Source organism: Ixodes scapularis, unplaced genomic scaffold (assembly GCF_016920785.2).
Source record: "Ixodes scapularis isolate PalLabHiFi unplaced genomic scaffold, ASM1692078v2 PGA_scaffold6__148_contigs__length_123643588, whole genome shotgun sequence".
NCBI classification, from domain to species: Eukaryota; Metazoa; Arthropoda; class Arachnida; order Ixodida; family Ixodidae; genus Ixodes; species Ixodes scapularis.
Window position 1 is genome coordinate 93,764,999 of NW_024609881.1, and position 144,179 is coordinate 93,909,177.

Genomic DNA, 144,179 nt, shown 5'->3' on the forward strand with positions numbered 1-144,179 from the left:
TGAGCTTCGGGCCGCAAAGAAACGCCAGTCTTCTGCGCTAATTCCGCAGTTACTGGGCCTCACTTGCAACGTGTATTTCTGCTCCCTGCGCCTCGTGGCAGGGTTGTTGCAGTGGGGGGCTCGTGAAAAGTTTAGGGGGTTTCGGACCCTCCAATCTCCTTGCCTATGACACATGTTTCGCCCTCTTTGCAAATATCAGCTGATCTTCCAACATCTTATCTTGTTTGTGCAGGAATGTTTGTTGATAAGGACACCTACCACAAAAATTTGTAAGTAATTTGTAATTTGAGCAGATGTTTCTCGGAAAAAGTAATCAAAGCAAACTACTAATTACCAAATAAGAATGTGATTGGGAGTTACTAAACTACCCAAGACAGTAGATAAACTACAGCAGCTTGAAAAGAGTAGTTTAACTCCGTACAAGTCTCTTCACATTCTAGTCAGATATGTACAGCGTGGGCGAAATGGATTGAACGTAATTTAAACTGACCGGATAAATCGGGTTACTAACTTATCGCCGCTGGGATTTAATTGAGAGGTGCTCGAAGCTGGTGTATTCGTTATTTGAGAGTAAGATATCATAAATCCTCTGGAGCCAAAAAAAGGAAAACTGGTTTTGTATATGGAAAAATTATCCCTAAGCCTTTTATCTCAAAATTAACAGAAAATCGTGTTGGGCTATTCTGGCGTGTCCTACGATTGACAAATTTATGAAATGAAAATAAAATAGGATTGCTTTGCTTATTCTTCACTTCATTTGGCCCAATGAAGTCCCACAGTAACACATATTTTCTTTTTTGTGTACATGTAAAGTATAGGGAAAACATCGTTTTTGATTTTTCTTGATTTACTTTGGAGAGCCAATTTTCCCACAATTTTAACGAAAGCTTCCACCAACTTCGGGTGCCTCTGTAGCAAATCCCAGCGTGATACGTTAAGAAAACGATTTATGTGATTAGTCTAAAAGGTGTTCAATTCATTTCGTTCCCAATGTATGTGCACACATACCCACGCACAAGCGAGAGTATGGGGACACACAAACAGTGAGGGCATCCATATGCACATTCGCGCTAAAGTGCACCCATATCTATTTACACACCGCTCACGGCCAACACACATAAAACTGTGCGTAGTTTTCAAAGTGTGCAGCTACTAAAGGGACAAACGCACACATCCGCGACATAAATATTGCAGCCTACAGAAGTTTCTGTAGGCTGCAATATTTGAGCTGGCGGGACCGATCAGAGAGCGTGAAAAGCTTACCATAGTGGTGTTCGTCATATTTCTGTACATGTTATATCATCCCTCAACCAGTAATGAACAAGAAAGGCCCAGTGACGCGCTTTTGACGCTGATTGATTGGTCGTATTAGGTTGTAGCGTCGACTGTGTTTGGACTTCAGCTGAGACGAAGTCTAAACTGTCGTAGGTAAACAATACGCGATAATTCGCCGCAATCCCCCTCAACTTTAAACAAATAAACGCGCACGCCGAGGCCAGCACAGCTCTTAGATCACCCGAGGAGAATTTCCTCTCCATATCAAACTGGGTCAATAAAGCAGTCGAGCAAACAAATAAACAGACAGGAGGGAAAAGCAGAGACCCTGTCATCGAGTCCTTTGGCATTCAATTATCCTGCAACTGCGAAGGATCCCCGCACTGTCCCCCCCCTTTTTTTTTTATTGAAACCTAACTAACCAATCTAACTCTTTCGCATAAGTGAGATACGCCCAATCTAATAACCGGTGCCGACGTGCGAACTCCCATATTAATTCCGATAGCTCCCGGTCGTTTGGTTGTGCGTTTAAGCATTCCAGGAGCTCCGCTGGGAGTACCGATACCCGGCGGTCTTCGTCGTTTTCCTAAAATTACAATGTCGAGGGGTAGAGTTGAAGCCGTGGGCTTCATCAACTGTCGGAAAGTCAGGGCACGAGGGATTTTCATCAGTACGTAACGGAAAGGGGGGGGGGGGGGGGGGTAAAGCTTCAACGCTCCTACGAAAGATTGTTTGCTCGCTGCCATATATAGCTTCGCTCTTCTGAAGGGTCGTTCGCCACGAGACGCGAAGTTTATTTTGTCATCCTCAAGTTTGTGTTTTAAAAGAAAAGTTCGTCAATGCCGCTCGCTGCAAACTTATTACGTTTTCACGGTGCCCGGACGAAATTGTCTTCTGGCCGTATGTTATGCGAAACTAAAAAAAAAAGGAAGGAAGATCAGGAGCTTGAGTACGTCTTGGATTTAGCAGATTGCGAACGTGCACGTCAGATGAATCTATCTTCCCAAGAGTGATATGTCAAATCTCGTTTTTTCTTTTGTTGATTAAATGAGAAGCGGGAAACTACTGTATCTTTACATGCAGTGGCTATTCGCGACTCCAATTCACTATAGGTGGCGCCACTCGTTTTCCAAAATGGCGGGTTTAGTGAGGGTCGGAGATGCGTGCCGCTGCTGAGCCTGTCTGTGTGCTGGTTTTACTGAGAGACACAAATTATTTTTGGTAATACGAGGAGGCTAAGCCGTTATGAGCGCAGGTCACCTCTTAATCCTGAAAACAAAAACGGCGTTTAGCGTACTATTTACGCCAGGAAGAACGTTTTAATTCTGAAGCGAAACCAGAACTAACCTCTATTTCGGATTTAGTTTCTCGGTATCGGTCTCAGATTCTTTCATAACTCAACAAGTGTCTCATACCTTGATTATTTAGTTAAAGAAGTTGTTCGCAGAAAATTTATTTTGTGACATACGTGTTTGATCAAGGCGCTTCAAAATATTTGAGAGGTTTTAGTGTTTCTTTAAAGACAGGGTATTTCATTCACCTTAGAGGTAACATAGAATATCGGTATTTTTTGAAAAAAAAATCAGTGCTGATATCTTTACGTTCTCGCTGCCTTTTCTCGCTCAGATAACTGTCATGTAAAACAATGAACTGCTGGCCTTTCAATCGGTTTTTCGGTATTTAGATGATTAATTGCTTTAACATTTTAGCCAGCACAAGAGTAACATAATCAATCAAATTTTTACAATATGTCCACAAAACGTATGAATTAAGAAACACTGTTCTCACTAGAAAAATTCAAAGACGGAACCCGAGTCAGACAGGTGAAGTGTGCGTATTTTTTTAAAGCAATGCGTGACGTATAGGAGTTTATATTGCATCCAATGTTTGACTGTTTTTCTATCCTGATAACGACGTCCGAGTTTTTCATATGCTAAAAAGAAAACAAAATAATACCTTTTTGGAAAAACTATTATATTTAAGTGACGTATTATTGAGACCGTGGCGCTAATTGGGAAAAAAACGTTGCCGCGATTCGTATTAATAATAACATTAAGATTAAAATTAAGATATTTTATTACGCAATTTTCATGCTTTAAAATAATTAGTTGCTTATGATCTAACTTCAAACGCGCGAACAAGTATGGTAATCAAAAGTGTGCAAATGATCACAACTGGTGCCAATTCCAGCATTTTGAATTATCGAGTTATAAAATAATTATAGTCTAAAATCAATAAAAACATTCTAGCTACTGTAAGAAATTAATGCAAAAAAAGATTAATTGAGGGTGCTTTTAAAAGTCGCGACTTTTGATAATCGGCGAAACGTCTGAAGTCGCCGCCCATATCCTTCCAAACCGAATGCACCACTTTTCTCTCTCCCCCCCCCCCCCCCCCCCCCCCACCCCTCCAAAAAAAAAAAAACACCTTTTATATTATTGTATTTGCTTGAGTATTAGCCGCACTGTTTAGGAAGAAAACCTGAGGGTTCGCTTTTCCTCGGAGCACGCAGATTACCAATCCCCGCGATCGATAGCATAATTTCAACGGTTTACAGGACAGAGATAACGTCTTAGCGCGAAGATACCATTTGTAAAGATTGCACTCATATGGAGAATCGTGTTCGCGATCTATTTATTCCCCGTGTTATTTATGGGCAACGCGATGATTGACTGTATATGTGTTCTGCGGGAAAGTAGGCGCAAGAGCCTTGTTTATAAATAGTGCGGCTATTTATTTTATAACATTTATTTACTTTCAATTTTAGTGCGGCTATTTATTTTATAACATTTATTTAATTTAATTTTTAAGCACCGTCCTTTTGCCAGTTTCATCCTTTCCAGTTCGAAGGAACGCCGACCTGCTTTTACGTCTGCTCACTGCAGCATGTTTCGTTGGCGTTGGAAGCGGTGAAACAGGAGTGAGCCTTAGTATTGAGTACACGAGCGAACACAAGAGCTGTGTGTTTGCGTTAGCTTTACGTGTTCCACACTGCGCGTGTGCATAGCCCAAAATTACGGTCTTTAATTGGCGCATGGCGAGGACGCGCATGCGCAAGGTGGAGCACGCCACTTTAACGCAAACACACATCGCTTGCGTTTGCTTCTATGCGCAGTACTAAAACTCTCTAATAAGGTACATTCCCATATCAGCTGCAGCACTACATTGGGACAGTGAAGAGTGTTGTTTGAATTCGGAAGTGACATTTCGCGAGCCATGATCGGGAGCAGTTCCGCCGTGCCCACTGAGCAGGAGAATCGGGGACCCTCACTAGAGCGCTTCGCGTTTCCGCCGCGAGAGGGCGAGCAACGAGCTGGAGACGGAAATAGGCAATGAGAGTTTAAAAAACTCCGGGCGTGTCCACTGCCGGACATCTGATTAATTTTACGATAATGTAATTAATGCAAAGGTGCGTGTGCGCCCTTTGTTGTCGTGCCTGCTCCGCGTTCGTAGCACGCAAAGCAGCGTTCTCCGTGTAGTCCGCTCTGCTTCCGCCGAACGCACACAAACGGACATAATTCAAGCTTCGACGAGGGCGCCCCTAGCGGCAAACGTGTCGGTTTCATCGGGAAGCTTCTCCAGTCGCTTTGTAGGTTTTGCGTTGTTCTCAGCAGTAGGGGGTTAGCGCTGTAGATTCTGGGATTGCTATTTCACCCCAAAAAAGACACGGGAATTTCCGTCTGGCCGACTGCGACTGTACGTACAAGAACGCGCACGGCACGAAGTTTTACGGCTCCCCTTCGAAGCCTTTACGAGGGGGAGCGCCGCGCGACCTGGGTGCGACTTGTGCGTCGGTGGAGGTAAGGGCCATTCCTCACCTTGCCATTCGCGTTTTGCTTTAAGCAGCTGACGAATAATAGAATTATATTTTTCTAGCGACAATGGAAAAACATGGGCACCTGGAGTGAGCTTTAAAATATGCAGCAAACACTTCACCGGGTAAAAGAAGCGGAACGAGGTCGCCCACCCAATGTAAACCTTACCCTTGGATCTCTTTATCAGCGTATGTAGGAAGAGAGTAGCGCTGGAAGTCGCAGAACGGCGCGAAACCAATCGCGCGGTCTTTTCCAGCTGATTCAGAAAGAATAAACGTACATCATTAGCGCAGTTCACTCAACGCCGACTAAGAAAACTCTATGTTGTACTTACGCGAAGCTCGACGTTTTTTGGGGGCGCGCTCAATTTCGTCGGCGGAGTACAGCGCGCCGTGACATCCACTTGTCTGTAGAAACAGACCTCCTTGACGTCATATACGTGGCGAAATTCGTAAAGGAGTTTTTCTTTCAGCCAATTGTCACTACGAAAGAAGCTTTCCGGATTCGTAACCGCCTTAAACCGCGTCTTATAGTCACGACGGGGACACTGTCTACTATGCAGATTGTCGACATTGATTCCCGATGATTCTGCGCCGACTACCGCCCGGCGGCGCCGAACAATAGGCGACCGCCGCGACACGGCCGGCTTGCCCTTTTCTTATATTGGGCTGGTTGTTTTCCGGCGGTCCAATTCTTTGGAACGGATCTGCGAGAACAGGGAGCGCCTCCAAAATCGAGCCAGAGGATCGGCACGCTATCGGAATGCTCGACAATCTTTCCGAGCGAGCCGAGCGCCGACATGGAACCGTATAGAGCTAACTTCCAAACCGCGCCATTGGAATGGCGCAAGCTGTCGCCCGATGCGTAGAATTTAGCCAGTACCATTCATCCATCCAGTACCCCAGCCGCATGTGCTCATGCCCGCGCGAAAAATGGCAGCTTTCGATTCAGACGGATATTCTCTCGCTGCGGTGCCCTGTCAAGCGCCGAGCACCTCCCTCACTCACTTCATGGCACCAGACTTGTACGTAACTTAAAAACTCTACTCCAAGTTACTGTATCTTAAATACTTTTGTGCGTAACTTGGTATCTTGCAAATACTTTCGAACGTCTGTATTTAGTACTCTAACTTAAATACTTTTTTCAAATAACTTGTACTAATTTTAAAATTACCTTTAAGTTACTTTCTTCTATTTTTGACTTTTCTTTAGAGGCGGGAAGCTTGGAATATATTGAACGCCAGTCATTTTGGCTAGGCGCCCTGCCATGGCAGATACATTTCGTGCCAGGGAATACAGTGAACTTCATGCTTCTGCTGACAGAGGTGACACGGAGAAGCAGCTGTCGCAGCCTCAAGCCGCGCGGACTTGTGTCGTGTCTTCTAACTGGGCAAAACGTCAAAGCACATTTTCTTACAATTTGTTTGTGGCCAAGCCCAAGAGAAACAGACATTTCGAAGCAGAAGGGCATGCGGGTGAAAGCATAAGATGTGTACAAGGCTACCATCCAGAGGGAGGGTACTGGTGTCGGAGAAAGGGTGGGCTCTAGAATAGTATGGTAAGAGTCGCCAGTAAACCGGAGTTTATTTTTCTATGTTGTGGAGTGAAAGCATATAAAAGAAAGCCTTCCAGCTTCAGAAATGCCTTTGCATCCGCACGCAGTCACACAAACCGCTCGTTCGTTTCACTAGGCTCTCTTCGCACACAAGACTCATAAGACGCGACTACAAGGCTCCAATCCGGCGGCCCATCGCTCGCGGCGTACGCAACATAAGCAAGTTTTAGTAGACCATGTTTCCCCTTCCGCTAACCCTCTGTTACGAAGAAACCGCCACTGCGCCTGCGTGCCAATGGCCTTGGCTGTAGAGTTTCGGGTAGCGGAGGGGTTTAGCGGAAGGGGTCGACTAAAAGTCGCTAATAGCGAGTTTTAGTAGACCGGGTTTTAGTAGACCAGGTGGCGCCCGCTCTCCCCTGGCCTAGACTCCCCGACCCCCGACTGCACGGCACCACCAGTGCACTGACGGGGAAGGCGGAAATGAACACGTGACACAAAGGGAGCGTCGGAGGCGAGCCTATGTGTAGAAACTCCCTTTGCTGGCGAACGGGCCCCGCGCTGCCCACGCCTATGTCCTCGCCATAACAACAGTATAAAAAAAAAACATTTTTATTTTTGTTTCATTCGTAGCTACTAGGGACCTCCCAGAAGCCTGAGTGGCAGCCAAAGTCTAGCTAAGAGGTTTCTAGGCGATTCCACAATAGCTGGGAGGAAGAATTTTTTCTGACTTAGGTTTTACTTGACAATGAATTGCAGAGAAAATTGTAACTTGAAAATATCTTGCAAGTAACGAGTTACTTTTTTGGAGTATTTTGTACTTTACTCAATTACTTTACGAATTTGAGTATTTAGTATTCTACTCAGTTGTTATTTCTTGTGGTACTCAGTAACTTAAATACTTTTAGTGAGTATCTTGTACAAACCTGCATGGCACAGAGGGATCGGTGCGGCAGAGCAGTGTATGCAGAGTGTTTGGTCAATGGGAGGCGCGGGCAGAGCCAGGGCGTGCATCAGGCACAGAAAGTGGGCTTGGCATGCTCTCTTGGCCAACCAGAAGCCGAAAGGAATCCCCCACTGGTGGTAACGTAAATCTGTTTTGATCAAAGGCATATGTTCGTATATGGTTTTAATAAGCGTGTAAGAGTGAAGTGTAATTCCCCTTCGTGGTTGAAAATAGGGTGCAAGTGATGTTTTGATCATGATCATGCAGAAAGATGTAAGAAACCATTGTGCCGCTCAAATCTGTTTTGCTCGGACAGAGCGTGGCCGCTCGGACCGCAGATTCCCGGCCCTCGGCGCTTGGAGGACGGATTATGGCGATCGTTCCACTACGTAGTCGCACTCTTCCACCATGATTTTGGATGACCATGATTGGAACATCACGTGCACCATATTTTCAGTCAGCGAGAGTCACCCCGATGCACTTATCAAGTTGGGTTCACGCGACCACCACCGGGGTATAATTTCCGGCTTCTGGTTGTCCACATTCGAATTTCTGAAGATGCCCTGAAACACGCCCAGTCCGTTTTTGGCCAATGGCTCCTCCTCATTTGTCTCCTATGCGGAGGGCAAGTTCGTCTGCTTTTTGCGCAGGGGTAGCGGTGACGTCAGAACGCCGAGCCCTGATTGGCTGATCGCGACCCCCTATCTGAGCGTCGTCATGCTCCTCTGCAACGTCGTCTGCTCGCGACGTCGTCTGCGTCTGTCTCACCTTTCCTGCGGCTTTCGGAAGTGCAGAGGACGGATTCACGAGACGATCTTACGCCAAAAATGTGCGTAAGACATAACTTAAGAACAAATTCGTATTCATGAAACGAAATTTTCGTAAGCTTTGCGCAGGTTACGACGAAATCCTACGACAGCTCCGAAGCTGTCTTACGCACTTCTTACGATTAAATCAGCATGGCCGACAGCGTCGCGGTCGCGACGACCCACGAACGTTTTTTTTTCTACGTGCGCTTCTCACGCGTCCCGACTTCAAGCAGCAAGAATAAAGTAAAAGGTACTTGAAACAGACCACGACGAACAAGAACGCTGGATCCACGAACAACCGGGAAAAGCTCCATCGGCCACGATTCCACCGAACGCGACCAAGCGAGCACGGCAGTTAGGCCTAGCAGGCACTCCGCGACTCGGCGACCGTCTGCCCACGATCGGCTGGTGTGCTGAATGGAATATGCCCGCGCGACCCTTGTGAACCCTTCCCGTCTTATACTTTGATCTTTGACCTCAATTTAATATAGAGAGGTCAATTTCTTCCTCTTGTTATTTCCTCGTTTCCCGAGGCAACGGTGACTCTCGCCGGTGAAAAAGCGGTGAATCTCCGACAGACGCAGGAAAGGTAAAGCAGCCATCGCTTTGACTAGCTAGCAGACGTAAAGCAGACGACGTTAACTGCGCCAACCCGCCGACGCCGTTAAAGAATGAGGGGTCTCGCCGCACACGAAAGGAGGGAAAAAGTATTTGGGGGGGGGGGGGGGGGGGGGGAAACTTGCGGACACTAACACGCACTCTTGGTTCTCACCAAACAAACCTCGGCGCCTCGGGACACCTCGCCAGTGAGTCCTTTGACTTCCCTCCTTGATGCACGTCTGCTAGTTTTTAGACAGAAACAACGTACCGCTCGAGTTATTTCGTCTGCCCTCTCTGAAAGGCGAAGTCGCACGAAAGGTAAGACAGACGCAGACGACGTTGCGAGCAGACGACGTTGCAAAGGAGCAGACGACACTCAGATAGGGGGTCGCGATCAGCCAATCAGGGCTCGGCGTTCTGACGTCACCGCTACTTTCTTTCTCGTGCGCAGAAGACGAAAATGAGCCCACTTGCGAGGCGTATACTTCCCTACGAATGGCCAAACTCTCTACATATATGGCTCTGCGGTGCGGTACCCAAACGCGGTGTCGTCTAATGCTAAGCCTCGCGGTCGTATCCGCTTCTTTCTCTTTCATCCCAACAGTGGGTGGAGTCACGTGACCGGTCCCCTGGCACGCGCCGCACTTGGAAGTCAAAGCGCCTCACACGGCTATTCGCCTCGAGATTCGATTGGCACGGCTCACGTGGTGAAAAGCAGAACAAAGCAAAAAGAATGATGGGCTGGAGGCCGAAGCTATTGGATGCGTCAGCGCAGCGCTCACGCACTGGACTCAGCTGCTAAGAGCTCATGCTCTGTACCCTTTTCCGTGCATGCTGTGTGACATTAGTGTAGGTACTTTGTCTCTACTCTAATTGTGGATAAAGTGAATCACTACGTACTTCATAAAGAACCATGCCTAAACAAGAGCAAGCTCCTTCTAAATTTAATCTGGGACTCGAAGCGAGACCTTCTTCACCATTGGGCTGAGACCGCGGCCAATACCACAAGCACGAGAGCAAGAGGTCTCTGCCGTGAATCGATCTTCTGTAGAACGAGCTCTCACACTATAAATGCACGTTCCAGGGGCAGGAGCCCAGTCACGCTCGCGCCTGTAGCTTTGGCTGCAGTCTGAGCTGAAAGGTAAACAGAGTATAAACGTTCGCAAGCGTGGCGTCCAGACTGGTGCCCCACTGCGTTCAAGCACGTGCAGCAGGCGCGTGAAGGCGACTTAGGCAGGCATGCAATTTCAGGTGCTTCTTCACGCGAGCAGGAACATGGCGGCGGCCAGATGCCCTGTTTGCAATTGTTTATATAAACAATTGAAAGCATGGCGCCCTGACGGGTGCGCCATGCCTGCAAGCGCGGGCAACTTGAGCGTGAACATATCTTAGGAAAGCTTGCAATGGCACCGAGCTTGTCCGCCCATCCAGAGACATGGCGGTGGCCAGTCGCTTCGCTTGCAATCGTCTATACGAGTCTCAGGAAGGTGTAATCCCGAAAACCTTATACAGCGCTCTGAAGGAATAAGTCGCACATACTTGAGCGCCCAAGACTTCGACCAGTGAATGGGCATCGGTCCTTCAGAGCGCCAGGAGAGGCTGCAAATCGACCAGCCGAATACACCACGAGGAAAGGCAGTCTACAGACACTAGCTGAGGCAATAGACCGATTTCACCAGGTAGTTTGAGTACGCCACCGCTGCCGACATGCATCGTGGGAGCTGTAGTCTTTCTGCACGTGCGACAACCCTGCTAGAGGTCTGCGCGAGCAGACCACGAGGCAGCATGAGCTGTCGCATGAACTGGCGGCTACCTCCTACGAACTTCAGTTATGACGGCGTCACGCATGCGTGGAACGCTTGGTGAGATCGGTTCATTGTTTCTTCTTTGTACGATGGTCACATGGGTCATACAAAGCACTCTCTTTGGACATGATCGAAGCATATACACATGTATAAAGCAGCGAATGCCGCGTCTACATGGCCTTCCTTTTTTGCAGCGGCGCAGTAATGCTGGCCCTATAAATGATTCGAATTAAAAATGCTCAGTGTCTCGTCACTCAAGAATCTAATAACGGCATTTCGATTCTAGTAAGCTGGAAATTTATGTTATATACAGATCTCTTCCAGTTCTCCATTCAGGAAAAATAAATAAAGTGAGTATAATTATTGGAATGCCCGGTTCGTTATTTATCTAATATAAAACCTGCTTCGCGGTTACTCCATTTATAGTTTTCAGTCGTTTACCGCATTTATTTATCGCAAGTTCATGGAGCTTACTCGCAAAGAAAACAATAAAGCTCGTTAATCATGTTGAATTAAAATTTCCGCCCATAGAATTTCTGGGCTTTCAATATACAGCAAAAAAAAAAAAGAATATTAGCGAGGACATGGTTTTCGCGAAATTGCGCTACTCCAAGAATATTGCCATAAAATAAAACCCGCGAATTCCTTTCCCTGTGGTAACCAATGCATAGCGAAAACCACCCTCATTCGCGAAATTTCGTGCCCGCGAAACATTCCTCGACTGCTCACTTCGCCGAATTCGCGAAACATTGAGCCCGCTAAATCAAATATGTTTGCAGTATTAATATCAAGCCCAAGGCAAAGAAAAAATAAAGCATGTTGTGCTGCATTTTCAAAGCAAAATAACAAAAATGTAGTATTTTTCACAAATTATGCTAATAAACTAAATTGATTGTTGGATCACGGTCGGGCAGTGCAGGGGGAAGGGTGCCATCGCGTATCCGGAGACATAGGTACGACGTGATTAATTCTCATAGCCGTCGTGGTTGGCGTCGTAGATGCCACTGACGACCACCACAAGCGCTCGGTCATCTGCGAAGTAAGTGGGTAAGCGCAGTGCAAGTTTCTGAAACCGTCCAAAATTACGCGTAGCTGCTGGATACCGCCGAAGTGGGATTTCGCATAACGCAAGGAATGTTTGGAAACAAGTGTTTGAAGCAGACGACACGAAGATTCTCTCTTCGTCACGCCATACTTGGCGGGACGCTAGGGCTGCCCTCGTCGCACTCTTCGCGCAGCACGGCCCGACGGGAAGTCCCGACTTTCCTCTCCTCGCGCCAAGATGGTAGAGAAAAAAATTTTTCCTTCTTCGCGCGCGTGGCGACGACAAACCGCGAGGTCGAAGTCTCGGCAAAGTGTCGCCCGTTAAGTTAAAAAACAAAGAGCGGAGTGGGCATGGGTTTGTGCAACTCAAACACGTCTCCGGTCGTGCAATCGATGTGAGCACGGACGCCGGACGGATGAACAAGGCTAGACCCCAAGGAGCTTCACCCCCAAAAGCTTTGCTTACAATCAAATACACTAAGTTACTGTGCATTTCCCAGGCGCAGTTTCTCACTTACAAAAAACTCGGCACCCAACATCCCGACAAAAGCAACAGTGTAGTAACTTAATAATCAAGAGCTGAAAGAATCCCAGCAGTAGTACTAGATGGAGCGATAATGATGGAGACTGAGCTAATGACGCTCTTGCGTTCGGCGGTACAGTTTGCAAGCTTTTCACGTCCACCGCGCAGGCACGAGCCATACAAAACGGCAAACGCGACAAAGCAACGAAAACTACTAAATAAATCGACCATACTGTGGATAAGTACTTTCATCTGTAGGCGCCGTTTGATTCGCAGTCTGCGAGCTTGGGTTACTAAAGAAAAAAAAAAAAAAGAACGTAGTTGTTTTTTTCTTCCGGAAATGAGTCAGACGAGAAAGCAAGTTATCTTTCTTCTTGAAGATTTTGCGGTGGAGGGTTCCTACGACATTGAGTTTTCAGCCATGCCGTGGATGTGTTTGTTCGTGCGTGCTTGCGCAGCTACGGAAGAGTTTTTTTTTTACTTAATCATAATTTTATTCTGGTAGTACGTTACACAAAAAAGAAACAAAAAAACTGAGTCATCCGCGTCTGAAGTAAAAAAAAAAAGCAAAAGAAAAACCCTTTTTTTAAAGAAATAAATGCAAAAACTTCGCATCGCAAAGTTGCGTGTTTAACCCGCTTTGTCTGAAAAAGAAAACGGCAGTCTAAAGGCGATAAAAAAAACTGTAGCGTTCATGTGGAAAAATGAATGCTTTTTTTAACCAAACCAAACTAGTATAACGTCAAATACCTTCTTCCTTCTTACTAACACTGAGAAGCAAAATGTATATAAAATGACCAACTGACATAAGAGATAAAAGGTTGGAAATTGTTGAATATTTTTATTTCCTAACATTTTAATTGTTTGGTCCTCATATCTAAAATATATTCAAATTTAAACGCGTCCTAGTCATATCTTCATTGATAAGGCTAAATACAGCGATATATTATTAGAATTACATTAGTTCAGGGATGGCTGTCCAAGAGTATACATGGTAACAACTTTTGATATTAATTTTTGAGGTGTAACACCGCATTCACACTGGCGGTTGAACCGCGTTCACAAAGCGGTTGGATACGGGGTTGTTTAAAGGGGCGATGCAACAATTTTTGTACCTCGCGCAAATACCGCTTAGGACGGATTCCTTGTGTTAATGACCTATGAAACACGCGTTCGTTTCTTTCCCCACGCAATAGAAGTCCCAGAAAAGAATTAAACAAAAACCAGCAGCGTTCATTCCCTCAACTCGAAGCCAGAACTAGCGGCCACGTGATCTGGAGCCGATTATATGCCGCCAATATTGATCATAGCCACGCGCTGGGGTTGGCAAAGCACAGGACACGCGCTGAGTTCCAGACATTGTTATGGCTCGGCTATTGTCGTCGTTGCAGCGATTGGGCACGGGCCACTACCCGAATGCTTCTCGAGCTAGTAATTATCACGAGCCCAAATCGAGTGCCCGGCCAATGTTCGGGTTCAATCTATGAACCGCATTCAAATATCGTCATTGGGGTGTACTGCGATCCCCACGTTACGTCATCAAATTTTGCAAAGGAGAGATTGTATGAAAATGATCGCTTTTGTCCTTGAAATTACACTGCAACAAAGGGGTTTCTTGGCCATTGGCGTTGCGTGCGAGTATCCTTAAGTCCCACTAGTGTCAATAAGCTCGTGTAAAGTGAAAAACATTCCAATTGAATATCGTTGCACCGCTCCTTTAATGATACAGTGCAACTTCTCGCGCGTTTGATGATTAAAACGAGCGGATCCGCTTCGCGGTTGCTTGAGATCGTTCATGTTTTAACAATAGAACATATGCGAAATTGTTGGAACGTTTGGCAACACTCTGTGGGTTGTCATCTTTGTTGCGTCGAAATTAATCTGCTGTTTATCGATTTCGAAGCGGTGTTGGTAACAATCAAGGCCTACTGCTCACCGTCATCGAACCCCACCCACACCTGCGAGCGAAGGCTTTGTATTGTTTTACGTACTCCTTGTACGCGTACGTACTCGCCGCCCCGCCGGTCGCTGGTTTCTCGTCGCAAACAACACGGCAGACGCACACTTCAGCTAGAAATTCGGGTTTGGGTGCCGGTAAAGGAACGGGCGCGGGCGCCTCTTTTTCGAAAGTGCTTTTTCTGAGCGAGTGCTTGTGCGAGCGAAGGATTCTGCGCAACTATACGCCATCGCGCCTTGGCCTTCGCCAGCGGCAAAGTCAACTAATGAGACGGTGCATGTTCTTCAGCACCCCACTAGACGGCGCTGTGAATTTTGCATATTGTCTATTTAGTAAAGCGAAACATTGGAATTCATCAGCCCAAATAGTTGAAGTTTTCTCACAAAGGTATGTAATCGAGTGAAGGCGGCAGGTTTCCGACGTCTGTCTCTGGAATATCAAATAATATAAATCTAAAACAATGATAGGCCATTTTTATTTATTTTCTATTTATGTTTTACTAAGCTTACTTCTGGTGAAACACAGTTACTCCTTTCTAAGTTCATGGTGTTTCGGCAGTTTTGTTTTATACAATATGGTCAGTGAACGCGAAAAGCAAGTTTACCCTGGTTTTACGTGTATTGCCATTGCTATGAAAACCTTAGAGCTGCAGTACCTTTCAGATTGATCAATGTAATTGCTAAATTAACAAAGAAACTTTGCGTTGATAAAAATAACAATAATAAAGCAGGGGCTGGTCATTCATCATACAAAAGACAGTCTGTCTACAGATTCGAACACTAGTCAACGCGAGATCCTTGGTTCGAATGCCACATGGCAATGCGTTCAAGGAGGGAACTTGGCACGCGGCATTCGAACCACGGTTACTCTTGTTTGCAGACTGTTCTTTTTTTATGATGTATGAGCATCGTGACCCGGGCTAAAAGGAATCATGAAACGAGGTCGGCTTGGAGTGTTCATGACTTTGCAGAGACGCACTGGTCCTTGTCTGGCCTAAGTAGACCCGCAAGGACCGCCACTGATTCAGAAGCTTCTTTGTCGGGGTGAAATTGCGAGGATAAAAGGGGACTATTTCTTTCAGTCTTGCCTTTGCAAAGCTTGATGTCGTAATTTTGAGATCGAAACCAACTGCCTGACGACAGTCGAACGCGTCTCGTGGATTGTACACGAGAACTGCCTGAACACTCGACTTCGGCTCGTAACAATCAAGGCCTCGGTAGACACTTAGGTAGCGGCTCGTGCCCAACCACTGCGGTGATGAGAGGAGCCAAACTCTTGCTACGCCTGGACCTCAGCACGCGTCTTCTACTTTGCCGACCCCAGCGCGGGGCTAGGTTTAACGTTGGCGGTAATAAATAGACACCAGGTCACGTGGCCGTTTTTACTGGCTCCGAGTTGCGAGGATGAACGATGCTCATATTTCTCGAATTTATTTGCCGACTGCCAATGTTTAGAAAAAAAAACTCACGCAAGTTTATTCGGTTATTAACGCTAGGGATTTGTTTTGAATAGTATTTAGCGAAAGTTAAAAAAAAATCGTTTCATGGGTTCTTTTACTTTTAGCAAAGACAAATGACAAGTAAGTATACAAGATTATATCCGTGAAATGTCTCTGCAGGGAAAAAAAGAAACTCTTTCAGTGCTGCTTATTTCAAAAGCTCCAGTACTTCACGCAAACCTGCAGGTTCACTTCGCCTGTCAGAAGTATACACTGCGCTACCTGTGTCTGCGAAAAAAAAAAAATACACTTTCGGTTAAACCTAGATTGCTGTTTTCTGAAAACACGTTGCTGTGACAGTGAAGGAGTGTTGCGGAAATTCAAACGAAAATAGTTCGAATGGGATGGTGGAATCGGATGGTGGGAACGCCGGAAAAAACGAGGAGAAATAACAGGGAGTGTGCAACATTGTTAAAACCCGAAAAATAAACGGCCCACAAAAATCGTTCAAGTACGTTGCCTGTGCTGTGTATACACTAGTGTCCAAAATCCTAGCTCCTAGCGGTAAAAGTGGGAAACAATCTCAAACGCAGGTTCTTGTGCAGAAAGGGGCTGCGCATAGAACAAGATTTGCTTCTTACAGCACTCTTGGCACAGGTTTGTTCTTGGAGCCTCGTGACTATAAATTTCTGGTGTTATTGCACTATCATATGTACGGAGGTTTCTAACAAAAACAGTCTTGCGAAAACCGCAGCCCTCCTACTGTGCCACTGCGTCAGCCTGAAGAAACATGGCGGCGCCCATTGAACATAGGAGACACTGGTCTGTGTGTAAGCTTTTCTGTGTTACGTCATATTAGTGAACCTCAATCTACCTTGATGGCTGCGCCTTGCGAGAGTGGCTGTCGATTTAACGTATTGTCAAAAGTTCCTTCGCTTTTAGGAAGAGAGACCTAAGTCAGGAGAACTAAGTCGTTAGATTTTTGCTGAAATAAACATAGGAGTGCCTAAAATGTAAGCACAATTATACGCGCAATGATGCCAACACTTTTTTCAATTTAAATTATGTTGTCTACGACTAGGGAAGGACCACATCGTCGTAAAAATAAATCTGACAGTTTCAAAACGAACAAAATTTCTCGAAAAAAAATTTAAGCAAACTTTCTTTGTTGCAAACGCTCTCTTTTTGACTACATTAGTAACATATGCGTTTTAAAAGTCGACGACACATGTTAAAAAAAGATAGATCTAATTGGGTTGGAAGTACGGATATTTTGTTCATCGTGAACGACTTACATAGATGTTCTGTTTATTTGCACGCTGCCTTTAACTTCTGCTCTTTTTATCTGTAACCGAAGTGAACAAAAATTAAAAAAAAAAATATATATTGAAGTGAAAGTTGGCAGTTGCTTGCAGTAATGCACTTCTTTAACAGTATTTTTCTTAATAGGATTTCACTCATTACATGCACTTTAAAACTCTTTGTTTTGTTCGTATTATTGCGTGTGCAGAATCCTTATTATTTCGTTTTTATTTTGTTTCATTTTGTTTGCTATCTCTATTTTATAGGTCTGAAAAGCTTCTTTATCTCTGGGCTTGAAGTCAAACACAGGACAATAATTAAACAAAAATAAATTACTGGTATCGCTCCCCAGGCATGAAATACGATCAGAAACAAAAATATCACGCCTAAGTGAAGCCGCGTACTCTGCTGAAACCCGATATTAAAGATGCGACCAGCTGCTCTTAAGCCGGCAGCTAGCGGGTCAGCTGTTAGTCGAGCAACAGTGGGCTACGACGTAACGTCGGTTCTATGGTTATTCTGCAAACAACCACCCGAGAGCCGCAAAACAAACCCACCTGCAGACCCACCTGCAAACAGTCATACAGCCTGCGAAACTCACACCGCTCAATCGTATGATGCAACTAATCCTCTAATGTATACCACCAATTTTCATTTCTACGAGCCAGAAACAAAAACAAAGAAATAATTAAAAAAAATACCGTTAAGCCTTTTCACCCTGATGAAGAAGGAAGACCAGCGAAGCTGTACTGTGGTGGGAATGAAGTAATGGCCGGCCGCAACCGGCAAGCCAGAGTGGAAAGGCTGGAAAAGGTGCCATCTATGGGCGACGGCGGCAAGCAGACAACCGGCAAGCCGATTGTCCGGTTGCCGCCGGACAATCGCACATGTTTGTCGACCGATATTAGGCGCACCAGATGCATTTACACACAAAACATTAAACACATAGGACGAAGTACAGAGCACGACATCTTTCATTTGAAAGATGCCGCGTTTGGCGCTGCGTTCTATGGGTGTGTTACTTCGTGTGCAAATGAAACTTACCAACAAGCTCATTTTTTAAATAAAATATGCCCTGCTACGAGTTTCGCAAATTCATACTTCTACGTTCGACTACGAAAAATTTTGCACTTGTATTGACTTAGTCACAGTACTACGCTAAACACACAAGGAACACACCACGCGAACCTTCGAAACATACCACGTAGTCGACTGATACGTTTTGAAGTTTAAAAGTCACCAACGAGCGACAAGAAAGTAATTCCCGGTTTGTTACGGTATTTTGAAAATAAACTGCGGTGACAGCTTCGACTCCGCATATTGCTGCACACGGCTACACTGCCGTTCTTTTAAATTTAGCGGGCACGTCCCGCTTAATGTAGCGGATGTTGTGCATGTGACGTTGTGACCTCACGTGATGCCATGACACCATGTTACGCTGGGACGCCAAGTGGCACCCCAACGTCGTTATACTAAGATTCCCGCTCTATTTGGCGGAAGAATTGTCCGATATATTTAGCGGGAACAAATTTCCCGTTACGTTTAGTGGAGAGATAGTTTCGCTAAATTTCAGGGACAGTGTTCACGTTACACAGTGACGTCACGCGATGCCATGACATCAGGTTACACTGGAATATCGAGTGGAACCACGACGTCAAGAGACACCAAAATTCCCGCTACATTTAGCGGAGTATTGAGGGAGTTTTCGTAGATGGTTTTCGAAGTCCCGCAACGCTCTCCGCGACCGGCTACGATCCCCGGAACTTTATAGTTAAGGCCATCGGCGCGCAGGCGCAGTGGCTGCTTCTTAGTTGCGGAGAATTTAGCGGATGAGGAGCCACGGTCTACGAAGACTCCCTATTAACCGCTAAATTTAGCAGAAAAGAACTTCCCGCTAGGTTACATTATCCGCTAAATATATCGGATAGTGTAACTAGTTACACTGTGACTTCACGTTAAGCCATATCATCACATGACCCCGCGACCTCAAGTGGCATCATGACGTTAAGTGACCCTAAATTTTCGGCTAAATTTAGCGGGTTGCGACGTACACGTTGCACGGACGGGATCTGCCGCCAAGCCCCACCGATAGCGGTTATTGTCATAAAACATGGCTGCGTACTTAACCGGCGAAGTTCAGAAATATTCTGAGATGCCTGCTCAGACAAGACTCTCTAGAAGACGAAAACATCATGAGTAACTCATGAAACAAAGATACCATATTCTTTATGCAATTGAAGGAGACACTGAGAAATACATTGAAAGAAAAACGTAATAATAGGAGACATTGCAGACTTAAGCCTATCTCGGCTGCCTCTAAACTGAGACTCCGGCGACGGCGAAGCATCTAGTTTTTTTTTTTAACGAAACACTAAACATCATACGGCAATTACGACAACAGACGATTTCGAAAATTCTAGCTCGAAAACGGGTCTCCATTACGTCTCTACTCTTCTACACGACGTCGTATGTATAAATTGTTCTCGACAGCGCTATCTATTATAATATGGATGACAGGTTTTCGCGCCCAATTTAATTTTGCTTCTTTAAAAGCAGCGTTTTTCTTGCACGTTTTCTGAGCGAAGCAAAGGATAAATTGAGATTTATTGAAAACAGCTCGCAGCCCTCAAAAAACATAAACCAACGTGAGCTTCGAAAAAATGAAAAGATTTATGTTTTTTATATCCAACGAAAACTAAATGAACAAATGACTATAAAAGCAACGCGACCAAAGAACAAAAACTAACTCTGTTTGTTTGTGCGTTATTTTTATTTCTTTATTTATTACAAAAAACTGCAACCCCACTGGGGCTATTGCGTGAATGGGAGAACGAATTGTACAGAACATGGAATAAAATAAAACGACATACAAGAAAAACGAAACAGTAGAAAATAAGTCATGTAAAGGTAATAAACAAACATAACCGGGCATCAAAGTCCACATTTTAGAGGCAAAAATAAAAAAAATAAATAAAAAAAAATATTAAAAAAATGTTAGCAGGTGAAAAGGTGACATATTAAGGTTGTGGTAGTTTCTTAAAGAAGAAACGTATGCAGCGTTCAAATACATATTTAATGACGTCAAACCCGGAAAGTTAATAAAACTGTGCAGAGTTTCAATGCATTCGGTGTTAATTTTATATCTGTAACCAGCCAGGACGCCCCAATTAGTTGAAAATTATAAGAACAGCTCGTTTTCCGGTTTCCTATGTTTATATGAGTTAAGAGGCCTTTCCGATTTAGCATTGATTGTGTCCGTTTGTTTTAAAACTCACGGTTTCGGCAAATATCAAGCACCAAAAATATATGTTCGAATTTGCAATTCAACGTATCTAATCACATAAATATTTCGCTTACTGCAAAAAAATATCCTTGTAACTAATGTTTCGTTTTGTTTTATTTACACTAGCACATTCATTTAACACTAAATAGAGGCTTGCAAGCAGCCGCGCTTCGAGGGCTCGTGTGGCCACCATGGATGAAAAACGCTTTGTTTTGGCGCCAGTCTGGAAAGCTTGGGTACGCCTCAGCAATGCTTGACTATCAGACAAGCTACTCGCACCAGCAGCAAGATGGCGGCACCCAGAGGCCGGTCTTGCAAACGTCTTATCCGACAGAGAGACGACAAATGCAACAGGCAGTTGTGTTCAAAACGCTGTGCTAGCAACTATCATAATTTCTTGACAACCACCAACACAGTATCAACTCGGGTATACGCGGCACTTTGGGCCACAATCTGGTTCTCGTCTTAGAATTTAGGGCCCTAAAAAGGCCCGAGGACACCAAGGAAGCTACAGACTTGACCTTCTTTGGACAGACTCTCGGTATCTTGGCCCTAACTCACCAAACAAGCGCCAACGTTAGGCGTCACTGCCGGTCATCTCGATGTCACCTGGCGGCCGCCGAACCAGTGCTCTTCACTCTGGCACTTTGGCGATTATGTGGCGAGCCAGACTGAACACCTAGAAGCGCCAAAGGCAGTAAGTACTATGACACTAACTAAAGCCTAGGAGCAAAAGCGCCCATATGAATCGCGTACTGTAATATTCCCCGAAACATAACCCACTCCTTAATGTTTGCCACGATTTGCTATTTTTTTTCAAAAACACCGAAAAATATCATACTTTTAGTAATTGCAGTTCCCTGGTTAATGCCGACTTCAGTAGAAATACGTAGCGTTACTTAGCGACGACGGGACATAAGCGAACATTGCTGAGAGAGAAGGAAAGGCGTTTTTGGTTCGTCGCCCCTCCCTGCAATTGCAACTTTCGTAGGTCACACATCCTAAAACTAGCATTTTTTCAACTTTTTTTTTTATCGCGTGTCAGAAGTTCGTTTGATTGTTATTTGTCTCTGGTTTACCTTTGATTTTAAGTGGCTCGATACACGTTTTTCTGGTGTGCTACATGGGAGAGGATATGTTTTCGATGATGCGACACGAATGAAGACCGTGGGTTGCCAAAAATGTTTTTTGTTTGTTTTGTTATGTGCCCAGACTAAATTCGCTGCAGGTTACACTAGTGCAAGCTAGGCGCGTAAGAAACAGTGAACAAAAGCGACAAAACCCATCTATTCGCAGCTCCATCCAAGTCTTCAAAAATGCACTTAATACACAAATAGGCGTGCAGTTTCACTCACATACGAGTGAAACTTAAGTGAGCTTAAGTTTCTCTTATTTTCTCACTTCAGCTCACTTAAGTGAGAATATAAGAACAGAAAATACAAAGTCACTTTGACCGAACACCGTTGGAAACTTTGTCCATATGCCTTTGGTGTCCGTAAAAGGATGCAAATGTCTTCGGAGTTTACTTTTTTTTTCATCAGTTATGAAAATATATTTAGCATGCTTCATACTGACACATAAAGTTTATTGAATATCCTATATATACAATCAGACATTGATTATCTTCACTAAAACTCAACGTATTAGATATTGATGGAATTAAAAGGATGTAATAATAGTGGTCTAAAAAAAACATGATCAAATTATAAAAAAAAACAAAAAAACTAACTGGGCTGTACTCACAAGATGTGTCTTGCGGCGACGTAATTCTTTACTCATACTAAAAATCATATACGAAAATAAGCAATTTATAGTCATTGCCTTTACAAAAACTTCCTCAGAATTATATAAAAAAAAGAATAATTGTGCAAAACTTAAAGGAAGAAAAAGAAAACACTATAATCCCAATATAACCAAGCAGCTTCATGCTCAAATAAATCAATATCAGCATTATAAACAGCCTACCTTAGAACTTCGTATAAAAAAAAGTAATAAAGCATCTGTGCTTAAAAAAAAAACACAGAAACGCACACATACACATTAAAATACACATGAAACTTGTACATTCCTGCGTTTATTGTTTTTCGTTTTCTGCGGCAAAATACTAGGCTTCACATCCCGTGCGATCGCAGCCAACGGTATGCACGGTTCGATGGAGAAAATCAGGCCGCTCCAAAAGTGCTTCGTCATGGCCTCGTCGTCTTTGCGTGTTTGCTCTCCCCGGTTAAGCCAATCACGTGAACATCCAACAATCGTACACATTTCGTTCTTGCCCCATCAGTTGAGCCCGTGGGCCAGGGTTACCTGGGGCCCTAAACTCGTCAAACACAAAGTTGGAGCCGAAAGTTCGCGGATTGCGGCGATTGGACGTCGGCGACAAAAACGCGAAGTCGTCGTCGTGATTCTTCAATCGGTGCGCTCCGTCAACTTCAGCCCCAACTTCGTGTTTCACGAGTTTAGGGCCCCAGGTCGGGCTATTAATAGCCGAAGTGGGCTACTTTGTAATGCATTTGGCGTCGAACTTTGGCTCTTGGCTATGTTGGCTATATTTGGGCTATTACAAATCCTAACGCGGCACTTTTTTTTTGTTTTGCTTGGTTTAGAGCAGATGTACAAAAGACCTTTCAGCATGGACACAAGGCTGCAGCTGACCCTTTCTGGATTCCCGCTTTCAGAAATTTTCTGCGTGAAGATGCGTGGGCGTGACGCTAGAACCTATTGGTTCAAGTGAGCTACCGTGACCTACATTCAGCTCCGAAGACATCGATTTTGTATTAATTGTGGCTTATTTTGTGCTCCCAAGTTCTTTCTGCTTTCAACTGGCGTCCCTCATTCCCTCGGGTCCCCCACCATCCTCGTACAAGCCGCAATTCATACGAGGAAAAAATTAAACTAAAGGCTACTCAAGACATCCTGCAGAATTTGATGTGGCTCGATAACGCCTGCTGTACCTGATATAACAAAGGAGACTTTTCCGCGAAACTTGGAAGTTTCTTAAAGCACTGTGATCCATAACAAAAGACAACATATTTGGATCAATTAATATTTCGAAGAAGGCCAAGATCGATGCGCAGGAGCAGTCCTGTTTCCGTTGCTATCCGAGCTTGCCATCGTGCCCTCGACATTGCCCACGTGGAATACCGTCTCGGGGTGAGTATTCGGTCCCGTGTCCCTTACAAAGTGAGGCCTAAGGAACAACATGTGCCTTAATTCCAACTCTTCAAAACGTCCTCTATGTAAAGTTTGCTTTCCTTGGGAAGAACGAGTGCTGTAAGGACGTCGACCCTCCTGAAGAAGGTTTTGCCCGTTTCAACACGGAAATCATGTATGAGCCAAATAAGCCGGGCACGAGCAACTGCTTCATGACTATGTGACTGTAAAAACGAGTGTGAAAATGTTTCTACTTTTTTTTAAAATAAAATGTTCAATACATTGCAAGATGTTGTACATCTTGCAAGCCCTTCCTAAACCCTAAATATGCAAGCAGTGCCTTTGAATTGAGCTCGCGCATTCGAACGCACAATTTTGGGGGTTCTGCAGAATGTGGCGACTTTTAGGCTACATAAATCTCTTGCATTTGGCTACTTTTGGGCTAAACGGCCTGGCTCTTGGCGGTTTAAGCTAGAAACTACCTGGCAATCTGGCAGCAGACCCACAAAAACAACAATCGCGTTAAAAATGTTTTTTTTTTGTTTTTTTTTCATTGCACGATTGGTTTCAGGGAATCGTCGTGTTAGCAAATGTCGGACTTAATGTGAAACAGAGTTTAATCTGAAGTACCCTGAAACAACATATTCACGCTTGCTTTGAATTTTTGGTTATCCAGATGCCCGCGTCCTCACCGACCCAAGTCCAACTTAAATCCTTCAACAGAGGTTTCCGAAGTTTGAGCTTCTTTAAGCGGTACACGTTGCGGATCGAGTTGCCCTGTTGTACAACGCCGGGATTCCTTTAGTACTATTGACTCACTTGACTGATTCTGTTAGAAGGATTGCCATGTGTGCCAACTCGCCGATCGTTTTTCTTTTTTTGTTTTTTTTTGAGGAATTCTTTTGAGAAACTCCGGTCCCCTTCTCTAATCCGAAACCTGGTTCAAATGAGGCAAGTTGGCGAAACGTTTCTTGTTTTTTGTTGTTGTTCTTTTCTGCGATCGGCTTAGTCAAAATCAACGAGGCACTAGCACTTAGATTAACACCAAAGTTCGTAATCCCACCACAGCACTTACCTCTTCTTAGTGTTTGAGTTTCGAGGGTCAACCGTCTTACGTTACCCAATCGCAAATTAGGAAACTAAAAGCTCAAAGAAAAACAACGAGGGTAGATCGATTTGGTCTACTGTGTTGGCTTCGTGCTTTGAGGTACATTTTGTTTTATTAAGCTCGACATTCCTACAGAGACTTAATTAGGGACCGATACGGTTTTTCTCCGAGGCGTTAGTTAGTCGCAGACTACTTGAAATGAAATGAAATGAAATCTTTATTTCCAGAAATTTACACTGGTGGGCCTCCAGACAAAAAGCTTGACGGAAACTTGACGGAAACTTGATGGAAACTTGACGGGGCCTGGGGCCCTAAAGCAAGACAAGCATAGCAATCTGCCTGAAAAGTGTTATACATGAAAAAGATTCATTATACAAAATATAGTTTCTCTTACCAGCTAGGCATGTACTTGAGTAACAATAAGCAGAGTAAACAAGTGAGAGCGCAGGAACGTTCGGCAGCAAGCATGCTATGCAAAAGCGAGAAAAAGAAAAATGTCATACAGAGACATCCGCGTTAGATAAAACACACATATAGAATTCAGCTCTAGTCAGAGAGTATATATCGACGTTTTCTAGATGGTACCTGTTGAGCAGAGAAGGTAACATATTGCGTAGCGATTGTAAAGCATGATTCGTGCGGAAATGAGGGACATACCATTCTCAGAGCAGCGCATACTGATCGAGATTTCCTTTCTATTGAAGTCCGAGGTGCGCCAAAGAAATTCAATGAATTTGTTCGTTTCTAGAAGAAAAAAAGCATACAAATAACGATACATGTGCATATAATTGTAATGGCAATAATCTTGAATTTTTCGAATAGCGGTTTAGTGTGATATAGGTAGTGTACACCGCGATGATGTGTAGTATCTTTTCTTTTCTTTAAGTAACAGTATTCTGTTTAAATTCGAAGTTGTTGTTGTGCCTCACACCAGATGACAATAATTTATATGAGACTTTGGTGTTTCTATTGGTTTTCTGTGGTTCGCCACATGAATGAATAAGCTCGAGACTTGAGCCACAGATGTCACATATGAACCGAGAAACGAGCAGCGAAGCCTACATCTTTCAAATGTTCGGCGATTTAGGCCCAAAGATGCCAGATGATAACCAAACTGGCAGTAGTGAAGCCTAACCTTGGCGCTATAGTTTGGCGAATTATGGCCCTGGATCTCCGGTCCCTGGCCAAAGAAGGTGAACTTTGACTTCTTTTGCCTTGGCTTCTTCTGACTTTTGAAGGCTCTAAATTTCACTGCGAAACCAAATTTTGGCCAACAGATCTGTGTTACCTGGGATGCTTCCCTTCTATGAATTGTCCTTTGTTGTTATAGCTGTGAATGTGAACCGGTTTGTTGTTTTTTTCACACGCGTATAGATACCGTTTGACCGAGATTGGATATCTATACATCTTAGAAAAGCCGCAAATACCAGACAGGGATTTCCACGTTACTTCACATTTTAACATATTTTTTTCAGCCATGTTTCATATGTCACGATCGTCCGTCACGTTTCACCATCACGCTTGTCCGTTACACGTAGGTTAAAGTTACAGTATGAAGCAGACAGACCCCATCGCGGCATTTTTGGTCCAGAAATGATCGAATACTTCCGACGGGGAGTTAACGCGCGTGAGCGAGTTAACTGCCCGTCAGGCACTTTATACCGACAGAGTCATGCAGAGCAGGCTCGTGGGGATAGCTAACAGTTCGTCCATAAAATAACTATACGTAATATCACGTCATGGGTTGCCTTATCTGTCCAATCTACAGTAAACTCGACACCACAGTCATAACGCGAAGCGAGCTCTTCTCAATGTAAGCTCAGAGCCGACTAGCCTCAACTGAGATGCGTAGCCGTGGCTCCGATGCTGTCGACTAAAGCCCCCGTCCCGTTGCTCATACATCCTACAAAAGACACTGTGCTTGCTGCAGACATAACAGAATTACTTGCTTACACGCCTGGAGCAAGTGCGACGCATGCATGCTTTCTTCACAACCACGCTTCATAATGTCGGCTGACAAGTTTAAACCATGAAACAATTTTTAACGCTGCACCCCCCCCTCCCCAATTCCATAAAAATGTTGTCTTTCCATCCGTTCGTGCATTTTCCGTCAAATTTAGCGGGGAACGTAGCGTAACATGGGACGTCACGCGATCTCACTTGACCTACTCACCTTGGAGAAATGGACGGCACGTGATCAATACGTCAACTCAGTTTTCCCGCTATATTTAGCGGGAAAATTCACCTCTTGTGGCGAAAGCATCAATTTAGTTACCCCGCCAAATTTTAGCGGAAAAGTAACGTCACGTGATCTATACACCAATTCAGTTACCCGATGAATTTAAGAGGAAAATTGTCGTCTTGCGGCCAAAGACACCTCTCCAGTTTCCAAGCAAAATTTTGCGGGGGCATTTGACGTCACGTGACCTATACAGCCAGTCAGTTTCTCGGCTAAATTTAGCGGGAAAATATTTCCCGCTAAATTAATATATTTTAGCGGGAAATGGGCGTGACACACCCATTCCGTCAGTGATAGGGCTTTTTTTTTCCGAATTACCCGTGCATTAAATGGAATGCCGGCAATGTAGGTACACGCGCTGCTTGTGCTGGCGTCTGCATCTCTAAATGTTCGAAAGCAAAGATCTATAACAAAAGGCACTTCGCAAGCGCGTTCCAGAAGCGATTTATTTTTTTGTTATTTACTTCGACCCCGTTGTATAGGGAAGCTGAGCGGGTTCAGCGCGCGTATCTACGTTCCCAGCATTCCTTTTGATGCTTGGGCAATTTAGCTGAGAGTCTATTTCCCCACCAATTCCCCATAATGCATGTCGTGCGTTATAGGTCTTTAAAGGTAATAGTCGCTGCCAATTTTTGCATTCAACACGTTACGAAACCGAGATAAATAAAAAATCTCTTTAGGCTGTTTTTATTTGGAATTGAACACGCTTGTTAGGGTGGGTCTTTCGATTTTCATTTACAAATATATCTAATTGCCTCATTTCTGAAAAGAACAAAACCGCTTTTCAAAGTTTTTTTTTTATATATTATGTTTCACAAAAAAATATTGAGTGGAGCAGGGTGAAAATCTGTTTTTTACTCCGTGATTTTTCTACCCAGTTCTGTACGCTGGTATGAATACGGAAATCATACAAAACTCACAGTAATTGTTTGTGCTCTTGTATGTTATTTCGACTATTTTTTGGTTTAAAGGAAAATACATTTTTATTTTTTTATTGAGTTCAAAAATGCCAAACATCGTCTCTGTGACAATCCGGTGACATCTTCAGAGCCCTGTAACTCATGATTTAATATATTTGTCGCTTACCAAATACTATGCGGGTGTAGTCCTAAACATGGGCTATCGACGGGCATAAGTTTAGTTTATTTTATTTTCATCTACGTTTTTATATAAATTTTGAAATATCGTCGAAAATGAGACTAACCAATATTTAAAACCCATTTTATATATATAAAAAAATATTTCGTTCATTTTTTTCGATTGCTGCCGATCATATGAAATTTTAATTGGCTTGATTCGATTTCCCCCTTTTTTATTGTATCTTCTCTAGAAGTGATCAAAATCGTTCCCACTTTCTCGGAATGGCCAAACGCAGTTTCCGCAGGTCGGCTTCACTGCAAAGACTATACTGCTTATCTTTGCGTTAAAATGCAGCGGATAAATTTATTTTGATTGAAAACATTCGCGCTGGGCTACATATCGTATCTTCTTAATTTTGTAATGTTGGCAACTGATATTCCTTAGTCCGATCGTTAGCGGTGCAGCGGATGTTCCATTATCCGGTGCGTAAAGCCTGGGCACGAAGGGCGGAGAAAACGGAACGAGCTCTTCATGTAGCCAGGCCGGGGTCATATATCTTTTGGTGCAATACGCAGCTTGTAAGGCACCTACAGGACGCCCGGCCCTTCGCGCTATAGGCCCATCTCCGTTACACCCAGGAAGCATCCGGCACGGGCCGCCAATCCATGATGTGTCTTGTCACGTGCGATCAAATAATCATGTAAACTGCCTGTTTTTTATTGTCAGTGTGTACATCTCGTATATAAAAAAAATATGTAATATAACATGCCCCTCTTTAAGAAGGAAAAACAGTTTAGAGAAAAAAGTGGGGAAAAGGGATTGAGTTGACATGAAGCGAAGACAACTTCTTGCAGAACACAAACACCAATTGGCGATAAATAGTCACTTTTATGCATTAACGCTAATATTTTTAGGACGAACTTGTAAAATAATATGCCGTTGTGCTTTAAATAGTCCAGTTCACGAGCAACGCAATATTGGAACTTTTTGACAACGGCATTGGCTTGCCTCTGCGGAGAAGATCGAGCGCGGGGGCAAGCTGAACTTTGTATCGCAGCGGTTGAATGCCGTGGATGTTCAACAGCAAGGTAAGTCGAGACGGACAGGACGAAAGCTGGAGCCAAAGCGAGTGGTGAACCTGAGACGGTGGCCCTTCTGTTGGAACAAGTGTGTGGAGTCAAAAATAAAAAGTGTTTGGTTTTGTTCAATACTGATCGATATCTCTGAATGCCAAGAAGCAACGATAGCCATATGCACAGAAGGCAGCAAAAGCAGTCACGTAATGTCTCTATAGACTCTTAGTTTCTCCAAGTTGTCGCACCGAGTTTAGTGTAAATATTGTACAGCCTCCGGGAATATGAGAAAGCGATATCACGGTTTTATTTTAGGTGGCTACGGTAGATTTGCTTTGGCTAGGCACACATTGCTTTGGTTTGGGAATAAATAAAGGTTTGTTCTATTTTCTCCTTCAAAATGAAGCGCGTCCGGACAAGGCGGATTTAGTACCGCTGCATAAACAGCATCGGCGAATGTGTCTTTCATATTGCCGGAGACTGTACATCTTGTGCTGATGTCACCTTAGGTTCCTGGCCTGGCTCGCGAACTGTGCACCACACATGTGAGGAGCGTAGTCCCGTGCGAGCACCTACTGAGGCCCATTCTTCTTTTCTTGTGATTCCTGAATATATCGATTTCTTTCTCCGGTAAGTCTAAAAGCACAACGCTTCTTGTCACTGTTTTAACATTTATTTTCAACAAAGTCCTTTGACGTCCGTATCTAGGAGCCGTCCTGCGAACAAAAATTGTGTACTGTGGCGAGGTGCTTCAAGCCTTACAACCTGCGTATAACACAAACAGATATATGACCCCGGTCTGGCTTCAAGAAAAGTTCGTTCCATTTTCTCCGCCTTCTGTGCTCTGGCTTTAGAAATTAGATAATGGAACATGCACTGCACCGCCAAAGCGCCGTTCACACATGTGCAGCCGAGTAAGACCGAGAGAGACCAGACCTGTTTTTAAGCGTTTTGCGACGTCTTACGACCGGATGCGCTGCAGCGGAGCTCGTCCTAAGACGTCGCAAGAGGCGCAAAAACCGGTCTACTCTCTCCTGGTCTTATTCGGTTGCATATGTCGGAACGGGCCTTAACGATCGGACTAAGGAATGTCAGTTGCCATCATTACAAAATTAAGAAAATACAATATAGAGCCAAGCACGAGTGCTTTCAATCAAAATGAATTTGCCCGCTGCATTTTAACACAAAAATAACCAGTGTAGTCATTGCAGTGAAGCCTACTTGCGCAAAATGTGTTTGGCCGTTCCGAAAAAGTGGGAGCGATTTCAATCACTTCTAGAAAAGATACAAAAAAAAAAAAATAAACAAAGGGGGAAATAACATCAAGCCACCTGATAGTTCATATGATCGGCAGCAATATTAACAAACTTGAACTAAATAAAAAAATGGCCTTTTTCGATGAAGTGGGTTCAAAATATCCGTTAATATCATTTTCTACGATATTTCAATTTTTACATAAAAAGCTCGTGAAAACAAAATAAACTAAACTTATTTCCGTCGATAGCCCATGTACAGGGCTACACCCGCATAGTATTTCGTAAGCGACAAATATAATAACTAATGAGTTACAAGGCTCTGAAGATGTCACCGGATTGTCAAAAAGACGATGTTTGGGATTTTTTACCTCAATAAACAAAAATACAAACGCATTTTCCTTTGAACTAAAAAATAACATACAAGAGCACGAAAATTACTGTGAGTTTTGTATGCTTTCCGCATTCATACCAGTGTACAGAGCTGGGTAGAAAAATCGCGGAGTAAAGAACACAATTTCCAACCACATGTTCACCGCTGGGGGAGCGGTGAACATGGAGTTCGCCGTCCACCGAGGAACGGCCAAACCACCAAGAAAATGCCCCAAAGTCTACCGTTTACACTATCTGTGCTCCACGGTGTTAGTTGGCGTGATCAGGCTAGTAGAAAGTTTTCCTACGTCACCTAAGACTTTTATAACTGAGTTACAAAAGATATTCGGGAATGAATGATCGTCTGCAATGCGCACGCTGAACAGCAGATAGAAATTGACCGGAACTGTGCACAATCCTCCATTACATTTTTATAGGTTGTGATCGTACTGCTTTACATATCATCACGTAGCGTCATCTCTAACTTAGAGGTTGTGAACCCGTCAAAGCAGGAATCTATTCGACGTGTACCCCGCACTGCCGGGGTTAAGAATGACCCGGTTTCTGTTCGATTTGAACCACCATTCGCGCACCTCTACATCAATGGCATATTTTAGACTCGGTCGTTCACTATATGACACCAGACACACTGGTATTAGATTATGATGCTTACTTACAACTGATTTTTTCTAACATTCTAGAATATATCTTGATAAAAATGTAGTATTGACGGCATCAGGCATCGAACTTTTATGTCTAAAAAGGCCAAGCGCACGCTTTGAAGCCCTGCACATACCAAAACAACATTTCTTTCCTTGTCAGACCTCAAATTCCTAAAGATTTCTGCGACAGTATCATCTCTAAATATTCGCAGTTCAAAGTCAAGTGAATATTGACTCTAAAGCATTTTTGTAATAAATAACGCTGCACTGCAAGCGCGCACGCACAAAGCGCGACCCATTTGAAACCCATAGGTCTTCATCGAATTCTTTCAGTTCTTTTCTCACCACAGAATGGCTGACAGTTAACAATAAAAAAGAGAACCAATGTTTTTATTTCCAGAAAAAAAAATCTAGGAGGTACATTTTCGTGGCAGTCAATACACTCTTTGCGCAGAATTGGAACAAGTTCCAATACTGCTAATCACAATATGCTAGATTTAACCTTTTTTTACTTTGCGACTCCCGAATAAAAACTTCCGAAAAACGTTTTAAAGCTTTTAGATATTATGAATGAATAGAGCCATCTACCTGTATTTGTTGATGCGGGACTATTCATTAACAAAACCACACTGTGGACGGATCGGCGCTTTTGTTGTGTTTGAGCCAATCCGAGTGACTTCGACTCATCTGTGATGTTCTGTCGAGCAGATTGTATACATCGCGCATGTTCTGAGTTTATATTTATCAGCGTAATAGGTTTTGGGGCACGAGATAAGCAGATCCCAGTTTACATTTTGACTTTAAAGTTGCCTTTCATTTGGTCCGCAAAAATGTTCAGTATTTGTTTACGAACTTGTGGCTACTCGTTTGTGCGGTCACGACGTTTACAAACTCCGCGGCTAAATAAGTGTCTTTTCTTTAATGTTGAATCCGCCATTTGACAATGGTAACTTCATAAAAACCTAAGACGCAAACGCCGAAATGCAAATGCGTTCACAATCCCCACATTCCGCTGTATGCGGCGGCACGTAAACTTTAGCCCATCCACCGGAAGAATCGACAAGTTTATGCTCATAAAAAATGTATTATTCGGACAATACCTAATTTTTCGAAGAAAGGTGCCGTATGGCTGTCATATCTTTCGTTGGTTAGAAGTCGAATTTCCTTCTGTAATACATGAAGACAATGAATATTTCTAACAGTTGTGTTACCCCATACCAAGAAAAGTAATTGAAAGTAGCATAAAACAAAAAGAGCTAGAGAGTACTCGTAGGATAGAGTGCGGAAATGTTTTATACTTATAAATTAGGCCTAACACCTCTGATAATTTTTTAGCTATCATATACGCTGTTTCGTCCCACCGCATGTATTCATTGAAAATTACACCAAGCGTCTTGAAATTCTGTACAATTGCGTTTGTAAAGGAGTGGAACGACTTTTAAGCCATTCCCATTTTATATTTACTCATACAACACTCAATTTTAAGAGACACAACACATTAAAATGAGTATTGCGTTTTCCCTCTCCCTTCGTAATATTGAGAATCTCCAAAGACCTTGTGTAGTTTTTGCCCGCATTTTGATGACTTTTTTTTTCAGAGTAAAATACAAAAGTCAGTGCTTTTGTACAATCATTTTCTGGGGACCAATTAATCCTGCGGTATTTCTCAATGACTATGGCGCGCTTTTAAAAAATACCTTAACATAAAAAAGCCGCATTTTTTGAGAAGAGAAATTAAATATTGCCCAGCTTTTTTTTCTTTGCTATTTTAAAGACGCATTTTGTATATCTGGTCCTCCTTTTTAGCACGTAAATGGTCGTATGAACTTTTTTACCGGCGAAAAGAGGATTTACGATGCGGCTTAGCGTGGTATTTAGCGTAAGCTGCTAACCAACACTTTTGTTTTTCTTTCCTTTTTATGTATTTAAACCGCACTGTTTTGGTCATTACGTGGTAGCATTTGGAAAAAGATCTTTTCCACCTCGATTGCTGAAACAAATATTGTGCGTTCTTCAATATTGAATAGTATGTACGTGCTGAGGCTTTTTGTATCAATATTGTTTCCTCTAGATCCTATCCCAGTTACAATAGGCGGTATGAATAACCTCTACCTTTCCTTTTCAATTCCCGAGCAAAAAAATTTATGGTCAGTAAAAGCTCGGCATTCTTTCTTGTGTCACAAATTAGGATGCTACTTAACGTGTGTTTCTAAGAGCTAAATTTGCAAAACGTATCCCTCCAAATACGTACTGTGTTTTTAAACACAATACGTATTTGTATGCGTAAACCACGGTATGCAAAAATAAACTACGCATTGCTGAACGCTCATTTTCAACCCAAATGTAGCACTAGCGGTCCTTAGCAGATGCCGACGTTTTAGAACTAACCGTTATCTCATGGAAACGTTATTAGTAGGATGTAGATTAACATTCTACATCCTAAGAAATAGTTCAATCGATGGTGTTTACCCAGGAAGCGCAGCTGTTTGGAGCCAAAATTGGTTTATGTCTCAAAATTTAGGGCCTTCAGAGGCCCGAAAGCGACAGGGTAGGGTCAAACTTTGGCCAGTGTCCGGGTATCTAGGTCCCAATTCGCCAAACAAGTTCCGAAGTTAGGCTTCACTTCTTGTCGTTCGGTTTTCATGTGGCAATTCTAAGTCCAAAATTGCCAAACCTGTGCCTAATAGGGCTTCACTGCTGGTTCCGTTTAATCCGTGTCATTTTCGGCTTTTTGTCTTGCACTTTGCCAAAGTACGCTGGCGCTGGGCTGGGACATTGAAGGACAGCCTTATTGGATATAATTTAGGCCTCTCGTGCCCAGTTTGGCGATACCTTGGGCTTGTTACCTGGGTATAGCATATGCGTGTGCGTATGTGAACGGCCCTTCGACATTCAAAGCAACCGTTTTTATTAGCCGACGAAACAGTATAAAATGTCTGCCAAACGGAGCAACAACCGCAGCACCCCTTCTGAAGCTACATGTTTTCCGATCGCATGTTGGTGTGATTCAAGCATGAAATATGTCATCTAACGAGTAGTATATTGTACATGCTTGCAAGCAGTATTTGTCGCTTGTTCGGGGAGTGATCGTGACTAACGCGCTTAGAGCATACTTTAGTTTTAGAATGAAGCCCTTGTCAAAGTGGACATTTTAAGACATAAAATGACCACTTCTCAAGATCAACCTGTGCAATAATATTAATACGACTCTCGATTGCCATATTTAGTGAGTTTTGCTAAATGCTTTTTGTTTTGTTATATTTGTTTCAATTTGTACTTCAGCACGCTGAGCCACCAATCATTATCAGTTCCTTTCTGCGCGAAAGCAAATAATAGTCCGCGATACACCAGGGCAATCACGAAAAATAAACAATATTTCAAGAAGATAAAAAAAAAATCCCCTAACGGCATAACCAAATTCACAACACTTCGAGGACATATAAAAAATGATGTATACCGTCATCAAACACTGTCACCGAGGAACCATACGATTCCATCGAGCCCATAAAGGCGCGTTCACACTCTTACAACCGAGTACGACCGAGAAAGACTTCTTGGGACCGGATGCACTGAGCGGAGCTGGTCCTAAGAGATCGCAAGAGGCTTAAAAACCGGTTTGGTCTCTCTCGGTCGCACTCGGTTGCAAGAGTGTGAACGGGCCTTAACCGACAAGGGTTTTCAAGGAAGGCGATCGGGCTCTTGAAAAGACTCAAGGACATCCAAATACATGACAAAGAAAACAAGAACAACATCAACGAGAGAACAGAGCCTGTCATAAATGGTATGCAACTAGCCGCAGGACGTTCAGAAATGTCATTTTAATTTCATCGACTTTACAATCTCTTCATGCAAGTCGTCCAAGGACGTTGCACAGATCAGAACGAAGGATGAAATAACGACCCTATCCGGGCGCAAAAACGACACTCTAAAACCGAAACGGAACCCAAATATGGCCATCCTTTGGGCCGTTCCGTCGAGACTCAGTCAATACCAACTAGAAGACAAGACTGCGCTTTTCCGTCCCAAAACGTCCTCACCACTAGCGGGCCTTGCAGCGTCTCAGAAAGCGAACGGCGTAAAGCGGCAGACGCGACGACTCCAAACGTGAGCGTCTCAAGCTTTGCGGCGTGCGCTTGTACCGATTCAGTACGCGAGGCTGGGGTGCTCGAGTTTTTTCTTTTCTGCGATGGAGGAAGAAGGTAGAAGGGAAAGCGAGTTAAGAGGACTATATTACTTCAGTTTTATGATGGGGAGGGAACGATAAAACAGGGTTCCTGAGTTCTGGGTAATATTCCACAGTACCAAAATAGGCGGCTTGAAGCCGAATACATCAGTTAATTTACTATACATATATATTTCTTATGCCATAACGGTGATATTCGTATGTTTTATGAACCAAGTATACCGATGCAAACGAGCTCAAAAGCAGATACACAAACATGTACGCATGCTCAGCCTCAAACGCGTGCAGAGAGATGAGCGATGGTATGGGAACAGTCACTTGGTCACACATTCCTGTGCACCGAACATAGGCGCAATAAATGTTTTTATCATTATAAAAATATCGTGAATACAATTCAGCCTTACACGCGCACAAAGATGCAAATAACACAAGCGCATACGAATGGCTACAAATACCTTCGCAGCAAAATACGTGCCCACGCAAAGCCTACTTTTTAGCATATTTTGGTCTTCTATTCACTTTATATAATTTAATTACCCTTAAATGTCCTCATTCGAGGACATGACATAAAGGGGGGGGGGGGGGGGGAGGCAGTTACTCACAATGGAGTCACAGTAAGGAAACACTGAGCTTATGAAAAGAAACAAAACTACACGCAACAGGTTAAAAACAAGTAAATATAATCACAATCGATCCATAACGCGCACTCTTACACAATTAATTAGTGCAAACATAGAGCATACATATTAAAAAAAAAAAACACATAGGCAAATAACTACTCTCCGACATGCAAGACTAATCAAGCGCGGAATGCGTCCGGGCACATGATTGAGGCTAAGTTTTCCGGTAGAGTGTTCTATTCAGAAATCGCGAGTGGGAGAAATTAGTTATTAAATACGTTAGTAGATCCAAAGATCCGTTGCACCCAGAATTCGTTAGTCTATGAGAGGAGGGGGGGGGGGGGAGGAGGTTGCGAGAGATTCGCGCTAATGTCATAATGATATTGGTATATATTATGAAAAAGCCAGAGTCGTGAACATTTAAAACCGTGGCTAATGAAGTTAGGCCCAAATGGGACGTCATAGCCGTCAAGTTTTCGACGCCAGAGCTTGACGGCCTTTTATGTGTGTTCGATCGAACAGTCGTTCGCTCCAATGTCGAGTTATTCGACCTATTTATGCCTTGTAAGACTTTTATATCTATCTGGGAGAGACCACTATTATGCTAAGTTTCTCAGAGCATGAAAATGTCCTCATGTACTCCAGTTAAAGGAGGTTAGGTCTGTACAAATGGTTTCACGCGCACGCATGTACGTCAAACATTGTGTATTTTTCTCAGTGTCGTTAAAGTTACTGACTAGACTCGCCAAACTACTTTGGACCTACACCAAGCGGTGCTTCTCAAAAAAGTTCTCAATTTGAAAAAAAAAAAGAAAACGATAACGCGCTTACATGTTGAGGTCAAAAATCCTTTTGTCCTCAGACGAGATCAAACGTCTCTCAACAGCCAAACGGGTTCATAAAGCACACAGGCAAATAAATATCTAAGTGCGAATAAACTAAAATTACCTTTCAGCGTGGCTTTGAGGACAGTCATCGATTGCTCCAGACCACCAAACCACTCTCTTTCCTTCTCCTCCAAACCTAGCCTAGCTTGGGAGACAGGAAAGGGGGGAGAGGGGGTGGGCGCACGTCATATTTAAGAGCTGGCGTCGACGAGCGAGCTCCCATATTATTTCCAAGATTCCCTAGCCATTTAGTTGCGTTATTAGCGTGCCTGGAGGTCCGCTGGAAGTCTCGACAATCCGTGGTCACCTTTTCCCCTAAAGGTGCAACGTCGGGTGCTATAATGGAATCTGGGCTTTATGAGCTGCCGCCAAGTACGGTTGTGGCGGAATTTCATTAAGGCCGCAACACGACCCGAACGGGGAAGTTGCAATTCGCCGAAGAGAGCTCTTGTTGTCTGTCTGGCTTAGTTATTCTGAATGGCCTCTCCAGCAAGGTGTGGCGTAGTGCTTAATCCACTGGTGAGTGTTTGGACAGATCATGCGGTCGGTGCTTGCTTTGTGTCTGCTTCCGCGAATCCACTTGATTTTCGCATAAAACCTTTGTGTAAAATTTCCACGATCTAAAAGGTGAATCAATCAATGCTTGATTTCTGTCCGCTTTGGCGAATCTACTAGATTCTCGCAATTAACCGGACAGAATTTTCCCGTTCTTCCACGGTACACAAAATCCGCGACTAAGATGTATTTTTTTTTTTAAACAAAAGTCACGAGACATTTTTCTTTTCTAAAGCGAATCTATTCGCTCAGTGGTGCTATACATAAAATAATTTGATTTTATGGAAGCTTAAACAGGAGGACGTTGGTATGCCTTTCCATGGTGCGGCTTGTATTATTTTTATGACGGGACGATTCATGTTACCGCAGTTTGACCAGTATCATGGCGTCTTCAAGCTACATATGACACAGTAATGTATAAACCAAAAACGCTGGTACAATCACCTTCTTATTGAAAATTAGAGGTGTACGGTTGTGTACAGGTAAAGGAGCAGGAGGATGCGTTCTTCCAGGCTTGTGCATCTTGCTCCATCTATCTTCCTTCGTCGTTGTGTTCCTCTTTCTGGTGTAATATTCGCTAACGGAAACACAAAAATGTACAGAACAAAAAGAACACAAGTTACTGCTGCCATCACCGGCGAGAACTTTGTCATGTTCCCGGCGAACCGTTTTAACGAGCCCGAAGAGGAGTTATTTTTATTTGGTTGCTAAATATGCCTTCAGTCCAGGAAACTGTCAAAACAAAACAACGAGGGGAGGAAATAAATAAAGAGAGAGATAAAACAAAAAAACGAAGTACGAAGTTGTTGATGGAAGTCCGAGAAGAGCGCTGGTCATGCGTGGGGCACAAAGTGCTCTTCCTCAGGAACATAGGTCATTTTTGGTTCCTTTTTTGGGCTGGGCGACTATTGTCTGCATCATTAGGTAAGTTTGTGCTGTTGCCTTGACGACTTCTGCTTTGCTTTATGGGTTCCCTGTAACGTTTGTTGTTTTTATCCTGTCATATTTCTCTCTGAATTGCTAAATATTTTATGGAAGTACGATTTATTTTTCTATGAAGGACTTCATATTTCCTAAAGTTTTCAGCTAGTGGTTCTATTGCATGATGTTTACTTCCTATTATTGCTGCCGTCTTGTCATCTCAATGTTTCGTGCCATTTTCGTCTCGCGGCATTTGCTCCTCTGCTTTGATGTTGGCCAATGCCCAGGAAGAAACTGCATTGCACATTGACCGTTGTGTTTTCTTTCGGGAAGCTATGGTTAGTGAGGCGTTATTTTTGTATAATGGGGCTACTTCCCATCAGACGTCAAGTCTTAGCAAGACTGGAGCAAATTTAGGTTACACGGCGATTCAGATGCCTTCTTCTCTTTTTTTCGACGTTATTGTACCTTTGAACAGGCACAGGGTATTACAAAGAGAAAAAAAAAAACGAAAGACACCATGGATTTGTACTATTTACTGCAAAAAGCGAATTGGATTAGGCACGACTGAAGTCATTTTGACACCGAAGAGCGCGTGCGTTTGCGTTTTTGCAAAAATCATAGTTTAACGAGCGAACCAGTTTGTCAATATGCTCACTTTTATTTTTCGTGACGGTTTAAACTTGACTAAGTTATGCAAGACGAATGGGAACCCGCGTATGGGTCTGTTGTATCGTTTTACACGGAGGCTTTATTGTTATCGTGGGCTGTATGTTGCATATAATGATTGATTGACTTACAGTTCCACATTTTTGAAAACAATATCGATGTGGATGCATGCGAAAAAGAAGGCTGGTGTACGTAGTGTGGTTCTTCACGGCGATCCCTCTACTAATAATCGCCGCCCGATCGGTATGCACTCCGCTCGTCACCCAAGGAGTGACATAACACAACGAGAAGACAGGGAATGGGTTTACTGCACCTCCCGTTTACCCGTAGTCGAGAACCGACAGTCCGGGCACGCCGACCCTTGTTATCGCCCGTCGATCAGAGCTCACAGTCGGAGTCCGTGTCCAGACCTGCGGATCGCCTTTCCCACGCCAGCGCTGCGTAGGCTGGCTGTCCCGGGCTATCAATGCCCGAGTCTTGCTGCGGAACCACCCCGGGATCGTAATAGCCCAGGTCATAGGCCAGGGCTCGCCGTTTCCAGCGGTCTTGCTTCAGACCTCGCTGGTGGACCGCTCCGGGGTTCGCCATGGGCCAGGCCAGGCAGCCCGGCCCCGTCGTTCCTGTTCAGCTTCAGCCTCGCTCCGCTCGCCTTGTCTCGCGCCAGCTCGTGTCTTCTCCGCCGACCGCCTGTCACGTGCCCTCTGCCTCGTCTTTCACCCTCGGCTCCCACAACGTATGCAGGTTATTATTGAAGGATTTTCCCCGTCACCCTGTAAACGTTTATCCCGGAGGAAACCATGGAGTATGTAACTCACTGTGTTCATCAAGTTTAATTTTTTAGGGCTATAACGCTAGGCCTTAAATAACTGAAGCACCTACCTGACCCTGTAGACGGGGTTCCCCAAATTCACGACTACCAAAAGTGTCCCCAGGCAATACCACCTAGAAAACAAAGACTGCGCCTCCCCCTTCCCCTTTCCTTTCCACCTTCCCCCAGATGTTATCAGAAGTAGATCCAGGCATAGCCTGACAAAGTTTGGCAGATCGCCACGGGAAGCGGCCACCGAAATCGAGAAGCTGGAACGGCAGACAACAGACAAGAAGAGAGCCACGTGACTGGCACCCTGCTGCGGCGAGACGCCGAAACGCAGCGTCTCGCTGCTGCCGCAAGACGCTGCGGCGAGACGTGAGGACCCGAAAGTGTGTTTCGGGTCCTCGTCGCTGCAAAAGCTGTACGCTGATGCTCAGGTTCCCGAGAAATGGCTCTTGGATGCTCTGTTCTACCAGATCCTCGCGCTCCACATCTGCGACCGAGCACTCCATGGCTCCGTCGTCGAACTGCCAGGCTTTGTGAGTATAGAGGAGGCTATGATACAGGAAGTGCCACATAACTCAAGTCAGCGTCCCCACACGCGCATCTCGCAGCGTCTCGCAATCAGCGCGACGCTAGCACATGGCGACTCCAAGACGGACAGTTAAGACGATTTGCGGTGTCTCTCGTCAAACTTCAACAGGCTGGCAGCTTGGGGCGGGTCGATAATCTAAGGGCGATGACGTCGTGCACAGGTCCTTTCTTGTACATGGTATTGCGTCAAGCGTGCAGCGCGAAGGCGAAAATCAGGGGCTGAGCTCCTGGCAGAGACAGTTCAATCCGTATTGTAACTCTAATCTAAGTGTCGTCGAACGTCAGCTTCCAAAGACAAATCGAAGGAGCACTTTCCGCTATCAGTCAGCTAACATATTGGTTATCCTTGGGTGTAGTGAGGTTTTAAAAAATATGTCAAGATTGATGGATGTGCCATAATTCTATAGCAATTATTGAATCATTCCTCTCGAGGCCCAGGCTCCCTTGAGAGTAGCGATGTACAACAGGCTATAGTCCCAATAGAATTTTAGGTGTGCTGCAGGAACCTTTTGGGTTAGGCTGATCACCGGAAGCACCAAGCACGCTTTTAAACCAGACCTGAATGTTAGCAGTATGAAAAAGTTACAATTGTCTGACCTGAACACAAACACACAAAAAAATTGTTTCGTCGGAAATTTTCACCGGCCATAAAATAATAAACTATAGAACTGTCGATAACAATATCACCAACTTTCTTAACCTTTTCGGCTAATATGCCGTATTGTCGACAGTTAAAAATTAACTATAACTTCCTTGTAACGCAGTGTTTTGTTGAAAATGAAGACAATCGGACTTAAAAAAAACCCTGATATTTTGTTTGCATTGCCAACCTGGCTTATAATCCCAACTAATGATAACTCATAACGCAACATGTGTATATTTAAAGGAACTACGAGATATCTGTCTGAGTATATTCAAGCGGTGAAATGCGTCGTCTAGAAAGATTCCGACAATGAATCCAGAACCAGACACAGAACAGCAATTGAGTTCACCAATGAGTCAATTTGGATTGCTTTAGTCATCGTACGGCAGCTAGTTGGAGTTGCCCCTGCACTCTTCTGAGGATCATGGCTAATTAAAATCTACAATATTTGGGATCAAAACAAGCGTTGCTCACACGATGCGTCATGATTGATTTGACGGACAGTACATGGTATTAAATAGACGCAACTGCTTGGTAAACAAATTTGTTTTTCTTCAGTGACAAACCTAAATCCAAGTCTGGCAACCTGAACATTTTTCCGTAAAACTTCTAGTTGAAAAAATGCTTTTGCTAGTGAAGGTTTATGAGTCTCAAACGTAAAAAATAGTCTCGGACACAGTGTAGTTAACTTGGCTAAAAGTTGTGCTTGTTGCTTCAGAATGTACGACAACTTAAGAGTGGGGGCGTCACTGTTACCCAGAATTACCGTAATCATCCCATACGTCAACTAGAGGAGAATGGCCTTTTGGCAAGACAAAAACAATCCCATAAAAATCAGTGTTCAAGCAACAACGTTCTCAGCAAAAAAAGTAGTATCTAGAGTTGCCTTTTTAGCCATTCGATAATCTACTCATTTGAAGGCGGACAGAAAACAACTTATGATGTTTCAATTGCGAGGCCGGTTGTAGCGCCACTTTGAATGAAGAAGTCTTTGATAAAGCTGTTACGTTCTCCTAAAAGCAGACATACCATAATAAATTACTTAAAAACGATGACATGTGTGCCGGCAGTAATAAAAGCAACGGCGCTGTTTCTTGTGACAAGGGTAAAGGTGCCCCCGACTGCTACTCGCAAAGTTGTTGAAGAATATCACTACGGTTCAATTCATTACACCGGTGCTAGTTGTCACAATTCAAGGTATTCGCCAGGGATTCAATAGAGTAATCAGTTCGTACTTGGCTTTTGACGTGAGTTGTTTCCCGTCGAACACAAAATGGGAGGCGATCCATGGCGAGTTTGCCAGAAGTGCGTTTTGTCCGCTCAAGCTAAACCTTGAGTTATGGAGAAAAAAAAAAAAAAAGAGTTTACTCATAAAGAAAGCCGAATTCGTCTGAATTTCCGAGCGCCTTACTAAATTGAAGCTTGCTCAATCACGCTGCTTCTAGCGGATGAACGGCGGTGTCCAAAATTCGCGATGCTTCTGTACAATGGCAAGAGAGCTGACAAACGAACATTTTTATATTCTGAAAGAAAGCCTTTAGATATAAGTCTACACGGCCGCTTTTTTATTGTGTTTGTTTTAAAATAATTCCATCTGAGGAATTCCTTATGCAGCGCTGTAGAAACATATCGTTCCAAAATCTATGTTCTCGTAAAGGAGCACATGCTTCGGATTGATGACGTTTACCTACCGTCTCGAAATACCACTTACGTCTGCAAATCCGCCTCGAAACGAATCGTTCCCATGGGCAAGCTTCCGTGACCAAAGGGGTTCGTTTTAACGCCGTTGCTTCGTGTAAGTAGTAAGAACGACAGTCTGGCGCTTTATAGTAGAAAAAACACAGAGACAAGGAGGTAAAAAGAACAAGAGCAAGAACAAGAGAAAAACCCAGAGACAAGGAGCTAGAATGAGAAGAAAGAACAAGAACAAGGACAAGACAAGAACACGATCTGGCGGTGTGATTTGAATCTCCTTGACGCGCATGCGTCATTGTCTTTTCAAACTGTCACCAATATATAGGCAAGTTTATAGGTAAGTAAAGCAAGGTGTCGCAATAATCGCATCGTTAGACTCGTGTTCTATTTCATATCTTCACTGTGTTTCTTTGGGTTCCGTATGCTGAAGCCACAATTGTGTGATTTTGCGTTTCTGCGCGATAATCGCTTTAGCACAAAAGAAGTGGTTACGACAGGCACGTCCGACGTTTTACGCGAACTGCAACCGGCTAATTAACGGAATCTTAGATAGTCGCGGTTTGGAACGCCGCAACAACAGCGATACTTGGCCCGGGCTCATTCTTTTCGCCGGATCTGTTAAAGCAAAACACCGAATGCTCAGAGCCGGTGCCATTACCTCATTAGCTAGTTTTGACTCCGACGAAAAGTGTGATTACTTCTGGGACAGGCTAGTCGTGTTTCGAAATCTTTCAGTTTAAGGCAAAGGCTTCGTACCTTGGTATCCAAACATCATTCGCATCTAGCATTACTTGAGTAATGCTTGAGTAAAATTTGTAACAGAACTTCTGAAACATGGGCTATTGCAGGATAACCAATGCAGTAGCTGTTATAAGCACTTACATTAAACATTTTTTCCCTGGTTTAACTTTGAATGTAAAGAGACACGCGGTAAGAAACATCAAAACCAATCAAGTCCAATCAAGTGGCAGTCGCGTAACACGTACACCCTCCCGATTTATTATTATTATTATTATTTTTTTTTTAACAATAGAAAGTTTTAGAATAGGAGGCCCCAAAGCTTGGGGGCCCGAAAGAAATGGGGGTTCACCACTGCGCATGCGCGAAACCCAAACTTCGTTCTTGGTTTTGGGTTGGCGCTCGCCCCAAACGCAAAATTCGAAAAATAGCGTGGGGCCCCTATTTGCTTGGGGCCGGGTTGTGTCGGCAAACATGGCGGCGCCCTTTCCGCTCGCTTCGGAGCAAATTCGTCATGATCGCTGCAGTATTAGCGATTTTCATGGCCAGTGAATGGCGCAACCGGCTTTCACTTCGCTTTATCTCGCTCAAGTCACAAAGAATGAGCGGTGGGTTCTCCCCATTGTAAAGATCGTCCCTGATTCTGGCTGTTCCTAAGCCTAAAGAGACGCGATAACCGTTGACATGGAAACGTACCGCTACTGCGTGGCTCCAAATGGATTTCGTTCGTGGCAAAATACCCGCAGCTTAAAGGCAAGTATTTCAAGGCTTCAAAGTCGCTCCCTCTCAGATCTAAACAGAGCAGCTGCTCGCAGGGTATGACAGCTCGCGTTCGTCCCAGGTTCGGCATAGTTGAAGGCCTCAATCTTCGGCGAAAAACAGTCAAAGCGCACACGAACGCTCAAACATTCCGAGAACGAGCGCCAAATTAGAGCGCTACGGATTGGATTGTTTTGGCTGAATACAGGCAACAACATTTATACTGATTTTAGCTTGTCTCTTGTTTTAGCCGGCTTGATTTTGGTTTATCTCAACTATTATTTTTAAACAAAAAGTACTTGCTAAGCGCGTATGTTTTTCGTTTTTTTTTCTTTTTTATTATTACGCTCGTGAGCCGTATTGGTGCTGCAAGCGGGAAACGTAAGCGCGCCACGCTGCATTGCGAAACCCCTATTCTATAAACCGTTGACGTCAACCCTGTTGCGTTTGTGTCCCACAATTTCTTAGGGGAAGCCAAACGTCGAGCACCCCTATTCTAAAACTCTCTAATATCGCGGGAATGTCGACCTGCCGCTAGAACAACGCCTTATCTCTTTGTAAAAGAGGAAGTCAGCGAGGCGAGGCGTGTACCTGTTGTCACACGTGCGTTGTCGTCTCGCTGACTTGCTCTTTCACGCCGCGATAAGGCGCTGATATTGCAGCCGGTCGGCGTTCGCGCGATATTGTTAAACAAATCTGGAAGCTGTACCTTTGGATATACGACGCTGCGCGAGTCAACGAACACAGGACACGTGACATTGCGAATGTGCATTACGTTTCTAAGGACGGAGTCACACTGCTTATACATAATGAAAAATACAGTCTGCATACAGATTTGAACGCGGGTCAGCGCGAGATCTGTGCTTCCAATGCCGCATGGCAGTGAATACAAGGAGAATCTTGGCACGCTGCATTCGAACCACGGATATTGTGGTGACTCGTGTTTGCGAGACTGTCTTTTGTATGCGGTGTTTGAGCAGTGTGACTCCAGCATAAGTTCGCACCTCGGCGTCCTTCCAAATGTAGCCCATATTCCCGCTTTATCTCGCCAAGCGTGTGTGACTTCGCGAAATGTATCGCGCAATTCGCGCGCGGTCGTCACTCTGCCCCAACCGCAACAAACTATATCCTAAGCGCGAATATCTTGAATTATATGCCCGATATTTTTTTTTGTTCGTGCTATTCGCAGTTTGAGACTGCAGTCCCAGGTTCATGTCCAGTTTCAAGTCTCGGCGTTTTGAGCTTTCCCCAACAAAGTTGGACTAATGAACAACGCTTTAGGGTCCATCTGATCGATCCAATTTAAGCGTTTGGATTAAAGCTGCAACGCTATAATTCTTCAGACATAGTCCTCGATGTTGCCGTCGCTGACAGCTTCAAAATCTCGAGGCGTGAACTGTTACGTTTACGCTGCTCTCTATTTGTTTACCGGCTTCCTATCGGGCAACACTCTATTCTCGTTGGTTCCGGAGCCATAACAACATTTTCGCCACTCACCACGTCCCGCTTTCCTCGAGCTGTAGCCGCGGTTACACGGTTGCGACCGTAGCACATCCAATCGAGAAATGACTCTCGCGATTGGGTAAAAAAGAAGGAAAAAAAAAATAACAGAAAGACTGGGCGCGTGTGATCGGGAATTCCTTCTTCATTCGGTGCGAAACGTCGCATCCATGCAAACACAACCCGTGGCTGACTCCATACGAGTTATACTTCGGTTCACGTTACAATCCGACCGCAGCCCGAGCTGTACTCCGATGGCAGCTTATCAAGCAGAGACAAAAATGTGCTTCGTTAAGTGGCGTCGTTTTGAGCGTTGCTATCACTGGCTAAACAAATCACGCAGAGTGACTGTGGCGTGATTCCGCCTGGCGTTTTTTTTTTAATTTTTTTTCTGCGCGTGACTGGTACAGTTGACGATAACAAACGCGCAAAGACGGCGAGAGCCGTGACGAAGCACTTTTGGCGCAGCCCGATTGGCTACATCGGTCAGTATGGCGTTGGATACGGTCGAACTTAATGTGAAACGTAGTATAGACCTTTGCGAAAATCGCTTTCTGCGTTCTGCCATCTTTGTCTGCTGGCCTGCAGAACGCCTTCTGAGCATGCGCCGTTGCCCTGCTGTGCTGAATATCAGACGGTGCGCATCGTCAAGAAGCGTTTTTCACCTGGGGTGGCAAGCGATGCAAAGATCTGTGGTCGCGGGAACCTGAAACGCAGAGCGTGCCGAGTCTCTAGCATCATGTTATCATCACTCAACTGCCAACGAGAATACAGCCTTGGTCGATAAGAAAAGCAAGGCACGAATCAAATCAATGAGGCAAGAAGCGGCGGCAAAATGAACCACATCCTTTAGTTTCTTAAGGGGTGTCAGTGACCCCACAGTGTTGTCGTTTTGAGGTTTCTCTGCGCGTAGGCAACCATTACTCACCCTCATTTCGCTTGATGAACGTCTGTCTACCTTTCGAGTCACTGCCGCGCCCGTGTCACCTTTTTGGGTGCAGTTCGTGGTCACCAGTTTCGGTGTCTCGGCAGCTCGGTGAAGGACATGCAGGGAAGCGAGTCACGCCCTATTTAATTTGACACGTTGGACAGCGCTCGTCACGATCCTACGTGCGCCACCAGCTTTCAGAATTATCTAGCTCTGTTGAGAGCAAATCACACCCCTCCGCCTTGACCCTATTTTTTACGCGACTGCAGTTTAAATGGTGCGTGTCTGAAACTTCATACAGTTTCAAATTTTGTATGCCGCGTCTGTCTCGTTGTCCGCATGAACTGAGTGGGTTTGCAGCAACCTAGTCCGACCGGTTTATCTTTCGGAACAGCCGCTTGAGGATTACGCGCTATTCATTACCCCTAACGGGAAAGACACTTCAAGAGAGCAAAGCCGGGTAGAGGGCAAACGTCCTCTGTTTATAAAGGTGTTCAAAGTTTCCCCTACGACTCGCGTTGGTTACAGATAAATGCCCAGTGTGGCTTCACTTGCAAACCTCTCCCAAAGCCTGGTCTATACGGCTTTGCGACACATTGTAATTTTAGAAGAACGGCGACGGCCGCCAGTTATCGGGGCATTCAGCGGCGCTCCCAGAATCCCTAAGCACACAATGAAATGGCCGAGAACTTTCGGAAAAAGCTTGAAGTCTCGCTCGTCGGCACCAGTTATTAAAAAGGGAGCTTTCTCTCGTACAGGACAATGTTAAATAGGAAAGTGGAAGGGGGGGGGTTTGGAGTTCCTGGTCGTCCAATGGCTACTAGTAGACTTTATGACAGGCCCCAGGCTCGTCTGCCCTTTTGTTGTCTTCATTTAGTTTGCTGTTTTATCGACAAGTTTAGAAATGGAGGGGGAAGTTTCGTCGAAAATCAAAGGGTTTTTTGGCCTCGGCATGCACGCGCCTTTGCATTTTTAAGTCGGGAGATATTGCGGGGAGTCATAGGTCGGCATGTGCAAAAAGCAGTTCAGGAAATGGGTCAGTTTGTTTAGAGTGAGCGGAGTGAAAACTCCTCGTCACCACAGTGTGTGTGAATGTGTCAGCAGCTTCACAGACGCGTGGGTGTGCACGTGTGCATGTGGGCGCTTATGAGGATGTGGATGCTCACTTGTGGGAATGTGCATATGCATGTGTTAACTGTTTGCGAGTATGAGAATCTCTGCATGGGGGTCCTTTGTGGATGTGTGCGCACTTAAAGCCCTAGAGGGTGTCTTACCTTAAACATATATGCATAGCTGTGCACGTCTTTATGTCCGGAACGAGATTGGATATGTGCGCGATCGTAGGTTCATGTGTGTGTGAAGTTTGACTGCATGTGTGGGAGGCCGTACGGATGCTTGTGCATGAGTTAGACGTGCGAGAGCGTATGTGCTTTCTAGCGCACTACTAAAACATCTATGTTTTGGTTGGGTTTAATTCTGAGTATGTGTGCACGTACTTGCATATTTCTTGGTCTGTGTCCATCTTTTTCGTATCACTCGTGCGTGTGTGTACGTGTGCATCCATGAAAGCAGGCACTTTTATACACCTATATTTGTTTGTTCTTATGTGTGCCTTTGTCAATTTGTCTGTTGATATGTGTGAATCGCTGTACATTTTTGTGGATGGTGTGGAGTGCAAAGTTTCGTCAAAGATCAGGTTTAAGAAAAGCAAGTCCGTGTATGACGCCAAAAAGTTCAGCGGAAGTATAAAAGAGTGTCATACGGTTTACTACTCCCCCATGCAGCCGTACACATTTTTGAGCCATTTCATAAGCAGTCCTGAGCTTGGACAACTAAAGTGACATCAATTTTTGTTTGTGATTGGCTTATAAGCTGTGAATGAACGCAGTAAATTAAAACCTGCAGATTGGTCACGCCAGCGAATCTCGTAGTACGTAGGTTACGCTGTTGGTCTGGAGTCGCTTGTACCTCGCTGTTATTGTCGACATAAGCTACACATCGGTCGACATCAAACAGTTTGATTTATTTTAAACTAGGATATGGAGGCGAAAAACAATTTTAGGCTTAGCAAATATAATTTGAAAGCTAGGTCATATCTCAAAGGCTAGAGGTAAGATGTATAAAACACTAATGAACTCTACCTTGGGTTAAAGATTAAAGACGAGGGTTACTTGGGGTACGTGTCGTCACACACTCACGGGGGAAGGGCGAACTCCAGAAATTATTCTCAGTTAAAACAGATTTGACGGAAATTTACATCGCGTGTAGCGCAGTTAATGGCGTATTGTTTCGCCAATGTGACAAGGGCAAAACTGCTTAAAACATTAGCGGGGTGGTGGAATAAATGATCAAAGTACGGATACAAGGTTAAAAAGCACGAAATTGGGAACTAACGGGATAAAAAAAAGTTACGTTAACCTCCACAATTTCGACTCTTGAAACGAAGAGAACTTGTCATGAAAATTAATGAGAAAATATATCAGGGTTTTTGCCCATTGCTCATTACTGGAACGACAGCAGGATCCCTCTGCGGAAACACTTTTACCCTTTCATTGACTGGCAATGATAAACGGCATTAGGCATCATTCAAGAAAATAACAGTTGACGGGCCGCAACGAGAATAATATAGGCCTATGCTTTGGGGAATTTCGGAGTTGTTGATCTTCGCACCGAGTAATAATTGCCGCAGGGAAAACATTGTTTCCAGCAGAAATACCAAACCCCGAACGGTTCGAAGTGTTCCACCGAATGTGGCGATTCCGCGAGGACGTGAATGCCGGAGGCTGTATTCAGTTTATACCATAAAATTGACAGCCTTGCCGAAGCAACATGCCAGTTGGGCCAATAAACCATCGGTTCACTATTCACATGACCTTGCCTTTCTCGCTTAAAGACATAGAAAGTTTTAATACGCGGTACAAATCAAAAATTTATTTGGTGCACCTGGTACATACATTGTTTACACACCAGTGGAACCATAGAGATCAACAGAGGACAGCTGATCTTCATACGAAGTGGCTCGGCACCAATGCCGGTGCGCTCTGTGATCAAACACGCCATGCTTTGATGTTGGGTCGGACGAAATGAACTTCACGTTCTACTTCCGGAAACACCTCGGGGAGGGCAAATTAATTGAACCTCTGACCTGTAAAAAATGGAGCTGAGCGCGTTGAGGAAGGAGCTCAGCGTTAGGCTTATGGTGCGAGTGCGGTTGAAGATTCCGTCGCCGCAACGAGATGTTGCGCGGTTGTAAAATTTTGCTGATAAAAAAAATAAAAAAAAATACGAGGGAGAAGTGGATGCTTGCATTTCGACTGGCTTCACACCAGGTTGAAGAAGTCAAAAGTACCGAGTAATGGAATGCGCACTTGAAAGTTAGCAATATTAATTCCGCGGCATATTAACTTTTTTTTTCCTCAATGATGAGCATCGAAAAACTTTGCCATATATATTTTTTTGCGTAAGAAATACTGCGTGCTACCCGCTAAATACCCCAGACTAGCAGCGGTACCAGTCGGCTTATATTTCTAATTTACAGGGTGAATCAGGTTTGTCGTATCTCAAAGCCAGGCCAACCTCATGTTGTGTAAATAAGCTCAGCTAACTTGATTTCCTAAATAGAACTAAAAGACCGTGTTTTGTTAAACATCTTGGTACGCGAACGAAAAAGACAAGGGACACACAAAAACAGATCAAACACATGTTCGCATACCAAGATGATTTTCTGCTTACTCTTGAAAGAACTCCCATTTGATAATGTCGTCCCACAGTGCAACAAGTAACAAACGTTGATAATAGAAATGTGAAAGACACCTTTTTTTTGCAGGAAAAAATGTTTACACTCGCACCTCGCCCACACACGTAGAAGTAGAAATGAGCACCGTGTTCTCGAGCGGCATTCGGGCGCTAAAGAACATTCGTATAAATAAACGAATAAACGGAAGCATTGAAGCATTTTACAGAGATGTTTTCAGGTGGATCATTTATCATACTCAAATTTTATGTGTATAGGTCTTAAGAAAGATAGGGAAACAAATGAAAAGAAAAAAGAAAAAACAAGAGAAGAAAACCTGCTACAGATTGAAAAACGGCGGAAAAATGGGCTGGTCGTCATTGCTTCTCTTGAAATTAAATGAATAAATATTCGCTCTAAGAACTCCTGAGCAGAGTCCCGTGCTTTTTTTGATCCAATTGGCATCCTACATGTTGAAACCGCGGTCATATTAATTCCTCCTAGCCAATCCTACGTGTAACACATGTAAGAAAAGGACAGGCTACAGGTTGGAGTACTCACGCCATGCTCTTTTTCCCCAGGGTGGACTCAAATTGTTGCACAACTGTACGAACAAACTGTTCCGGTATAGTCTTGTCTGCCGGTGCCACTCAGCTTGTAAAATCTTGCATAACCTTCTGCCGTGGCCTACTGCTGGGGCAAAGCCTCCAAACAGGATCTTGACTTCCGGAGGTAGAAGATGGACATGGAGGCAATAACTGAACGTCCGCGCTTGGAAGATGCTAATGGCAATGAGGGTCACAAGGACGCCGGGGTCCAAATGAAGATGCAGAACGGGGCCCGATGTACTAGAAATGAAATTGGTCAGAACTTCAGCTTGGGCGAGTCGGTTATTCATGTTATCCATTATTTTTTCTTCCTTCTATTTCTTTCTTCCTTCTATATTTTGTTTTTATTCATTTTTCTGTTTTTTTCCTTTCTCTTTTTCATATGATCATCGGTTTTTTGTTTCACTGCCATTTGCATCGGAGTGAAGGAAGATGAAGATGATGTATAATACACTTGAGTTGTCAGTCAGCGCTGCGTGAGTGTTCTTCCTGTGTATGAGTGAAATTTCTTATAAGTGTGTCTGATCTTGTGCGCTGTGAAGCAGTATCATGAATAACCAACTCGCCCAAGCTGGACCAATTTCATTTCTAGTACATCGGGCCCCGTTCTCCATCTTCATTTGGACCCCGGCGTCCTTGTGACCCTCATTGCCATTAGCATCTGCCAAGCGCGGACGTTCAGTTATTGCCTCCGTGTCCATTTTCTACCTCCGGAAGTCAAGATCCTGTTTGGAGGCTTTGCCCCATCAGTAGGCCACGGCAGAAGGTTATGCAAGATTATACAAGCTGAGTGGCACCGGCAGACAAGACTATACCAGAACAGTTTGTTCGTACAGTTGTGCAACAATTTGAGTCCACCCTGGGGAAAAAGAGCATGGCGTGAGTACTCCAACCTCACTGACCGCACAACCGAGTATTTGTGGCGACTCACTTTGAAGCATCTCAGATCCCTTACTCCCCGAAAGACACGACACCAAAGCCAACCTCTGCATGTCATCGGCGATATCTCTCTTCCACCAAGCGTGGAGAAGGTGCTCAGCCTCGGCCCTAAGTTCGCGGTTGAACCCCGCAAGTCGGCACCTGAGCTCCTCTCCTTGGTCAGGCAGGTTTCACAGCGAGCCTCCATTACTGAAAATGATCGATGTATTTCAGAAGGAGTGGACATTCTCAAGCGCCACGCAACTCCGATCAGCCCACTATCCATTAAGAGGGCTGAAACCTACTTAAAAGAGCGTAGCTTATCTCTTCTACCGGCAGACAAAGAAGGAGGTTTTGTGCTCATGCACAAGGCCTTGTTTGGCAATAAGGCCTTAACAGCCATTGAGTCCGTCTTCCAATGCCACCAAGATATCACCTTAAGTAAGATCAAAAGCCAAGCCAAGAAGTTATGTAGCTCTCTTGACCTCAGGCAACTTTGTTCATCTATCGACAGAAGCAAATAATCCAGCCTTGAGATTTTCTTCAGTGCAAAAACACACAAGACTGACTGCCCCCTCAGGGTCATTGTGTCTGAACGAGGCACTTGGCAAAAGTCCATCGCAGTGTTCCTCCAAGACAAACTAAACCTTCTTGACATCAATGATCCCTACCTGATTAGGAGCTCAGATGAGGTCAGGCAATTCCTACATGATGTCACAGATAGAAGCCTCAACGCTTTTTTCATCGATGTCAAAGATCTTTATTATGCCCTTCCTCAAGACCGTCTTCTTAGGTGCACAGAAGAAAGTGTTGACTCCTACGGTGTCATAGCCTTTCAAAACGCGTCAGGTGTCTCAGTCAAGGGTTTCCTTGATTTAATAATCGCCTACCTGAATTCTACTTTTGCCACCTGGGAAGGTTTAACTTACCTGCAGAAAACGGGAGTATGTATTGGCTCCTGCATAGCTCCCGTACTCAGTGACCTTTTTCTGGCATTTCATAACAGATTATTGCAGCATAACCTTGACCAGTCCAAAGTAGTGCGAGTGTTTCGGTACGTGGATGATTACCTGATTTTACTTGACAGTAACAATAGAACCTTCCCCGACTTAGTGGCCAGTGTTCTGTCCACCTTCCAGGCCAGCCTTCACCCGTTAAGACTCACCCATGAACTTCCAGTTGAGCGATCTATAAGATTCTTGGACCTTCGACTTTTTTTTTAAAGCAGTCACACCTGCTGGTCCTACGAACCTCGAGCAAAGAAGCCACTTCTAAACCATAGTTCCGCCCACTCTAAGCTTGTAAAAAGAGGCATTGTAAGACTCTGCCTAAAAAACTCTCTGGAAAAATCTTGCAAGCACACAGTCCTCATGAGTTTCAACACGCAAATTTCCCGGTTGGTTTCAGCGTGCTACCCCCCGTCTTTATTAACCTCCGTTGCCGAAGTCCTACTCAGGGAGGTGAAGAAGGAAGGAGCTATCACACGTAGAGCTAGAGACCGCACCACAAGGCCTGTCATAGTTCCCAACATTCATAACCTATCCCACAAGCTCAAGAAAATGGCCAATAGAATCAACGTAGACGTTGTTTTCTCCGCGCCGAATCGACTTTCTAACTTGTGCAAGAAGGTCAATGGGACATCAGGTCGACCAGTTGGATGCATCAAAAACCATCAGACAAAGTTTGTGTCCTGCAATGAGGGAGTAATCTATTCCTTCCCCCTCACTTGTGGCAAGTGTTACATCGGACAGACGGGTCGCTGTCTTAATGACCGACTTCGTGAGCATCACAATAACGCCAAAAATGCCAACTCGGGTCATTTAGGCATCAACTGCAGAGAGTGTGGATGTTCTCCCCTCCTGGGCAAATGCACCATACTGGGACGGAGCAGGAACAAACTGACGCGAGAAATAGTAGAAGCCGCTAACATTGTAAGGCTAGATAGAATTTGTGTTAGTACTCCTTCGCTAGCCTTAACGGAAAAAGAGTTGAACTATATAGCACAAGCACAGTAGCAACGTCCGCTGTACAGAGAATCCATTATTTTTTCTTCCTTCTATTTTTTTCTTCCTTCCATATTTTGTTTTTGTTCATTTTTATGTTTTTTTTCCTTTCTCTTTTTCATATGATCATCGGTTTTTTGTTTCACTGCCATTTGCATCGGAGTGAAGGAAGATGAAGATGATGCATAATACACTTGAGTTGTCAGTCAGCGCTGCGTGAGTGTTCTTCCTGTGTATGCGTGAAATTTCTTTTAAGTGTGTCTGATCTTGTGCGCTGTGAAGCAGTATTATGAGTTTACAAGGGTACGTTGGGTTTACAACTTAATATATTTGTTCCTTTTGCTTTTAGCAATTTTCCAAAGTGGATTTTCTAAAACGCATTGCAGAGTGCGATCGCCTCGTTTGATTACCGCTGTCCTTTTTTGGGGTATGTGTAATATTATAGTTTGTCGGTGACGGTCTTTGAGGACGGTTTACGGCTCGTCTTAAAATTCGACTTGCATCCTCGGTTTTCTGCAGGGCAGACAATCCCTTCAACGTCCTCCCCCTAAACTGAGAGGTTGGCCGTGTTGGCGCCGGATACGAAAAGGGAGAGAATACGGGAAAGGAGAAGGCGGACAAATGTAGGAAGCGCGAAGTGTAGATACATAACTTTACGCGCGGAGCTTTACCAATATCCTAGAGGCATCGTGTATTTTTATCGAGTCCTCGAAGATTCGTGGATTTTTGCTGGTGTCCTCCAACGGCTGCGCAACAACCAGTTTGCCGCATTAGACTGGATCGATCCTTTCGAACAAGTAGCAAAGAAAAGGCAAGCGGTTTGTGGCTTGACATGTTGGATGGTGTCGAAATACACATTTGACCATTTGCAGGCACTCTAAAATAAATCTTTGTGGGCTAGTCGACAACCTTAGCTTTATAATTGCGCATTTCGAGACCGAGTGAACCGTATTGTAGTTGTTTTGTTTTGCATTCCTTCGCACAAACAAGAAAATTAAAAAAAGCGAGAGCTCGCTTTAAGTGCATATGGTCTCTTTCCGTTCAATCAATCAATTAATCAATACTTTATTTCGCATCAAGGTTTCATTTAGGCTGCAAGGGCAAAAACATGCCGAAGACACTTAAGACTTCTTACGTGTAGGAATGCAAAAGCATTCATACACGCAGCGCAATCCCACAAGCAGTTAAAAAAAAGTGCAGCTTTACTTTTGCTTGTGTTTATTGCTAACGAGTTAGCTTTGCTTCAGTCGTAGAGCTTCTTTAGTGAAACATTTGTTTTATTAATAATCTCTTCTATTTTCGGTTTGTGAAAAACATAAAGTAGTATCGTGATATGAATGATAAAGGAGGGGATTTTGCTTATGTCAACAATATCATTGATAAATTAATTAAATTACAAACTGCCTAAAATGCTACCTTGTGGTATTCCAGCTCTAATGGGCTGAACAGAAGAACTGTATCTATATATTACGACATATAGATGACAAAATTTAAGATACAATTTCAGAATTAATGGTACGCCACAAATTCCGTAATACTCGAGTTTTTTTTTTCATTAGTGTAGTGTGCTTAATACGATCGAACGCCTTCGAAAAGTCGATGAAGACGACTACAATTATTTATTTTTCTTTATATGGCTTGAAATCAATCCCTTCTGTTTTAGCAAGGCGGGCACTGTTGATCGGCTTTTACGAAACCCATACTGTGAGTCTGTGATTAATGCGAAATTTGTAAAAATAATTTGTTACTTTAATGTGAACATTTTTTCACGGCATTTCGAAAACGGCGGTTGTTTTGATATATGTCTATAATCCGATAATGTGCTTTGGTTTACCCCTTAAAAAAAATAATGACTTTTGCGGTCTGAATTTGTTTAGTAAATTGCCCCTGGACAATGAAACGTTCATTATCTGTGGTAATACACTGTTACAGAAATTCTAAATCATGCTTAATTGGTTTGACCTGAAAATTGTCAATGTCACAGAAGTTGCTATTTTTAGTAGCAACTTCTGTGGTAAAATAATAGAAAATAGCATGACAATAGAAAATAGCATATTTTGACACGTTAAAAAAAAAGAAAAACGCGATTTTTGTTTTTAAGTTTTACATATTATCACAAATGACAGATGATGAGGCGACGAATGAACAGAAACTAGACGTTTAATTTGGCGTACTTGTGCCGAAAAGAAAAATACAAAGGGGTTGCGTCGTAGGCGTCGAAGATCGGCGGAGTAGCACGCTCAAACTCAAGAACGAGACTGACTTGCGCGGCGCGACACAGCATTTTTTAAGCTTTTCCTGGGAGCCTAGAAAAATTACCGGAGGACACTTAAGACAGCTTAGATGCAGGAATGCGAAAGCATTCCTACACACAGCGCACACATACAGGCGGCGCGACATGGCTGAAAGCAGAGCGTAGAACACGTGATAGAGTAGTGCAGAGGGTGAGGGAAAGCGAATTCAACGCTCACCCTCCCCTCCTGCCACTCCTGACACGTGACTCGGAAGAAGAAAGAGAGCGGCGGTCGCGCGCGCAAAACCCCCTCCCTTTTACCGCCAGGAAGAGGGCTTCTCTGTGGTAAGGCGTTCAAAGGAACGCCTCACCACAGCCAATGGAAATTTAGCCGCCGTTCTTCGCTGCTACAGACAGAATTTAGCTGCCGTTTTTCGCTGCTACACACGAAATTTAGGCGCCGTTTTGCGCGGTCACGGACAACGCCGGAACACTTCATGGAACAGTGAATGCTTTCGCATTAATATTCTGCGGCGATTATTCTAGAACTTTGCATTTTGAACATCAATAAGTTATAAAAAAAAAAAAAAAGCTACGGATCTGAAGGTCCGTAGCTTTTGCCTTAAGTCCATCGTAGGGTGAGACTTCGTCTCACCCTACGATGGACTCAAGGCAAGAGCTACGACCCTTCAGATCTAATCACGAGCCACTTAGAAATTGTATTATATTTCGCTTCGATGCACGCATCGGTGCCCGCGTCTCGGATCACTGATGGGCATGGGTTGACAGTGGTTCGAGTCGAATTGCACTGAGTGACTCAACAATGTTGCATTGCAAAGAAAGCCATGACATACAGGCTCTTTGTAGTGTCGAAGTTTTAGAAATGATGCAGCACTTTTGGGTTCGGAGCATTATTCGTCTACCCTTAATCAATATTAAGCATGTCATAGTTTAGCGTGAAACGTAATCGGACCTAGCGGCTCGTGGCTTTGGCCTTTAGTACATGGTACAATAAGATGAAGAGACGGTTCTTCAACCTTCTCGAATCTTCTAGTTTCATAAAAAAAAACAGTAATAAAACGACACGCAGTGCCGGAAATCGAACCCGTACCACCTGCGTTTGAGCCAAACGCTGCCGCCACACTCGGCTACGTAAGCGCGCGTCAATATGCCATTGATAAATGTATATGTACTGTATTAACAAGGCTGGTCAGGTAGCTATCAAAAGCTTCAGCGAGGACTTTTTCTTGTAATGTTTTACAATCATTTTTAATTACGCGTATAGCTGGGTTAGAGGGATTCCGGTTAAATATTGGGTTCGACAGCTAGCACACCACATCTGTCCTATTCATGCAAGGCTGAATAAATAAATCATAAAGCTATGTGTGCGTTGCTTTACTCAAAGTGGTATTAAATGCATCTCCATATTTTTATTTTTCTAAGAATAGAAATGTCTTTTGGAGTCTTTGTTTTGAGGAACGTATTATTTACAGTAGTTTAATTTTTTAATCATTTTCCAACACGTCATTTTTACACTGGGCTTACGTTTTTTTTTTCTAAAGTGTTTAATTTGTTTATACACTTGTCTTAAATATTTTTTTTTAAATATTCAAAAATTCTTTGTGTGCTTCAGTGGTATCTAGCAGAAAATAAAAAAGGTCCTAATTAGTGCAAGATATAATTTACCGAAAGTTTTTTAGTGTAGAAAGATTTATACTTCGGGTCATGACAGTGCGTTCCTTAGGTTTGTTTACAAACTCATTGACCTGGGGCGCTGTTTTGTCTATAAACATAATAATCGGTATGTGTTCACTTATGGCATAACCCAGAACTCCAGCACCAATGCGACTTTCCTCGAGATTTGGCACAAACACATCCATTAGTGTTGAAGATGAGGGCGGGAGACGAGTGGGAGGGTCAGTGACAGTACAAAAGTTGTTAGACATAAGTAAAGTAAGAAATTGATTTTTGAGACGCGATTCCTCAAATAGGCTGATGTTCACGTCTCGACCAAGAAAAACCTCACATTTTTCACTTGCAAAACAATGTATATATATATATTAACGCTTTTACTTGGTGAACGATGCAAAACACAAACATTTTCCGTTTACTTGTAACATAAAGTATTTCACAGTCCGGTATCACAAAAGAGTACTCAGAAGGAATCCCATAATATGAAAGGTTTTCCTGCAACGAAACACTATCACCACGTCCATAACCACGATTTAAATAAAAGTAACTCTATCCAGGATGTACAAAAAATAAATATCGTCAGCTTTATACCCTGTTGTTGTTAACATTATAATATTAAATAAAGTTCGAACTTAATCAAAAGGCATGAAAAGATCATCTCCCTTTCTCGTGGCAGACTGCAGATTTAAATGAAAGAAAGTGTAAGTATGTCCGCCTTGTTTAATAATAAAAAAAGAAGGTTTAATTGATTAGGCGTTAACGAATTAAAGTTTTCTGCTATAACGTTACAGTGCATTCGCAAAAACTAATTGTCAACAATATTAAACAAATTGTACTCAGACTATCCTCTTGTAAAACCGGGATGACAGGTGTACCAACCGTTTCTCTTACGTGTGTATTTCCGTTACCAACCCACATATATCGCCAAATGTGCTAACGTCTCTTGGATAACGTCATCCCAAGAAGTTTGTTCAAATAGGGACACAAATGCTCGTTTAAATAAACTGAAACCTCGGTCAAAAAGCCAAGGTCACGGCAAGAATTATTTTTTTCTTAGCTATTCTCATTCTTTTCACTTGTTACGTTTGTGGAAGCGCACGATAATGTTGCTCTCTTTCGTATTTCTAGTCGGCACGCTGTGGCATGTCGGCATCCGCCTTGGTTATCGGCTCGTCGACTGCGCTACCGAGTGTAGTTATCAGCTGGTCGACATCTTCTGCTTCGCCCCTCAGCATTCCCTTCACCTCGAGGTTGCGATTACGCGAATATTGCTCGCAGCTGACTGGCCTGTTTTCAAGTTCTTTCAGCCTCCTGGTCAGCGGGCAATATTTTTCGTTCAGTTCAGCATCTTCTCTCTTCAGACTGGAGTTCTACTTTCTGATTGAAGCCCATGGCTGTTTCATAGACTCAAGCTCATTGTAAATGAAGTTCATCCCCTCTTTTATTTAAGCTAGCTCCTTTAATGAAGCTCATCTCCCCTTTTATTTCACGTAATTGGGTTCGGATTCCCCTTTCAGATGACTCCCTGAATACCTTGAATTCCTGTGTGAGGTCATCTTTGAAATCATTGAACAGTTTGTCTACTTCTTTAGCCATATTAATAAACAATAAAAAAACAGAACGCGGTAGGCTTGGCAGCAACGACCGCAAAAGTAACAACACTTTACGAGTTGTCAAGTAAGGTTCAAAATAACCTGCAAGGTTTCGTAGATTGATAACGTGTGGTGGTTGCTTCCGCCGCCGCTGCCCAATGATGGGCTGGGTGATGTGCGTCTTCGTTTGTAGACGAGCTGCACACGGCACTTAGTGTAGTCGGCCAATCACAGATGGGCAGGGATGGACGAGACGATCGAAGTCCCCAGCAGCAATCGCGGTCGGTTGGTCAAGCCAGGCTCCTTGTACGTTGATAAGCTGTCACGCTTTCCGCTGCCTCAACCTGCAAGGTTTCGTAGATTCAGAAAGTGTTGTTGTTGGCGCCACCGCTGCCAAAATGAATGAAAATGAAGGCGAACAAACCACGAACACTGCTAGCAGGCTGAAGTCCATGAACCGAATATGTGTGGGAACAAGCGACGAACTTCGACGGGTGGAACTTTCGCCTTACGCGCGGCGCAGCAACCGCTGCTCTGAATCACGCGCCGAGAGAACGCCTCCTGGCGATATTCGTCTCCTTTTTTTTGTAAGCTATTTGCACCGCGCAATTTATTTTCTAGTAACCATAATTTACGTTCTCCTATTAACTCCACGGAATCGAAACAACATCGCTGTACCAGTTGTACTATGAAGAACAACTCTTGTCGGGATACATTTTTTTTTCGCGAAAGACAAAGCGCGTTGTTTGTCACGCCGAAATTCGAATCATGATTTGACGTTTACAGGTACATCCTGCCGTTTTGAACGTTGAATTATTTTTTTTAATGCAAGATTTCGTAGAGTTCACATTGTAACAATTCAACATAAAGAGACAAAACAGATAAAAAGATTAAAGCGATTTGCCATACTTTTTTTTTAAAGATTACTGTTTATCCGTAAAATTATGGTGTGAACTACCGCGCAAGACAAAGCAAACAAATAACTTTTTTGAAACACAAAACCTTAAAAACAAAAGCTCGAGGTACACCCAAGCATTTCTTATGAGTTGTGAACGCGAAAGCATGCAAGCCGCTCGTCTGCTCCCTTTGTCGTCTGCACGTCCGCTCCCTTTGTCGTCTGCTCGTCCGCTTCTTTTGTCGTCTGCTCGTCCGCTCCCTTTGTCGTCTGCTGCGTTCTAGCGCGCGCGCCCTTCGGGATCTCGGAGGCCATGGCATAGAGTAACGCAGTAAACGAAAAGAGTGGCCACTCGAGCCGATTCGCGGACCAGGAGCTAGGGACTACGACGACCGTTCAGTGGCACTGCAGTCCCACACTTAATTTAGACATTTATTATATTTTCACCCTTGATAAATAACTCTACTCTATAACATAACATTTTAAATTCATAACAGCTCCAAATACTTTTAAAAACAATTTTAACAGCTGCGGCTTTGGGGCCGTCGACTCGGCTGACGGTGGCTTTCCGGTCACGTCACGCGAAAGGTCGGTTGGGCTGTGCCTGAATGACTCCTGCGGGCTCCTCGTCATTCCTCCGTTGTTAGAAAGGTGAGTCGTTTTTTATACCCCATTCACACGACCGTAAAGGCACCTTTTGCTAAGCGACCTTTATTCTCCGCGGCCAGTCAATTAGAGATCTTCCGCTCGTGGCGCGCGCTCGCGACCCAAGAGCACGGGCTGATTCGCCAATATCAAAGGGACCTATGTTAAAGGTACCTTTATGTTGACCGCGTGAATGGGGTACAACTGACACCGTATTTTGCTTGCTTTTGACGTCATGTGCATCGCTGTCAATGCTGGTGGCGCGACCGCGTGGCTTTCGCACCAGCAGCTTTGACAGCGTTGTACCTGGCGCTAGGTATGAAACAGGGTACAGGCACGGCCACTCGATTAGGACTCCCCTTGGGAGCGGCCTGCCGTATGCCTCACTCCGCCGGTGAGAGCGATAGTTCTACTTTACCCCGCAGGCGCCAGCCGTGGCGCTCGTTATCGGTGAGAGATAGAGTTCCTTTCGGGGAAGCATATCGAGGAACTCTAAACTTCGTTTCACGTTAGTATGTACTTGTTAGAAGCGCGTGCTAAAAGCGCGAGATAGTTGCTTCGAAGGAAGCCTTCGCGGCTCCATGAGCGCTCGTGCAGCGAGTGCTCCAGTCAAGGCAGTAAAGGCTAGCCGCTCGCGCTAGCACAGCGTTCGCGGTTAGTCCATGCTAAGGTAAGACGAAATATAGTGAGAGAGGAGCAGTACGCCTGGCCCGGCCCGGTGGGGCTATTTAGATTTTTTTTTCGGGAAGCCGCAAGTCTCAATTGAAACGAGTGCCAGATTGCATGAATGATGTGACAAATTTGTGTAGAATAAAAGCACATGATTCTTTCTGCGAAAAGCTCACTCAGCTGCAGGCTGCGCGCTAAAGCTGCATTCTGCTGGCAGTATGAGCGAATTGTAGTTTTCTTGTTCCCGTAACTGTTGCCCCGTTTCCATTACCACTGTAATATAGGAGTTATAGTTGGATATAGCTAGGCCGTATGATTTCTGGTTTCAACCGACGCTCGAGCATGCACGAGCTGTGTCATTTGTTCAACTGTGAAGGACAATATAAAATCGGATTCCGCGTGCATAACTTCAGCAATATAAACTTCATTGTTCACAAAAAAACAGACCAAGGGAGTCATATAGTTCACAAGCGGAGTACGTTTTGGGAAAGAGGCTTCCGCGAAAGCCTCAATATATTCTCTAGTGGGCTGTTTAGGTCACCATCCCAGTTTGCCAAAAAAGGTCTGAGGAGTTTTCTGAGAAAGAGCTCGCAGAGCTCTTCGCTGTGGTAGGGATCTCGGCGGTTAACACACAACATCAGCGGCCAGTCCATAAGGTGTGGAAGCACAGCGCTCGAGAGGACCTAGCAAATCCTTCCACAACCACAAATCTCTGCCGACTGTAGAGCCCTCTCGACAAAGGTGCAGACGAGCTTGCACAACCAGACAGCTTCAGGTCGTGGATAGCTGAGTCCTCCTTGGTCAAGGCTAAACATGAAAGGATATGCTCCGTCATGTGATGCATTTCCCTTAAGTTGCGCTTGCATTCAGGACACGTCACCTGCAAAGTTTAGCGGGTCCTACACATTCGCCTTCCTTGCTTTCACTGAGAAATTCTTATTGCTTTGCTAGGTTGAATATTTCAACTAATTGCTTTGAAATTACGACAATTTCTACAAATAAAAATGGTCACATTTTGCTCGCAAACGAAGGCCAAGTAGCCAGCCATGTAAGTCAGCGGTGCGAACTCAAGTTCGGTAGAGACTTCATTGTACTTCATCAACTGCAGGATTTCCTGTTTCGCGAGTAGAGTTGGCACATTTAATCGCCGTCTGGCACTCAGAACTAGAACGCGCATTTACATTTCCGGCAGCTTCCAAAATGCCAACAGAAACCACACACGCGAGCGCAGAGTGACACTACGATATTTTTGCCGAGCACAGCGGTGCATAGGTGGGGGAAAGCGAGTTTTGCTGCCTTCTGCAACCGCGGCAGCGCCTCGGTATCGGCGAAGCCAATGACAGACAGATATTTTATCTGGGTAGCGGAGCAAGAGCGCGTTGGGCGCCTTCTCTGTACTCCATTTCACCTCATGTTGTACCGCAGCGAAGGCTGGAAGCGCGAGCTCATAGCGTTGACAGCTGCCCTTGCTGCACGAGAGCTTGTGCGGCCGAGATCTGCCCCAGAGCAAGGAGCTCGCGCTTACAGCCTTTCCTGCGGTACAACATAAGGTGAAACAGAGTACTTTCAGCTCACAAGACCGCTCACCGATGTGCAGCGCCCCCACGGAAAATGGGAGAGGTTCTCCTCTCACGCGCGCTCTTTTGTTTTCGGAAAGACATCGGCAGGCCGCACCGACAGGGGGGATCGAGTGGCCGTGGTACAGGTAGCTTTCATGCGTGCTTTGCTTAGGACGAGGCCATCCTAAGCAAAGCGCGCTCTCGAGGAAAATAAAAAGAAATGGGGTGTGACAATACCGTGAAGGCTTTTCTTGATCGCCACTCTTTATTGTCGCTTCAACAATTTCGGTTTCCAAACTGCTATCAAATGAAGGCACTAAATTCGCGTAATCTCAAATTGAGTTGTGCTATTTTCATTTCCCAGCTGATGCCGCCAGGATGTTTGGCTACTGCATGTTACGTAGCCTGGTGGGGAAACAATGGAAGAACGCGCAAGAAGCCAGGAACAAAGTTGTTCTGAGTTCCACGAGACGACATGAACGTAAAACCTGTATTAGTCCGTCGGTTGGCTTTCAGTTTTTGTTATTTTGGTCATTATTGTTACTTAAATCAGCAGGAGCAAGGTGTGTTTAATTGTGCAGTGCAGGCTGTGCTCGGGTTATTCAATGACGATGTCACAGTCTAAGTAGGTCTATACTAGTGGCAATCTCGTTTAGGCATTTACTTGTCTGTTTTTTCTCATTGTGGTCATCGTGCATCTCAGAATTCTTGTGCTGAACTTTTTATTTGCATACAAATTGCATTGGATTAACGAGCTTTGATTCTGCATGACGAGTTTTTTTTGTGTTTGTTGCTGACGCTGCATATGTTATATGTGTGTGCGCACCTTCCATGGAACTTGCTTGAAAATACAAAACAAGCTTCCAACCTAATTGCAGTTGTGATTCCAGTTGTTTGATAAGATTTTCACGCATGCCATAATATGCTTGTCGTTTTTTTATTTGTAGGATGTACTCTTTGTGAATCCTTGATACACGCTGCATGTGTTTTGTAGTTTTTGTAATTATATACGAGGCACAAATTGCGCATCATATTGTCTGTTGCGAAAACAAACTCTGTTGATTACTCCCTCGTGTTCTTCTGGACAGCACAAACCTACATCGGTTTCCTGGCTTTTAAAGTCAGTGTTAACTGTATATAGTATTGTCCATTAGTTGTCCGCATTAGGATTCACACATACGTGTGAAGTAATTATAGCTGAAATTTGGCAGGCAGGAGTAAAAGTAAAAACATAACTCGCGGCAAACCAGATGGCGCAGGCTACCGCCCAACACACTACGCCAAACTAGATATCTATCCATCCGGTAAGTTTTTTTTTTAATGTGTCTCCATTCATTCAGTTGGGGGCTACGACGGCCGCTGGGTGCGCTCCCTGCCAGCTAAATGGGCCGCTGGGGCCTATGGAAGTGTCCGCTCTTCACCTTGTGTACATTACTCTATGGCCATGGCGCAGCGGCCAATGAGAGCCCCGTTGGCGCGCGCCAGCCAGTGGAACCGAAGGCGCCGAAAACCAGGAGCCGTTTTCGCGCTTCAAACTGGTGACGTCAGCTCGCTCCATGAAACAGTTAATGCTTTCGCGTTAAAAAGAAGCAAAGTGCTACCGGCCGCACAAGGTCACATATTAACATTATACGCCAAGGAGTGCCGGGCAACGCTAAAGCTGCAACCAATGTCTCCTTTTATTTGTTAGTTATTAAAAAAAAAGTGGAAGCTGCTTACAACTCCCTGTAACGCCGAATTAGAGCGCAGCTCTTGAGGAGGAGGAGGGAAGGGCACTGGGGGGGGTTAAACTAACCAGGGGGGGGTCCCGTGACCCCCAATGCCGATGATGTCATCACTGACGTCACTGATGACGTCATCAGTGACGATAACGATGCGGGTACCGATGACGTCATTAGTGACGTCACTGATGACTTCACCAGTGATGATGACGATGACGATGCGAATGTCGGTGACGTCATCAGTGACGTCGCTGATGACGTCATCAGTGATGATTACGATGACGATGCGGATGTCGGTAACGTCATCAGTGATGATGACGATGACGATGCGGATGCCGGTGACGTCATCAGTGATGATGACGATGACGATGCGGATGCCGGTGACGACATCAGTGACGATGACGATGTGGATGCCGGTGACGACATCAGTGACGTCACTGATGACGTCATCAGTGATGATGACGATGACGATGTGGATGTCGGTAACGTCATCAGTGATGATGACGATGACGATGCGGATGCCGGTGACGTCATCAGTGATGATGACGATGTGGATGCCGGTGACGTCATCAGTGATGATGACGATGACGATGTGGATGCCGGTGACGTCATCAGTGATGATGACGATGACGATGTGGATGCCGGTGACGTCATCAGTGACGATGACGTCATTGGGGTCACGCGACATCGGCGGGGGTCACGTGACCTCAGGGGAGTCACGTAACTTCGGGGGGTCACGTGCCCCCCACGAGGTCACATGACCCCGGCGGGGGGCTCGCGCGGTGCATTATGGGACATTTCCCATGATGCACCGCGCGGTGACGCCGACGCCGACGCCGAAGGCGACGTCGACGCCGACGGCAACGGCGACGCTGACGGCGACGCCGACGCCGCTCAAGCCGGAAACGGGCCCCTAAAAGCTGCGCTCTAAAACAAAAAAACAACATTATTTTACTTTAAGTGCGAGCAAAGCCAAAGCCCACATCCGACAAAGCCAAACGAGCTACGCCAAAAAAAAAAAAAGTACATCGTCACGGCTGTCGTTGTCTTTGTGCGTTGGCTATCGTCGGCTGAACGAACCCCTCGCAGTAAATGCGCCGGGATCCTGCCCTTTTCTTTTTCTCTGCCTGACTGACTTAGCAGGTAATGGGCCTCTTGCGCTGAAGCTTTGAAGAAACTGTGGCGCCCTCGTTTTGGGTAGTACAACCTCACCTGATTTGGGACTCCCACTATGGTGGCGCCTAAGGTGCGTTCATGTGCGCTTTGCTTAGGGTGGAGACATCTGGCCATTTTGTCTCACGCTTTTATTTTTATTTTTTGTTCAGAAGCGCGTGAAAGAGCGTGTCCCTGCACGCGTTTGTGGCGCTGACTGTGCTATGGCGACATTTTGTTTTCGTCAATTTCTTTGTATTTTACCCGTGAGCGCGTGCTGTCGGCATCGGGTACTACAAAGGGTGGCATCACCCTAAACAGAAGGACATTGAGGCACCCTAGTGGCGCCTTCGCCGTGATTTTTTCCATTCTCTGTAGAGCAAAAGAACGGAAGAACACCTTTGGACGTCCAAAATCGGCTACGTTCAACGCCGCAAGACAATCGAAAGTTCCAGATTCATGCCACCACTGCTAGGTTACGCGTGTCGCATCTCTGAGTGGTGACGTTCCAACATCTGGCGTCCCGACTTTTCTGTTTTTATTCTCCTTTATGTTTCTTTGGGACGCGTGATATGGCGTTTCTTGGTTCACCGCCTTATGTTCCTAGCTTTGGCCTGTGCTTCGACGGCCGTTAGCATTTTTTTTTATTTTCCTTATCATCGTGTTTAGTGTCCAGAGCAGGCACGCCTCTATATATGTGGCAGTTTGAGTCGCTCAAGCTAGCCGCCTCGGTGGCCCCGAGGCGAGACTGCCAGCCTCCGGATCCCCAGGTGGCGGGTTCGAATCCCGGCCGAGGTGCCCGCAATCTGACGGAGGCTTAATGCGGAGGAGGCGCCGTGTAACCGAGCTTTCGGTTGCACGTCAAAAGATCCGCAGGTGGTCCGAATTAATCCTCAGTCCTCCGCTGGGGCGTGCCAGATGCCCGTCGTAGGTTTGGCACGTAAAACCCCCAAATTTTACTTTGAGTCGCCCAAGTTTTTACTACCCAAAAAAAGTCCTCACAAATAATTTTGCGCAGCGCCTCCTGGGCAACGCAGGATACCTATAGCCAACTCGCCAACTCCTCAACGCCTCAACCCCCCCCCCCCCCCCCCCTGAAAAGAAAAAGAAAGAGCGCCGGAACAATGCATTTTAATGCTGTTTGATTGATCTCATCAGATTGTGTACTGTAAGCTGCTTATAGTCTCAAAGCGAAACAAAGTACAGGCTTCGTGCTAGAGGCTTGTTTATACTACACCGTCTTAAATGGCCTTGAAAACAAGATTTCTTTCTTAATAGTCTGGTTGGGACACGCGTGTCAAAAAATTAAATTTACGATTTTTTTAGTGCAATATTGATGGCGCGAGGCGCGATTTAGTCGGCAGTCACCTCCTTTCCACTTGTTTTCTATCTCGGCATTTCGGGCCCGTGGAGGAGAGGTGGATCGTTTTAGCCTTCGCGTTGAGGTGGAAAGAGGAATGACCGAATAACTATCTCGTTGACTGAATGACCATTCCGTGACGTCATGGACTTGGTTCTCAGAATTTCAAATAAATATCTCGCTGTCGATATTGCTCTAAAATGTTTTTTTTCGTGTAAAATTTATTTTTTGACACGTGTGTCCCAATTAGACTGTTTGAAAAAACATTTCTTTTTCAATGGCCCTTTAAGGTCGCAGAAAAAAGAAGCATTCAGCCGGTGCGCCCTAATACTCGACTTAAAAAAAAAGGAAAAAAAAAAAAAACTACACCGGGTAACAAAAAAAGAAAAAAAAAAGAAAACCAACGGATAACAGTTTTTTGAGTGAGGAAGCGAAAACTAAGAAAAAGCTGAGAAATGTGCTGCGAGAAAAAGTAAGAAAAGTAAATATATTCGCGACTGCAAACATGACGTCCACATCCACCTCTGTCCTTTTCTTAACAAACTTAAGCCCCTAAGCCAGTAAGACTGACTTAAGGGCTTAAGAAATCGTGCGCTCGTCATGCCGGCGGCTCAAGCCGAAACTTTGTCGCTCTCGCGGACTGGAAGTGGGGAATATTTTCTTAGCTGTATATTTACGAGGAAGTTAAGTGCTCCGACAAAGTTTTATGCCTTTACATTCAATAATAGTATGGTGCCTCCAGTGCATCTTCGCATATTTGGACTTTCTTCGTTAGTGCCGATGTCTCAGGGACGTTTTCTTTCTTTTTTTTTAAGCTTTACGTGAGAAACATTAAAAAACTTCGATAGCATTTTTTTGAGTAAGAATGGAGGTGATTTTAATTTTATAATATATCCCCTTGAGTGTTGCGTGCAATTATTTTCAGTTCATCAATGATCCAGCCTGCTTTTGTTCGGATAACAAACAATTCTGGTGATAACTAAAAAAGGAAATTATATCGCCGCACACGCAAGATTTTTGCAAACACACATTTCGAATTTTATTGGGACATACGTTCCAATGACCCGAAACCCGTAATATAACTACATTTGATGGTATTTTTTACCACTACGGTTCGATTGTAGATATTATTTATCTAATTATTTATCTGAATAACACATGAAACCTGACGTATTAGTATACAGGATATGCTAAATATCTGTTTTAAAAAAGAAAAAAGTTCTAAAAAATCTCTTTTCTTCTTAAAACAAGATGTGGTCGTCTTGACAGACGCATAAAATGCACTTCAGAAGAATATTGTTTTTATTATGAAGAAACTAAATTGCGTAGTTGGTCATATTCAAATATCTTGCAGTGTATTTTTCTTGGCGCTTCGGCCGTGTATTTTGAAATGAACACAAAATGTTTACCCTTTTTTCCGAATGAATTGTCGCCTCTGCAATATAATAAGCCGATGTATTTTTCGTAATTTCTTGTTTTTTGTTATTAGGAAAAAAGTTTGGATATTCATATATGAGAGATGATTTGTTATTCCATTGTGTCAGCAAGGGGTTTGTCATAAAATCCCGCTTATCCTTTCCTTTTCCTAAAAGAAAAAACAAACACCATTTTTCGACGAGTGAAATAAAAAGAAGGACGAACCTTTATAATCGATAATACACGGCTCGTCTAGACGATTTCAGGAACACAATGTCGCATTCAAGAGGGGAGTCATATTGGGTGCCCATATTCAAGATGAAATGTCAGCAATTGTGTCTGGTTGAAATCTCGACGGAATGTTTACACATTCCATGCAGCCGTAAAAAAGAGGCTGTCTGTGTCTGGAACACCGGCGTCTCGTCTTTATACTGCAACAGGGATAGGCTTAGGTACAGAGTAAGCGCTGGGATTCCGTTTTTCGGCACGTTTCAGTTGATTGCCTGTTTGAATTTCAATATCTGCGCTCTTTATTTGATCTTGTTTGAGTTGCCTAGGATCTTTTAGATTCCAAAAAAAGTCCTTTGTTTGCGAAGATAACGTTTTATATTATATGTAGTATATTGTGTTTTCTGTTGCATGCCTTACTGTCTTTTAAGAGTGTCTCCGTAGTACCGCTTTGGTACAATGTACTGCGTAATATTGTTTTTGACAGTAATGCGTATAGTGCATGAAGGTAAAGCTGTTCAACGTTTTAGTGTATTCGGTGTATGTTTGGGTTCAATATACATTTTAAGAAAATATAATAATATTGATGAGGAATGTGTTAGGCTATGTATTAAGAAAATTAGACCCACATTGTCTGCAATTCGTAAGGCGATACCCGCTGCAATTGTTAAGGGTTGTCATGAATCATTTACGCCTATTCTGTGCACAATTTTAATAAATTTCTTGACGTCAGGAATATTCCCTGGGGACTGGAAAGTGGCAGTGGTTGTTTCTGTCCCTAAATCTGGAAATATTGGTGACGTTCTTAATTACAAACCGATTTCTCTTATCTTCTTTTTCCAAACTCTTTGAAATGGTAATCCATCAATTTCTCTCCTTCAAGTTTCGTAGTATAATGATTTCCAATCAGCATGGCTTCATGTCCGGCAGATTGACATCTACCAATCTCGTATTTTTTACGTCTGCTGCATCTGAAGTCGTTCGTAATGAAGGTCAGCTTGACGTTTCTCATTTCTACCTGAGTAAGGTCTTCGACGTAGTCAACCACAACATCCTCTTATACAAGCTTTCCTCGTACGGAGTATGTGGTTCGGTATACAATTTGTTAAAAATCAATTTGTTCAATAGGCAAGCCTACGTCCGCGTCAACGATACTATCTTGACCTTGTACAAGGCAAGCTCTGGAGTGCCTCAGGGATCTGTCTTGGGCCCCCTCCTTTTCAATATTTTTGTAAATGATGCCTCTCAGGTTATAACAAACTCTTCCTTTCTGCAGTACGCTGATGATATGAAAATTTACAAAAAATATCAACCTTAAAGGATTTCGTCGCGCTTTAGAATGGCACATTCTGACACACTTCGGTTATTGGTGTTTAGAAGACAACCTCCGTTTAAATCACTCTAAAACAAAAGTAATGACATATTCATGCAAGACCACGCTATATATTTTTCATATTGTTATCATGGCGAACTTTTGCCACGTGTAAGTGAACCGAAGGACTTTGGGGTTGTTTTTTACTCAACCCTGAGATTTGACACTCACGTTACCAGAGTGGTTCAATCGGCCTTGCGCACGTTAGGTGCCGCGTCTCGCATAATGAAGGAATTCAAAAGCCCGTCCGCTTTTTTTGACGCTGTACTGATCCTTAGTTCGATCCCAGCTGGAGTACGCCTTTGTTGTTTTGAACGGCATCTCCAAAACTAACAGTTTATCTGTCGAGCGAGTCCAAAACAATTTTATTTCCATCTTTAAATATCGTTACCTTGAGAAAGGTGATCATTGTTTAAACGTAGAGTGTAACACGCAACTCGTTAACTCCTTGAGCCTGCAGCAGCGTAGGGTGAAGGCAGATCTGCTGTTTTTGTTTAAGACCCTGCACGGCTCGATTAACTCTCCCAGCCTTCTGTCCGAAGTGAGCCTTAGAGTTCCATATCTTGTCCTTGTGTATTTTCGGCGCCCTGAAAGTTAGTGAGCCTTAGAGTTCCATATGCAACAAAACGGCTTCAATTATCTTTTTATATAGCACGACATTTTAGCTACTTGAACCCGATCCAAAGATCGGCTGAGTGTTATAACAGCTATTCTTATACAATTGATATTTTTACCTCATAAGGGAACAAGTTTGGAAACGCTGTTCGAAACTTCCTCATGCAAGAAAACGGCAGATCAATAGAAGGGTTGATGTTTGTCAGTACGATATCCAAGTTTTGCTTTTTACCCTCACACCTGGTGATGTCTCTTTTTTTTGTGATTTTGACTTCCCGTGTTGATTTAAGTGTTTTTCGTATTTGTTAATACTTTTATTATCATACTGGTAAAGTACGTTCTCGTGCACTCGTTTGTATGTGCGCTTGTATGTGTGTGCTTTTCTCGTTTTTTTTAAGTGTACCAGCATTAAGACCGATTGGTTTTTCGTGGGTGCTATAATAAGCACAAACTGATTGAATACTAAAATTATAGTAATATACATTATTAATTATATATATATAGCGAAAAAAATGCTCCAAGATTTGAATGGAACAACATAACTATGCGTGAGTGTGTGCGCGCGTTGTTTTACATATTCGTTTTTTGCATCAATGTAGTTATTGAACGTATGTGTATTTTTTGAAGTCATATTTCATTGAATTAGAGTGTAGATACTGAATTGTGAGCTTGATACTGTTTGTGTGTGGGGATATTGTGATTATAACCAGTAGAGTGCTGTCCCACAAGCCTTTACTGGCTTTGACAGACCCGTACCTCGATTTGAAGAATTATCTGCGCAAATAAATATATTATTATACAATTATTAATATTGTTATTTTTGGTGCCACAGGCAATCGTCATTCTGCAATCTATTTGGCTATAACTTTGAATGCACCTGTCAGCCGTATACCGGCTGCTAGTCTCACTTATCTAGTTAAACTGTATAACTTTGCTGCTGGTGACTATAGGGAATTATATAACCACTTTTCTACATTCGACTGGTGCCCTATTCTGCTATCATCTGACGTCAATTATCAGGTTCTACAATTCACCATGGCGGTGCAGGAGGGAATGGATCATTACATTCCTCTAAAGAAGCAGACAAATTCAATATTTCCCTCCGGGTTTGTTCCGTATTTAAAAAGTTGCTGAAGAAATGAAGCTTCTCTCACCGCAAAAAAAAAAAAGAGACTGGTAGTCTCATGGAGGAGGCTTAGTTCATTCATTATAGACGCCTGTGCAAACAACATCAGAGGATTGATCATAAGAAATATGTAAAGTCAGTGGAGTCTGACTTGAGGAGAAATCCAAGAATACTCTACCGTCATGTTCGTTCTCGAGGCAGACAATTTACAGATCCTGATATTAGGCTGAACGAGGAGAATGTAACCACATCTAGTGTATGCGATATATTCGCGCGTTATTTAAGTTCTGTATATAAACACAATCGAAGTGGGTACCAGCAGCCGCCATCCTCTGGTGTGAACGGATCCATTTCCTCCCTGCCTGTGGATGAGGGAAGGGTTCAGGAATGCATAAGAAAACTGAAGCCTACCATGTCCTCAAATCGCTACGGTATTTCAGCAACACTTCTAAAAGCATTTCACGAAATTTTCACACCCATCCACTATGATATTTTGAACAACTCCCTAAGAGCGGGAGTGTTTCCTGACATGTGGAGGAAGTCAGTCGTTGTCTCAGTCTACAAGTCTGGTAGGTGTACCACTGCGTCAAACTACGGACCAGTTTCTCTGCTGTGTACATTTTCAAAGCTTTTCGAAATGGTAGTTCACAAAACATTGTCCTTTCGTTTAAAAATGTGTTAAGTTCCATTCAACACGGATTTGTATCAGGACGCTCGACAGCAAAAAATTTTATTTAATTTATGTCCATTGCGTCCAAAGCTGTGTGCCACAGAGATCAGCTTGACGTAGTCTACTTTGATTTGCGTATTTGATATTTTGAAGAGCTCCCTAGGAGTAGGATTGTTTCCTGACATGTGGAGGAAGTCAGTCGTTGTCCCAGTCTACAAGTCTGGTAGTTGTACCACTGCGTCAAACTACAGGCCTCTCTGCTGTGTACATTTTCGAAGCTTTTCCAAATAGTACTCCACAAAATATTGTCCTTTCGTTTAAAAAATGTGTTAAGTTCGAACCAACACGGATTTGTATCAGGACGCTCGACAACAAAAAAATTGATATAATTTATGTCCATTGCATTCAAAGCTGTGTGCTACGGAGGCCAGCTTGACGTAGTCTACTTTGATCTGAGTAAGGCCGTTGATGTTGTTCACCATGGCATTCTTTTATCAAAACCTTGTGGTTTTGGTGTCTGTGGAGGGTTACAGAACTGGTTTCAAAATCATTTGCCTAATTTACGTACACGGCCACGTCTGGGGTACCTCAGGGATCAGTTCTGAGTCCGCTTCTTCTTGAATTTTTGTGAACGATGTGTGGAAGCCGATCGTAAACTCTTCTTTTTTGCAATATGCTGATGATATTAAGATATTTAGTGGGATTAGAACTATCTCAGATTGCAAGTTTCTACACGAGTATATAAACCCATTTAGCAAATGTTGTTCACTGAACGGTCTTCCACTAAACAACTTGAAAACCAAGGTCATGTTTGATAGTCGCAAAACGCAAACAACGTGTTTCACCTACAGTGTTCGCTCAGACGTATTGTGCCATGATAGTGAAGTGCAGGACTTGGGAGTGCTTTTTGATTCCTCCTTGACATTTGATAGCCGTGTGGCTTGTATAAGTATCTGCGCCTTGCGAGCGCTGGGTGTTGCCTGTCGAACGACTGGGGTATTTAGAAACCCCTCAACGTTTGTAACCCTCTACCACTCTTTGACAAGGTCTCAACTCGAACACGCATCTGCTGTATAAAATGGTAGTTGTAAAACTACCCTCCTAAAGCTGGAGCGAGTGGAAACCAAATTGTTATGTATCTATCGGTATCGATATCGGTGTGATAAAACATCTCTACCACAGAGCCTAACAGTGTTTTGGACGTCCTAATGAACAACTTATATCACCATCGCGAAAAGCCAGATCTGGTTTTCCTTTTCAAAATCGTTCACGACATTGCCGACCGTTCAGAACTGCTCTCACAGATATCTTTACAAGTTCCTCGGACAGCGACCCGTTTGACAACGTCTTTTTAGTCTCCTCGGACGTTGAATATCCTGGACCCATGTTTCGTATGTGTAGGACACATAAAGGCATTGCAAGTCATCTTGATATATTTTGAGTGACTGAATTTGTCAGACCTCTCAGAGTTTTGTGTGAGTCTCGCTGAACATGTAGTGATTGTGATCTTATCATATATAATTTTAATTAGCTATATTCTTTTTTGTGGTAGTCTTCTACCCTGCGTTTGTACCCTGTGTTCCGTTTTTGGCTTGTTATGTAGGTCGAATCTTTCTGTCAGCATGCGTGATATGTACCATGTATTTTACTCAATGCTTTAAGTTTTTTTATTATGTTATTTTTTTTAAAACTTTCATTGTAGTGTGTAAGTTTCGGTGTGCCAGTACTAAGACCGCATGGTCGTTCCTGGACACATAATAAAAATTATTCTTGATTCTTGATTATCTGAGACATTTTCCTCTGGGGTGTAGTAGGCAAACAAGACCAAGCGCAAGGATTGATGGCATAACTGAACGCAGCACCTTGTCATTTGAAGGTGAGTCTCTAATGGTGCAAGGTGTCCCGAAACGAGATATACACTTCCTATTTTTCTCCTCAAAAATAAGCCGGCCATCACCAAACAGTCTCTACCGATGTTTAGCGCAAGCGGCCCTAACTAAAGGACGAAGTGTCGGAACTGACCGTTATTTTATTTAAACGTTCGAAGCGATCTTTGAAACATTTTTATTGAGAAATTTGTGGTCGGCAAATTACAGGAATGCAAGGAGATGGATGGTGTCAGCTACCGTAGGAAACTTCAAACAAGTCATTAAAAGTTTTATATGAGATAAAGGTAAGTTCTAAAACTTTCTAATCTGGTTCGGACAACAAGCATTACGTTATGAGGGGGAGAACGCGTTTAGCATTGCGTCGTTTATTTTTGCGGTAAAGAAAAAAAAATCACTAAATTTATTCGGGTTTACGTTATTCTCTACTTGTACAGTAGAGGATGATGTGAAGAAAAGCCCAGACGAGTGCGTTGTTCCGTACAGCTCCAGTTCTATCTAACGGAAGAAAGCTGATTTATTATCGAGGCCATTGTGTGAAGGAACGGCATTTCAGCGGCTGATCGATTTTTGTCGTTACTCCCTGCTCGGTCGCCAAGCAATTTCAGAGTCAACACAGCAATAGAGCTCGGCGAAATAATAATGATAATAAAAAAATCCTATTGTTCTTCATCCCACCAAATTGTTATCATACTCTCGAAAAACATGACAGCTTAATCTGCCGTCCCGGTGGACTCAAACGCACTTGATATTGACTCTTGTTGGTGAACGCCTCTCTATTTGACAAAATCGTCGTAACTCGGCGACAGCTGGTCAAGCGGGGAGTGACGACAAAAATTCAACAGCCGGTGAAGCCTCGATAATGGTTGAGCTTTTTTGTAATAAATAGCTTGAGAAGTCGTGTATGCCACGCGTTCGAACGGGATTTTTCATACCGACCGCGACTGTCCATTGGGGATGTTATCGTGGAATAATATAGCAAATGTAAATAGTGTCTACTGAAGCCCTATCGCGGCCCAGCTGATAGGATTAACAACACCCGCCGGCTGGCGTAGTTGTGCCTAATTGTTTATACAGTCGTTTTATTTGTACCATGAAGAAATAGTTTTACTTTGATTTACATATTTATAAAACTGTCATTAGCTTCGAACGTTATTTATATATATATATTACAACGACTGCGATTAGGGTTTTGGCAAGACGCACGACCTGGCAGCCGCGCTGTAATAATAGCCAAGGTGGCGGCAAGGCGGATGCCACGTGCTGTTGCGGTCATCGTGTAGATTTCTCGAAGTTTCTTCGTGGCGAAGGCGAGACGGTTAAAGCGCAACCAGGTAGCGTCTCTTGATCGTCGGCTGCTTCGCCGAAGAGCTTTTTTCTGTTTCCCATGCATTTAAGTGAGCGGACGCTACAAACGAGAGAGTTTTAGTAGATCCATTGCCTCCTATATAGTCACAAAGCCTGGCAGATCACCGCGAGAAGCGGCCGCTAAAATGGAAAAGGTGGAGCGGCAGACAACAGAGGAGAGGAGAGCCACGTGACTGGCGCCCCCTGCGGCGAGACGCCTTAACACACTTCTCCCGAGCGAACAAGTGTGTTTCGGGTTCTCGCCGCTGCAAACGTTGTGCGCTGGCGTCCATGTTCCCCAAGAGATGGCTCTTCGATGCTCTGTTCTACCAGATCCTCGCGCTCGAAATCTGCGACAAGGCACTTTATAACGCCGTCGTCAAACTGCCAGGCTTTGTTAGTATAGAGGAGGCAATGGTAGATCGTACCCTGCAGAAAGCGCGTGCTCAGTTAATGTTTCAAAGTGACGGCATGAGCTTCCGCTGGCAAAGCGCAGTTCTTCAATACGGTCTTCTAAACGTCTCTGTTGTCTCGAATGACGCGTTCCCCTTTACGAGCGTACGTGCTAGTGTAGGTTCGTTTGAACGTCTGAAGCGTCGAGCTCGCTCTGGTTGCTCCACTTTTGCTCGCCCTTAAGAGAAAATGGAGCACACATTTCTACAATCGCGTGCAGAACAGTTTATTTTTGTAATGGTTGTCTTCATGGTCACATTTGTGACCATGAAGACCATATTGTGCATGATCTGCACTGGAATTTATACTTTAGGTGTGCATTTAATCGATCGATTTCTACCTAAATTGACTAAGATTATAGTAAATCACGGCAGGATAGGTGGCGCAAGTTACCACATGATACGAATGGAATCAATAATATGAGTTATCGACCCATTCAGATAGCAGCAATCTCTGTATCTAGCCATGTAGTGAACGGAAGCGCCTAAGCAGAAAGCCGAGAGCAACTTCACAACAGCCGCTAGGTGCGCTGACAGTCAAGTGAGCCGCTGGGCTCATGGAAGTGGTCACTTTTATGCTTACTGTATTACCCCATAATGTCCCTTTCTTTGGAACCTCTCGCTGACGCTTAATCGTAGACAATATGCTATGTCTGCGACTGGTGTTTGTCTCTTGTCTGTTTTGTGTATCCCTGCAATTATATATACGCATGCCCAAATTCAAAGTCGAAATTAGGAATATGAATGAGCAAACGTTGTTAACGAGCTATTTTTAGATTATAGAATCTGCAAGGCCAAATGTTTTGAGGGTCAAAGTGTAGAACAAATAAAAACGACAGAATTAGGTAAGTACGTCTATTTTTATGTTCTATTCATACCACATCCACAAGTTTTTTTGCAAGAAAACATTTGTTGAGAAGTAATTACAGAACGGGAAGAGATATCCTAAAGACGTTTCGTTCATGTTATATTTTGGAAGTTTTTTTTTTAAGTTGTACGTTTTTAAACATTTTTTCCGACTCGGAACCCTTATAATAACCAACAGCCATGCATGTGTATTTTTCCTGTATTTTTATTGGCAAAAATAAATAAAGAAATAAGCCTACTGTAATCCAGTCTGTTAATAATGATATACATTATGATCATAACCCTAACCCAAGTAGCACACTGTTTATAGCCAAAAGTTACTTTTTGTCTGGGAATGTAGTTCCTTGAAAAGCCCTAAAAAGCCAAGGTAGCTCAAACTCGCTCTTATTTGTTCAGAGTCTGCCCTGATCCACCAAAACAAGTTCCCGAGTTGGGTTTCACTGCTGCCAGTTTGGCTGTCATCCGGTGTCTTTAAGCATAAATCGCAAAAGAAGTGACAGATAACGGTTTTACTATTGGTTCTTCGTTTCATATACGGGGCATCTTTGGCTGAAGTCTGGCAGCACTTTGGAAACTATGTGGTGTGCCAGCGAAAAAAAGTGAAAGCCGTTTACAACTCCCTGTAACACCGAATTAGAGCGCAGCTCCTGAGGAGGAGGAGGGAAGGCTACTCTTGGGGGGGTCAAGTGACCTGGGGAGTTCACGTGACCTTGGCGGGTCACGTGACGATGCCGATGATGCCATCAGTGACATCACTGATGACGTCATCAGTGACGATGACGATGCGGATTCCGATGACGTCATCCGTGATGATGACGATGACGATGCGGATGCCGGTGACGTCATTAGTGACGTCACTGATGACGTCATCAGTGATGATGGCGATGACGATGCGGATGCCGAGGACGTCATCAGTGATGATGACGATGACGATGAGGATACAGGTGACGTCATCAGTGACGTCACTGGTGACGTCATCAGTGATGATGATGATGACGATGCGGATGCCGGTGGCGTCATCAGTGACGATGACGTCATCGGGGAGGTCACGTGACCTCGGCGGGGGGTCACGTGACTTCGGGGAGGGGGCTCACGTGACCTTGAAGGAGGGGTCACGTGACCTGGGGGAGGGGTCACGTGACCTTGGGGGGTCACGTGACCTTGGGGTGACCTTGGTTACGCCGACGCCGACGCCGCTCAAGCCGGGAACGGGCCCCTAACAGCTGCGCTCTAAAAGTATTCAAATCGCAAAAGAAAAGTACTCTAGCACTAAATAAAGCCCTAGAAAAAAGGTGTTAGGCCCAAGTTAGCCCCCTAGGGTTGCCAATCCTGTGCCGAGTTGGGCGTTTCATTGATGTACAGGGTGATACAAGGAGACGCCAGGCTCTTTAAATCGACCGGAAAATTCGGTTTCTTAACCTATCGCGCTACGACTTTGTGCAACGTTGCCCACAGATGGTGCATTTTTTTTTGTAAAATTTGCAAAGAGCGTACTTACCTGAGCAAAAAGTAAAGAAAGAAAAAGGCTTAGCTTCTATGGAAACGCAGCGAAGCCACCGGTCTGTAAACAACACGGCGACGTTTCGCACGGGAGACAAGAGATGGTGCAAGCGGTCGCGACGCCAACTGCGGAACGCAGTTCCGCAGTTGGCGTCGCGACCGCTTGTTACCGTGCCTGTTTTTGTTTCTGCGACTGTCGCCGCCTGCGGAACGCGCGCCGCTTTTGAGTCGAAAAGATCGTCTGCTAAAGACGCTGGCTCTCGGTGCCGTATGCTCGTTCGTTGGCGGCGTTCGTTGCGCAATCTCTTGTCTCGCGTGCGAAACGGCGCCGTGTTTGAAGACCGGTGGCGTCGCTGCGTTTCCATAGGAGCTAAGCCTTTTTCTTTCTTTACTTTTTCTTCAGGTAAGTTCGCTCTGCGCAAATTTAACAAAAAAAAAAAAAAATGCACCATCTGTGGGCAACGCTGCACAAAGTCGTAGCGCGATAGGTTAAGAAACCGAATTTTCCAGTCGATTTAAAGAGCCTGGCGTCTCCTTGTATCACCCTGTACTTACCATGAGGTACGGATTATTGCCTTCTTTTGTATTCCTATATTCAGGTCATATATATCAGTTTTATACGATAGAAATACACATAGATAGGATTTAATTAAATAATGTAAAGAAATGGTCTAGAAATGTGTGGTTGATATGTTTTCTATTTTGTTATAAGTTATATGTTTCGAACTACGGTTTCCGCCTCACAAACGTAAATGTACATTTTGTTTATTTTATTTTTATAAAAAAATATTGCCGACCGTAAATAGTTCTTTTTTTATACATTATGATCCTAACCAAGGCATAAAAGCAAAACACAAGAAGGAAAACAAGATTCTAGTTTGTACCGTATTCTACAATATCCACGTCTTGTAAATGGTTCGGAGGACTCTAAAATCTCCCGAAACGCAGCCAAAAAGTTTTGACTTCGCGAAGCGGGAGATTTTTCATCTGCGACACGCCACGAGTCATCTAGAGCGTAATATTCCGCGAGGCTGGAGACTGTGATAATATAATAGACATCAGCACATTCACATTAAAAAGTATTTCTTCATCTAAACATGGGCTCCAACGCGATTTAATGTTTATTGCTTTAAATTTGTTCCGTGTCTTCGCCTTATCAAATTTTCAAACAAATCAATGTATAGGACACGAATATTAAAATTGGAGGTCTATAGTTTTTTTAAAATCTAAATAGGAACTAACAACGCTTCAAGATTTTTTGCTACTTTTTGAAGCAAGCCTAGATATCTAAAAACACAAAACCTGTAATAAAGCAAATTGAGGCGTTTTTAAATTCATGTGCTATCTGCCGTTTACAAAGAGGAGGCACAAACAAAAGGGGGATACATAATGGAAGTAGTCCGTTTCTAACTGGATGACGGCTGGCGACACCTAAGCAGGATGCTTTTAATTTTAAAATCATAAAATCAACTTTGAAACGGAAGAAAGGGTAAGCGTATCAATATTTAATCTCTGACACAACGATATCGGTTCTTGAATTTCGAGCTTTTTCTAGTAATCTCTCCGGGGTAGGTCACCTGAAACAAGGATATTCTGAAAGGTCTGCTTTATAACGAGGGGTCCGCAGACCCCTGGCCGGCGGGCCGGATGCGGCCCGTGGAAGCGTTCCCCTCGGCCCCCTGATGGCCGTGGTCTTTCCAGTGAAACACGGCCCGAGGCCCATTGCTACGAATGCATAACATAAGCGGCAGCTTAAAAATTGCGCCGCGACGCGTACCAAAAGTGCCAACGAAGATATCTGAAAACAATAAGAAAAAAAAAAAAAAAAACGGCATTAAAAGGCGGCTTCTTTCGCCATATTTTTTTATTGCACATCGTCATCACCAGCATTACAACTCGTAGGCCCCTGCTTCAGGTCTGTGTAACACATGACAAAATTCCTTTCTGATCTCATGTATATCGTGCTTACAGTGTCTCGTGTCATAACTCTCGAATGTGGTCGTCATCAGACCTACCATTCTCACGAGTCGTCTGCCCTGTGTGAATATGCCAAAGTTTCTACGCGCTTTGATTATTTCGTACTTTTATTATTAGCTACATATTGCATTTAAAACATAACTATACATATAGATCCACTTTACTTTTTTATTATTGCTTGAGTCTAATTTTTTTAATGTTTACTTAGGCGTAAGTGTATTGAGAATTTCCTCATTTATATTGCACTATTATAATTTTAAGCACTCGAGACTGCGATAGGTCCCCAATCAGGCCACTTAGCCAAAACGTTTGGAGACCCCTTATTTATATCAAAAATTTTCAACTGGCTTCTCTTTGAGCTATTACAGCGATATTTTCAATCTGGTTTCTCTGAGCTTTGAATCAACAAAAACGTTTTATGCAGAATATGATTCGGGGTATTTTCTTACGTTTGATTACTCACAACCTCAAAGAACCCTTACAAAAATTTTATATCTGGCCAGATCTGAAGATTTCAGATATGGCCATATCAAAAATTGGCCACATATAACCTGATATGGTATATCTGCCAGATATAGCCTCATAATGTCAGATATAGCCTGATACCCCCGGCCAGCTATGGAAATTCCAGATCTGGCCAGGCATATCAAAAGGACACAAGCCTGAAATCACCACTTTATATTTTTTTATTGTCTACGATTCTCCCAAGTGCCCCGGCTCGCACTCGAGGAGTTATGGAAACGGTGATCCTTTAGCTCCCTAGTGATCGGTAGTTTTGAGCAATTCCATGGTTACACAGTTTCGAGTATCATTCGTAGTCACCCTGAACAAGCGTCCTATAGGGCTCAAGTACCTGTCATATCAATTTTAAATTTTCTCGTCAATGGCAGCGTTTATGATACTGTGCATTCTGTCCAACCTGGCTGAGCAGCCGAAATCTCTTACCATATTATCGTTCTCGTGATTGTTGTTTCAGCAGGAATTACTTAAAAGCCGAGAAATTACAACAAACAAAACCGGGATTTAGCTCGGATTCAGCGGAGATGTTTAAGACATTTTTAGCGTTTCTAACTTTATATCAGCGTCTTTGAAGCTGTACGAGAATGATAATAATGTAAGAGACACGTCTGCAGCCCATCCGGGTTGAAGGTTGGACGGATTGCACAGTACTGACATTGGCGGGACATTTTGTACTTGGCTTCTGTACGGCACATGTTCAGGGTGACTCCGAATTACACTCAAATCTGTGTAATCATAGAATTGCTCGAAATTTTCGATCACTAGGCAGCTGAAGAAACACCGTCCCCATGATTCCTGGAGTACGGGCCGAAGCGCTTGGAGGATTTAGCAAATTGTCTATTCGGGCGTAATGTTAACACTTCGAAATAATTAAGCTACATTAAAATCCTCGCGAAAACTAGCACAAATAATCTTAAACTTAAGCTTGTCAAAGCTGAAGTTTGGGATTATTTGTGCTAATATTTAGCTCGCAAGCAATGAGTCATTCAGAGTTTGCTAACAAAGAAAATTTTTTTTTTACTTTTTTTAACTTTTTAATATATTGAAAACCGGCCGCCAGATAAGTCTGTATATACGCCCGATAAGTCTGTATATGCGCCATATCAGGCTGTATATATGCCAGATAAGTCTGTATATGCGCCAGATAAGTCTGTATACATGCCATATCAGGCTGTATATACGCCAGATAAGTCTGTATATACATCAGATATGGCTGTATATAGGCCGTATATAATCTTATAATGTTTGATATGGCCAGATATGGCCCAGATATAAGATTTTCATACGGGAAAGCATGTAATAACCCTACCTTTCTCATGTTACAGGTATGTAAACCGAACACACTGTTATTCACGAGTCAAACATTGAAGCGTTCATCTTCAGAAAGTTTGACGATGTTGGTTTTTGCATCAAGTACAGTCAAACAGACTTGGGAAAAAAAAGGTTGAAGGTGTCTGAAAATTAAGCAAACAAGTCAACATTGCGCGTGAACAAAAATAAAAAAGGAAGTTGCAAAACTCTCTGTGGCTGAGGGTATAAAGCGCCGAAAGAACACGGACCGAGAATCGAAGACAAAGACACAAGGAGCACTCTCAACTGAAGTTTATTCGAAAAATGACACCCCATTATTCCCAACGGGAACGCACACTCATCATCAATCCCTGCCCAACTCACGTTTTAAGTACTCATACTCATACGTAGATAGGGCCAGTGAAGTTTCGCCGAGGCACTTGTTTCCACTAGCCCTAATTGCATAAGCCTCGTGTAGTTCGCGTGACACCTGGTTTTTGTATTTTGCGAAAACTTTTGGGCTGTCGAATGACGGGGTCCCAAGGCATCTGCTGCAACGAAAGGCGAGATGCTATGATGGCGTCGTCCTAGTAGAAGCTGCGTGTTCGCGGGCCCGATCGTTAACGCATTTGCCTTTTTGCCATACATAGCTTGACCCAGACGTCACCGGAACACTGAACATAGGAACAAGTACACAGATTGCACGACGGGGAGTCGTGTATGAGATTCCGATGACGTGTGGGTCAAGCTATGTAGGGCAAACAGGCAAATGCGTTAACGATCGTGCCCGAGAACACGCAGCTTCCACAAGAATGACACCGTCAAGGAATATCGGCATTCATATCAGAAGATGCATTTACAGCCCGTCGTTGAACAGCACAAACGTTTTGGAAAAATACAAAAAAAAACAAGGTGTCGCGAGAACTACACAAGGTTTTTGAGATTAGGGTTAGGGGAAACAAGTACGTAAGCGAATTGTCACTAGCCCTATCTTTGGACAAGTATGAGTACTTAAAACGTGAGCTGGGATTGATTGATGACTATGCTTTCGCGGTGGAAATAATAGCGTGTACTTTTTTCCAATAAACTTCAGTTGAAAATGTGCTTTGTTTCGTTGTCATCGTGCCTCGGTTTGTGTTTTTTTGGCCCTTTATACCCTTTGCAATTTACCAACTGGCCCATCAAAGCACATTATTGCAGTTCATCTCTCTTCGGCTCTCTTAAAAAAGGCTGCTTCCGTAGATTTTAAAGGAAAACGTGTTTTTTTTGCGCCTTTACGTAAATTGAAGGCGAGTGTTTGTTTGTGGCGAACACATAAAAAATCAAAATATCATCTTGATGCGAGAAGGGAGGAAGTGGCCGAGTGGGCTAACGCGTCTCAGCTCGGAGCGTGGAGCGAAAGCTTGCGCTGGGAACCTCCTGGATTCGATCCCCGCCGCCCCCGCCCGTTTCGATCTGGATGAGTTTCGTACCGGCACGCGTTCGTGTGATCACTACTGCGTGATGCACGTTAAAAACCCCAGGTTACCGGTTGTACCGCACTGGCCAAATTTCTCATCTACAGCTAAGAGACCGATTGCCCGTTGAGGCGCATCTCCATCAAGGCTGTATAAACATAAAGAGCAAGCCAATTTTTTTTTTGATGCGACATGTTTCATCAGCACTTATTTATATAAGATCAATCGCAAACGTCTGTTCTGCCTTTTTTTTTATAAAATAACAAGCATTATCCTTTGACCTTTTCTTTTAAAACATCAATTTAGACCACGTTCCACACGCCAAATACACAATTCGTTAGACGAAAATGTCACACACCGTTTCAAAAAACGGAGTCAAAAGCAGTTGTTGGCGAACATACCGTAATCCTGTAGATTGCTAAGATAAAGAAAAATGCAGATGTTTTGATTTCTTCATTTCGGCTAATCGCTTCGTTTTTTTTCCCGCCTAATGAAGCGAGGCACTAATAATGGACTCCTTTCAAATAAGGAATTACTTTTTCCGCCGGTGACAAAAGACCGAAACACTTTAGTTTCAACAGGAATCGAAAAATCAACGTGATTTATCTTCTTTTTTCACGACGTAAGATCATTTATGCAAAAGTATTCATATACAAGGCCATGACCTGCTTTAAAAATCGTACCCTTGCGTTCGCAAAACTTTTTTTTTTTTCTCACGAGTCATACGATCTAGTGATTGCATTTACGTAACGGCCTTTTCCGTCGTTCTTACCTTTAAAATGAGGAACTTAATGTCTTCTTTTTTTTTTTTGTCTCAACAAGGAGCAAGAAGTTCATTTATTGCTCGTATTTTCAAAGACAAGTAGAAACTTCGGGACTCTGGGTTGTCAAAAGGTCGGCGAGGTGTGTCCGAAAATCCCACTGCTTTTAAATCAGAGAATTTCAAACACACCGCCAGTCATATTAGACGAAATAAAACAGAACAACGTTTTTTTTTCTCATGTGAGCCCGTTAGAGGCGATTGAAGAAATTGAATGTAGAAAATTTTAATTGCTGTTTAACGAGCTTCCCCTCGTTAAAGCGGGATCAGTTCCTGTGAACTCAAATAGCCCAGATAACGCAGTTTTTTTTTTGGTGAGAAACTTGATTTTTGTCTAACATTTTAGAATGCTTAAAGCCGCCAATAAAAATATGAACAAAAGTATAGACGTCATCACACAGGCGTTTCGAAAATAGTCTTTCTTTTATTAAGTGTGTTACAAACGACCGGAAGATGCCAGAAAAACCAAACCTGCTATTCCTCGGCCAGAGTTTGGGTATTGGGTGCGACATTGTCAAACAAGTGCCAGAGTTAGGTTCCATATCTGATTGTTTGGTTGCCACCTGGCATCTTCTGCTCACGCTTGATACTTTGGTAATTGCGCGGAAAACCAAAGAAGTCTAACTAGTGTCTTGCCTCTAGGTGCTACCTAAAGCCAAGTTAAATTTTCTTGACCCTAACTATAATGCCTTGGAGAAAAACACTAGCTAATTTCCTTGGATTGCTGCAGTTTGTTTTAGTTCGGTTTGGTTGTTTTTTATGTCTTTTTACGTGCATGATGCCTGGGCGCCTAATCCACCCTAACACTGTAAAAACACTGATGTGTTTTACATACCTATGCTCCTAAAGCTTGATCATATAAAAATGAATTAGTTCTCACCAATTATATTGCTATTTGAAGTTTGTTGAGGCCTGTGATATTTATTAATATAATGTTTAAATCGAGTGATAGGTTTGAAATTATTTATACAATCTGAAGATATTCACCTTGCAACCGAAAACTCAGTTGTGCGGCACCGGGGAATGAATTTATTTAAATTGTGATCGCGAATACCTTCATCTAGAAAATGTTCTGGCGACCACCAATACTACTTTAAATAGTAAAAAAATTGCTGAGGTTTAAAATTTAATTCCAATCTGACGGAACAAACTGTTGCCCAAATGTCGGTTCTTAACATCATCCTCAAACATGAGGCCAAAAAAAAAAAAAAAAAAAACTGGAGAAGACTTACTTGTACTTAGTATTTATGTTCTTCAGTAGTATAAATAAAGGTTTTATAACAACTTCATTTTAAATGAGAATATTAGGACTTATTTAAATCAAATTATTACGCAGTCATTTTTCTTTCCCACAAATAACTTTTTTTTTTGTCGTCATTCTGGCGCGTATAACGAATATCTTTTCGTTATACGCGATTAGTCGCCGCCATTTAATGGCGGCGACTAATCGTGTATAAACCCGATTAGTCGCCGCCATTTAATCGAATAATTACTCGATTAATCAGTCTCGTTCACTTTTATTCATAACATCTTAAAAAGTCAAAATTGATATGTAGATATATTGTTTTGCCTTTGTTTAATATGTAATAAACGGAGCCACATTCTATTTTGATTTTGAAGCAACCTCCATGGGTAGTTAAGCAGTTCAAAGACGCCCACATTCACTCATTATTACTTTAGCTGCCTGAGGAAAAGAGGTTTCTTGCTATTCCCCAGAAAGAGTGACCTCCTTCGGTTGTTCAGAATAGTGCCTGCGGCGCTAAAAAGACACTCGCACGGCGTTGAAGTGGCCGGAAGACATCAAACGTTCTGCACCATGTCAGTAGTTACAAATCCTGCCCCTACAGGTTACTTTAGGCTAAAATATTACCAAAAGTTTGCCCTTCATACAGGTGTACTCGCCGACCTCTGCGTAGTGAAAGCGTGTAATTTTTATTTTCTTTATTGTTTGCTAAAATTAACCCATTCACCGAATAAAAAAATAAATTGTGATTAAAGAATTCATTGAATAATTGGTTAGTGAATTGATCAATTTCCAAGCCTTAAAATAAACGTAACAACCCACCAAGGAAACAAATTGCATTTCAAATTTTAATTATTAAAACTACATTTCAAACAGACCTTTCAGGGGAAAAAAAATGTCGTCGCCACCTGCCTCCTGAACAAATTGTGACGTTCAAATATACGGCACGTGAGTGTATTTAGAAATTGAAAACAAATTTGACGTTGATTTAACATTTTGTGATTGCAGAACGCAGAGAAGGAAGTACATAGCAAACCAAAATAGTATACAATTACCTTTTTTGCGTTCGCTGTATATTTTTGTTTTTCATTCTCAGTTTGTATTAATAAGAAAGAATGACGCGCGTTGATTCTGGACTACACGAAGCGTTCGGATCGGAGTGAGCCTACGCATGAACAGCCCCATATTTCATTTGGCCGCGAGATCTCCTGAAATGTTCCAGAAATAAATATTAGACTCAATTAGACTTTCCACGTGACTAGTGTTTTTTTGTGTCGCCTGTTCTGAGACGTAAATTGCAGACGTCGTAGAAGGCACCGACATTGAAGCGGACGAAAAACAAATACCATGGCGAGCCCTCGGTGACGCTGACTGCTTCAAAACAACGGTTGTCACTTTTCTGCCGTGTTCTCGTAAAAGACGCTCGGGAAAACGCTGACGGACCTATATTTTTCATGTGATGCGAGAAAGACTTGTCTGACGAAGATGGATGCCCACACTGCTGTGCATATTTTGATTTTTGCACGTCATCAACGTCAAACGCCACTGCCAGCTGTGCTTTTAGCTCCCAACAACGGAAACGATTCAAACGACGTGTGTAAAAAGTGCGCGTAAATAAAATCGTATATATATATATATATATATATATATATATATATATATATATATATATATATATATATATATATATATGTATGTATGTATATCTTTTTTTTTTAGCTGCACCAAATTTTTATAAAAAGAAGAGCTGCGTTAGGTCACTTTTATTTATTCCATTAGCATACCTGACCTGGCGCCCTCTAGGAACCAAGTATTTGGTGCAACTAGGCGGCTAATTAACGGAGCTCTCTTAATTAGTTTTTTTTAAATATTGTTTTTAGAGGGCCTGTTGCATTTACGAAATTCAAGCCCCAACCTTAATATGCTCCAACCCCACAGCGAAGTAAAGGCACAAACGATTTCTGCGCGCGTTTCTGGCTAAATTATTTCATTCCCGCAGACTTGTTCAAACCGAAACTGACCAGAAGAGCGTCAATAACGTCGATATCTTTGCCCTCGCTTGGCGTCACAGCAGTGACGTCACCTGTGATGCAGGCACTGCCGTCAGAACTTTTGCAATACGTTGCTCTCCCCTTGGTGTTTTGCTTACCGCGGCAGGTGTAATTTAGGCGTCTGCGGTCGGCGTCAATTGTGCTGTGTCATATCCCTCTATTGACCTGCGGGCGACGCGACGTTTTCGTTTGTACGATAAATGCCGTTGCATGCATTACCAACAGGCGGAAACGTTAGACGAGCTTCCTCCGTTTTATTTGGGAAAAATAATTTTTGAATGCTGGAGACTTCTGCTACCTATTATTTACCACCGCTACTTTATTTTTAAGTTTTTGCTTTTTGATGCATTAACTAGCCAGGTTTTTTTTTTTTAAAGGACAAAGTAATCATTCTTGTGTAATATCACTCGTTGGCCCCTCTGGCAGTTAAACTATTGCAGCGTGTAACAAAATAATCTTTCTTTGTTCTATGTTTTATGGGCTCTTAATAAATGAGGAAAGAGCCGTGCACCGGGGTCCTGGCTCACGTTACGGTAGTCATGTGCTGTGCGCGGCACAGTGTGAACACGGCATCGGCGTGAACACGGCATCAGAACTAAGTTTTACTGCCTCACTTAGAGAAAGCCCCAAATAATACTGAAAGAATAAACAGAGGGAGGGACAGAATAACGTATGTTTCGTGCTTTCGTGCCTCTGTCCGTCCAGCTCTTTCTTTATTCCACTGTCCGTCCCTCTGCTGATTATTTCAGTATTATTTAGTTTACCAACACCCTGGCCTCTAACTTAGAACCCCAAATTAGCACTTTTCACAGCACCAGTAATTTCTTCGGAAACCTTTTAGTTCGTCGAGACAAGCAGGCAAAAATATGACTTAGCGCATTTTGGTACTTAAAAAAAAAAGAGAAATCTTGGAAGCCAAAGTTATTTGGGCATGTGATAAGCTACCCAGCGTTTGCCGCCGCCTGGCCACTTTATGAAGTTGGAAACAGTTGCGTTCAAAGCAAGTGCTCGAATTGGAGTCCATCTACAGAAACGAATATCATCAGTCGGCTCCGCATGGAACACAACACACGCTCGAGCGTTTCAGGCTGTACTGCGGCACAGGCGGCGACGATTCTTTGTTTCAGGTTGTCCACGCTGGTGGGTTCCGTGGTGTAGACTTCATTCTTCACATAACCCGAAAGAAAAACATCTGACGGGCTCAGATCTGGTGATTGTGCCGGCCACGGAACTGGACCACTGCGTCCAATCTACTGCTCTAGAAAAGTTCGGTGTAGAAATCGAACAGCACGCGAAGAAGAATGCGCTGGAGCGCCCTCCTGTTGAAACCACGTCTCCTTCTGCACGCTGAGTGGAAGGCCGGCAATAAACCCTTCCACGACTCCCTCAAGGATTCTCTTCGTGTGTAGTTTTCCGCTCAGTGTGCCGTCAAAGAGATATGGGCCAATAATTTTATCATTAAATATTCCACACCATACGTTAATAGACCATCTCACTTGATATTAGTACTGACGGAGCCAACGAGGATTTACGCTTGCCCAGTAATGGGCATTGTGAAAGTTCACCGTTGAATGTCTGCAGAATTGAGCCTGATCACTCCAAATATTTTTTTTCAGGAATCCAGGATCCCAGTCCATTTCAATCAGGGACCAATTACAAAAGTCCAGTCGTCGTTGGAAGTCACTGCCATGTAGCTCTTGGTGCAGGCTAACGTGAAACGGATCCATGCGATGCTTCACAAACACTTTCCACACTGCAGAGATCGTTGTCCCAGGAGACCTCGGAATTTCGCGCACGCTTGCTTCAGGCTTAGCTGTTCCGTATGCGAGAACGTCAGTCTCGAATTCGCGGCTAAGGACATATTTTTTCTGTCTTCGCCCACTCACCACCGTTCCATTTGATGCAAACTTGTTGAAAACGCGTATGAAGGAAGTGTGGGCAGGAACGAAGCGACCTGGGTGCTGAGCGGCATAAAGTTGCGCAGCATGACGAGCATTTTTTAGAGAGCAGCTCTTAGGGGCCCGTTCCCGGCTTGAGCGGCGTCGGCGTCGCCGTCGGCGTCGGCGCAACCAAGGTCATCCCAAGGTGACGTGGCCCCCAAGGTCATCCCAAGGTCACGTGACCCCCAGAGGTCACGTGACCCCTCCCCCAGGGTCACGTGACCCCCAAGGTGACGTGACACCCAAAGTCACGTGACCCCCCTCGAAGTCACGTGACACCCCCCAGGTCACGTGACCACCCCCAGGGTCACGTGACCCCCGCCGAGGTCACGTGACCTCCCCGATGACGTCACCGGCATCCGCATCGCCATCGTCATCATCACTGATGACGTCATCAGTGACGTCACTGATGACGTCATCAGTGATGATGACGATGACGATGCGAATGCCGGTGAGGTCATCAGTGACGTCACTGATGACGTCAACAGTGATGATGACGATGACGATGCGGATGCCGGTGACGTCATCAGTGACGTCACTGATGACGTCATCAGTGATGATGACGATTGCGATGTGGAAGCCGGTGATGTCATCAGTGACGACGACGTCATCGGGGAGGTCACGTGACCTCGACGGGGGTCACGTGACCCTGGGGGTGGTCACGTGACCTGGGGTAGTCACGTGACCTGGGGGTGTCACGTGACTTCGGGGGGGCATCCGCATCGTCATCGTCATCATCACAGATGACGTCATCAGTGAGGTCACTGATGACGTCACCAACATCCGCATCGTCATCGTCATCATCGCTGATGACGTCAACGGAGTCCGCATCGTCATCGTCACTGATGACGTCATCAGTGACGTCACTGATGACAGCATCGGCATCGTCACGTGACCTCCCCAAGGTCACGTGACCCCCCCCCCCCCCAGGTCACTTCACCCCCCAGTACCCTTCCCTCCTCCTCCTCAAGAGCTGCGCTCTAATTCGGTGTTAGAGGGAGTTGTAAACGGCTTTCACTTTTTTGCATAGTTAGATACGCGATCACCATGTCTGTTTTTTCTTTAACCGAAAGCCTTGTCGCAATGAGCGATGCCATTCAGATGTGTTTCCTGCCACAGCCAGAGAAAGAAAGACACAGCAGTATGAATCGCATAGCGCCTATGTCATTTGTAGCCTTCGTCCTTCCAAAGATATGGGTACAAACCTGCGTCTTTTACAACAAAAGAGCAAGTGACGCAGCGTTCGTCGCTTTGTAGCACCATTGGCACAAATCTTCAGAGCAGCTTCTATCATATCAACGAAAGGAAAGGGTAGCGTGGAGAGAGCAACGTATTGCAATAGCGCTGACGGCAGTGCCTGCATCCGGTCTTGGGTAGTAACGCGTTACTAGTAACGCGTTACTGTAACTTTGTTACTTCTTTGGTAACTTGTAACTGTAACGAGTTACTTTTTAAAAAAGTAACTTGTAACTGTAGTTCTATTACTTTTTTCTGAGGTAACGATGAAAGTAACGACGTTACTTTTGTCGTTACTTTCCGGTGTTTTATGAAAAATATATCACTGAACGAGGGTGCAATTAAGCCATTCCTTGCACTTTCCAAATCGTCTATTCCGAAATTTCGAGTGTCAAGTTGGCCTTGCACAAAGTTGTGAATACGTTCTCTCTCGCGAGTCACGACCCGAATATAGCCACGTGTAGATTTTATGAAAAAATATCGAGTTACCTTTACGCACGCGCTTGTACTTCGTGCCTAAACACTTACATCTTAGTGTCTACGCTGTGTTTTTTTTTTTCTTTTTTCTGTGCAAACGCTTTTTAATCGGGTGAATCAACCGTAAAACAATAATATACGTGAAGGGCACTGCGCATGTCTCGTATTTTGATTAGCGCCACTACTCCGCACTGCGCATGTTTCGTATATTGATTTGCGTCACTGCTCTGGCGTGAAAACTTTCAAACACTAACTTGGAGAAGCAACTGCTGCTAAGTTACAATATGAAGTAAAAAGCGTACTTTTTTTTAATTTTATGCAATAAAATGTTGTGAAGGGCGTTTTCTAGTTTTTCTCTAAAAAAATGTATGTGTTATAGAAAAGTAACTGAAAAGTAACGTCGTTACTTTTTAAAAGTAACTGTAACTGTAATGAGTTACTCTTTCGTTACGGTAACTGTAACGGTAACTTCGCTACTTTTTTCTGAAAGTAACTGTAACTGTAACGAATTACTTTTTAAAAGTAACTTACCCATGACTGCCTGCATCACAGGTGACGTCACTGCTGTGATGCCAAGCGAGGGCAAAGATATCGACGCCATTGACGCTCTTGTTCTGGTCAGTTTCGGTTTGAAAGAGCCTGCGGCAATGAAATCATTTAGACAGAAACGCAACCAGAAATTGTTTGAGCCTCTACTTCGCTGTGGGGTTGGAGCATATTAAGGTGGGGCTTCAATTTCGTAAATGCAATAGGCCCTCTAAAAACAATAGTTAAAAAGTTAATTAAGAAATGTCTGGTAATTAGCCGCCTAGTTGCCGAAAACACTTTGTTCCTAGTGGGCGCCAGGTCGGGTATGCTAATGGCTTAACTAAAAGGGCCCTAACGCAGCTCTTCTTCTTTTTGAAAATTTGGTGCACATAAAAAAAAAAAACACCCTGTATTTATATACGCACACACTCGGCGTGTGTTTAGGCTAGGTGGCGCAAGCTACGAACCCTTATAAAGGGTAGAGCCGTTAGCATCCACCCACTTATAGTGTTAGTAACGAGCAAATGATTTGAGAATAAGGTACAGCCTTTGTAAACGGTAGATTTCAGAGATTAACATACTTTGGTAAACGTGACTAAAACAGGAAGCCAGCGTTAGTCAGCCCACAAAAACAAAACGCAAACAACACCATCGTTAAAACAGTTCTATGACAAAAAAAAAAAAAAAAGAACAAAAAAAAATGAAAAGACGTCGACATTTAGTGGACAGCAGAAAAAAAAAAGCCCACACGTGTATTATGGCACTGTCTGCAATAGCATTTTGTCATCTTGTACACCGCTTTTATTTAATAGCATTACACTGATTTATCCCCTCCGTCCGCTTTCTTTACCAAATTTCACAATGAAAAAGAAAAAAAAAACAGAGGTAAAAAGTGTTAACCCTTTTTATAAATACAGGCTGTTTCCTCTAGGGGGAAACACCTGTCAGAAAACCCAGCAGATATGCAGCGACTGACATTAACGAGCCTAACGTTCAAAGCACAGACTCGAGGATGACGAAATAAACTTCGCGTCCCGTTGTGAAAGAACCTCCTGAAGAGCGAAGTCGACCGCGAGCAAACACTCGCTCGCGGGCGAGCGCGAGTTTTCCCGTCCACGTCCAGTTACTGATGAAAATTCGCTGTGGCCTGACTTGCCGACAGTTCTCGTGGCCAGGTCTCAACCCTTTTAGGCAACGTTGTAATTTTAGGCAAACGGCGACGACGGCCGTCCGTCGGTGTGTTCCCAGCGGAGCCCCTGGAGCGCTTAAGCACACGATGAAATTTCCAGGAGCTCGTTCGCCGGTACCAGTTATTAAACAAAGCGCGCGTATCTTCTCGATGCAAAAAAAAAAAAAAAAGAAAAATTGAGATAAGTTACCTTTCGATGATTGGGAAGTTCGGAGTTCTAGGGCGCCCAACTTAGCGTTCGCAGACTTGATGGCAGGCTCTTTGTTCTCCCGCCGACCGTTTAATTGTTTCGTGGACTGCTTTATTGACCCGCTTTGCTACGGAGAGGGAACTCCAGTTGCAGAACAAAGGCTTTGGTTGGCCTTGGCGTGCGTGTGTGTCTGTTTGAAGTTGGAAATCGTTGATGGGAGTCATTGGCTCAGTTAAACCTATGGGAGATCGGAAGTGAGGCACAGTGTTTAACCCGGTGGAAGAGGAGAGGAATTTGGGAGCGAAGATCAGAAATAGGGTCTAAATTACGCTAGGACTTCGCGCGCGTCTCGATGCGGGGCACTTTCGTGTTAGGTCTCGGCGCGCAAGCGCGGCTGCGGGCATCGCGGTCTTGAATACGTGTGGGCGATTAGGGAGGGTTCCTCGATTGTATTGTATTGTATTGTATTTATGTGGCAATTCCCTTTGAATCGGGCGTCTACTAAATAGACACGCCAAAAAATAATAAAAAAGTAAAAAAAAAAAGGTTAGAAAGCGGAGTGTATCCACTAGTTTCAACAATGTACTGCCCACCAGGCCTCGAGTTTCCGCTTCGAGCACTGCACATACGTGTTCTCCTCGGTAAACCCGAGGGCTTGCTCGATGCGAGCGCTGACGTCTGCTGCCGGTGCGAGTGCCGCACACTCAAGTACCAAGGGGTGTATAGTTTCTTCCACTTCCCCACAAGCACTGCATAGGGTGTCGGTCACGTTGCTGTCGTATTTTCGTCGATAGAGGCGGGTACGCAAGGCGCCCCCTCGGGCCTCAGCGAGGAGCCTGCTGCCCAGCGTATTACCACACCAGAGGATTGGAGCAATGGTGGTCTTGAAAGACGCGTAAAGGTGCATGCTTGAGTGTTCTTGCATGTCTGCTCTCCACCGGTTCGCCTCGGCGGTCTTAAGTTTCTCTCTCACCTTGGCAACCCACTCTTTCTTTGTCGGAGGCTCTTTGGACATTGAGAAAGCCCCGTATTTCGTGCCCAGTCGGATGGTACGGCGTCCCCATGTTGTGTGCGCGCCTCTTAGGTGAATGTACACGAAAATCCGCTGTGCCCAGCGATCTCCATTCATGTGTCGCAATCGGGGGTAGTATTCCAACTTGCTGCTGGCCTCCCGTGCCTCAAAGGAGGACCAGCCAAGGTCTCCTTGGACCAGTTCGTTTGCGACTCTTCCATGGCATCCTAGTGCCTGACGTCCGATTTCCCTTTGGCGCCGCTCAAGGTATTCTCGGATCTCGCTGGGGGGCACATGAAACGGCATTGGCGAAAGTAAAGCCTGGCACAGCGACAGCTTTCCAAAGTTCGCGGGTTAATAGATACCGATCGCAGCACTAAAGGCTCTTTCGACGTAGCACATTTAGCTTCCTCAGCGCTGACGCCTTGAGAATTTCATGGTGCTCTGCTAGGTAGTCTTCTGCACTGGTCAGGGTCACTCCAAGGTATATGTAGCGGCTACTAACAGGAAGCGCAGTGTTCTGGATGGTGAGAGATTCAAGGCCCTCGCCCTGCCCGGAGAAAAGCACCACGGCCGACTTGTTGGCATTGAATTGCAGTCGAAGCCGAGCCGCTTCCGCTTCGCAGGCGATCAGCAGTTTCTTCATATCTGAGACGTTGTCGGCCATCAGTACTAGATCATCCGCGAAAGCGAGCCCGGGGAGCCGCCATTCAACCATGTCTCCGTGTTGCATGTGTCGCAAACTAAAGCCAATACCTGTGTGTTCTAGCTCCTTCTTCATGCCGGATGTATAGAGCATGTACAGAACGGGGGATAACGGACAACCCTGACGTAGTCCCCTACGCACCGGAACGTCACAAGAAAAGGCGGTTTTTGTAGCAACCGAAAAGCGGCTGAGCTGCGTAGCCCCACCACTCGCCGCCTCTAGTGGTGGGTGCGGGCATTTCCCGAAGCAGAGCATGGTCCTACGCAGTTTCGGGTGCGGTCGCCGAAGGTCCGATGGTACCAACAAATATCTGCATGTCTTGATACTGCTTGGGTTTGGGAGGGCGAACTGTATCGGGGGCGGGACGTCGATCGCTGGCGATGTTCCGATCGTGAACGTGAAGTGAGCGCGGCTACTTGGGCGGTGAGGGCCTTGATCGCTTGTTGGATATCCGTGCGAAAAGAATCCTCCTTTATTTCAGCGGCAGAGATGTTTGCCGGTGCACCGAGCAGATGTGATTGCGTGGCCGCAATAGGAGCGACTTGCGGGGCAGCGACTTGCGGTGCAGCAACTTCCATCACGGTGTCCGCCAACTGGGCGAGCTGAACTAATGCGAGTCCTGATGCAGAAGTAACAACCATTCTTACGTTGTTAGGGAGTCTTTGCAAGAAAAGCTCCCGCAACAGGGCGGGGTCGAATGTCGCTGCCCGCTCTCCAAGAAGTTGTTGAAGACGTCGCAGTAGCTGGGATGGTGTGCGGTCGCCCAGCTCTTCAGATGTTAGTAGCTGCTGGAGCCGTTGATGCTCGGATGCCGAGGTGCGTTTGATGAGCTCAGCCTTTGTTGTGAAAGAACCTCCTGAAGAGCGAAGTCGACCGCGAGCAAACACTCGCTCGCCCGCGAGCGAGTGTTTGCTCGCGGTCGACTTCGCTCTTCAGGAGGTTCTTTCACAACGGGCTGTCATGCTCCTGTCATGCTCCTGTCATGCTGCGCCATCTGACGGCGTCCGTCAGAAATTAGAACCAATCTTCGACACGCTTGCTCGGTGGTGAGGAGGCGCCGTTGAGTGGTCTTGACGCTGAGTAGTGTTCAAGCTCTCCGTTTCGCGCGTGTTTGTTAGTTTGTTTAGCGAATGTAGGTGTGCGAGAGTGTGCACAGGTATCCGTGGTTAATCTCGACTTTTTAGGTTTTAGTGAGAACCAAATGCAACAATCAAATTAAACTAATCAGACCGTTTTGAGAACACCGGCATTGAGACACTTTCGGTGAGATCTTCCGATATGTTAAGTATTTTACACCATTTGCTTCGCGAGATGAACCAGCGCAGTCTGCCCCGCAAAAAACGCAACATTTTGAAAAAAAAAAATAATGGCCAGGCAAAGTATGCACGGTGTTGCCGGGGGGTGTACCCATTAGCTACGACGACCATCAGTAAATGACTATTATTTGTTTCATTAAACTGGTGCGTCGTGTCGTTCTCGGAGGCGGGTGACGGCAAAAATAAATTAAAAAAGCCTCAGCAGAAGTATAAGACCCGACATACCGTTTACAAACAAGTCAGCGTTTGCCCACAACAGGTGCGGGCCGTCCGCGTACGCAGAAACCAGATTTCCGCTAGGTGAAGCTTGAGCGCATGTGCGGTTCCTACAGCGGCGCCACCGCAGTGCCGTGACGTCAGAGGGTTGAGTTGGTGTAGAGTCCTGTGCATCTCATTACCGCTCCTCAGCCAACGACACTGCGGCTTGAGCCAATAAGAACGACGGACAACCAATCACGAAACAGAAGGCGTTGCCACAACAGGCCACGCCCTTAATTAAGCTGTCGGCGACCATACAGTAGTAGAGGAAGGTTTCCTCACATTGTGGTTGTTCGAATGAAAGGAATAATGCGAACATGAATAAACTTAAAAATAGTATTGTGAAAAGGAACGTCTTATGGAAACCTCTAACTAATTTCTGCTGGAAAGGGCACTAAATCGCATTCAGCGGTATTCGTTTTGCGGTCAAAACTTAATCCTTGGGATCTAAGTATCTTTAAAAAAAATGTATCGCCAATTGTTGTGCAAAGGTGTTAATACGTGAAACGTTCTTGGTTTAGCGCTTGTGGCGCAATGCCGCTAACATAAAAGCGAGTATTTAGTGGAGTTAGGGGTGAGTTAGTGTTAGTTGGAATTTGAGTTACTTAGAGTAAATTAGATCTAGTTAGAGTTAGACACTGTCAGATTTAAGGCTAGAGTTAATTAGCGTTAATTCGAGTAAAGCCGGGGTCGCAGTGCTTATGCATCATACAAAATGCAGTCTGCAAACACAAGTCACCGAAGTATCCGTGATCCTAATGCCTCGTGCCAAGTTTTCTCCTTGAACGCATTGCAATGCGGAAATCGAAGCACGTATCTCGCGGTGACTCTCATTCGAATCTGTATGCAGATATTCTTTTGTACGATGTATAAGCAGTGTAACTCGTGTTTTAGAGTTAGTGTTAGCTAGAGTTAGTGGATGTGGTGGTCCGAACTCCGCTAACCCGCGGTTACGCTTTTTGTGCCTTCACTTAATCCGAAAACCTAACCTAAAACGTTTCACGTTAAAAACAAACATTCCATTCATGCGGAGCCGATATTTCTATTAAAGGCGGCCCGAACAAGTTTCTTAGGGCGCCTAAATATCGCGATAACTTACTCTGTTGGCCCTAAGCATCCTAAAAATCCCTAAGTTATTACGATGCGCAGCCGACTTCCCAATAAAGAAAAAGGCAATCAAAGATCGAAATACACTGATTTCATTTCCGGCGATGGAAGGAGCATGTTCCGAAACCAGAACCACTGTCAGTCAATAGCGAGCGCAGAATCTTCGCGCCTGCGACCAGCGTGGAAGCGCGGAGTGATATTACCGATGCGTGCGGGTCGTTGCCCGGCAGCTCGGATTACCATACAACGCAGAGAGCGCGCTCGAGCGCTTGAGAGCTGAGGACCAATACAAATACTCAGGCAAAAATAAAAAAATAAAATAAATATATATATATATAGAGAGATTTTGTTGTTTTTAGACGACTATTGTTGTTATTATGTACGCCCTCCGCGAAAAACTAGCATTTTTTCAACTACTCTTGCATGCTTATATCATCTACAAAAACCATAAACATTTTGTAATAACAGGGTTTGTAATGTCAACGAAATGTCGCGTTTTCATTGGTACTAGCCGTCCTTGCTGCCGGCACAATGCTCCCCCCCTTACTGGAGAAACCTTCGCTCTTTGATTATTCTTTTAATAGGAAAATTGGCCGCGCATCCTAATGATTTAAGGATGTCTAGGATGCTTAGAGCGCGCCGAGGTAGTTATCGCACAATTTAGGCGATCTCAGAAACCTCCTAAGGGCAACTTTAATATCGGTATCAAAACATCGACTCTAGATTGGGCCATTGGACGAGGAAGGGCAGAAAGGAAAGGCTGAGCCCTGCTTTCCCTCGGGCAACGGCGACCTCTGGTGTCTGCGTCATTTTCGAGGTAAGCGATCTCTTAATACCGGTTTTAATGAAAGAATTGATCACAGATGAATCAAATTTTTGGTTCGTTCTCTTTTTTAAGGAAGCTTATAGAGCCCAGAGATTGTGTTATGACCGTAAACTCTACCAGAAAACGGCTTACCGCCAATTCAAATCAATACGCAGCCGACGTTGAGAGCTAATGGGAGTAATAAAGCAGAGTCAACACTCAAATCACTAGGCCTTTTTTCTGTTAAGGTTGGTTCAGCGATAATGGAACACGTACCGAAACACCACGAGCACCATGATGGTGTGCTTTTGTCGCTGTCTGATTGGTCCCACTAGCTCGTAACGTCGCCTGCGTCTCGAATTAAGGTGGCACGTAGTACATATGAAGCGAACTCGCACAGCAAAAGGAAGAAGTTGAAAAGCAAGAAAAACAGTCTTCTGTTGTTTTCCCTTTCCTTTTCTCCCCTAGGTTTCGTCAGAAAAAAACGCTACCCCTAGTCGCCCTACTTCCCCTCACGAGAGGTAACTATGTGGGGAAGCCTGACGTGGGTTCGTATTAAATGTATACTTCAAGAAAAACAGAAAAGAAATGATAACTTTAATTAACCGCTTGACGAAATATGCGTACTATATAAAAAAAAAAAAAGGTCAGAGTAAATATCTAGGAAGATAAATAACGTAGAAGGGTCGCGGTGGGTAAATGTTGCGTAACTGAGGCACCAGCGTGCTTTTCGCATCACAACTGTCGGGGCTCGTGCGATGGCGTAATTCAGATCATTCAAGAGAAATGTTTTCGAAGTAGTAAACTTTGCAGCTAATAACCAGTTTGCGTTGTGAAATTGTTACCACACTTTCTGCTTTGTTCAGAGTAGATGTACGGCAATCAAAGACGTCCGCTCGACACCTGGGTTCGTCTAAAGCTTTCCGCTACAACCGTGAGTCCCAATATTGATTTGAAGATAGGGCTACCTTTCTTTTAAATGAAATAAATCGAATATAACTCGATTGAATATGGGTATTTATTTGCAAATATCTCTAATACATAATTGTATAAAAAAAGTACTTACGCCCGCGCGAGAAGTGTTAGGGGACGAAACTTTTGCAACAAAGCAATATATTTTGTTATGTCCAAAAAAAAAAAAAAAACGTTTTTAAATAGTTTTGTTTGGGGTATGAGTTAGAACGTAGAATTAAACTTAATTGTAAAAGAGGCGCTCTACTATCGAACATATGCTTTACAACATTTCAATATTTACAAGTCCTTGCACGAGGGAAACTGAGCGAAGCTGACCGACCGTGATCCTAGAATCGTGCGTGGGAACGACGGCATTGAAGGTAAATAAACAAAATATGTGGGAGCCACCTTTGTAATCGTTGTCGCCCATTATTACATTCTGAACATGAAACATACGAGAGAAACAAAATAACCACGAAAAAACACAAAAAATGAGAGAATATATATGTTACTTTATACGCGCTTACCTGCGTTAATATTTTTTTTTTGGGGGGGGGGGGGGGGCGGGGAATACTTAGGCGCTTATAGAAGTATGGTGCAAACAAGCTTTGTTCGAAAAGCCTTCCAATCTCTTGCTTGAAAGTACGCCGCCCAAGTGTCCCAAAGGGCACGGACTACTCTTCCAGCGGCCAGACTTTTCTCGACTCGGAACGCTTTTTCCGAGTCGATTTTCCATTTTCAATTTCGAAACTCGACAGCGTTCGCGCGATCGCACAGCTGGACACACCAGAGCGCACCGAAGCAATACCAGCCAGGAGAAAAGGCTAAAGCATTACGTCATTCCCTCGTTGTCACCCCCCTCCCCCCAACCCCCGCCAAGTGGCAAAAAGGCTGATGCTCGACGGGAATACGCCACAAAACGAAAGATGCGTTCCTCTTGCGTCATCGCGTTTGCGGCGTCCGCGTTATGAGACGCCACAAAATACTCTGGCGTCGACGATGACGCTACTTTATTTTTTAGAAACTGTTTTTGATTCTTTCATAAACTGGAGAAGGCAAAGTCCGCTTAAGGGAAAAAAAGAAGAAGAAATGAAATGTACTTTCGCTTTTGCTTCCCGCATCCATCTAACGAATCGGAATGGACCTTTTCCGAGTAGCGTTCTGCGCACGCGCGAGTGCCCGATGCCAAGCGGTGGAAGTCGGCACGAAAAATTGAGGAAATTTGGAATGAGGCTGTAGATCGTCGAGTAGAACACGTAAGTGCAGCCCATATATATAATTGTGTTACACAAAAAAAGAAAGTGGGCGGAAAGAAAAACACGACGTTTGGGTGGACGCTACGGATTTCCCTTTTTACAGTCGCGTTGAGCACGCGACGCTGCTCAGAGAGCGAAGCAACTGGCAGCGTAGCTCCCATTATCGATTGGTAGCGCAGGTAGGTCACTTCCTCGATTTTAAGTTCGTGCAGCCACCGCCTGGCGCCGTCGGTATTTGGAAAAGGTCCATTGAGAGGGGGGGGGGGGGGGTGGCTATCCTGTGGCGCCCATCAAGGATCTTCTCTCAGAAACTGCGGAATAAAGTAAACAAAGTTGTTAAGCCACCTCCTAGTTGAAATATGCTGAACATGCTTTGAATTCACTCTTTTGAGAACGACGTTTTGTTTCGTGAATGGTGACCACTCCTTTCTGACATGCGCTGGAAACGAAGGAAATACGTCGCGCGGATTTGCAAAGGTGAGACGCGATGTGTGCGCAGTAGCAGCGTTGAAAACGAGCAGTGCGCAGTAGCAGCGTCGCAGCGTTGAAAACGAGAACGCTGACTGACAGCGTTTGAAACGCATTTCCTTACCGACGCGGGAGGCAGGCTTTGGCAATAAATATAATTCGTGAATAGTTCGCGTTATGTTTTTATTTTCTACAGATTTCGCTCCGAAAGTAGAGACTCGCTTGAATGTGCGCCAAGCGGTTGACGGCGTCTCTTGCAATAGCTGCTTAGCAGGCCGGTGGTGCGAGGTAATGGACCTTTTCCAAATACCGACGGCACCAGGCGGTGGCTGCACGAACGAAAAATTGAGGAAGTGACCTACCTGCGCTACCATCGATAATGGGAGCTACGTTACCAGTTGCTTCGCTCTCTGAGCAGCGTCGCGTGCCCAACGCAACGAGATAGGCCTAACGCGACTTTATAAAGGGAAATCCGTAGCGTCCAGCCAAACGTCGTGTTTTTCTTTCCGTACACTTTCTTTTTTTGTGTACCACAATTATATATATGCTGCAATTACGTGTTCTACTCGTCGATTTACAGCCTCATTCCGAATTTCCTTGATTTTTCGTGCCGACTTCCACCGCTTGGCATCGGGCGCTCGCGCGTGCGCAGAACGCTTCTCGGAAAAGGTCCATTGCCTGTCCGTAAAGTATATGCTGACTCTTTTTGGTTGAATCGTGGCAGCGTTGCGCGTTAACCATCTACGCTATGCGTAGCGTCCTGGCGCCCTCGTTAAGCCTTACTGAGCTGGATTCACTCGATTCGGAGCCGCCATATTGCTACGCAGTGGAGGGAGGAACATTGTTCCCCTGTTTTTTCAGTGATGATCGTTGCTCCGTTTCTAAAGGAACACAGGGGACAAGATGCTTCCTCCCTTTATGAAGAAATATGTCTTTTACTTTTTTTAAGAGTGTGCAGCAAATGGTACAAGCGCGAGCGATTAGTCCTTGCGATGGCTCCGGCTGCCCGACGTGTGAAAATAAATAGAAAATGCCTAGTGACTTGTGCTTTAAACGCTGCTTGATTGGTCTAATTCATAAAGTTATTATAATATACGCTAGAGGTTCAACTGGCGCTAGTGTTTATGGAACTTCCGTGACGCTAATTGAAGCAGACAGCAATCAGTCTGCTTTTGTGGTGCTCCTGTGCATTCCTATGGGTAAACGCGCGTGCATTTTGTCTCTTCACCGGAAAATAACACGGAACGCTTTGATTATTTCGGTCGTTTCGAATAGTATGTATCTTGATTAACACTGTAAAAGTGTAATTGCTTTAGTTAGCGCATTTTCTGCATCAATGAACGATGTTTAACTTCGCTACATTTCAGTCCCAAGCGAGTGTTCCGCAGCAGGTGCGTAAAAACGAGCAACGATTCAAAGCAAAATAACGATCCAGAGGAATGCAGTGCGTGTTCAAGGTTCGCCAGTGTTCCGAAACCGCTTATATATTGGTAATATCCCAGTCCTATCACTGTATGAAAATGACCCCGTCGTGCATTTTATGAGCAGATAAAAACATTCAAAACGTAAAAAAATAAAAGGTGTCTCTTTGTATTGCTTTCTCTGCCGGGCAGCTTTTATTGGGCACTTGTTCTCAAAGAGTTCGAGCGTGGGGGTGATATTTTGAACGTAGAACAAGCATCTTCGCTCACAGCAGAAATAATAAAGCGGCACTTACTTATTTAAAATTGGTATAGATTACGTGGCCTTCAAATAATTTTGATCGTACATGCACGGGTAGTTACTGATTCAGTGTTACTGAGTAGCTCTTGCCGTCTCCCTTAATTTCCAGATGTCGTTCGTTCGTTTGGCACGTATATCCCTCATGCTGAAAAGCGCCGACGTTGTGTTCGCGCTAACAGTGTTCGACAGTGAACATAAAAACATGCACGAAGCCGTTTTAGCACCGTTTTTAATGCAATAAATTTGAAAGAAAAACGCCGCAACTGACCAATTATTTTGTCGGCCTGACTGAGAAATGTTCTACGCTTCCTAGTACGTACGAATTATTTGCGGTATTTGCTCTTATGATCGAGCGTAGGGAGAAAATGCGCTCACTTTTTCCCACAGAAATGTATTCCCGGAAGTCAATTTCTGCTTCGATTTGCGTCAGCACACTAGCGCCACTTGAACCTCTAGCGTACATTATAATAACTCTACGGTACAATTACCTCGTGGCGTCGGCTGCGTCTGGACTTAAGTTGTAACGAAGTATAGGGCTTTTTATATTCTTATTCACATCAAGAACCGTAGTGATAAAATGTCCGGCTCCTCCCGGAACATTACTAATTACCTTCTTAATGTGTCCAATTAAGATATATGTATTGTGGAAACCATCTAGACCTAGCACATGCAGGCTGAGAGACCAGCTATGGTGGCGGCTTTTCGGATACGAGTTGAGCCTGCATTCCACGAAAAGGGCGGTGTCTCCCTCGCCCTTTCGGGTGAATGTGCCCGTGGCGCACCCTTGGGAATGATTGTGGAGGCGACCCATCTGAGGGGTAAGACACACTACCAACCCCGTGCGCGTCCATTTCCCGTAGGCTATATAAGCCGGCCGCGAACGGCAGCTAAGGGTCTCTAGTCGGGGGAGGATCTGGTCTTGGAGCCCCCTCCTTTCTGCGCTGCCCCCGTCCCACGAGTCTGCCTAGCACGGCAGCGTGGGCCCCCTCCAGGTGAATTTGTCTGATACGACAGCTCCGACATTTTTTTGTTCTTTTCTTTTATTTGTTCGGCCGACGGGCAAGATGTGATGGCTATAAACGCCAAAAACTGACGCCACTCAACCCTCAAATAAGAAACCCAAAGTATGTGCATCATAGATTACTTGTATGGTACTTAATTAAGATGTGCGCGTTTCAATAACTAAAGACACCATTTCTTCCTCCCACAACAAAATATTTGTAAGAGTCACGTAGCGCACCAATATTGCGCAAAGGTATTTTTTTTTTTTTAATATGACAACGAGTACGGTCGCACTACGAAAAAACATAAAACTCTTTCTCAAATATTTGAGCCCATTCAGTTTCGTATTTGAAAGCTGCCAATTCTGAAACTTCATGGAACATTAAAGGGATTGTCCGGTCAAATTTTTTAATCAAGAAAACAATTGAATATCATTGTTATTGCTTCGAGAGGCATCGGACGTGCAATATCGGAATTTTAAATGCCCCTATACTTGAGTAATTGAATTTATACTGCTCCAATCGCGTCCTAGCGTAAACGCTGCTTTTGTTGGCAACATTGAAGCTGTGACGTTACACAACACAAAGCGAGCATTTTCATCTAGTCGTTTGCCTGCGAGTGAACGCTGCAGCGTGCTTCGTTTTTGTTGTCGCGTTAACTTTTCCGCGAGACGTGCAGTGACGAGCAAAATGGGTCGTCGCCGTGGGGGTAGGGACTGAGTTCCCGACAAGATCGAGATCCCGCTTATGCAGCAATCACCTCACAGAAGAGAGCTACGAGCTGAACTATAAGCGGATAGAAGGCTCGTAAGCTGAGGTGTGATGCTGCGCCAGCGATATTCAACTACGTCTACACACTCCTGGTCCGGATCGGATCAATCGGTTTTATTATGCAGCAAAACCGAAACCAACAGGTAGGCCATCTGAAAACGATGACAAAAGTTGTATTTAGCACATGCATTTAAACGATGCGCCGTTTGCCTTCGAGCGGCGGACATCGCCTCCGAGGGAACGACCCGCAACCTTATTTATTTATTTATTTAGAGGATACTACAAGCCACCGAAGGCCCAAGTAGGTGTGGGATACAACATATACATTCACACATAAAACGAAAGCAAATAACACGACATTAAAAGGTTTACAACTAACTAGCAAATATACAGGATATATTATTTAAAAAAAAAGGGAGGGGGGGGGGGGGAAAGCAAGCATCAAGCAGTATGTAATTCCACCATGCACTAATACAAAATGACCTATCCAGATGTAGTATGAAGGTTTATACAATCCTAATGTCCATGCGAAAAAGATGAAGGTGCAGCAATGTACAAAGCAAAACATGTTAGTTATCAAGACGCTCGAGGCCTTCTACAAAGTTGGTGTCGATAAATAGTTCTAGAGGTAACCCGTTCCAGTCGCTAATAGTGCGAGGGAAAAAGCTAAACTTAAACATATTAGTACGCGCAAAAATGGGTGTTAGTGAAAACTAATGTCTGTGCCGCGTAGCTCTTGACGCTAAAGGGGAAATATATTGCAATGGGTCTATGCGAGTCTGTCCTTGCTGAAGATGAAACAAGAATTTCAACCGCGCTAGTTTCCTTCTGGCCTGAAGAGTCTGTATTCCGTTAGCCTGCATAAGTTGAGATGGTGAATCCAGCCTTCTATACTTTCCGTAAATAAACCGAACCGCTCGACGTTGCACCATCTCCAACTTCCGGATATCTTTCTGAGTGAATGGATCCCAAACGATATTTGCATACTCCAACTTGGATCTGACTAATGAATAATACGCATGTAGCTTAACCTGAATCGGAGCGTCGTTCAACTTTCTTTTAATGAAACCCAACTTCCTGGATGCCGAAGTACAGATATGTTTTATATGAGGAGACCAAGAAAGTGTGTCCGATATAATTAAACCAAGATATTTACATTCTCGCTCCACAGTAACCGGGGTGTCCGCGATATTATAAAGGTATTCAAAGGGTTGCTTCTTTTTTGTAATACGTAAAAGTGTTGATTTAGCAGAGTTAAGCTTCATTTTCCACGTATCGCACCATGACACAACGGAATGCAAACTATGATCTAGCAATAACTGATCCGAGCTCGAAGTTATTTCTTTAAAAATAATGCAATCGTCGGCAAAAAGACGTATATGGACACCTGCGTCAATGATCGAAACAATATCATTTATGTACACCAAGAACAAAAGAGGACCTAAAACGCTCCCTTGGGGGACCCCTGACGTTACAGGCAGAACTGGAGAGATGCAACCTCCGACGGAAACAGACTGTGTGCGATGTGACAAGTATGCAGCAATCCAGTTAACAAAACCATGAGGAAGACCATGCTGTTCAAGTTTAAAAAGCAGTTGTTCATGAGCCACCTTATCGAAAGCTTTGCTGAAGTCCAGGAAAAGCACATCGATTTGACCTCCCCTATCGAGGATTTGCGCAAACTCATGGATGGTAGTGACGAGTTGGGTCGTAGTTGACAAGCCTTTGCGAAAACCATGTTGAAATTCTGTTAGAAAATTACGACTGTCCAGCAGTTCATTGATTTGGCTGCAGATGATATGCTCTATTAATTCACACGAAGAAGAAGTCAAGGAAATTGGACGGTAGTTCTCAACTGCTAGGTGATCCCCTTTTTTGTGCACAGGTACCACTATGGCAGTTCGCCAATCATCTGGCAGCGAGCTGTTTGAGTATGATGCACGAAAAATAATGAGAAGATAATGGGCTAGGGACTCAGCGTACCGTCGTAAAAACGTGTTTGGAATCTTATCGGGACCAGCACTTGTTTTTGTTTTCAGTGACAACAGCAAAGAAACTATGCCGTAATCAGTTATGAACTCAGAGTGATAGTTTGATGTGGTGGAAATGACATAATCATGGTTACGGATATCGGAAAAAACCGACTGAAAATACTCATTGAAATGGCACGCTATAACACCAGGATCAGTTGAGACAGTGTCATTCACCACGATTTGCTCAACAGGCTTATTTGTTTCAGTCAAGCAGCGCCAAAACTTTTGGGGGTCATGTTTAAGATAGTTTAGAATCGTACCAGAGAAGTAGTTGTTTCTAGCCACTGCAATTAGGCTACGAAGATCGCTCTGCTGATCGGTGACATCACAGTTAACTGGCCTTGATTTCTTCGCTCGTTTTATCCTGCGTTTGAGATGTATGATTTTTCTGTTATTCCACGGATTATTACGATTAATACGCTTGTATTTTGTAGGTACAAATTTGTCAAGGCAGTATTCACATAAGTTCTTAAATTTTAGCCAAAGGGTATCAACATTTGTATCAGTGAAATTATCAAGATTTATGTCAAGATAATCGAGTATGCTAGTATCGTCAGCTCGCGAGTAGTCTTTGAAAGGTGAATATATAACTCTTTTTGTAGGTGAAAAGCGCTCAAGTAAACAAGTCAAGAGGACCAAATAGTGATCAGATATACCCTGTTCAACAGATACGGTGCAATCACTAAGCGAATTGTTTACGAAAACAAGATCAAGAATTGAGTGACTTGTACCATGTACTCTGGTTGGATCCTGAACTAACTGCGTCAGATCAAAGGCGAACATCATATCAAAAATAATTTCAGTTGCAGTAGAAGAACCACACATATTCGGCCAGTCAACGGACGGGGTATTAAAGTCACCAGCCAGGATTATTTTATGGCTGCTAAATTTAAACAAGTGGTCAAATAACCTGCACAAGTAGTCAGGAGTAGCAGAGGGGGGTCGATAAACAGTTCCAAGGATAACAGTGTTGCCCCAACAGTTAAGGCGTAGAAACAAGCTTTCATGATTTTCTATTTGGGTTTCCAGGACCGCTTCAATGCCTGGTTTAAGTAAAACAGCCAGTCCGCCACCCCTTCCATCACGATCCCTGCGAAATACATTGTACTGACCCGGAAATACCTCTCCGTCACTAATGTAATCAGTAAGCCAGGTTTCGGTTATAACACAAACATGCGGGTCATGCGTAAGAAGGATAGATTCAACTGCGTGTGATTTGTTGACGACACTTTGTGAATTTAAGTTCAAAAGTCGAAACTGTTTACGATTAGGTACAAGTCAGTCAGAACGGGTGGTTTTCATCTGGGTTGAAATACTTGCGCGTGTATTTTTGTTTTCGTCCCATACAAATACATCGTCATTCACGTGAAGCTTATCATTAAATAGATAAACACGGGCGCCTTTATCTTTATCGTTTCTGGCACTCTCCCACAGCATTTTTCTTTTCGTGAGTGTAGCCTGCGAGTAATCATTGTTTATAAACACTTTCGAGCCTTTAAGTTTTTTAGCATTACGAAGGATTTCCGTTTTTTTCATTGTAATCCTGAAAGTATAAAATAATCGGTCTTTTGGAGCCATGTTTACCAAGCCTGTGAGCACGCGCCACGGACGAACACGCAACGCCCAGTTTATCTTGAAAAAGTTCAACGAGTACTGTTCTTTTTAATTGGTCGTCGGTTTCATTGGGAGTTTCGGGGACGCCATGGATTACAAGGTTTGAACGGCGACTTCTGTCTTCCAGATCAGTAATTTTTGCATTTTGTTTCAATATAATTTGCTCAAGAGCAGTTACAGTTTGCTTTAGGGAATCAATCTGCATAGTCTTTATTTGTAGATCGCCCAGAGTTCTCTCGATTCCCGTGCATTTAGACGTTAGGTCTTCAATTTTTTTGTCATTACGATCGTGTCGAGCCCTAAGCTCCGATATTTCACTTTTAATCGCGATTTGGCCATCAATGATTGTCTGAAACATTTCTTCAGTTGTAGGCCCCGGGTTTGACTCCACATCCCCACACAAAAGAAGCGTGCATACTAACAAACAGTCATGCGCAATGTGACACAAAGTCCGTGGGCACGGCACAACTACAATCGTAATATCATCACTTCTAAACGATCTGAATGAATAACCAACCTGTAGGAAGAGCCAGCAGAGGTTAGGCGACATGCTTGCTCGACAATCGCCGTGCCCACTGAAGATGAAATGTTGTGGCAGCTCCCTTTGTAGGTGTCTCACAGGTGACGTAACCGCGGAAGCGGAAATCGACCCAAGCGCTGCGATGACCGTAGTGGGCTTCAGCGCGTGAAGATGACTGGCGTCCGGCACGGATTTACTGAGCGTCATCGTGGGCGTGGGGGCCAGGTGGCTAGTGATGTTGCATTCCCCGTTGGAGCATCCGTAGAAGCATGACAGCGCCTGTAGGAAGAGCCAGCAGAGGTTAGGCGACATGCTTGCTCGACAATCGCCGTGCCCACTGAAGATGAAATGTTGTGGCAGCTCCCTTTGTAGGTGTCTCACAGGTGACGTAACCGCGGAAGCGGAAATCGATCCAAGCGCTGCGATGACCGTAGTGGGCTTCAGCGCGTGAAGATGACTGGCGTCCGGCACGGATTTACTGAGCGTCATCGTGGGCGTGGGGGCCAGGTGGCTAGTGATGTTGCATTCCCCGTTGGAGCATCCGTAGAAGCATGACAGCGCCTGTAGGAAGAGCCAGCAGAGGTTAGGCGACATGCTTGCTCGACAATCGCCGTGCACACTGAAGATGAAATGTTGTGGCAGCTCCCTTTGTAGGTGTCTCACAGGTGACGTAACCGCGGAAGCGGAAATCGACCCAAGCGCTGCGATGACCGTGGTGGGCTTCAGCGCGTGAAGATGACTGGCGTCCGGCACGGATTTACTGAGCGTCATCGTGGGCGTGGGGGCCAGGTGGCTAGTGATGTTGCATTCCCCGTTGGAGCATCCGTAGAAGCATGACAGCGCCTGTAGGAAGAGCCAGCAGAGGTTAGGCGACATGCTTGCTCGACAATCGCCGTGCCCACTGAAGATGAAATGTTGTGGCAGCTTCCTTTGTAGGTGTCTCACAGGTGACGTAACCGCGGAAGCGGAAATCGATCCAAGCGCTGCGATGACCGTAGTGGGCTTCAGCGCGTGAAGATGACTGGCGTCCGGCACGGATTTACTGAGCGTCATCGTGGGCGTGGGGGCCAGGTGGCTAGTGATGTTGCATTCCCCGTTGGAGCATCCGTAGAAGCATGACAGCGCCTGTAGGAAGAGCCAGCAGAGGTTAGGCGACATGCTTGCTCGACAATCGCCGTGCCCACTGAAGATGAAATGTTGTGGCAGCTCCCTTTGTAGGTGTCTCACAGGTGACGTAACCGCGGAAGCGGAAATCGACCCAAGCGCTGCGATGACCGTGGTGGGCTTCAGCGCGTGAAGATGACTGGCGTCCGGCACGGATTTACTGAGCGTCATCGTGGGCGTGGGGGCCAGGTGGCTAGTGATGTTGCATTCCCCGTTGGAGCATCCGTAGAAGCATGACAGCGCCTGTAGGAAGAGCCAGCAGAGGTTAGGCGACATGCTTGCTCGACAATCGCCGTGCCCACTGAAGATGAAATGTTGTGGCAGCTCCCTTTGTAGGTGTCTCACAGGTGACGTAACCGCGGAAGCGGAAATCGATCCAAGCGCTGCGATGACCGTAGTGGGCTTCAGCGCGTGAAGATGACTGGCGTCCGGCACGGATTTACTGAGCGTCATCGTGGGCGTGGGGGCCAGGTGGCTAGTGATGTTGCATTCCACGTTGGAGCATCCGTAGAAGCATGACAGCGCCTGTAGGAAGAGCCAGCAGAGGTTAGGCGACATGCTTGCTCGACAATCGCCGTGCCCACTGAAGATGAAATGTTGTGGCAGCTCCCTTTGTAGGTGTCTCACAGGTGACGTAACCGCGGAAGCGGAAATCGACCCAAGCGCTGCGATGACCGTAGTGGGCTTCAGCGCGTGAAGATGACTGGCGTCCGGCACGGATTTACTGAGCGTCATCGTGGGCGTGGGGGCCAGGTGGCTAGTGATGTTGCATTCCCCGTTGGAGCATCCGTAGAAGCATGACAGCGCCTGTAGGAAGAGCCAGCAGAGGTTAGGCGACATGCTTGCTCGACAATCGCCGTGCCCACTGAAGATGAAATGTTGTGGCAGCTCCCTTTGTAGGTGTCTCACAGGTGACGTAACCGCGGAAGCGGAAATCGACCCAAGCGCTGCGATGACCGTAGTGGGCTTCAGCGCGTGAAGATGACTGGCGTCCGGCACGGATTTACTGAGCGTCATCGTGGGCGTGGGGGCCAGGTGGCTAGTGATGTTGCATTCCCCGTTGGAGCATCCGTAGAAGCATGACAGCGCCTGTAGGAAGAGCCAGCAGAGGTTAGGCGACATGCTTGCTCGACAATCGCCGTGCCCACTGAAGATGAAATGTTGTGGCAGCTCCCTTTGTAGGTGTCTCACAGGTGACGTAACCGCGGAAGCGGAAATCGATCCAAGCGCTGCGATGACCGTGGTGGGCTTCAGCGCGTGAAGATGACTGGCGTCCGGCACGGATTTACTGAGCGTCATCGTGGGCGTGGGGGCCAGGTGGCTAGTGATGTTGCATTCCCCGTTGGAGCATCCGTAGAAGCATGACAGCGCCTGTAGGAAGAGCCAGCAGAGGTTAGGCGACATGCTTGCTCGACAATCGCCGTGCCCACTGAAGATGAAATGTTGTGGCAGCTCCCTTTGTAGGTGTCTCACAGGTGACGTAACCGCGGAAGCGGAAATCGACCCAAGCGCTGCGATGACCGTAGTGGGCTTCAGCGCGTGAAGATGACTGGCGTCCGGCACGGATTTACTGAGCGTCATCGTGGGCGTGGGGGCCAGGTGGCTAGTGATGTTGCATTCCCCGTTGGAGCATCCGTAGAAGCATGACAGCGCCTGTAGGAAGAGCCAGCAGAGGTTAGGCGACATGCTTGCTCGACAATCGCCGTGCCCACTGAAGATGAAATGTTGTGGCAGCTCCCTTTGTAGGTGTCTCACAGGTGACGTAACCGCGGAAGCGGAAATCGACCCAAGCGCTGCGATGACCGTAGTGGGCTTCAGCGCGTGAAGATGACTGGCGTCCGGCACGGATTTACTGAGCGTCATCGTGGGCGTGGGGGCCAGGTGGCTAGTGATGTTGCATTCCCCGTTGGAGCATCCGTAGAAGCATGACAGCGCCTGTAGGAAGAGCCAGCAGAGGTTAGGCGACATGCTTGCTCGACAATCGCCGTGCCCACTGAAGATGAAATGTTGTGGCAGCTCCCTTTGTAGGTGTCTCACAGGTGACGTAACCGCGGAAGCGGAAATCGACCCAAGCGCTGCGATGACCGTAGTGGGCTTCAGCGCGTGTAGATGACTGGCGTCCGGCACGGATTTACTGAGCGTCATCGTGGGCGTGGGGGCCAGGTGGCTAGTGATGTTGCATTCCCCGTTGGAGCATCCGTAGAAGCATGACAGCGCCTGTAGGAAGAGCCAGCAGAGGTTAGGCGACATGCTTGCTCGACAATCGCCGTGCCCACTGAAGATGAAATGTTGTGGCAGCTCCCTTTGTAGGTGTCTCACAGGTGACGTAACCGCGGAAGCGGAAATCGACCCAAGCGCTGCGATGACCGTAGTGGGCTTCAGCGCGTGAAGATGACTGGCGTCCGGCACGGATTTACTGAGCGTCATCGTGGGCGTGGGGGCCAGGTGGCTAGTGATGTTGCATTCCCCGTTGGAGCATCCGTAGAAGCATGACAGCGCCTGTAGGAAGAGCCAGCAGAGGTTAGGCGACATGCTTGCTCGACAATCGCCGTGCCCACTGAAGATGAAATGTTGTGGCAGCTCCCTTTGTAGGTGTCTCACAGGTGACGTAACCGCGGAAGCGGAAATCGACCCAAGCGCTGCGATGACCGTAGTGGGCTTCAGCGCGTGAAGATGACTGGCGTCCGGCACGGATTTACTAAGCGTCATCGTGGGCGTGGGGGCCAGGTGGCTAGTGATGTTGCATTCCCCGTTGGAGCATCCGTAGAAGCATGACAGCGCCTGTAGGAAGAGCCAGCAGAGGTTAGGCGACATGCTTGCTCGACAATCGCCGTGCCACCTCATCACCGATCCAGTGGATCCGCCGATCTGTGCATCCAGATGCCGCTTCGTGTATCTAGGCATGCCGCTTCACATTCAAAATCTGATTCCTTTGCTTTACAGCGCTCCTAGTTTATACGGTGGCCGTTGCAGTCGTGTTTGCGCGAACCGGCATACGTTTGTTCAAAACCTATGGCTGTTTTCGAGTATTATCCTGCTAAAAGGCGTGACTTTGTTCTGCACACGTTTGGGAACTGCATTAAAGAAACCGTATTTCAGTAGGGTACAGCCTAGCAGACTATATAATTCGAAACAAAAATACAAGACATCCATCGACCACCGCTTGTTATCCCGACCATCCGACAAACCTTCGCGTTTTGTGACGTCACGCAGCAGCTCCGGATGTCAGCCATTGACACTGGAAAAATTTGGGGTGCAGTTTCGTACATACGCTTATGAAAGGTATCGTTAATAAGGGGAGATCATATATCAAAATAAAAATGACGTTTGTCTACCTGAAGGCTCTCTCGACGCAACGAGCGCAAAAGCCTAAGTACTTCCGGTTTCGACCGGACAATCCCTTTAAGTCGCTTGACGCGCGCGTTCCGACTTTCATTAGCCGCCTTTTGATAGTTTGCTGCAGGCTCTGTACGCTTGCGAGCAAAGTGATTTTTTTTTATTGCAAGCCGTCTGCTCATTGAGAGTCAAATAAGTCTTTTGTGAGCACGAACGGAAATTCGTTTTATTGAAGGTTCATTCAATCCTAATTCAAATTCTGCACAGAAAAGTGTTTTATTCGCTTCGCGCCGCATGTTTATTCCATTTTAGAGAAGGACCCGTGCGAAGTTACTTGGATTTCTAAAGCGCAGGAATTCTTCGATGCGCTCCGCCAATCTTTTGACAGCTTAGGTTCCGCCGCTTCGAATTACCTGAACAACTACAAAGAGCAAGAAAGAAAAAAATTTCTACATATAAAAGTTAAACCAAGACAATTAAACGATGGTCCTTAAAATTCAAAAAAACAAAAACAAAAAAAAAAACATGGTCACGCAGGTTGAATTTTTGGCTCGAAATCCACTTTTATGAAAACGAAAATTGGGGCAATTACCGCAGCCGTTTTTCTTAATTATTAAAAAATCGCGACTTATAAATAGCGTTGCTTATGACGTCACTGCTGACGTCATCAGTGACGTCACCTGTGACGACACGCGTCCCATAATGCTCCACTCGGTTACACCGACGGCGACGCCGTCGGTGTAACCGAGTGGAGCAAAAATAAAATTTAAGTTACGTCCGACATAACATAAAAGTTCTCTATGCCTAGCGTTACATCCTGACGGACCGTTGAAACGTGTGAACCCAACCCCCCTCCCTCTCTTTCTAACCGTAAACACTGAAAAGCGATGACATTTCTTCGAGGAGCTGTTTTTGTGGATGTTGTTTTAGCGACTGCGCCGAATTATTATTAGTTGTAGCAATGCCTTTTAGTAAGAGATAGTGTCCACGAACTCCGTAATACTTTTTTCCCCTTTGACAGACTCCCGAGAGGGAGATCGAACACTTGGAACCTTAATAAGTGCTCAGGTGGTCACCGGCCAAGTGATTACTTTTAATATGTAGGCTATATGAGGCTTTGAAGCAGATAACTGGACTGTGATTTTGGCGTTGAGTGCTTAACGGGGTTTGTCTTTGTGTTGGTTTCTAATGTGTATTTGTGGAACGTATATTTGTATAGAGTTAAACCTGGATATAACGAAATTGATAAAAGTTTGCAATAATTCATTATATGGAGGATTTCGTTACATTCGGTTTTCGTGGAAAAACTCGTAATAGCCGATTGACACGACCGACTGATCCGTGGACGGATTGATCACGTGATGACATGTCCGCGGTTCATCTGTCTCCCAAGCGCATCCACACGAGGAAGACGACGAGCAGACGCCAGCGAGGACGCACCGATCCTGCTCGCCACCCCACAGTGCCGCGAAACTCCAACATCGCACCGTGGCACCGTTGTCCAAGAGAGAAATCGACGTTTTGCTACCGCGATTAAGAATCGTACGCCGCTGTTACGCACAGATCGAGACAAAACACCGGGGCAGGCTTCGCACCAAGCGCCACTAACTTTACTAACCCAAAGCATGAGAGTGACACAGGCATGGTGCTGCTCGAGAAAGCTTCGGCGTAGACGCGACGGAGTTCTAGGCTCGCGGAGGGGCGTTTGGAGATGCCTTCACGCACTCCGCGCTCGTGCACAACACTCAAGCACACCACATCCACAAGAAAGGTCTTGCTCGGTGAAATCCTGATCGGACGTGCAAGAATTACCGCGGCGTGCTAGACGAGTTTTGACGGGAGCTTCTTGACACGGACCCGGAGGAGTACCGAAACCTGCGGCGCGTCAGCCAGACAAGTTTCTGGAGTTCCTTTTACTCGTGGAACCAACAATCGCGCGTCAAAATGAACCAACGAACGCACAAAACACAACGATGCGCCATTTTTGTTTTGAACGCCCAGAAGCAAAAAAACCAAGAAAACAATGTACCGTTGCCAGACTAAACGCTTTCCAAGTCAAGCTCCCGCCAAACGTCCGCGAGTGAAAAAGACACTCGACTTTATCAGTCCGCGCGTTCGCATCGCAGGAATCGGTGACGTGCCGGTCACGTGGTACACGGTCCGCGGACGAAAATCGCGATTCGGTCCGTCGTGTGAATCGGCTATTCAGGACACGTGGAAAGAAAGCGAAAATTAAAAATCCACGTGGGCAAACTCTCCACGTCATTTATTTAGTGGAAAAGAAGTTTGTAAGCTTGCCTTATGTCTTTCGCGCGAACGAGGGCAGCCCGCAGCGCTGAAAGGACACCAAAGCGTTTAGAGCGCTGTCGTCATCCTGGGAGCCGGCGACTCGGCGTAATACATCGATAACATCCAAGACCTCCCTCGCGGTAGACACCAAAGACTGCTCGTTTTTGGTGGCAATTGGACAAGAATATATCTACATTTGAGGTACAGTTGCCGACCGATTTTTCGGACTTTGCAGGGACCGAAAAAACGTCCGAATAAGAGACCAGTCCGAAAAATCAGCATATTGAAAAACTTGCCTTTATTACTTCCAAGTGGGATTAAAAAAAGCTGTAAATAGAGCCTTGCTTCAGGTTACGCCTCCGTTTCCGTTCGGCAACTTTCTGTTAGCTTGAGAATCGCTGCCTTCTTTTCTAGCGTTATGGTCGAGTACTTTCTGCGCTTCTTAACAAAACACCGCGGCGGCAGAAAAACAGATGGGGCCATGACGTCCATGCCAGCGTTGTGCGAACAAGATAAGAGGCGCAAAACCACGAGCGCAAAATGGCGACTGGTGGCGCGAAGAAACGGGAAAAGCAAAATGATAATAATGATGATGATGATGGCGTGCAGCTAAATGTAAAAAGAGCGTCACATAGCGTCACCTAGTGGTAGGACATTAGGCGTACTCAAGTAGCGCCAGTAGCGCTGCCAAACCAAGCCAGTCCATTTGCAGCCAACATAGAATTCAAAATGGCCGCTTCTCGATAGTGTTTTCCGCTGATCGCTCGCGACGATTTTGTCCGAATAATCGAACTTTCGGAGTTCAAGCTGTCCAAAACATAGGTCGTGAATAAACACTATTACTATGAGGTAAGTCACGGTTCCGCCTTTAGGTCCGAAATATCGAACAAATCCAAATTATCAAAGTCCGAAAAATAAAAACAAAAAAAAAAACTGGAGATTGCGGCGGAGCGAGTTCGTTAAATCAAGGTTATCCAGTGCGAGCGCTTCGTTAGATGGAGTTCACAAATACAAGCGCTTCTACGAAGATCTCGTCGGGGAATTAAAAAAGTTCGTTAAGTAGAGGATTTCGTTGTAGACAGGTTCGTTACACCCAGGTTTAACAATACCACAGAGGAATTTCCTAACAAAATACAAAATCCGACTGTCTTTTTTACGTTATTCTGCGGTTCCGAACTCAAAAGAATTCAATATAAGTTATGTTAGAAGGAATTCTAAAAAAAATTAAGTTGTCAATTTTAGCTAGGAGTTAAGTAGGTTGTCAAAATAAACTCAGGAAAAAGTAAAAAAAAAAAGCAAAAAAAAAGTTCCAATACGATTCCAGAATATTTTCAACAGAAGTTCAAAAGAATTTAATAACAAATTTTTGTAAGGGGCAGCTCCCGCAAACTCTGCCTTTTATGATCCAGCCTTTTTGCATGCCTATACCTTTATTGTCCGAAACACGATAAATAAAAAAACAATAAATGGGTGTTCAAATTATGTGTATATACAATTTGGCAACGCTTATTAATAGTTGTGCTTTGTGTATGTTGATACAACCGGAAGTTAGTTAGGCCCGATGGGCATCCAGTGTTTCGAAGGTAGACGAGCAATTTAACCAGTGCAGTACAACCGCTAGCCTGGAGTGTTTAACGTGCACCACGCAGTAGTGATACTCGACCAGACGCCGGTACGATGTTCATCCGGATCGAAACGGTTCTGCAGCGTGAGCTTTCGCTGCCACTGCTCTGAGCTGGTGTGCGCTAGCCCACCCGGCCACCGATCCCCCTCAAAGTTTATTTGGAGTTCAGAACGTTCTTTCACTGGTTAACGAAAGTTCAGAGAACAAATAGTTTTTCACTAGTTAAAACTAGAAACACGTTCGCTAGGTGGCGCCAGTGTACATACAATTCCGAATGGAGATCCTTAGTTACTTACGTAACCTGTTGAGTGTCGTGTTGGGTTTTGCAACCGGGAAATTAGTACACCCGTTGCGCATATGACAGGTTCCAGAATTTTATTTTGTTTGATATGCTTGACGCGAAACCGAAATCCAATCTTGTTCTGAGTTTTTATACAAAAAAGAAAAAAAGAAATGAAACTATCTTTTCCAAGTTTTCTGCATCCGCGCGTCTGACCTTTGAAGTGACTTGTTTAGTTAAGAAAAAAATAAGATTCAATATGAATTCAAACAAAATATATAAAACGAAACGTATGTGTAAAAAAGCTGAGACTCCCTCGCTACATTTTTTTGCTGAAAAAGAAGGGTTTATTTTGATTTTCGTGCTCTTTCGTAACTCGTTCTGAGTGTTTCCAGCGGTCCGGAACATCACGCTCTAGATGTCGCTCGAGGCGCCACTAATGAAAAACTCACCGGTTCGTAGAATCGCAGCTTCTTCGCGGGAAAGTTACTGGGGCTTGCGAGTTCTGAGTATCATTTGTAATGTGCGACTATTCGAGAAGTAACGAAACATAAAAAAATATTCCTTTTTTATCTTACATTTTTTTTTTGTCAACACAGGTAATTGTAGACAAGAAATGTATCCTGAATTTCAGATAGGCTTGCTTTTCATTCATATTTACTTTAAAAAAGTCGACAGGATTCGAACCTGTGCGGGCGGACCCCATTGGATTCCTAGTGCATCGTCTTAACCACTCGGCCACGACTGCGTGACGAGTAGGGGGGCTTTGAGATGTGGTAGTAACTCAAGAGCTGGGGATGTCATGGATGAAACGTTGCATGTAGCCGCTCAACGTCTATACAGGAGAGGGCGCTGCGGTCAAATGCGTATATAATCGCGTTAAACTTTGCATGCATTGGCTCAACGTTTATAGACGAGAGGGCGCTGCGGTCAAATGCGTATATAATCGCGTTAAACTTTGCATGCATTGGCTCAACGTTTATAGACGAGAGGGCGCTGCGGTCAAATGCTCAAATGCGTATATAACCACGTTCCATACCACACATTCCATACCAACGCAACCCGGAACTCAGCACTACCTATGAGCAATAAAAAAATCAGCACCATCAGCACTACCTATGCACAAAATCAGTGTCATCAGCACCATAACAGCTTCGCCCTAATCAACATCATTCACTACGTGGAGATGCGTCCATTTTTTATAGCGTTTTGCTACCTATGAGGGTGTATTAAGAAGAGAGCATTTCAGCTGTCTGCCTCAGAGGGGAGCGTGGTTTCGTATGTCACTCTGGTACAAATAGACAGACGTGGTAAACGAAAAGCACCGAATAAACAGGAAGAAGGAAGTAGACAAGACGGAGGGCAGTCTCAAATGAAGGTCTATTGAAACAAATGGGCACTATCATTATAATATTTCTGGTGATCCGCTTCAACAATAAAACTGTATCTCTCAGGTGCATTACGGGGCATTAACGCACTTGCATTCCGATACAAAATGCATCGTAAAATTCTAAGGAAATTTGCGGATCTCCTGAGGATGGTTGTCCGCGCTAATTCGGGGTCACATGGGCACTTATCCCAGTGCACTGCCAGATTACCCGGCGGGGACTCCTTTACTGACTGTGCATGTTATCGTGCTACCATGCATGACCGTGCGTGTTTTTTTGCTTGTTATCTTGTTATCAGCGGCTCGTGAAATGTTTTGGGCCCGTTGCCGAAAAGGGTTAGAGTCGATATAAAGTGCGCGATTGACGGCGCAAAACCGCGAAGTGCCCACTAACTGCGATCGCTGTAATATCGCTCTAAAATGGCCTTTAAAAAAAAGACAAAACATTGAGGCTAGGGGCGAAAATTGGTACAACACAGCACCTTCTCAAACGGTGTTGTGTTGAGACAGTGTTGTGTTGTCCCAAATTGTGTTTTTATAGTCTCAAAGTTTTCTTAAATTTTTCATTCGCTGCGATCGTTTCCCAACTCGCATAAGCAGTAACTCTTATTTTATATAGGAAATATTCGGTTTCTTGATTCCCTTTCATAATGCTGATTGCGATTGACATTTATTCACACATTGTTTTTTCTCGACAGGACAGCCCTAGAGGTGCGCGAATACCGGTTCGGATCGAATAGTATGCTTTCCATATAGCTTTCACATTGGAGGCTTTTAGCAAACCATTACCGTGTTCCCTAAACCGCCCTACAGGAGCCTTAGAAGCACGCTTATAAGCGCGCGTCCTGAAGTCACGGTATGACCCGGGCGCGCGGCAACCGTGGTAACGGTTAGCTACAAACCTCTATTGTTTGAAAATTCGGCGTACTTCTTCCGGTGAATATAAAAGAAACACCACCGGACACCGGATCAGATGTTCCTTGTAACTCTGATATTTGTGACCCAACAAAAAATAACGGCAGAAATACATTTAAAAAAAAAAAAATCATCGACACTTCATTTGGCAATAGTGCGCAACTGCAAAACACACACACACACACACACAGAAGTACAAACAAGTCAGTGCCCCAAAAACATGGAACTTGTCCTTCCGTACATCAGAATTACCTGATCTTATTATAATAAGCACATATGTACTTTCCCGGGTTCTCCTCGTTGATCCACGCTCGTTCTTTCCTGTTAATGACCCTGAACTTCCAGAATGCACTCTCAACGTAAATACTGGACACTGGCAGGCTGAGAAGATGAAGCGCTGCCTGGTCCAAAATCGGACAATCAACCAAATGTGACTACCAAAAAAGACACGGTGAGACGTTTTGAAGCACAACATATTTCGTGTACTCACTAAACTTTGGCTGCAAATTTCGCATGAAGCTAAAACCCTTATACTCACCCACACCCAAACTTTTTTTTTCTTTTTTTTTTTTTTTTAGTATTAGGATTTTGACGCAACTGTGGGGTCCGCGAAGGCATCCTAGGGGTCCGTGAAGCCCTGTCTCCTGACAATAAAAGTTGTCTGTTTTCGCCCTTAGTTATACCCATTTATTCAATCCCTATCATAATTAACCAATAACTTTTCCTTCCCCTCAACACAAATGGAATCCTCCATCATCTTCGCTGAGCCACAAGGGGCCCGCGAAATTTCAGTGGTTGAGAAACACTGGAATAGGCCGTAATGACACAGATGTCCCGCGAAGGACCTCTCAAGACCTCTTTTCTTGCATGTTTAACCTTGGAAGAGGTAAATCACGAAGTGGTCACACAATGTCGAAGCATGCAACGCTCTCTCTCACCTCCCCCTCTCCCACCCTCTCCCCGCCCATCTCGACGGGACCCTAAAAAGCTGACCATTTTCGGTTAAAACAGAATTTTAGAGAATGAATTCGGCTTGCTTTTATCGGTTTTTATCGGTTTAAACCGAAAACGCCAAACCTAAAAACTCACCTTTTTCGGTTAAAACCGAATTTCCGAAAATGAATTTGATGTACTTTTACCGGTTCTTATCGGTTTAAACTGAAAACTCCGGATCCTAGTTACTAATAACACAGTGCTATTCGATTCGCACCGGTTTTGGCCAACTCTTATACTTCGCGGATTGGATTCTCGCGACGATGACGGCGCGTTTTTGTAGCCAAATTTCAATCGGCGTGCCCAGCCAACTCTCGGCGCTAACGTTTTGTTTAACTAATGTATACTCGTTTTAGCCTCAAGAAAATAAAAAAAAGAAGTTTTGCGCATTGTGCTTATACTGCGCGAAATAGTTCCTACAACATTTGGTTGTCGTAGAAAGAAGCCATGCTTTTGGCGTTTGAAACACTTGATAACATAACTATAAACAGTGTCTAGAATGACCCTATATACGTCTGAATTCTTTAAATAGAGGGAAAAATTAGTAATACTCCCTAAAAAAACGAACATTCTTTTTTTGCACGGCGGTTTTTGAGGTGAAAACGTGAATAGAGCTTTAGAAAGGGACGCTCGCACGTAAAAGAAGGCGTTAAGTAATATCAACGTAAGATGTATTTGTGCCTTCTGCGTTCTTGGTCACCCCAATTACGTGGTAACTTACAAAAGCGAATAATTGTGAGAAAAAAAAACAGCAACGCAGCAATGAACAAAAATCTGTATCTTAATTTAGATTACAAACAAACGTTACATGCTCATACTCGTACTTCAAAAGCGTTTCAACTTGCGCGTGTGTGAATATAGGCAGACACGTGTACACACAAAAAAATTATTTGTTAATTTTTATTATCACAGAGGATAACCCGAAGATAAAAACAAATCCAGTTACATATCGGATTAATAAGCATCGATTAGAGTGAAACCAAATTTTTGACATAATTGGAAAATCACGCCGACAGATCAATATAACGCATTATTCAATTATAAACAGCGTACCGACAAGTAAATCAGTCTTAATATATTACCACAGCAAAACCAAAACATTCCTACCAAAGAAAAATAATCAAACAATAAAAACAGTCCTATAACCGGCAAACTCGGACTAGTCTAGACGCCGCATCGGCATTGATACCAAGAAACACTGATAGCGGAAATTACAGGAGCAACATCCGAAAATAGGGGGGAAGGGGGGAGGGGGGGGGGGGGATTGTATCTTCTGAGAGAAGTGTAAACATAGGTTCAATCAACTTGAGTTTTGGTCGATCAGACACACAGCAACGCGAACTTACTACTTACGGCAGTTTATACAGTAATTCCATCGGTAGAAACATAAAATAAGTCTTCAGAAGCGGAAGTTCCATTAGGCCGTCTGCCACAGTATCAGAAGGAGGACTAGTAATAGTAGCAAGGATAGTGATAAAAACCAAACTAATGGGCGCTTAACGTTGGGACCCACAATTTACGTCCATCTCGCGGCATCTAAGAGGGCTGTTGGTTGCTCTGGTATAAAACGAGAAAAAGGAAAGAAAGAAAGAGAAATACAAATAGAATAAAACGATCGTAATTTTTTGCTGTGTATCATCTTTGGCGATCATCTTGTTCACAACCTGCAAGTCTTGGATCCCATCCGGAAATAGAAAATCAGATTGCGCTTTCGTTTTCGAAGTGGATTACAGTCACGTCTCGTTAATATGGACCCTTTTAATATGAATACCCCGCTATATAGACACCATTTTCAAAGACAAACTGGAAAAATACTTGCATTTTTGTCTCGTTAATATGAACAACTGACATTATAGACCATTTTTGGGGAAAACAGAGGCATTCATATTAACGAGACATCACTGTACATGAGAACTAGCGTTGACGTTGTTAACCTAATTAATATTTCATGGTTAAAAAAAGAAACAGACATCAGAAAGACGCGGCCAAGAACGAGAAGGTAGACGAACAACAACTTTTTTTAAAGTTAATTTGTTTGTGGTTGAACGGTTCAGCGACCGTGCGTGTCTAGCCTGGCAATTTGTGTGGTACATTTTGGGTTGTTATATTTTTTTGACGCAAAGCTACGACGGTGCATTTTGAGGAAAACCTAATTTAAAGTAAGCGCGATACATTAAGGCGACACCGGCAATATCTCTTGAATTCCCTTATGCCTTTATTCCCGGGAACGTTTTTATTTGTACATAACATACGAGAACGCAACTACCCAGAACACAACTTGGGGCTCAAAATTATTTTCTTTCCCACCCAAAAACTGCAGATTTAGAACTGGCCAGTGTGATTCGCGCTCACTCTCTTCTCCGTGGTCACGTGCCTTTTCCTAAGCAAGGCATGTAGTTGGGCTAGTTGGTGGTACATATTGTTTGGTGGGAACAGCGCAAAAAAGACATAGGACGAGGGCGAAGAAACATACAGACAGGGTGCTGACTTACAACTGAAAGTTTATTGCTCTGCAAAAAGAGAAATAAACACACAAAGGAGGAAGGGGAGAGAACAAACAAATCAAACCAATAACATACGGCATCACGCACGCCCACGCGCCGTCACAGGAACCTGCCACACTTTCTTACAAAATCTACCTCGTCATTTGCAAGGGCAAAAGAAAGAGCGCTCACACACGTGTCAGCTCCGACAGACGGCATAAAATACGCTTCGTCTATCTCCCTCGCAGTCTTGATTTTGTGACGAGACAAAATCTTTATATCATGGTATGACGGCGAGCAGCCACACCTATCACAGTGGACCGCTAGGTTTCCTGAGGGCGAGGAACGCAAAGAAAGTGAATGTTCCCTTGCTCTTACGTTTACGCAACGCCCAGTCTGACCAGTATACACCCTGCCGCAGGACAGGGGGATCTGGTACACGGCCCCGCTTGCACAAGCGACGTACGGGGTCTCTAAGGTTTAGAAACCCCCTCCAAATATAACCAAAGTCGTGGGTCATCAAGACACACACTCAATATTAAAAGCAGAAACAAAAAAAATCACACCCATTTTTTTGTGGCTTCTAAAAAGCTGCAAATACGTTGTTTGAAAAAAAAAAAAAAAGAACAGGTTGCACAAGAAACCAGAAACCATTTTGTGCATGCTCTGCTTATTTCTCATCACGGCATCGCATCGCGGGTGTCGCGGTCTGGACGGCTGAACGAAACGGTAAGCGATGGTGGCGGACAACCGAGGCGGGACCTTTAGTTCAGAATTATTGTTCGCGTTACCGGCGAATCTGTCTAACTTCGAAAGAAAAATCGTTTCCCGATCAAAACAAGGAGGATTTATTGCGTACGACAAACCCGACCACCAAGCTTAATGGCACAAAGACGTCGCCGAGTCGCCGCCCCTCCTTCTGTCTGAAGACATCGTTCGTCTTACGAACACGAGTGGGTAGAGCTTGCAAAACGCGGAAATGTCAAGCATGATGTGCTTGACTTTTGTGTTTTTCGTGCGACGTGTGCGTTTGTAGTCTGGTTTGCGCGGCCAAAAAAGGGGAAAAATATATACAAAAATGACGTGGTCGAGTGTAGCCACGTGACTTCCGGAAACTCTGTCCTCCACTATTATTATTCTTCCTCCCCAGTCCGATTTCGCTTTCGAGCAGTTGCGTTTTTTGACTTTATTAAAAATATACATGATGTTGTAATAGAATATTACAACATCATAATATTACAACAAGCTGACACGACACTGAATGTGGTGTACGTCGTGGCAGCAGCCCAGAAACACTAGCCTAGACTAGTGTCTCTGGGCTGCCAAGAGAAGTCAAGAAATGTAATTTTAAAAGCAATTAAGATATTTACAAATTGCGTCTGGAGGCGGTCTGCGAAGCTCCATTAGAATGCCGGCTCGTCATGTGTTCTTCAGAAGCAGTGCCAGAAAGCTGCAGCATGGCTCGCTACTAAAGTTACTTAGTTCTGAATGTGAGCTGCGAGAGAACACTAACGGGTGTACTACGTTGTTGATGTTACAGTATCCACAGTGCTTCCGAAACGTACGTGCATTCTATAACTTCAAGATTGTCCCTTTTTTTTGCTGACTTTATGTAGGAGCTTGATCTGAAGATGCGAGGCCTCTACCAAGTTAACCATAAACATCCCTCCCCCCTATCCACCCCGGGATGGGGTGTAGATGGCGCGCTCAAATATGGCACCTGGTGGATACCTTATATACATAGCTTGCAGGTGTCGCCATTGCTGGGTACTGACGGTTATTCCTACTTATTGGCTCCTCGGAGCTACTACTTCTGCGGTGTGAAACTAACACGGTAAACCAAACGCCTAAGGCGCATAAAATACCGTCATGGTCATGAATGACGTTACGGACACGCTTTGCATAGGCCACGGGGCGAACAGTCCTCAGATGTTACTACTAGCCGAGGTTGCCCCGCGGTGACGCCACCAAGTGGAAAAAGTCCCAACTACAGTACCCTTGGCCGTGCAGGAGCTACTGACGTCACGAGCGCGATACGCAGTGCGCCTCTGACTGGCAGACTTTTGGGTAGAGAACCCACGCTCACGTCTTTTCGTTTCCGTACCGCTTTAAAGAAGACCCAGGTCATCAAAGTGCAAGGTGCAAAATTATAACGAATAGGAAAGAAAAGAAAACCATAAAATACCCGAAAGCACTACGCATGTGCACGAGGACCTAGAAAAAAAAAATTAAAAAAGGTCGTGAAAACATAATTAAAAAACACAAAAACACAAAAACTTATACGCAGATTTTGTGCAGCAACTTTACAATTTCATGAATTCTGCGTTTTTAGTTTTTATAATCTGGACAAAATGGGAACATTACAACGTTTCTTTCGAAGGCCCGTACTCGAGAACGTTGCCCATGCCTTGCGCCGTTCTATGGCTGCTCGAGCGCGCTGAAGCTTCTCTTTGCCGTTTTAGCCTTGCCAGTGAGTATAGTTTCAAAAACAGGATACTTAAATACCAGACTCCTCCGTGTCATTATTGAGAAAAACAAATTAAATATGCGTCTCGCTAAGTGATTGGATGGAACAATTAGGAACATCTAAGGTTTCTAATTACACGCACTGTGGGTGCTCACTGGCTTCGGCGGATAAAACAAGTTGCTTTTTTTTTTGTACGTCACACACTCATCGCCGTTTCCAGTCATCAACCTCCAGACCTTTCTGTACTTCGCCTTACCTTTACGTGAACGAACCGCAAAAAATACAAGCGCGATCTTCTCTGGTTTGATTGGCCCCAGGTTGCCCGTGCTCTGAGCCCGCGTACTGCTTAACGAGCAAATTATAGACCCACTTATACTAATTGTCTAACTTAGACAGCAGAGCGCGCTCGTCGTTGTGTTGAAGTACACGCTTGTATTGTTTTATTTATATCATGTAACCACCGCGCAAAGGCCTTCGTCAAGCTTCCTCTCGGAAGTCTTTTGTCTGGTGCCCTCGGTGCAAATGTCTTGAAATTAAAGCTGCGTACAAATTAACTTCATCCAAGTATGAGCACAAAGAAAAGAGAAGAACATGTAAAACAACCTACAAACATCCTTTTCGCAGGCGCAAAAACTTAATTAGCGCAGCTTGCTTCCGCTCCAACGCACTCACCTGGGATGTGGCAAAGGAGGTCCTTTTAGCCCGCTCGGAAAAAAGGACCGCTCTGACAGGTTCTGTGCGGGAAATCATGCCCTCGGCGAAACCTTTAATGGTTATTTGAAAACGCGTTGTTATGACAGTGACGAGCCGTCGCCACAAATGAGATTAATGGGGGGGGGGGGGAGGGGGGCGAATGGGGATAGTGATACTCGAGAACAACAGATCAGTAAAAGAACTTAGATGTCGTTCAACCTTGGCCTTTAGGAGTGCAACGCAATAGCGTTATCGGGACCCGTTCGCATCGCCTTTTCATTCGCAGTGCAAGCGTGCCTTGCGCGGCCCAGTCAGATAGCGTATCTGCCTGGCAACCAACGAATCCCGCCGAAGTTCTTCAAACTTTTCTTTAAGGGAAATGAATTACATTATAGAGTGAAATCATCTGAGGCATGCCTCCACCTTTAATTCGCATTACCGAATGAAGTTTCTGAATCACGTACGATGGGGCACCTAATGCCTGGCCTTGCATTCCTTGCGAGACGCCTGAAGTCTGATTATGTCGCCTTGTCAAGCCGCGTAATTTTTTTTAAAGATTTACTTGGTACAACCAATAAGACACATCCATCTTTGACGTTCAGATCAAACGCAACGGGGATGACGGCGTATTAAAAAAATTAGAAACAAAAAATAATTTCCTCGCTTCCCCGGATCATTCGGAGTACTTTGTGAACATCGTCGTAGATGGTCTGCGATGAAAACCTTCTGTTAGCTCCCCTTGCTTGGCTTGGAAGCAGTGACGTAGCTGCCGTAACAAAACGAAGCGCGCAGAATTTACTTTTTAAATGGTGTTGCCTAAGCGGAGTGTTTTCTTTTTATGACTTAATGCTTTCATACTTCTTACTTTAAAAGGGGGAATCTTTTAAGCGTCAGGTGGCGTTGTGAAAGTTGGTAGACGAGTGAGAATGCCCGAGTCCCAGTAGAGCACCAAATAGAAAGAAACGACAGCGACATGCCTCAAAACCAGTCTCGTGCGATTTGGCAGGCTTTGTAGAATAAAGGCGGCTATGTTCTCACACAAGCATTATGACCACGAGTGTATCTTTGGCAGGCTTGCAATCTCTCGTGCTTACTTAACGAGCACCCACCGACTAAACACCCGCCAAAGGTGTTTGTCGCTCTAGCAGGACTCGGGCATAAGCACCACTCGAAGACACGTGCACCGCGCACCACGTCGAAGACGCGTCTTCAATTTTCACGAACGTGCGTCACAAATGGACGACAACCATTGGGCGCGTTCAGTAGCGTCTCCCTCAGCTCCGAAAGGAGTCACTCGAGTCGGAGTCATCGGAGCGCCTACTGAACGGCAAAAAAACCCGCGTCTCCAAGCCTGCTTCTACGCAATTTCCGCTTCCTCCCCCTGTGCCAGACGGTCTCCGAATAAACTGGAAGCAGGCGATGGCGAGTACGATCGCTTTTATTTGACGCCGGTATTGAAGGAGTCTTTACAAGGTTGTTGAAAAAATAGCGGGTGACTGTACACATCAGCGCTGCTGTTCGAAGCGATGCAACGCGATCGAGCCCTTCGCTTGGCGGTGCAAAGGCAGCTACTGTTATGAAAGCCGACAAAAAACGTCGTCAGCACACGCAAAATATAGAGCTCGGCGAATCTACGCCGCCGGTTGCGTTACTTTTATACGGCCAGACGTTTGTTCTGCCCTTCGTAACGAACTTCCTATAAAATGTATTTGTATACACACGGGAAATTGGGCCGCGCTCGGCGATCGCGCTTGACGATCAAGGATTTGTCGGCCGAAGCGAGCCTCAGCCAACGTGCACCCCGATTTAGCTACGGAAACAAAACATTAATCGGCATCATGCCCTGCGTGAGTGTCCAACCGGCTTCCAAAGTCGCGTTCATACCCTGCCTTGCTCTGTTGAGCGCGGACAGGACTATCGTCAATATTACCGAGTTTCCGTGCAACGGCGATCAAGACACGGCGTCAAATGAACGTTTACGTTGTTTATTAGCATATTCAAACCAAACAAAATACGGTCCAATGCATTTTCCAAAAGAGCCTTACCTCAAAAAGAAATTCGAAAGCGTTATTCGTCTTACCTTGAGCGCAAACCGCACACCCGCGACAGAACCGAAGCAGCTTATCCCGCCATTTTTTTGTTTTTTTCTCTTTCAGCGCCGGAAATTGTCACCAGTCAGAAAATGACGTCATTCTAGCTCCTTTGACTCTACGTGCACCGTCTCCGGACTCGGTGCTTCGGAGTTTGACTCCGAAGCCTCCGAGTTACGTACACCGGAAGTGAGTTTTGGCCGTCCAGTGGAAGGAGTCAGTGACCCCTTGACTTCGGGGCCGCTACTGAACGCGCCCATTGACTGCGGCGAGAACGCCATAGTTGACGCGAACTTGTGGTCACGAGAAAGCTAGCCATTTGCATCTATTCATTCGAGTCCGGACGCAGCCGACGACATGAACCGACGGGCCAATCAAAGGACGTTAAAAGCTCAGAGTCATGGTGCTCGTAATGTGTCTGAACGTGCTCTACAATCGCTAAACCAGTCAAGTACAAGCAAGTCCTATTGACTTGCGCTTTCAGCTTGCGTTTTCGTGGTTCTATGTGTTCGCGTCTTGGAACCGCCTTCGGGGAAGGGACGAAACGTATATTGTGAAGTGCGTAACTCGAACACTCTGTATTCATCTATGTACTCTGCATTGCCTACTGGGCCTAAGTAAACCACTCAACGTAACATTTTTTCGCTGATAAAAGCTTCTTTTACATCATAGGTAGGGCTCTGTGTTTTCGAATAAATGCGAAAACCTCCGAGAAACACCCGCCGGTAAAATATTCGTGAATTCGGATTTATTTGATTAACTTCGAATATTTATGTGAAAATGCCCCCCCCCCCCCCCCCCCGGCAAAAGAAAAAAGTAAAATACGTTTTTTTTTTCTTGCGGTTTGATCAGCAAGTAAAAATGGTCCTGGAACAATTCCAGCGTAATTGCCTTTCAAATCTCGGACCGTTGTCAAAACGGGCCTTGCGGCTTGTCTTTTCGAGGTTGATTCAGGGCAACCGGTCGTTCGTTGTACATTGGGGTCACGACAAATGACACTTTTGGTTTTCAGTTTGGGCCATGCGATTTGTGATTTAGAGAAAGGAAAGGGTATGTTTTAGTAACAGTGAAAGCTATGGACCATAGGGATTGTATAAAATTGGGAACAGAGGCAGTTCAAACTCTGTATTACCTTTTTAACCACTCCACCGCGCGCGAACGCGGGCTAGATTGTGAAATAGGATAGGACTACGAGTTTTCTAGCGACTACCTCCCGGAGCTTATTGATTTTGAGGTATCGACATTTATCGAAGCGCCACTTGTGTGTGACTTTTGTCGTGGATAAATTAGTATCGCCAATGGCAATGGCACCAACGCCAAATTCAACTGAAGATGTTTCAGTTGATACCAACTCCGAAAATCAACATCCGAATTTGACAAAAAAATAAACTTCCACAACACGGAGCCCTAATCATAGGTAACAAACAAAATAAATTTAGTTCACTCTTTCAAGAATTCAACGATACGTTTAAAAAGAAAGCGCCGAAAGACAGGAATAGGCACCTTCAGCAAAGGCTTTATACCTAAGCTTATTTGCGTTGCCATGGCAAAGAGACGCCAGTCGTGACAAAGCACATAATCGCTTTTTCGCGGGTGCCAGCCTAGCATAAACATTCAGCAGAGATCAGGGCAAGAATACTTTTCCCCAAATGGTGGCCCGTGCGTGGGAACCTAATACGACTGTGCAATCTAGATCACGCCTTGTTTCAAAACTCGACAGGACAGGCTATATACTAGAAATAAATCATATTCTCGGATTTACTTTTTTCATATCGCTTTTTTACTTTGTTATCACGGTTGAAAATATCAAAGGATCAACCAGATTTTCTTTCGGACGCCTTACAAAAAATGCGTGAATATTAAATACCTGGACACACACAAAAAAAAAACAACAACAACAACAACAACTGTGTAACGACATTTTTATTGCAGCAACTGTAAAAAAAAAAAAAAAAAACATATATTGACTGCTGGCTTATAAAAAACCGTTACGTCTTTGAGTTTCAAAATCGAGTACACTAAAGCCTTGCGCACGGAAAGAAATAGCGTTAATCGTCCATGCGCATTCACCGAGCCCAAGACACATTTTAGTTTGGCGCATGGCGGCGACGCTATATCTTTACGGGTGCAAAGCTTTTCCGTTCGCTGTTCTCAAACTCGGTAATAAACTTTCGTTGTTTACTCCAGAGTAAACGACTGGTACAAGCAACAAGCACCACGCAACTTACACCATAAGATACTTCATAGTACGAGATTTAACGATTCTAATATAAATAAAAAAACACACACAAGTGACCACGTGTTATCTAGAGTTTTTATTTTTTGGGGTATATGATCAAATTCGGAGGTGTTTTTTTTCTCGTTTTTTTTCCCACGGATTTGGTGTTTTTTGGTGTCATTTTCTTGTGTCGGAGCATATATCGGTGTTTATTGAATTTCGTGCTGAATAGACAAAGCAGGGTAATGAAATATGGTGTACTTCACAGAACATAGCGTGACCTGCATCCATGGAAAAGGTCCCGGTACAAAAAACAAAAACGAAAACAAAAAAAAACAGGCAAACGAAATAAACGGTTTGGTCTGTAAAGGAAAAGGTAGCACCGCGTAAAGTTAATTGCGGCCGTATTCAGGGTAAACTCGAAATGAAATTACAGCTAAAAATATTTGCCCGATAAACTTGAGTTTTTTTTCAGTCATGGAAAGTGCTTTTCGGGTTTTTTCGGTTTTCCCCAATTTTGTTTCAAACGTCTCGGGAGTTATTTTTCGGTGTTTACCGAGAATACGGAACCCCGAATTATAAAAAGCATTCAGTGTCTTCGGAGTTTATTTTTTTTAAAACTCGGAGGTTGTTTTTCAAATTTTATTTTTCCCTGAAAATTCGGGGTTTATCGGAGTTTGTTTTTGTTAATTTTCAATTCCCCGGAACTGGTAGAATATCGGAGTGCTCGACGCCAACGTCTAATAAATACTGTATGTGTTGAACGCCGAACGATGCACGTCCTTGTATATCTTTTTTTTTTGTATTTCTTTAACAAGTTGCTGAAACCAACACGCTCACTTTCAACTTATATTTATTCTGTTCTTATTTTAAAAAAAAATAATATCTGAGAAAAAACGTACACTAAATTCATTAAAAAAATCACCAGTATCGAAAATGTTTGCAGCTACATTTGGCTTTGGAATCCTTGCGATTGCCAGCACTAGCTGTTAAACGTCAAATCTTCAAAACAAGTGTTACTCCGGTAAACGTCGGTATATTTAAATAGCCAAACTCCTGAATGCACAAAAATTTCAGCTGCCCTCCCCATCCCATATAGTCTACAAATTCGCATCTTTCGTTGTTATCAGAACACAGCCCCTATTCCCTCTAAGAAGCACAAATAGGACGGTCCAAACAGGAAACCAACACAGTGACTTTTGTCGGAAACCAGGAGCATATCGCCCATTATACTGAACGAAGCTTGACCAACTAAACAAATAAAGACACTTACCACAAAAAAGAACAAAAAAAAACAATAAGCTTTTTTATTTTTTAGGATTAATAATTTTGTTTTGTGCTCTAAAAAACTTTATTGGTAAAAGCACAATCGTTACCTTATGATTTAGAGTTTTTCGGATAAATGCAAACTCTCAAAAATTTAACTGGCGCGTGTTTTTTTTTTTTTTTTAGTTTATCGGATATATAAGAAAAGACGTACTAAATCCTAATTATAACCTAATATGTCCCAAACTACATACACAAGATATGACTTCCTTGAAGCCATCAGACAAACAGCCGACGAAAGTAGCTGGACAACGTTTAACAACATTTTGTCTGCATCTAGAGTCACAAAAACTAACGTATCAAAATATATTAGAAATAAATCTTGAAAAAGTTTGTAAATCGCGAGTTTCCGTCAGATCTTTTTATGCTTGAAAATCGCTTTCATAACATTTTGAGCAAACTGCGATGTTTAAGTGGGGCATGTCGTTTTGCTGCCATAAAAGTTTGAGCAAATTTTGATTTTTAAGTCGGGCATGTTTAACTCGACTGTCGGTAAAAAAAGAAATGTCGGTTTAAAATTTAAAACAGAAATGCATTAACGACAACACCGTTTTCTTGAACAAACCGTAAAACAATACCCAATTAACAAATAAAGACTTCATAATTACATTCTAGTCCACACTGGACTTGAGTCAGAGCCGAAATTTCCAACATCATCATGGTCCTTTAGTTTTCAAGTTTGGGATGCGCCCAAGGCGAGCGGAACCAAATCTATATGGTCGCATTTCAGTTGTGCGTAATTGTGCGTAATTTCAAGTTGCTCGCGGACGCTAAACTGGTAAAATTTTATTGGTGGACATAAATATCCGAAAGAAAAATAACAGGAACAGAAAAGTCACAAAAAAGCACACATAATGCCTTGATAGCACACTAAAACGCGAGTTGCGTTTTATTCTTTATTTAAGCTCTCTTAGTTTTTCAGACGCTGTGTTACCGCGCGTACATAGGCGCTGACCCACGCTTTTAAACGACCGTGGCTATTTCATGATCGAACGCTTAGTGCCGCTCCATGTTCGATGCAAGCGCTACAGGGTCGTGTCACTGACGCGATGGAGCCCCATGGCTGAAGGAAAGAGACCTATTGCCAAACAACACCGGAAAAAATATATATATATATATCTGCTTTCTTTATTTTCCTAGCCCTGCACGGCGGCGAGGACAACGACAGAAGAAAACATCTTTCCGACTGGCAGCTTGTACATTTCTTGACGTTCCTCAACAGCGCTGATGGCTTCATAGGCCACGCGAACCACGCCGGGAAACAATGGCTCATTTTTCTCTCGGCCTCTCCGACACCAAGATCTCGTATCTTCGTCAACAACTGGTGCCCACTTAGATGGTCAAATCTCGACGCTCGTCACTTAGCCGACAAGGACGCTTCCCATTTATCCCTTTCTTATTCCCCTGTCCCCTTCCCTCTCTAGCCATATCGCAGATTAAGCGAACGGGGTCGTTGGGGAATGCCAATAAATGCGCAATCTGCCAGTTGGATAGTTGTTTTCTTCTGTCCTTCTCCTTCCCACCGTTTATGTTGCTTTTCTCAATCCCCGCAACTTTACCAGCGCTCTCTAGTTCGTAAAGTCTTCAGCACAATTCCAAAGTTTGAGCCTTTAAAGCGACAGCACTTCGGGCAGAGCCGCGCTTGCAAAACGGCAGGATTCCATGAACTCTATTTACACGCTATTTCGATCTCGCTGAGTGCAGAAAAGGCAGTTCCTTGTTTGCCAACCGGACGATAGGTTCTAGATTTCTGGAGAAGTTGTTAACCACTTGTGCTGTTCGGAAAGCTTTTCAGTGAACGCGCTCCAATGGAACCTTTCTTGCCTCTGCGGCTTCAGAACGGCTCAGTCAAAATCCTACACCGGCAAACACTAAACCTACTTCTACTTTTTATGTCGTTATTACATAACATGTCCAGATTAAAATCCCTCCCACATATTACGTTCTATTTGCCTTCATTCACAAAGAGCAGAAACGTTTCTTATACATCTAAGAATGTCTTTTATTTATTACACTGTAAGAAATGCCTGAGCGTCAACTTACCCGCCAAACACTAAAAAAGCCAGGCTTTTTGAGTGTTTTGCGGGCAAGTAGACAAAAAAGTATTTCCTAGAGTGTGTCAGAAGGTCGACAAAAATCTGAGAAAGTAGCCTTTTCTGCGCGTAGCATTAGTACTTCATAGTCTTCGGTTTCGCATGCAAAAGTTGATATTATTTCACAAGTTATGCTATCTTTGGTAAGCATAAAAACACCTCCTCCCCGCCGCGTACTGCGATTAAGGCAATGATTGTTATAATCCTGCGAAATGAAGGAATCTTAGTCATCGTTATCCCATGTTTCCGAGAGCATTATCACGTCAAAGCTAACATTCACTTGTTTAAAAAGAAATATCCGTCATGACAGTTGCTTCCATTTACTTCTTGCTGTCTGGTAGTTAAAGTGGAAACACCTAAAAGAAGTTTTTGGCTCATGCTGTAGGTAAGATCTGAGGTCAGTAGTAAGTGAATGTCGGGTCTTATCCATGATTGATCCTCGGCTCGCGCTCGCTCAAGAAATTTTAATCTTTAATTTGTTATTTTTTGCACATCGGCCATGCTAGAAATACGAATCGCAACTGCCTTATTATCTTTACGAGCAAATATCTTCCCGCCACGTGACCAGCCAAATATCCAGCCTAGGGTTTTCTTCTTTGCGATTTGAGCACCCAGGAGCCCTTTGTTTAAACTTGTCAAGTGCTCGTTCACGTAGATAGGGCTGCCCTTCCCGCCGTAATGGAGGTCTTTTGTCGTCATACTTTGTGCTTTGTCCTTTTGAAAGATTTTGTCTCATTTGGCTCGCTGCACGAAGCGAGATAATAATGCTTTTCTCGGATGATATCAAGGTTGGGACAAGGTGGCAGACATCGATCTCCGAATCTAAGATTGGCTCGTCGAGAAGGTTTCCGATTATCTTCACAACCTCAAACACGTCACCTGTTGTGGGTAACCTTTTATTTCAAAGTTTTGACCTTTGATATTGCTCGAGTTTATAATTTTTTTTCTTAACCTGCGGTTGTCTCCGGTTTCAGCTCCCGTTTCAGTTCGTCAAGAGCCTTCGCAACATCATTGCCCTCTTTACTCATGTCAATAAGGAAACCAGAAACACTTCCGAAGGACACAATAATTACACACTTCCAAAGCGGCGGTTCTAAGAGTCGCTGCAGTTGTCAGCAGAGCACAATTTTTGAAATTCACACTGCGAGAGCAATGCTCCCCTGCACAAAAAAACAAACAAACAAAAACACTGTTGTTTAGCACAGCAGACGAACTGAGGACTGGCCGGTGTGCTGACTAAAAAAAGTTAATTACCAGATCTTACCTAATTAGCTGACTGATCTTTACAAATACCCGTCTATACTATGTTCCCCTGACCATATAACTCACCAGCTCAATCTGCAAAAGTGTAGCTTTCACGCCTTTGTTAAAACAAATTTGTAAGGTAAGAAAAAAAAAACACCCTGTATACACCAACTCATGTTTACAAACAAACCGGAGCGCCCCAAGCGGATGCCACCGACGCCGCGCATGCGCGATGGGGGTGTGGGCAAGAAGCTCGCCGTCGCCAATAAAAAAAAACAAAAAACATTGAAATGGGATGTTGTCCCCGTGCTCTTTTTCGCGATGGAATTGTTGATCTTAAGTCTTCCTGGCAATGTCGGACTACCTGAGCGGCCTCAGCGAAATTAACAAGGCTCGTTACACCGCAAGACTTGGCCTGAATAATGTAACATGCGGAGATTCCTTCCGCGTGAACGCCGCAGAATGGACGCCAGAGCTTGATTCACATTGTGAGCTTGTGCTCGCTATTTTAAGTCAAGACGCAGCTCGGGCTGCAAAAACCTGAACCGTAGTTGAGATGTCGACATCGATACTGAAAATCGCAAGCAGAATCGGACCCGGTGAATCAGTCATAACAAGTAGGTGATGACCACTGATCAGAATTATCAACATCTCCTTATATCTACTGTTTACACCGAGCCTACTTAGCCGAAGCAACCTTCAAACTTAAACGTCTTTCGAGGTCTGCACTTCTCATTGCAATTACGGGGTCTACGTTTGGTCTACGGGCTGCTGTCGTTTGAACGAGTTGACGACAAGCAGAAACGTTTGAAAGAGCAGACGACAGCTCGAACGATAAGGCGGCCGTTTGAACGGGATGACGCACTGAATGGTAGTCCGCAGGCGGTCCGTGCAACTTAACGGTTTTCCCGCGTTCATGTTGGAACAAAACAAATAAATCTGACGACCCGAAGAATCCGTGAATTCAATCCAAAGTGCTTTCCGCAGGGCAATCGTGGTCCAACTGCGTATATTTTTTTCTTTTTCACGGCCCCTGTTTACATATTCGAACGAATCGAGCAGGCAGAAAACGTATAGAAACTGACCTTCAAACCTTTCCCGACTTTTTTGGAAAAGCCCCAGTCGCGGCGCTTTGACGGGAATGCAGGTTCTTGCCCGGTTACTTCCAAAGTAACACAGGAATGCACGTGCCCCATGGCGGCTTCCGCCCACAGCCCCAGACCGGACGTGCACCCGACGCGCCACCACCGCGCCGTGACGTAACAGATATTAGTTCGTGTATAGACGGCTGGGTTACACTTAAGTCACTGGACCTGGGAAAGTAGCGCCATTGCCTCCCCACCTGCTAGCCGGACACATAAAAATACCAACATACAGACAACAAAACCCCTCACATTGCTGTCGGTTGCCATGGGGATCGCCATTTTGGACCCTTGCGAAGCTTCGAACCTTCGAAAGGGTCGTTAACACAGGTCGCCCCAAGATCTTTGTTGCATCATCGTACTGGAAGAGTTCCTCGGACAATATAAGCGTCTTTGGCACTGTGCATACAATGTACTTATGACTCATGCTTATTTCCCCAGATCTCTTACATTTATGTTGATCTTCTTGCGGGTTTGAAGACAGTAAAATTGTGTCAATGCTTCGAAGCACTGACGTTGCGTGTGATGGCTGTAGGAAGATGTACGGCATCACACGCGACGTCGGTGCTTGGGTGCACTGAGAAATAATTTTGTTGTCTTGAATTACGAAAGAGCAGCATAAGTGTAAGTGATCTCGGGAAATAAGAATGAGTGATATGCTCATTGTATGCACAATGCCAAAAACACTCATTTTGGGCGAGGAACGCTTTCAGTACGATGATGCTTCATAGAAATTTTGATGCAACTGGTTTTAATGACCCTTTCGAAGGTTTGAAGCTTTGCAAGGGTCCAAAATGGCGATCACCATGGCAACCGACAGCGATGAGCCAATAACTTTGAGAGGTTTTGTTGTCTGTATTTTGGTATTTGTGTCCGGCTAGCAGGTGGGAAGGTAATCACGCTATTTCCCAGATAGAGTGACTTTAGCTTGCATAACTTCGGTGGTTTATTATAATCAATTTCTCCTCTGAGATTCGTTTAAATGAATCACAATATCTACACAAGATTGAAGTTTCCTCACATCAAAGGGGCAAGCATTACATTCAACAATATGTTTTACTACTTCAGATGAATAACATGCATGATTATAGTGGTTTGTGTCTTAAAAGGAGGTCGCTTACTCAACGACCCGTCTTACGCACAACGGAGAGCCCACAATCGAACGTAATTTCATACACAACTTCCTTGACGCAACTAACAGGAGGGCCGCCGTGTTACTTCACTGAGTCCCATACTCGTTCAAACACGGGCTATGTAAAACTGCCCTACCGGCAGTTCGTATAAAGGTCCGTTCGATTCCGGGCTCTGCTACTTGGGTCAGACGGGTCGTGGCGTAAATGACCACCTCTTAAAGGGGCACTGACACATCAAAATCATATTTTTTTTTATTATCCGAAACGATTGAAAACGATGCCGGGACATTACCCACAAAATTTGAGATTTGGGAATTCAGTATTCGTGAAGTAAAAAAACAATTTCCAAATGCCGAATTCGAAGTTCCCGCGCGATCGGCGCCGGTGCCTTGACGTCAAAAATTGAGGAGACCTGAGAGTCGATTTCCTTTCACCACTCCCTGCTGTTGCCATGGCGACCCAAAGCGAGGAGGAAAGGAGTGAGCGGCGGCGCGGACCGGTTTTGAGCGGTGTCGCCTGTTTTCCGTTGGAGGATACAAACCCAGGAGACGACACCACAACGAACTCCCCATTTTTGGTATTTCAAAAAGAAGGGCCGTAGTGCGTTCGCAATTGCGTTAAAAAACATGTTTTAGGATTGCCGTAAATAAATGTTCTAGAGATGTCGCCTACAAAGCTTCTAAATTTCCTGATTTTTGACGTCACCGATCAAAAGAAGCGAGGAGGCGAGAGGCGGGAAAATCAAACGCCCAAAATAAAAAGGCGCGCGCGCGCGCGGGAAAATTTTTTTTCGCGATGCGTTTTTTTTTGCATGTCTATGACTGCAACTTGCATCGTTTTAGACAATAAAAATAAATACGACCTTTGGGGTGTCAGTGCCCCTTTAAAACACAAAAGAAGCGTGAAAAATGTATCGGCATCATCTGAACTAGCCACACATATTTCTGAATGTAATGCTGGCTCCTTTTTATGCGAGAAAACTTAAAAATTGCGTGAATAAATCGATTCACTCAAAATATTGCTAAAGGAAACTTTACGTGTAAAAGACCACAGAAATTGTTTACCATTTTGTTCTTAGCCCGAGACTCAGGCAGGAAAAGAGGAAAGTTTCAAAGTAGAAGAAAAATGAACAGTCGATGACACGTCTCCACAGTCTCGGTCTAAGAGAAAAATGTTTAACATCCACCAGCTCGCCTGCGAACTCACTACATTATCACAAAAATTGGGTACGCCACCCGTCTAATAACTTTGAACGAGGTCTTCTTGCTGTTGTCGGGGGGTGGGTGATCTATGTTGGGAAGAGGGGGGGAGCAACACTGTCTTTCGGCGTGTTTACATAGCCTTGGCGGAGATTATCATATTGAGTGGTTTGGAGGCGGCTGTCTGCAGTTGGTGCCGTGTTTAAATCGGAGGTCCTTCTGTCTGGCTGAGAATTCTGTCAAACCTTTTGCCGCGCCATGTTTGATATCATCCCTTTTTCCTGTCCGTGTGGAGCAGTATATATCGCTGTTCTCTCGCGAGTAACCCTAGGTGTGTTCAAGGTTTTGTGTCGTCTTGCCCGTCATTTTATTCCTCTATGTCGCAGGGTTTGCATTACGATGTTTCCTAGCCAGCTCAGCTGCAAACTTTCGCTTCTAGTTCCGCCATTGTGGGCTTCCCCGCACTCTGACTCACCAAGGGGGGAAGCAGAAAAACAGGCCGCCGAGCAGCCAGAAAAAGAGGAAACTCTCCTTGAATTCTTCCTTTCCATTCGAGAAATAGGGAGATGCTCCTCCTTTTGACGGGGAGCGGCTCAGAAACCCGCTCCGGTGGGAAAAGAGAGGAAATACAAGTGCGAGAAAAAATGGAGAGAAGATAACTGGATTCCGGGAGAAGACGGTTGAGTAGATCGGTCTGTGAGAGGTCCATGGCAAATTAAGTTTGAATTAGTGTAGTCCGTGACGCTGTTAGCGCCAACAGGCCATCGCCGATTTGTTTATGCTTGTTTCGTCGTATTGAAGGATTTCCATCAAAACTAATATAGTGGAGGAAAGTGCTTAGTTGCAGATGAAGGACGCGTCCTTCGGATCGGACCGGGGGGAGGGGGGGGGGGGGGGGGCGGGACGCTCCGGCATTTATGGCAACGAAGAGGACGACAATGCTGCCAGAGCGGCGGTTGAAGCTCACCTGAGAGGTCACGCCAGGACCAGGAGAGCTAACCTAAGTGGTACTTTGTGATGCCCATTAGTATAATTTCGATTTAAAATGCGAAACATTGCCCAAGTCATTTTCGCGCTAACTGTGCCACGCATCGTACACCCACCGGCAATATGAAGGTGAACACCTTACCTGGTTTTTTTACCTGTTCTACGGCTTCCTGAAGCTATATTAACTCTCAACGTCTCGAATGATACGTGGCTCGGGGTCTAAACTTTGCGTTCTAGCCCTCTTCTGGAACAGAGCTTGTTCAAAAACTTGCAGGAGCGTCAAAAAAAAAGAAGTGGGCTGTTCACCTTCATATCGCTCACGCGTACATGTTGCGAAAACGAAGGAAGCATTGAGACGTTATATTTATATTGCAACATATGGGAAAAGGCCGGGGGGGGGGGGGGGGGGGGGGAGGGGGTAGTTTGAAAATGGATGGTCCCTCAGCTGCCACAATGTAACCATTTATACTTTTCGTCAGAACATCACTATTGTTCTACAAGGCGGTTTCTGTAGGCGCTTGTTGATTCCATTCCATGATGCTCATTTTTGCTTTGTTTTTATTTTTAGGGCGTTTTGTATAGGAACATTCATGAAAAGAACAAAAACTTTAGCGGTTTCTCTTGATTTTTAAATAATCTTGGACGCCATGACGAATGATATCTTGGGGTTAAAAAGGCAATGCTATTACCCATGTTACACAAGAGAAACTATAAAAACCATACATACAAAATACCGCTGAAAGTGCAGCCGAGCTGGTGTACAGGAACGTGATTCTAAGCCTTAGGGACTGGGGAGGAAGAAGGTAAAATCAGTAAGAGAGACTAAGAGCGAACAGAAACAGGGAAACAATAGGAACTATTTGTTTTATCGTTGAATACTTTTTAGCCGTGGAATCCTAGCCTGCGTCGCAAGACGCATTGTATCTTTTCACACAACATTAGCAAGAGATATCTTCCACAACACACATGCTTAGTCTTTTATTTTAAGAAACCAGCGCCTAACAGTGGGTATTGTTTTCGTCCACTGATAATGGAACAAGAGTCAAAGTCTTTGTCTGATTTCCGGCCAGCTACCCCCCCCCCCCCCCACCCCCCTTTTCCATCTTTGTTTTTTTTTTTTGTATTCAAAGATAAAGGAGACAATCCTGTCTCCAAGAGTGGTCAGGGAAGGGCCACGGAAAACCGTGGCCTAATTGAATGGTTAAGAAGCACTCTTAAGAAATAACGTTCCATTAGCGATGCTACTTTTATTTTTTCAGCTTAAATTTAAAATATCATTTGTTAAGATTATTTTTTGTTTTAAAAGCGATTTTTTTTTCAAAGGTGCTCAGCAACCTCACAATTCGTGTTTTGTTTCGTGGGCGAAAATAACACCTAACTGCAGCTTAGCGTGGTGTAATAGCTAGAATAAAAACCAAACATTTTAGGTTTCAGTCTTTTTCTTATTTTATCTTATTGAGGCGTACTGCTTTGATCCCTGGTAAAACCGTTTGGAAGGACATTTGTTCCGGCTGTTCTAAATATTACTGTGTCATTTCTGTAACTGTAATAAATGAGAGTATCTGCATTCATTGGGGGCGTTATGTTTATAGATTGTTTCGTTTCAGTGCCCTGCGTCTTTCGTCTTATAAATTACTGTTCACATGCGCGCATACTCACACATACAAATTGGTACCCCCCCATACAAGCACGCCTGCTCGCTCTTGCGCACTCAAACACACGCATACACATAGAAAGGCATGCACACGTACGTGCAGGAATTTACACACGCTCACTTACAAAAAAAGACAAAAAAAAAAAAAACAACACGCAAACATACCTTAAAGATCACCCCTTCCGGTTGCGCTGAACATTCAGCGGTTTGGTGGTTACGATCGTTTTTGGGCCGCTTTCAAAGGTTGTAATGCTCTCTCAAGAGGGACATATTGAAAGACCTGCAATACTTTTAGGAGCTTCGACAAAAAGAAAAAAAAAATCAGCTACACGAACAAGATATCGCGAAACCCCCTCACAACCAAAAACACATCAGAAAATAGGCCGCGTCGTTGACGCGCGCGCGTCTCACTCTCTCAAGTTGCCGCGGGCAGACTTATTATTACACAATACAAGAAACAGTTTGCAGAGACTGCCTTTTGGAGTGTCCCTTCCTCGAATGACTAACCTTTCACAGTAATCCTACAAAAAAAAAGAAAAACTGTTGGGAGACATGTTCAAAAAAACATGTGTATGGAAAAAACACGTGTGCCTGAGTCGTGTCCGCATTAAATTCTGTCGGCATGTATGCAGGCCGTGTCTCTCGTGTGACGTGGACGCAATGTGTGTGTGGAGCCTTCATGACGAAGCCAAGCAATTTCCCGGTGCCCCTATAAACCGTCAAAGATGGTTGTACGAGACGACCGGATTATTCAAAGCGTCTCCGGGCATTCAGGACAGATAAAAAAAACACAAACGAACAAGCCTGAATACGTCACACACGAAATGTGAAGGCTCTAGAACCTCCAGAGACCACCATTCCCCGTTTGGCAGAATTTTAAAATCTTGCGATTTCAGCTCTTTGGGAGAAGTCTGCAAAGACCGGGGGCGAAAGATTTAAAGGTCGACTTGATGTGTGGGAAAAAACCACAGTGGAAAAGCCCAAGCTGGATGGAGGGATATATCGGGATATTTTAAATGCTCATCGGCTTTTGTCGTTTTTTTTTCGGGGGGGGGGGGGGGGGGGAGCTCAAGTTGGCTAAAGCGGTTCCGATAGGGAAGGGGAAAGAAGAGAGGGGATGGGAAAGCGAAGTGGGAACGAAGAACGAGTGATAAAAGTATAAACAAAACAACATCGCTGTCGTTTTTTTTTTTTTTTCATTCTGAGTTGTGGGGGGGAAAAGTTGACAGCCCAACAAATGCGCCACTAAGCCAGAAGCTTACGAGGATTTTTTAAAATTTTATTTTGTTGCAACAATGCTTGCTCACGGTTGTTTCGCGCGTTATATTGAGCTCAGCCTCACACAGAACAACAAAGCGCTCAGTTTGTTAAAGTTCAGAATGGCGACCAACAATATCTCTAAGCTGCCCTTGGCTGGACGAAAACACTTCCCAACTTAAGGATCCTTGAAGTTGTTTTTCCTATATCTCATGTTTTGTAGGGACTCCCAGATATTGCGGGAATAACATTCGCGTAGGTACGCAGCCATAACGGTTGCTATTGAGGGAATCCTGAAGAACTTAACGTAGTACGTTTTTTTTTTTTTTCGAAAGCAGTAGACATGAAAAATTTCTGGTTGCAATTTATAACTCTAAAGAATAGATATTTCATAACTTATTTATCATGAAGCACAACGTGAAATGTGCAAGATGTTGATTACAACTCGTATAAATTATTGGTTTATGCTTCGACCTTCGGGACACGAGAAACGCTCTCGAGTTTAATAAACATTTTAGGCTTGGATTTTTTTTTTCGATACGAATTGATTGTGAGCTTCGCAGACTCGATTAACGAGCAACGTCCAATTTTATTGTGTATAGCCTAGCATGCGCATTATTAATACCCAGAGAATGCAATGTCGACCTAGCGTAACGCTAGTTTTTCTTAACTTGTGGCGATTTTCATTAAAAACAAC